A 140,975-nucleotide genomic window follows, 5' to 3' on the forward strand; every position below is an offset into this window, starting at 1 on the left:
GTATGACTAAAATACTGGGCAGCTAACGCTCAGTTTTGTATCATTTCAGATCTGTACAAACCTGGAGAACACAAAGCTTGCCACATTTTTATTAGTTTGAATCATAACTTTTAGTTTCTACTACTATGCAGATTTCCTGTTTCTCTGTCGGAGCATGACGATGCAAACACCAGTACAGACATCAGCAATTTATTCTAGCTGCTTTGCTCCATGGTTTTGTGTTATATATCAGGAATTTGAGCCTGAGGTTCCCCTGCAGTAGGAGCTAAACATAGAACTTGAATTCTAGTCCAATAAAATACTTATAATATTCTTTGAAATGGTTTATTCAAACTACAGCGCCTATAAGCCCAAATGGCGCAGCTTGACCTGTCCAGTTTAGTTATACAGCGGTATACTCAACCCTTTGTTATGTTTTATTACCTTAGATTTGCAAAATGGCTGATGTTTGTGATAGCAGTTTTGAGTCACTAATGGATAACCACCTGAACCTACCAAAAATGGTTCCCGCTGACGGATGCTTCCACAGGGGCTTTAACAAGGTAAAACATTTAACATAAGAGAAAGGTTATTTAAAAATATATCCCATGTACTCAGACTTTGATCCTTTTGTTGGTTATTGGTTGTAGCAGTGAGGAACATTTACTTTGAACTACCTAGAACATTGCATAATGTAGGCTCTGTATTACATTTACCTATGGTTAGATGTTTGTAATTGGACAAAAATTGAGAGGCATAGTAATTACTATTTGATGTTTTACAATATTGGTCCTCAACTGTTTAACAGATATTTATAGGGTAATAGATGATTTGATTTGGCAAAAATGGAGAATGCTTAATATTTAGAATCTTGTTCTAGATCAGTTGATTCAGTATTAGGATGGGATATGTGTAAATGTAAAAGTATTCAATGCCTAAAAATGGAGGATAGCTTTGGGCTATCTTCACGACAGCTTACAGTGTATAGATTACAATTTCCAAAGTAAGTTAGTCATTTAAAAGTAATGTTATATCTTGGGAGGATATAAAACAGAAATACCAAAATTCTAGGTGTATATTGGATCAATCCTAATATCATTCTTATACTTTTAAATGTTTCTCTTATATCTGCTGGACTGATTGTTTTTGTAATATGCAAGTACAAACCTGTAACATCTTTTTTTTTTTCTAGGAGAATTGCTTACATAAAATTCACAAAGACTTGGTGGAGTTTCAGAAGTACTTGTTGTATGTGGAGAAAAGTTACACGGACCAAAAACGGATTGTGGAATCAATTCGATACAAAACCAGAGATCTAGCAAACAATCTTAATATGGTGAGTTTATTTGTAAATCAGAGAACTTATATAGAAAAGGCTGAACTGTTTTAAATGGATACTAATCCGTTGCTCTGTGGATTTCCTTTTCACTCAGAAACTCGTTTAGTTTAGTAGCACATGCTGCATGCCACCATACAACCATGGAGTCCACTGTGTACACTGTGCCGGATGCATGCTGGCACATGGAATATATGTTACTCTCATTGACATTTCTTGACTTTTCTAATGCCAATAACTAAGGAAACCTTACACTGATCTGTATTCAGTAAAATGCTCCAGACCCTCTGCAAAATGAACTCCAGTAGACAGTTAACATGAAAATAGTGCTGGGGTGTTCTTTTAGTGTCCCTCTGTCTCTATGACATCACATCTGATGACCCATGTACTGTGCTCATGAAAATATCGCAATATCATTCAGCTATTGCTACTGAAGATCTGTCATAAAGAGGAGTTGGGTCATCAGCCTGAGCCATGACCCTGCTGAAATTGATGAAATTGTTCCCTTACTAAGGCATTCATTCGCCTCAATAGCTAATCATTTTGCAACATCCCTCAGGCTTTTCTCTGATGTAATATTCTGCCTTTTATGTGAATGGTGGTTCTTCCAGGCTGTCAATGACTCACCAATGTAACACTGGCATTGCATTATTCAAAGTTCCACATGAATACGTAATTCAAATATAAATTTGAAGCAGTGTAAGCACTTAACAATTTGCACACATATGTATTTCTTGACATATGGACCCACTTATTAAAGCACATGGACATTATCAACTACAGCCATGTGAGAAAGAAAGTTTGAATTCTATGGTTTTACATATCATATATTACAGTATCATGTGTTCTTCATCTGAGGTTCTATTTACTATTTACCTAATTTTTAGATCTGCTAAGGAACAGATGAATGTTATTAAATCCTGAAATGTAAAACCATAGAATTTAAAGAGGATGCACTTTCTTTTTCACACAACTGTATATATAAATACTACAGCAGGTTATGTTCCAATGTGAAACATTTTAAATTGGAATGTATTTTTAGGTGGAGCAGCCCAATTCTGTGATTTACAAAGACAACGTTTCCCTGATTGACTTGAAGTCTGAAAGCCTGTGGACGCAGAAAGTCACCATTCACCTGATTCTGAAAACTTTTACCGATTACATGGAGCAAACCGCAAGAGCTATACGCCACAGCAATGAAAAGAAGGACCGTGCCTGAACACCCGGGCCTCATCTTACTACTATGTAGTAAAAAAAAATGGTAGTTCTGTTTTCAGAACTTTAAGATTGTATTTATTTTAGAAATGTTTTAATTATACTGTATCTTTTCAACAATGCTTTTGATGCCCAGGTTCATAACCACGTAGTTATACCTAAATCAGTATGGCGGGATTTAAATGCATGCCGTACGCAGAACCTTAGATGGTCAGGGGGGACAACCCTTCATCTCATGAGATACAGTTTTGCCAACATTGCATTTTGGGCATGAAAAAAAAATCCATATATCTTTTTGTAACGCAGACTCTAGTTGTCATTGTTCTGAATTTCATGTTAGATAGTTAATAGAAAATATACTTTATTGTTGTGTGCATATTTATATAATTTTCATATAAAGTAACATCTATTTATTGGTATTACCTGTAATTTATTTGCAATTTATAATATTTAACTTATATTGAATAAATTATTTCTGGTGTGAAACATGCTTTGTTAAGCATTCTGTGCTTTTATTGACAGACACGTTGAGCATGTTATTTATTAAATGTTAATATTTCAAAGCAGATAATCCTTTCTGCTATAATAGGAAGCGTAACTCAATATGCAGTAATCTATATTAGATCTTTGCAGTTTGAAGTCAGATGTGTTTGTTAATGTTAAATTCCTGAATAAATGTGTTTATACGAAACAGCCGCATTGTGTTTCTATGTCCAGAGTTTGATAAAATGGAACACTACTTTGTAGTTTTATTAAACTGAAAATGGTCTTTATTGATAACAGGGCATGTCACATATAATGGTGATATAATAGTTAATACACTATTCATGGAGATTGCTCCAAATTTAGATCCAGAATTGCTATGTATGTATATCCTGTAGTGCAGGGCTTGACAAATTTGTTGTGAATCTAGGCGCCAGGTAAAAAAGTTTGGAGCCAGGATTTTTTTTAAACTAACAGTTGGTCAGGAGGGATCCGATCATCATCAGCCCACTTACTAAACTCACAGCGTTTGACCTGGAAGCACCCTGGACTTTCAGGTCAGTGCTGTTTGTTTTTTTTTTAAAATACATTTTTTTCATTTTTGTAACTCTTTCGATGCTGATGTTCCATTGGAGCACAGCATTGACAGATATTTAGTCCCCACAAGCTTGTGGGAACAAATGTTAACCCCTGCAATGCCACGAATGTTTCATACACAATTGTGGCATTGAAGGGGTTAACGCTGCACTGTCGCTCTCATGGAGTGATCAGGCAGCAGGGGAGTGTTGGGGCTGGTCTCCACACTCATGGTGAGACCAAAGAACCCTCTCACCCTGTCCCTGAAGACCAGCCACTGCAGGGGGGAGTCTATGATGACTGCTGTAGGCTTCTATGCCTACAGGAATCATCAAAGGGCTTGTGGGGGCTCGTTTTTTTGCTGTTGCTGCTCTGCCTGGGCTTCCAGGCAGACCACCGGCAGCAGAGCCCCTTACAAAACGGGAGTTAACCCCTAAAATGCCGCGATCGTGGCATTGAAGGGGTTAACGCTGCACTGTCGCTCTCAGGGAGCGATCAGGCAGCGGGGGGGGGTGTTGGGGCTGGTCTCCACACTCATGTGGAGACCGAAGAACCCTCTCCCCTGTCCCTGAAGCTGCCTCTGGCAGCTGGGACTCAATTGCTGGTCTATGGACCAGCCATTGCAGAGGGAGTCTCTTTGATGACTGCTGTAGGCTTCCATACCTACAGGAGTCATCAAAGGGCTTGTGGGGGCTCGTTTTTGCTGTTGCTGGTCTGCCTGGGCTTCCAGGCAGACCACCAGCAGCAAAGCCCCCAAAACGGGAATTAACCCCTAAATGCCGCGATCGCGGCATTGAAGGGGTTAACGCTGCGCTGTCGCTCCCATGGAGCGATCAGGCAGCTGGGGGGTGTTGGGTGAGGTCCCCAGACTTGTGTGGGGACCCAACCAACACACAAACCCCTTCCCTGAGGCTGCCTGTGGCAGCTGAAAACACGATTGCTGCTTTTCCAGCAACCGCGTTTTCAGCCTACAGGATCACTCCGTGGGAGTGATCTCAGGCTCGGGGGCGGGCTCGGAGTGGCTGTGCTGTCTGCCCAGACTTCTGGGCAGACAGCACCAGCGCCCCTGTGTGGTGACTCAGCCTCTTACATCCACAATTTTTTCTGGATGTAAGAGGCTGACAAAACCTAGGCGCCAGGACAAAATTCTCTGTCGCCATGGCGACCTGGCGCCTGGGATTTGTCGAGCCCTGCTGTAGTGTATCTATTACAACCATCTTACTGCTTTTGTAATGTAATCTCTATGACAAGCAAAAGAAGATTTGGCCATATTTGTCACCAAAATCAACAATCCAGCATAAAAGAGTCCCAAGTACTGTTGTTGGAAGCATAGTGAACGGTACATCCAGAGACTTCTGCTTTACCATTCCGTAAATATGCTTAATTTGTATTAAAGTGAGTTTCCACTTAGTTACTTTGCTTGATCATTCCATTGTTAAGTTGGTATGTCATAGATATTAGAAATCACATCATAAAGTGAATTGACTAATTAAGCAAAATGGATCCTGTAAATAGTCAAGTCTAACCATGAAAACCTTTACATAGTAATAAAAAGAGAATGGAACTAGTCAATCTATTAGGGGATGAGTCAGATTACGGTTATTGAGATCAGTCATTCCCAATCTGCCCCATTGTATTTTCAATTAACACAAACCATTATTCTCTGGGAAATATTCGCTGAATCAAAGTGAAGGTCCTACAGAAAAATATTTTTCTTTTAGTCTTTAATATACTACTGGATACAGTAATATAGATTGGTATTGAAGAAAAGCTTTTTTACATTTTGTTCTGATAAACGTACTTTATCTCCAAACCTGGAGGCTGCCATTGTTGCCAATCGGAATATTTCAGGTTCATGCTGCTGAAAATACTACACTGACCTGATTTTTTTATGGCAATGCTATAAAAGTGCCATTTATTCTTTCCACCACAGGCCTTAATTGGCCTAAGTGTCCAGCTGGGTAATTAACAGGGAGCCATTCTAAAGCTTACTGAAGCCAGTGTGATGAGTGAAGGTATTAAAGCTAGAACACATAATATCCTTATTACCACTTGCAAATGTCAAACACAAAGCAGCCTGAAAATATTCAATTACCTAAAAACTAGAACCGTTTTGAAAACAGTGCAATATTTTTGATTTGTGCTTAATGATTAGTAGTCATTACACATGAGCAATCCCCCCTACTTTTCACAATAAGACTGTACGCTTGTTAGGAGTAGGGCCGTCTTTGCATCAGGTTTTTCTAATTTTTTTTTTTAATTATTTTACAGTATATGGCACTTGTTCTAGTTACCCATTGCACAGCGCTGCATAATATGATGGCGCTATATAAACCAATAAACAATTTCAGCATGTTCTTCGTATTCACACACACACACACACACACACACACACCACACACTAAAGGCTTTTTGAAATACCAGCAGTATTTGAGCCTTGTGTTACTTCAGCCCAGAACCAAGCCTGCTAGTCGAGGTGGGTTTTTTTTTTTGTGGTAACATACGATCGGCAAGAGGGAAAAGTAAAATTGATTGGGTGAGAAGCTCAAACCCACTCCAACCAGCCAGGGATAAATAACGAACAGAAAAGACCACATTAAATTACTCATCTCTTTTGATAAAGACTTTAGATAAGAATAAAAATATATTCATTAGATATGGATAAGGTCATTTTATTGTAATTTTTTTTTTATCTGAAAACTGAAATATTGTATTTACTGCTGAATAAAAGCATAATTCAGATGGATTTTTAATTTATACAACATAAAAATGTCCTTAAATTGTCTGTGCGACGTTAAATACATGCATAGCTTTTATTTGCAGTCACAGCCTTCACCACCAATTTATTTTGAATTGAAGAGTGAGGTTTATATTAGACTTTTTATTCATGAAAGTGATGACATAGTTTGGGAAAAAAACATAATTTACATGCGTTATTTATGCATAAAAAAAGAAAAGAGATGACATTGCGACAAACCAAGTTTCAGTAATTATGGCTAGAGTCCAAGCCACTTCTGGAAATAACATGAAAGATTATCTTAACTGGTAAATCCAGGGCTGATGTCTGAATAGTAACTATGGATTTCTGGCATTTCCACACAATGTAAACCCATAAAAAGTTTTGGTTGCACTGCCATTTTTTCCACTTAGTTGTGTTTGATCCTTGAAGTTGGAATTGGAAATCTTATGTCTGCGGGTTTCTTCATCCCCAAAGCAAACTAAAACAAAACAAGGGTGGTTGAGAGTTAAGTCCATATAACAAATATGTCAATACATTTACTGAGATACAGCCGCCGCCGCCCCCCCCCCCGATTACTTTGTATATAATATTAGTTATTCCTGGTTTCATATACCACAATCTCACAATTTCCTTCAGAGTTTATAAAATATTTGTGTAGGACAGCAATTTCAACTCCTGCTTGTTATAAGGTGCACATGTGCACTATAGTTTACGAAAAGGAAGAAACACTACAATTCATGTGAGCCCCGATCACATGGGAACAAAATATGTATATCCGCTAGTTTTCAGTATACAATTATCAAGCAAAAAACATAGGGTTACAATTGTCACCTTAAGTTCGAGGCTAATACAATATTAGCTCCACATGGACACTGTAGAAACGGGTTCGGATGGATATAAAAACGGTTAGTGGTCTGTAACTTGGCAAACCCCATTCCCTGCGGCTATGCTTCCTTCTCAGAGATCTGTTTGTGTGCCTGAGACATTCTAAAATACTCTTCTCAAAGAAAAAGAAACAAGACAATCGGACCATTCGACTCATGTAGTGTAACCATTTTGTCTTAATCGGTCCTTGTCTTGTGTTAGAGTCAGGAGCCATATGCCTATATCATGCATGTTTAAATTCTCCCACAGTTTTAGCCTATGTATAGCGCTGGAGTCAGTGTGTTTACACAGTTATGTCAGAGTCAGTGTGTGTCTGTGTAAATTTATATTGCCAGAGTCGGTATGTCTACTGTATTCTAGTGACAGATTTAGTGTGTATGCGCGAAAAGTGTTAGTGTGTTTTAATATATGTATAGTGTTAGCCATACTGTGTTAGTGTATGAGTGTAGCATTGTATGGGGATGTATATGGTACAGTATGGCATTAGCATGCAGTGTGTGTAATAGTGTAAGGTGTTATGTGTGAGCATAAGATGTTAGCACGTGTGTCTTACTGTATGCAAGCTTGGGTTTTAACCGTGTAAAACACTCTTTGTCATGCTGAGGTTAACCGCAGTACTGTTGCAGTTGCTGCCTCCTAGATCCAAACCAAATTTGTCAACCCCTGGGTAACAAGAGTAAGCTGGGGTTTGAGACACCAAAATAATCACAATGTCTTAGTCAAAGGAAGTGTGACAAGGAGACGGTGGAGACATTTATAGAGAACCTGCCTGGAACAAAGCTAAATAATGATATAGATAGATTAGATTAGATTAGAATAGATAGATAGATAGATAGATAGATAGATAGATAGATAGATATATCTGGGGTTTTTAAGCTGAGATGGTTAGCAGGAAACTCCTTCCCTTTGTTATTTGCCGTTCCTCTCCTAATGACACACAGAGGGAATCTCAGCAAAAGAGTGTAGTTTGTGCTATTGTGTACCTGACTCTAGTGTAACACAGAAAATGTGTTTTATTTTTCCCTGTTCCTTTTATAGTATTTTCAAGTAGAATTGTTTCATTTTAAAAATGAAGAGTTTCCTCACTCGTTAAGTAAAATATAGTATCTTCCACTGAACCAGAATAACTCATTATTTCTCCGCAGTGGGAGAAGCCTCATTTCAGCAAACTTTGGTTCTGCAAAGTCAAGAGCAAACATCAGAGAGAACTGGGACCCAGAATTTAAAGGGCTCCAAAAAACGTAGCCTTTACACTTACCTAAGTATTGTGGGTTCAGGCATCCCAGGGTCCGCTCCTCTTTTAAATCCTAAAGAGAGAGAAAATGATTTTAAAAGATCAGATATTGGAGGTGTGACTTTTAATAAGGACTTGACAGAAACAGCTAATAAGGTTGAGTAATGAATATCACACTGTAAGAAGGGTGCAGAAATATAGGGCAAGTGAAACTCAAGTGATGTTGGTCTGACATGGGAATCACCAGAGTACGAAAAGTGAAAACTGTTCATAATGGTAAAGCAATCATGCGCTAAGCACCAAAACCAATGTAATAATATGAACCACAAACAGCTTTTAGGATAGTCCTGGGACGGGAAATACCATAAACTTAAAACAGTAGAGCTCTACAAGTCCCGACCTATACTTTAGCCTAGAAAGGGCTCTAAATTACCAATTCAAAACCCTCTCTTATAATACTGGCATTATTACGAAGTCTACTCCAGTCAAATATCAGGAAGCTTTTCATTTGGCAGCTATATATCCTGTGTTTGCAGTGTATATATAAATATTTCATTTTTTTTTATGTTTAAATCAACCTAAAACAATTGGCTGAATGGGTTTAATGAAATCTTAGGCTACTGAGTTAAATTAACAGAATATTTATATTTATCACAGATTAACAATGTTATAAGCGAGCATGACAGGTGTTCTATCTATCACAAGATCCAGTGGACCCCAATAAAGTTCGCTTTTGAAGAAGCCAGCCCCGCATGCGCAATGCCCTGTTGAGTAAATTGAGTCACGTGTTCCCTTTTCAAATGAATTAGGAAAATAGATTTCTGACTCATTTTTCTACTTTGCGTTGTTGTTCTGCTGAAGCAGGGCACTCAAATACGGTGCACAGAAGGCTGTCGGCTCAACTTGGCCCCAGCAGAATAAAGGGAGATCCTTAACTAGAGAAAATGATTCAACAGTACTAAAACAAAAATAAAAAAAACTAGGAACTGAAGCGATTACATGCTACAAAGACAATACAGATATTCAGATTTAACCATGAGAAACCCCCACTTAAAATGTCCAGAAATTCTCTTTGTGGTAATATGAATGGTAAAATGGCGTAATAGGGGATTATAAGATAAAAATAGCATCATCACGTCTTCCCCTGCACTTTATAGGCAAGGAACTAAACATTCGTTTGCAGAACTATATCGAAGGGAGAAAAGTTACACGCAATTGGACTTTCTCCTTCAACAAAGAACGAGCGGCTTAGTGACGAAAAAAAGCACATATTTAACATAAAACGCCTGCCTTTCTGTGAAAAGCACTTTACTGGAAATTCTGTGCAATAGATGTAATACAGAAAGCTACATTTTAGTAATACGCATATTGCTCTTCTTAAAAATAACCGGCGGACCCCCAAAGGGAGGGTGATCGCTATATACCTCCACAATGTTCGCTAGCCACGTGGAGATAACGGGTGGTATCGATCTGTGTCAGCCGGAGGGTTTGGCGGATATGCAATTCCATTCTTTTTAAAATGAGTCCCTTTAACCGCGTAATGATGAAAGATCATTTCAGCATTTTCACCCACAATGTGTGATCAATCAGTGTGTGTGTGACGTGTGCGTTATGCTTCAGCCTCCATGAGCCGTTATGGGGCCGCACGTAGGACTCCCCTGATATACAGGAAAATGACCTGATTGCTAAGCAGGGGAGCCCTACTGATGTCACCAGTTCCCCTGTGCTTATAGTTATCCATAGGGTCATAGAAGACCCCAATGTAAATCTTTATAAACTGTGTCAAAGAAGAAAAAAAATGTACAAAAAGTTGGGGAAAAAATATATATACACACACATGTATTTTTTTTTTTTTTTTAAAGCCATATCTATCACTATAAGAAAGCTTAAATATCCCTTTCCCATCCTCATACAACACCCCCAAAATAAAAGTAAATAAATCGAACAAAACACTATTTTAACAAATTTTTCTTCTCTTTTTTTAAAAAAAGTTGTAGAGTAATTTGAATAGGGGGCAATTAACCTCTCATGCAGAAAACAAAGTACCCGGGGTTGTCGTCTTTTCACTAAAAGTTTTAGGATCTGCGGCCATTATTTTAGTTAAAAATCACACCATGCTTGTAATATTCGACCAGTAACTGACAAAAGAAACGGAAATCCTAGCATATAGGACAGTTCCCAAATCAGAGCAAGTTAATAAATACATTTTGGGTGTTTTGTTGCCATTGGCTCCAGCTATGTTCAATTTGTATACATGTCAAACTGTGAAAAAAAATTTGTTTTTTTTCCATTCATGCAAAATGTCTTGCATTTATGAATATAGAATCAAAAGAAAAGCCAGACATGCTGGAAAAAAAACCTATATATATATATTTTTGTGGTTACGTTCATTGAGAAAAAGGGAAATGATGGTTCAACAGAGAAACAGTAAAAACATAAAAATTGCTCTGGTCTTGTAGTGTAAATAAGAGCTGGCCTTTAAGGGGTTAATGTGCACACCTAAAATTATTAAAAAAAAATTTACAGGGCACTTATGGCTTTATTTTGAAATAATTTCCACATATCCATTTTGTATTAAAAAGAAGAAGTGTTACCCCTTATAAACCATAGACAGGTAATGCAAATTAACTCTCTACGTCTCGCATTGCCGGGATTTTACAACAACTTTTACCTACAAACATTTAAACGGGCGCATCAAATTTTGAAGATTTTTTCCCGAATTCGTTATATGGGGACGTTAGGCTTTCTAAAACTGGCCCTCAGAAATATACATTTTTATAAAGCACACAACCCAGGCTATTCCATGAACATTATTTTAACTTTTTTTTACGTTTCATACAGGCTCGTGTACGCAAGTAAAGCACTGACCTAAATAAAGGACGAGGGGGATAAATCCCCAGCGGATGCTGAACTGTCCGCATTTGAACACCTTCTGCAAACGCTGTTTGGTTTCTTTGCTCATCTCAGGCATGGTTGCAAGGGCATGAAAAAGAACAGAGAAGTAGGAAGCCGCTGTGAAACCGGAAATGCCGTAAACCGTGTCGCGATGCTGGAAAGCAACTGTTGCAATTAGGATACGTGCATGCGCTATAGCGCCACCTAGTGCTCAAAACACAATGTTTATTTTTAGACGCTCGACCGGCCATATTTGGAATGGTCTGCCCGATTTGCAACTTTCGAAGTCCCTTGATGCCTCTGGTGTAAATGATCCTTTAAAAGTATATATAGATACAAGTATAAAGTATATATAGATACAAGTATAAAGTATATATAGATACAAGTCCAAGTACAATAGAATTGTAGTGTTTAGCAATAGAATCTTTTTTTTTTTTTACTAATACCAACAGTACCACATAATTGGCTGGGCTCATGGGTTGCAGCATTGATCATTATTGTTTGAGGAGCAAACTGCACGGCTACACATAAACGTTACCTGACAAGCCACCTTGCGGCACTCGGCTGAAGAGCGTCACAAGGTGGCAACGTGAGGTTTCTAGCTACTTGGGATGATCAGAGGAGAACACAGGATCACCCCAACCAGTCCATGAACCCCACTGCCCATAAAAGCGGGATATTGGAGCAACTACCCTGGACAGGGCCCAAAAATCGAGACCGTTGGGAGGTATGTAGCAATTTAACAAGATACACTAGGCTTTTGGTGTGTATTCTTTAACCTGATATTGTAAGTATCAAAGCTAAGGAGCTAGTTCTCCACCAGTAGCGGGCTAGGGTGACCACGCTGGCCAAGTTTTCGAGGACAACTAATTTTCACATGTTGCTGGTCAGCACATGTAAAACGATGTCCTGCAGTATGTGGGATGTATAAACACACGGAAGTCGGTTAGTTATATATCTCATATACTGCAGGGCGGCTCTTTCCATGTACTGGTGAAAACTATATGTGCCCTGGAAGACATGTCTGATCTGCTTTCCTAGTTACCGTCCAGGTTTCACCCAGAGTCTCCAGGTGAAGAGCGGCTTCACTGACTCTCTCTGCTCTTTCTGTGGGGCACAGAAGCGGCATTCAGCCGAGCCCACTACCTGTCCAATTCCCCTCCCACTCCCATACACTTACCTGAGGCTAGCCCTGCCCCTCGTGCAACTAGTCCCGCCCACTGACAAAGCCACTCCTCCAGAAGAGGGTCACCTCTGGCCAGCCTCACCCGGAAAGTTCCCGCAAATGTCTGGAGGCATCTAAGCAAAGTGAGAACGATGTGGCTAAAATAGAAGCAATCTGTATAAATTAAGGGAATCCTTCCACTGATTGTCCTGAATTTAGCACTTTGCTCCTGTGCCAGCCGTACCATACTGTTTATACACAGCCTGTCTTTTCAGCGGTCTCTCTCTATTTTGAGTATTATATTTTGTAACACATTTTAATTTAATTCAATTATTTTTTTATTAATGTTTTCATAAAAGGGACAAAAACACATATATAAAATTACTCGATAGAATTAATACACCAGTATTAATGTAAATACTACAAATTCATTACAATTATATATACGGTATATATATTTATAAATATTTTTTTAAATTTTGAATTTTAAACAGTGAAAATATATTAAAATAAACACGTCTTAATTTGATTGGTTGATTTGTGTAATACATGCTTAAAAATGACCCCTCCATGAATAGCAAAGCAGGATCACGTGCCACGTGACACTACAATTACAGTAAAATAATGTATTTTTATAACACAGAATAATAAATGTGAATTGCCCAATTTCATCAAATGAAACTGGTCTAAAACATAGCTAAAAATAGGAGGCTAGTTTAGCAATTACTTTTACTTCTGTATTTTGTTATGACGTGGTAAAGTCTTTAAGTAAATATCATTCTAATTTTCAGAATGATTATTTTTCAAAGAAACACGTATCCGTATGATTCAAGCAGATCCGTTTCCACTAAATAGGTATAACAGCGCGTACTGAAAAAAATGTAATATACTAATAGAATTTCATAATTAATAAAATATTTGTTGTTGCACATTTCTAAAGCTGCAGGATTGACTAAAGTCAGACCGTGTGTACTTATCAGTGGATAGCGCACAATATTTATTTGCATGGTTATTGAGAGAAATTACACCAACTAACAAAAACAGAAGGATGTTTTGCATGGCATAGCTGTCAGCAGTTCTGTTTTTCTGATGTCGAGATCATATGTATTTTCATAACCGAAAAGTATGGGCAGAGCGTGGTGTGATGTCAACTTCATGTAATGTGTGCGGAGACTACGTGGTATATGCCTGCCATGGGCGTCCAGTATCGACACAAAAGGGGGCACTTGCCACCCTCTGGAAATTTTCTAACTTATATTTCGCCCAACCATTGAAAAAAGGTGCATTTTAATTAATTTAATTGTCTATCCTACCAAGCATTGATGGTATAACCTGCACAACGACAGGGATACATCTGTTTAAGCTCTCCTGCCTCCAATTTCATTTAGGAACTGGGTCTACCGCTGCATGATCACACTGGCCAAATCTCGCAATACGACTGAATATGAGAGAGGAGCTGTGCTGCGCTCCAAGACATCACGTGATGTTGCGTCGCTGCGCAGGCACGTGGCATTGCTTCTCACGCCCCTCTCCAGGAGATCACTGAGGAGCAGTGCTGGATTCCTGCACATGGCTAGCCTGATAAAAGAGATAAGTGTGTACGTCTGTGTGATGTGCAGAAGAGGCTACTACAGCATCAACCTTGATGATCCATGATGTTGGCAATGCCAACGTCTCATATCATTCTATGGATGCCATGCCTCATTGGAATGAGTGGGGCATATTAGACCTACCCATGTGCTGCCATATCCTCCCTATGCCCCAACCATTGCGCAGAGCTAGTACGGCCCCTCTCGAAGAAACATTTCTGTGGACACCAATGATGCCAATGATGCTCAGGCCGCTCAAATCGACATACGAGCTTCCCTTATTTTTTTCCTTTTATAAGGATCTGAAATATTGGACAGCCAGCAAGGATCAATTCATTCTTTCTTTATTTCCTTCTTTCTTTCCAGTGGATGTCGTAACATTGTATGCCATTAAACTACCCTACTTCATTCATTTACAAGAGCTAACAACGTTTTAGAATTTAAACTGAAAAAAGCTAGTGATTCTAGTGACCCCTACCGTCAATGCGTGGAACTGCAGCCGACTGTCAAGTGACTGTAAAATGCGGTATTAAGGAAAAAGTTTGACTTTCGTCCATATCAAAGTAAGCTGTGTGGCGCTGGGAAGGAATATTCCTGAAATAAATGCAAAACTTTATACTTGTTGTCAGATAACTTTTTGAACTCTGACCCCATCACGTGGGCGGGTTACTGGCGGTCACTGCTATAAGCGGTGTGCGAGGAGGGTTTTTCGGTCTCAGTTGGCGCGGAGATGGCGAGGTGGAGGTACGTGCTGTGAAACGGGCGCGAGGCTTTCATTAATGGCTGCCTCCAAGTTTCTCGGTAAAAGCGTTTAACGGGGCTGGGGGTAGCCGAGGAATCTATTGTAAAGCGTTAAATTGTATGGGTTCCGTGTGCCTCATAAGGAGTCGGTGGGCTTACAAAAGAGGTCGCCGACAGAGCGGTTTGAAATGGGTCTTCCGACTTTGGTTGAGAGGATTATGTTGTGTATCTGGTCTATATTGCCGTGTATTGCTTAACATGCCGTTAACCCACAAGGGTGGACTGAGTAGGGCCGCGCTGTAGGAGTTAGGGGGCCTATAGGCCTTAGTAGCCGGAAAAGATATAAAATGTATGCTGCTGTAACACATGGTAGACTCCATGCGGTCTCTAGCTGCCGCTCACCCGCCATATAGATGAATGTGAGTTCAGGCGCCATACTAGGGATAATGTAATGTCCCTGACACCCCGGCATAAAAATGTACTCTGAGCGCTTTAACCTACACATCATATAAAACCATTACTTCACCTGGAAGCCGCAGCCGTGTCCCCCCCCCCCGGTCGTGTGATGTTGGCGCTAATTGTAAATATATTGCATGCATGGCGGTAAATTCATCTGAGCGCATCTCCTGCATGCAATCTGGTGCAAACCCCCTCCATGCATTGGAAACCCCACACCCCAACACATGGCAGTGCAGGTATGTTTTCCACTCCCTGTGAGTGATCATTTTAAGCATGTTTTCTTCATGCTGCCGGTGCCTCTAATAATCGTGTCCCTTTGATGCCGTGTGACATGTCGGGCAAAATGCAACCAATGCTGCTGCTGCTTGTGTCAGTATGTGGTTTTAATGCTTCTACTCAAACACTGGTGTAATTTATTTGTTCTCTCTGTAGGTTGTGCGGTTTTCCGGGTGGCTGACCCTAGTGAATCTCAAAAGTCTTCTGGGTCTTAAGCATGTAAAGGGACTGTGCTGAGCTGTCAATGTGACTTCTTACAGCCTGGGGTTTGGTGAAACCCAGCCTTGGAAATGAGGATTGGTAAGATCTTTCTTGAAGTGCATTAACTTAAAAGAGCAGATCTGTGTAGCCTGTGATGTGAACTGTACTCCCTGAATAAAACTAATGTATATTGGTTAAATTGATGTATTTAAGGATTTACCTGAGGCTACATATATCCAGGTGTGTACGATCTTGGGCAATGCAAGTGGGATTATCTCTCATGCTTGTAGTGATCTTTATATCTACACAACAGAGTAAATTTCACTAATCTACAAAGCAGAGAGTGATTCCTCACTATTACACATGTGACATTGCATTGAGGTGACCCTGCCATGCTGCTGGGGGACTTGTAAACCCTGTAGTGGTACATGCTAAAAGACCTTTTACTATTTATTATTATTGTCCTGAAGAGTAAAGCTTTGTATTGTTTCCTTCCTGCAGATACTAACTAGAGAGCAGTGGCTGTTGAAGACGTGAGAGAATAGGTAAGATCACTTAACTCCAGCATGGTTTTGCAGACTTCAGTTATTCGCGTAGCCTGTGATGATGTTTGTACATCTGAATCATCATTTGATGCTCTAAAGGATTTACCTGAGGCTGCACACCCCAAAACATAGCGGACCTTACATTGCAATGACTCTGTTTACATGTTTATCAAATGTTTGGGTCACAAGCTAATTTGTAAACTTTTTCCTAGTGTAGTATTTTACATTGCGTGACCCTGATGTTGTCTTTTTGGAAACTAATATTGAAAGCTTTATTTGTTCTTTTGTTCTCTCTGTAGAGCATCATGTGACGAACAAACTACTGCTCTTGTCCTTGTTTGTGTTGTGCAGTAAAGGTAAGGAAAACATCTCGGGCATAAGCAAAAAATAAAGTCCTTGGAAAAGTGCAAGTAGCCAATGATGAGTATTGTACTCCTGAACATATCAAGCTGATGTACTTAAAGGATTTACCTGAGGCAGCGCAACTTTGCTAAGGACTGGTAGTGACGTGGCAAATGGGTGATTTATAGAGTGCAATTCTAGTCTTAAAAGTGGCTACGTGAGAAGTTGGTGTAATATCCAGCCGGCTGGACCATTCATTTGGTTTATATGTAAAAAGCTTATCAAAACAACTCCTCCATAAGTAGTTTTATAGGAAGGAAGAAGAAATAGGTAGAGTGCTGGAACTGTAGTAGTGCAATTTGTCCTGTTCTCCCAGGCTTATTTATTTTTTTCTTGAGTTTTAGATGCATAAGACTGTGGAGGTAAAAAAAACCACAAATATATTCTTTTAAAAAGGGATATTGTAAATATGACGCTTTACATTTTGACTTTCTTTTTTTTAGGATTCTAAAGGAATAAGGAATCAGAATTCCTGTCAAGAAAATATGAATTCATTTATTGAATGCACTTGAATTTTTTAATACACGCTACCCGGACATGGCATAACATCTGAGTTCTGTTTTTTGTTTTTTTTTACACTGGCTATTTGGGATTAATGGACAAGTGTTCAATGTTGGTCTGTATGTTATGGGTAGGGCTGCAACTATTTTCATAATCTATTAGTTTGTTGTATTTTTTTCAATTAAGCGGATAGAAAAATTTAAATTTTTCACTTATTTAAAACAACTTGATAAACTGCTGAATAAAAAAAAATACTGTGCTGGCCGATACTTCCGCCGGGGCTTCTATGGTGGAGCACTGGAAGGTCACGTCATGCTGGTGTTCCATCATAGAAGCCCCGCAGAAGTGGAGGACAGTAGTGGAGGATGTCTGCGGGTATCGCACAGGTGGCTGTCGGAGAGTAGGATCTGAGTCCCCTGCAGCGCTGCAGGGGATCTGGATCTTAATGTTATCAGACCTGTATTTGAGGTCGATTATAAGGCAAAGGGAATTTTCAGAGCGTTTGCTCTGGGGGGAAAAAACCCTCATCTTATATTCAATAAAATCGATTCAACTAATCAGTAATGATGTGAATCGGCAACACTTTTCTTTATCCATTAGTTGCTGCAGCCCTACTTATGAGGTGCTTGTTGTATGCATCTGGAGTGAATGGTTGGTAATCTGAAAGAGGAAATGCCACTAGCTAAGCAGATCTTAAGCCATAACTGGAATGCAGACAACGCCAGCAACTAGAAGACCTGCATAATAGAATCACGACCCCCTTTACATGTATCTTGTGGCGTTTTTATAAATGCTACAAATGGAGTTTTATGCTTGTTTCCTTGAGTGTATAGTATGGGTAGATATGAAGCTACATAGCAAAAACTGATTTGAAACATGAATACGGTACCTGTGCGTATAAGTTACAGACTTGTTTTGAAGTGAACTGAAGTTAGTGGGAATTGAGTATAAAATTGTTTGCATGAAATAAAGTATTATACTAATACTAGGTGACTATACTTTAATCATAAAGAACATTGCCTAAGCAAGTTTTGTGATATAAATCCAATTTAACCTTTGTGAGGTTAATTTTTGTCTAGCAAGACCAGTGAAATTTTGCGTAGTAAGAATTCTGGTAACTGTGGCTCTGTATGCCACAGCAATGGATTTGAAATGAAGCAATCAAGAGGTGGTGTAAGTGCATCTTTCTGCTTTAATTAAAAAAAAAAATTAACAAATATGAAAATACAGCAATTTTTAGTTTCCCTCATTTTCAGGGGCTCAAAAGTAATCTTTCAATTAACATAAAATGATTATTGCAAATGGTTAAAAATATACTTTGCGGTGAAGAACTGCCTGAAGATTAGAACATACGGATGTCACCACGTTCTGGGTGTCCTCCCTAATTCTGTTTTACCATAGCCTTTTGAAGCAGTGTAATGTTGCGAGTGAAATGCACGCTTGGCCTGGCTTTCTGAATCAGCCGTTGATGAATATTCTTCTTTACCTCTAAAAATCTGCTTTCACAGTATGTTTTGGGTAAATTTTTCATCTGTGAAGCACCGTCTTATCGGTTTTACAGCATCTGGCTGAATCTGAGCTGATAGTATAACCCTGTATGCTTCAACATTCATCATGCTGCTTCTGTCAGCAATCGTAATAATCCCTAGCGACCCAGTTCCATTGGCAGCCATACATACCTATGCCATAACACTGCCTCCGCCATGTTTTACAGATGATAGGGTATGCTTTAGATCAGATGTTCCTGGACCGAGCAGCCATTTTTAAATGTTCTCTGGCAAAAGTCTAATGTAGCCTTTGTATTCATCCTTACCACTGGCTTGCACCTTGTGATAAGCCCTCTGTATTTGCTTTCATGAAGTCTCTTGGTTGTACACTTCAATAATACACCCCCTTGTGTCCTGTGACCATCCTGGCCTTTTGGTGTGGATTCCTTTATTTTCAGAATACATCAAACTGTTTATTTTGTCACTCCCAATGTCTCTGCTATCTCTCAGGTGCCCCCCCCCATCAGACTAATGATGGCCTGCTTTACTTTCATTGATGGCTCTTTGGACTTTATATTGAGCGTCTACAGCAGCAGCTTCCAATGCTAAGTCCCACAGTTGGAATCAACTACAGACCTTTAACTGCTTTATTGTTGATGTAATAATGAAGGAATAGCACGCATTTGGGCAAGAACAGCTTTTTGGTCAAATTTTCATCGCTTTTGGACCCTTGTAAAGGAGATGACTACATGCATATGTAATTTGCTGTAATTCCTAACCCATTCACCCAATTTGGATGTAAATACCCCTAAAATAAAGCTGAAAGTCTGCACTTCATTCACATGCAATCTTGCATAAAAAATGAATAGCATCAATAGGCAACTTTCTGCGGTTTGAGCAATATGTAATCCAATTAAATATTCATGCTATGTGTTTCAGACTTAGCTTCCAAGTGTTTTTCTTCATCAAGTATTCAGACAAATTAAATAAAACGGCATGACATTTTGTACGGTGGTTGAAATATTGTTTATTTCCAGTAAAGTTAATGGAAAGTGTATATGGAATAGGGTGAATCATGTATAAAATAATAATAAAAAAAGAAGTGGAACAGATTAGGTGAACATTGGACAGGTCTGCTAAAGTTATCCAACACTTCATGCTAAAACTCATACTACAAAGATTATACTACAGAAAGCTGGCTATTAAAAATGATTTTTCACAAGACTATCAGGCAGGAGTATTTGGTGATTCCCTCTCTTTAATTTTATATTTTTTGGTATAAAAAAAAAACATGGTGTGTCCCGCTATTACAAACAATATTGAGATGATAACCAGGAGTCCAAACTGCTGAGGTTGTGGAGCTAAAATCACCATGATGAAATGGACCAGGTCCATCAGATAATTCATAGAGCTTTGCACTCCGTTAACAACTCCACGTTCAGATTCAGGGATGTTCTCCTGGAGCAGCTGAGTCACTGTGAGATCGAAGGACCACAGACCTTTAAATTGAAAGAGCATAGTAAGTAATCAGCCTAATTTATCAACATAGAATAAAGCAGCCATTGGGTGAATAGGGCGAAACAGTTCTTGTGGCCAATCCCTTCCAATGTAACTTGACTAATGTGCCTGCGAGTTACAAAAGTTTAAGAATATAGCTTGTGGCTGCATATATCCGGCTGGTGCCCTTTAAGTGCCAGGCACAATTTTAACCCCCAGGCTGACCCTGGGCATAATTCCTATTGATCTAACTAATCTATTTCTCCAAAAGGTGGAGATTTGTAGAATAGTCAAGGTTAAAATTCAAAACAAGGAATCCTTCAAATTGGCTGTAGAGATCTCCATGCCGTTCATGCTTATCAAAACCCATCTTAGATTTTGTGATAAGAATTGTTTATATGTCCTCCTACAAAAGATAGTCCCTTTTCACATGAAACTGTCATCTACAAGCTCTTCAAAAATTGTATTGTGTATTTAGTATTGAAGAACATGTAATGTAACCAAGTCTAAACACACCTGGTAAGCCAGATGACAGATAAGAAATAAGATAAGACACCAGTAAAAGGGAAATGGAAGACTCATAGTGGCATGATGACCCGAATAAGTAACTTACCGACTCTTGCTAATATTACTCCTGAGAAGAGGAGTATGATTGAGATGTAGGAATCTGGGTGATCACTGGCATGTACACTCTCAAACAACACAGTATTGTTAGTCCAGTGAATGGAAGAGCGGTCTGGGAGGATAGGTTGGTTGATATTTCCTTGAGATGGATAGATGTGGAGCTGGTTCTGCTTTTCGGTATTTGAAGAAGAGTTCATACCAATAAGAACAGAAAAAATGCCCAAATCAAAGGGGCTTCCCGGTGCAAAGACTGAAAATACACAAAGCATTAAACAGCTGACATGAAGGCAGCTAGATATGATTCCTGTGACTACTAATCCATAGCGTCTTCTTAGCTTAGTAAACAGAAATGTGCCCATTAATCCTGAGATGGCTGATACGGCCATAAGAATGCTAAGCAGAGAGCCACTTATCCCCTGAGTGTAGGCATAGCCTGTAGTGATACAGTCAAATCCAAGGACTGTAGTATATAAGAAAGCTAACCCCAAACCCGCTAAAAAAACAGACTGTCTGTAGTATGATTTCCAGCCATCTGTACACGTGTGTAATATTCTGCGGAATCTTTGGAAACACGCAGGGATTGTGGAAGACCGTTCTGCTGGAGTTTCTGGAACTTCTGATGCATGTTCTGCTGTGGTTTGGGTCATTGTTGAAGACTGGAATTCTGGCGTTTCTTGGTTCTCTGGCTTATTGTCACTGGATTGAGTGGGTACGGATGGTGTGCTAATTAAGTCACCTATGACTGAGCAAATAGGTAGATCACCTAGGAAAAAAATAAATGTATGTTTATAGGTGTTCTAATAAGAGGCAAGTCAAGTCAAGCAATCTCATGCATCTATTGTTTCCATCTTTAAAATCACTAAGGTTCACTTAATTTAGTTAAACAAGCATACCAGAGGCCTGCATTCTAAGGCTGAGACCATGAGATCTCTTCACGAAGGACTGAGCTGGCCTGAGAACCACCCACGAGGAAACTGTAAAAATATTCATGTGATTCTTTCATAAAACATAATCTGCACAATTATAAGCATACCTGGGAATGTTCCAGATTTGACCCAGAGTCTTTTCTGTTTGCTAGGTCTCCTGGTAGGTTTCCGGCCAGAACAGCGGTGTTGGCCAACGTCCAATCCCACCATTTTCCCTGTCCACTTCACTCTCACTTAAGACTGTATGGTGCTCGCCCCACCAATACGTGATCGCCATATCTATATGGTGCTGTGGCTACACCTACTTTCTGTCCCTTCCTGCCTATCCCTACCCCTAGTTCTGGCTCTCTGACACAGCCCTGTCTAAGATTAGAATCTTTACTAGTCTTCTCCTCTACTTCCAACTCTATACATATTCAATGTTTTTGTTTAGCCTGATATACCTTGCACATTTATGAGTTCCAGTTGCCTCTCGATATAATGTTCTCCAATGGATTGCTGTGGTTTTATGGCCAGCTGAGGTACCATTTTATAAACCTTGGAAAGGAAAATAAACTCTACAAGCAACGAGATCAAATTCCAGCCAAGGATGAAGCCACAGCCCACGACATTAGAAGCCCAAGTCATAACCTGGCCCACAGACAATGGGGCAAAGATATTAATTACTTGATCCATCCTTCTCACTGTCGCATTCATGCCTAGGTAACGAGGGAAAAAAAAGAATGTAAGGATAAAAATAATAATAATAAAAAAAGACTGTAAGGATGGCAAAACTCCGCCTGGGGTCTCCATGCTCCAGGAGTTAAAGGTCCGTACAAGCGACTCTATTGCCGTCGACCAATAGAGTTGCTCGTACGGACCTTTAACTCCTGACTGTGGAACTTGGCCTGGGGAGAAAATGGCCTCCCTGCTTCAAGAGTTAAAGAGGAGCTCCCTGCTGTCGACCAATAGAGACGCTTGTATGGACCTTTAACTCCTGACACCGGAACTTGGCCTGGGGAGACCATTGGGGAGGGAACAGGAGGGAAAGGTCCATAAGAGTGACTCTATTGGTCGCTGACAGGGCCTCCTCTCCTCAATTGGTTGATGCCAGAAGAGGCCCCTGCAGAGGACCAATAGAGTCGCTCGCACGGACCTTTACCTCCTCGTGCGATCCTTAGAATTTCCGCTCCGTTTAACCCCTGCGATGCTGCATAGATAAGGTACACTAGATGGGGAAGGGACCAGGGAAATTAGTTGGAGATATTATCGAAGACGAACACAAAGATTCTTTGTGTTTTGTGTCTTCGTGTTCGTTTCCTCGGTGTTCGGGCTAGACAACGAAAACGCACCTCATGTTCGCCCGAATACGAATGCACAAGTCTATTGGCTATTATTCTTCTATCTATTTCTAAAATATTCCATTATTCATTATACTTCTATTATACATTTCTAATTTTTAACATTCTTTAAATACAGATTATTAGAATGTATCATCCACTTATCTGGGTAAATAGGGAGGTTGGATGGAGACAGTACAAACCCCTTACAATTTGTAGAAAACACAATGCTGTTGCAGGACATATTGGTGTTATGCTTAGTAGATAAAGCAAGTTCACAAAAAATCCCATTAAGACAAGATAAAAATGGATACATTCATTTCTCAAAACAAATCATTTGCAACAACATAGTGGAAATGTCAGTACAATATGTATGAGTTCCTATATATATATATATATATATATATAACTTTATTTTTATGTATAATTTAAATTAAATGTCATTTTCTTTAAATCGAACAAAAGGGAACTCTCTTACCAGCTAGTTGGCTCCTGTTATCTCCAGTGATGACCACAATCCAATCTTTTTGAATTGTTATGGTCAGTGCTGTGCTTGCAAGGTTTGCTAAGTCAGCCAGGATAATTACCACTCCGTAGCAGAACACCTGTTGGATTGCAGACACAGACAGAGGTAAAGATGCAACCCTAAATATAACCCATAAGATAACATTTGATTTCAATGATAAAGTATGATGGTATGGGATGATATTTCTCTTGTATTGAAGAAAGGACCTTCCTCTTGGATTTGATGTCAACATCAGAAGCATGTGGAAATCTCCATTGATACTGTGTGCACTTAGTATGTAAACCACACGTATAATCAGTCGTATAATACACTACTTACTGTGAGCCAGCCATGCCATATCTGTTCTATCTCGTTCTTATAGGAGAAGACCAGCATTAGGACAATACAGCAGGCAGTTACAGATGAGTTCTGAATGAATAATGATGCATGTGCAACTGGAGAGGGAAAGATATCATGAAGAATAAACCAAGATATAATTGTCAAGACTTAAATTATATAATTCACATAACCGTATGAGTTTCTTTGGACGGCTGGGGCCTTGAGAGCCTTATGTCGTTCTTGGTCACTGGTAGAAACAAGCAAAATTTTGTCACACCTAAAAAATGTATTACATTTTACTATGTCTTTTGAAACATAGTTGTTGTCTATGAGGCTATAAGCACGGACATAATGGGGCAATAATAGATGCTTGTTACTGGCTAGATAAAATTATCTTCAGGGTACTGATCACGTGAGTTTATTTTTTTCAAAATTAATGGTTAATATGACCATGAACAACGGTTTGTGACTTCCTAGGTTAACATGGTGTGACCCAGAGGGAAGACATATCACATTACAGCTGTTCACATTAAGCATTTTAGCTAATGGTAGCTATGAGTTTTTCACCAAATTTCACTTATTTGTAACATTGTGCTTAGAGTTATCATGTGATCCTTTTGTACATGTGACTTACAAGAAAGTATCTGATTTACATCCCAGGTGCTTTTAGACCAAAATACTTTTGGCACTTCCTTCACCCCCTGAAGCAGTGGGTTTTATGTATGGTATATCTGAGTGTAGCATGGTATATCTGCTTTAAGAGATGGTGGAATGTTGGTGCACTTCGGGTATGTTATCAGAAGGGAAATCTGATTCATATGCTATTGGCATGTGACCTTCTTTACTTTGTCTAAGGCAAGGTGTTTAATATGCTTATTAATGTTTAATGTCACCACCCCACTAGATCCCTCAAAGGCCCTCCCGGGGGGCCTGATTCACAGGCTCAAAAAAGGGTATTAACTGGTCCTTTCCTGAAGGGTATGGTCTCTTCTGACCAGTTGAGGTTTGGACTTCGGTGGGGAACTCCTAGGGCTTATTGGTTGGCTGGGAGAGGAAGTAGACAACACCCTGTCTGTTGCGAATAGGGTGCTTTATGTTGAAACACAGTGATTTTTCTCTATTGCCCCTCTAGCTTTAATCAACATCATATACAACTGGAGAGGCCCATACTGAAACCTGTGCATGAAAACCTTCCAGGTTTGATCGAGAGTCTCCACCTGCTTCCCAAGTCTCCAGGTCACTTTCCTTTCCAGGAATTAGAGCAGCGTTTGGCCATGCCTACACTCTACCCACTTCAGCTCCAGGCTTGCGTTGGCTAGTGTTGCCCACACGCATGGGTAGTTACCTCTTTTAAAGCACTCCCCAAGAAGAGGGAGAACTTTGTGTAGCCTACCCCAGGATGTTCCTAGTTATGTTAAGGACTCACTGCTGTTGGAGAGAAGTAATGGGAGCCATGAGGGACTTGGACAGCGGCCTTTGAGATGAGGGGTATGGTATATTTAAGTAACCCATCATATATTTTATCCTTGAAATATATACTTATTGCTGACCAGTCTAAGTGTTGCTTCGAGGTATGAGGAGTCTATAATAGAAAAGTTGATTCACTTTTGGTTTAATGTGTTTTTATGTTAATTATATAAACTGTGAATAAAGTTTGCTCTTCATAAAAGATGGTGGACTATAATCAAAATCGGGCAGCACTTAGAAAGCAATGGGAAAAACATGAGTGGGAGTGAAAAGAACATGAGTGGGAGTGGGCAGGGCTGATGGTAAGACCATCCCTTAGTTTCCTGCTAAAAACAAGTGATGTACATGGCCTTGCCTGTCTTATAGAGAATCTTTTTCTGAGCTCTGTATGTCATAAATTCACTTTATAGTCTTCATAAAGTCCCATACCCTGGCCATGCCATTAATCAACACCATCTTGGACGAAAAAAATGTTGAGAGGTATGCTAATCCCTGAAGTACAACAATGGATTAGTCAGTAAATCACAATGCCTCAAAGTCTAACACAAAATTGTCATTAACGGTAAATTTGATGTATTTACATACCTTTATTCCTTGGTTTCCTGTCAATCCAGTCACCAATTAAAGCCCCAAACACTAACACAGAACCAGCCACCACTAAACCAAAAACAGCTGTTAGGAGTAAATTGTGTCCATATAGTTCAATCAGGAACACAGAGATGGCAAAATGCCACATACGGTCCCCCTAAACAGAGAAGACATGGTCAGGCTTGTGAAAATGTGTACATGGAGATTGAATTTTAATAAATAACAAGACCTAGGCCTTAAGCGGACCTGTCATGAGCATTTTAGAGGACGTAAAAAAGGGATTCAGTAACTTTAGGAAGTAACCTGTAATGTTAAGGTTACGGGCTATTTTCTGTCACTGTCCAGTTCCATTTCATCAGCTCAATGTCCCGTATAATGGGGTTCACTCACTATGCTATAAGCTGCGGGTGAAATGAAACTGAGAGCGTGCTTCCTGCCTGGCAGCACCCACTAAAATTTATTAATTATATTAAAATATTAATACTAATATTATCTCAAGGGGGAGAATGAGTGAGGCAATAACTCTTTGTTCGCTGATCAATGTGAACACAAATTCTGTGCAATACTATCCCTTTAAGATCTCTCAAACTCTGTATGAGATTTAATAAAAAGACTAGCATTGTGGGAAATTGTTCTGTCTACTTTAAAAATGAGAAGGCCAGCTGGGGAGGAACATCTGTTTCCTTCCTTTTTTAACTCTTCTAGACCGGTTTGTTTTATCAGTTCACAATAAAAGTTTTTATGAGTAAGCAAATTTCACATAAATTTTCACATTTTACACACAACCTATGTAAGTCATTTTAATGCCCTGGATTTTGAGCACATTTGACATTAATGTTCCATAAATAACTTACCCAGATTGAAAGTGCACAGCTGACATAAACTAGAAACCTTGGACCCATGAGGTAGTTGACAGCTGGGCCTAACAAGGCAAACACAAGAAAGTAGTAAGTGTGCATTCCCATACCACTTTAGTCACTAAGCACCAGCCATAGAAGACAGCAACAATAATTGGTTCTACTCAGGGATACGTGAAGAGTTCATCATGGCAAGGTTTCTGAAGGTCCATGGAACATTATCAAATTGTCCACCACAGACCTCAGAAAATGTCCACCACTCTGTTTTAGAATGCTAAACTGCTCTAGTTCAAAATATGTATTAGTACGTTATATTGAAACTCTTGCTCTTATAGGTTTTGCAAGAATGGTGCGGCCTCCGCATGGGCTGTTTACGTTTAATTGTGATGGGGAACTCAAAAAGAATAAATACTGAGCCCACTTGAAACTCAACTAGATTCTTAGTTGCAAGCTATGGATTGTCATGGAATAGGTTAAATGTCTATTGATTTCAAGAGGTGTGCAGCTTAGGGACTTCCGCGAGGACAGAAACGGTAAGCACACCAAAAATAAAATGGCAGTGTATTTAAGTGTAATGTTCTCCTTCTGTACCAGCATGTCTTACTTGAATCCATGTTATTGTTAGTTTTGTGTATCATATTTATTGCTAAAAAAAGAGAGGTTGTGTATAGTATGGTAGGAATGTTTTCTGTACCAGATAAGGAAAGTGAACCCAACAGCAATAAAACCACTCAATGATTAGTTTTGTAAAAAATACATATTTCTGCCGCTGAAATCATGGCACTAGAAAAGGGTTCACAGTTCTGAAGTCCTTCCACCAAGTCTCCTGATGGCATAAACCAGACAGATCTGTGTCTCTCTCAACTCTGTTTGCCCTCTCTAGTCCTTATTTGCTTTGACTAAGAGTCCCATCATATGATCACGGAAAACCCACAAACAACAGAGAAACAGAAAATAAACAAGCAGCTGATGTCCCTTTAAATGCTCAATTTGTACAGTTATCTCTTTTATACAGGAGACGTTACGGCTGCCACTAACTTTTCTACTGCATGCAAATAGATTGTGTTATTTGTAATGTTCAGTTAATGTTTTTGTTTCTGCTCAATAATAACTCAAAGATATAAGCCGATCAGCGAATTCCATGTTTTCTCTGGTGTGACCTACTTCCAGCGGTAATAGTTAATAATCACATAAATCACAAATTCAAAAATGTACTTATACAGCAATATAAATGTTGTGATTCTCTGTGGTGGATATTAAACCAATATTTTACATTTAGCAATAAAGTAATGGGAGCTATGTATATAGGGTTAAAGTCCAAAAGTGGTGAAAACTGAGCAGTCACCATAGCAACCGGGGACATGTTACAGCGAATTGCACTGCATTTAGTGCAAGACCAAGTGTGAGTCCGATGTTATGCACAGACCTCTTCACTCATGACGTTTAGTAATTACCAAGTACTCGCTTCTTGCCCTTGGCTTCTTTGGTACTAGGAGACAGTGTCCCTGCCCTTTCATTGCCAGGCCCCTCAAAGTCATCTAATTCTTCCAGCATTGCTGTTTACTGTTACAAAGCAAATAATCATTTCAGTTAATTGTCTTTCTATTATGAAACTTTACATGATAAACTCACTTACTAAAAAAAATAATGCACAAACATAGCATGGATACATTTCGGCTACTCTATATATATTAAATAGACTTTTTTTCTGAATTATCCGTTCTACAAATTGTTACATTCTAAATGACATATTGTCCGTAAATACAAGTTTGATTTTTACAGCTTATTGAATACAGAATATCAAGTAAATAAACCACATTCCTCTACTAATTTATTACTCTCTTAAATTGATTAAATAGGAACTACAGAAAAAGGTCACCTAAATAATATAATGACTTCGATATGTCCACACTGTTATCCACTATACACCATATACTTAAAAAACAAAGCAGTATTATAGAAAACAGCTTAATAAAAATGTAATTCGATGTATCCCGTAACTCTATAGGAAGAACTGGGACATTATAGAACTATTTCTTCCTATAAATATACAGCCTGGTTATAAGCGCACACTGCATCGGTCTAATAAACACAGCTTTCACATACTTACCATGAAACTCTCATGTGTTCTAACGTGTTTTCCCGAACACTTGCTGAAAACAGTTTATTAAGTGGGCAGAGGCCCTCCCATGCATGGAAAGATGAAATTTACAAAAAAAAAAAAAAAAAAAAACACACACGGAAGAAGAAGAAGAAAAGGGATGAGATCACTTTATGAAACTTACATGTACACTTGCTAACATGTACCCCATTGTGTAAAAATGCTGCAGGTGCAGATGCTTCATGTTTGTTGTCAAAAGGAAAGCCAGCACTTTCTGTCACACGTGACGGGGCCAGTACAATGTGCTCAATCTGGGGTCATTCCGAACTATGGGAATGCGGCCGCTGGAGACAGGCTATGCATTAGGCAGCCCAGGGAACGCATCATCTATTCACTGTGAATTCCGTTTTTACAACACAATGAAAGGGAGAGAGGAAAAAAAACGCTAACCCAATGCACGCCATCACCAAATTATGTGAATTAAAATCCTACGGATGGGAATACATGGCTATCTATATACATATATTTATGAAAAGGGAATAAAAGCACTTATTGGGTTTATACATGAAAAAATACACAATGTATTTAATAAACAGCAATGTTTTGGCCCCAGTTTTGTATACTGCAATGCAGCTTATCACTGAAGGAAAGTTGTTTCATTGTATTCCAATTTATCTTTATCTGCAGACAAGTAGGAAACCTTTAAGCTGGCATGTAATGAGTGACTTTCCATCCTCAAGCTCCTGATTGAGCTGATTCCTTCTGGTAATGGTAATGAAGTACTGCTTAATGAAGTCCACTCATCCGTAAACTTTCATGAGTCAGAGGGTCCTTCTGGGTGATTAAGACTGAGACACTATTATTTTTTACCAGAAGACAGTATGATATGAAGTCAGTATTTTTGAATATTAGAATGATCTAAGATAACAGCAGAAAACGTAATATTTTTAAAACGAAATTTTAATCATTTTAATAAAAAATAATAGGTAAAGTTCCCCTTTAACATGATTCTTTGGGATCAATTCTGGTGCAAAGCAGACACCCTTTTGGTCACAATTGGGACTGCAGCACTTTATAGCAGAACTGATTTTACATACGGTCGTGTGAAAAAGAAAGTACACCCTTTTGAATTCTATGGTTTTAAATATCACAACATGATAACAATCATCTGTTCCTTAGCAGGTCTAAAAACTAGGTAATTACAACCTCAGATCAACAACACATAACATACTACACAGTGTCACGATTTATTCAACAAAAATAAAGCCAAAATGGAGAAGCCATGTGTGACTTACCGGTTCCATAAGAACTGGAATCCTTACTGGTTCCATAGGAACTAACATAGTATGTAGCAGACAGATGCTGCTAAGCAAATGCCCTTGATTAATTGATCATCAGTGAAATTGCAAAAAACCCAAGAGTTACATCTCAGACTCTACAGGCCTCGGGTAGTATCTTAAAATGTTAAAGTTCATGACAGTACAATTAGAAAAATACTTAACAAGTATGGTTTGTTGGGAAGGGTTGTCAGGAGAAAGCCTCTTATCTCTAAAAATATCTAGAATTCAAAGCGGCTGTACTTTATTTTTCACACAACTGTACATAGCCTGCAAATGATTATAATTTTACCATGGAATAATAATTAAGTTGGCAGGTAACAGGGCCATAGGAAGGGTGAGATGACAGATGCACTCGCCACGGGCGCAGCTGCGAGGGGGCGCACAGCCGCCCGATCAGCAGCTGCAGCCTCCAGGACTGGTTGGGGCGATCACAGATCTCTCTAACCAGCCCAACATTAGGGTTGCCATCCAAAGGCATTGGGCACACTGGGCTGGTTGGGGAGATCCCAATCCCCCTCTAACTGGCCCAACATTAGGGAGCGCGAGGTCTGTCACTTCAGACCTCGGCTTCCGTGCTCCCTAATCACTACGCTCTGGCAAATGACGTCACCCAGGCGCTCTGCATCAATAGCCAGTGCATAGTGATAAGGGAGCACTGAAAACAGAGGCCTTGAGTGACAGGATGGAAGTTAGTTACATGTGTGTATGGACAGGCTTGTGTAAGGGCAGTGTATGTGTGTATATATGTGTGTTTATGGGAACGTGTGTAAAGGCAGTGTGTATGGGCAGGTGTGTAAGGGCAGTGTATGTGTATATGCGTGTTAATGGGCAGGTGTGCGTAAACGCAGTGTGTAAGGGTAGTTGTGTGTTAGAGCAGTATATGTGTATAGGTGTGTGCGTTTGTAAGCTGGTGTGTGTATGGGCAGTGTATGTGTATGTGCAGAGTGTGTGTGTGTGTAAGAGCAGTGTAGGTATTTGTATGTTTGTAAGCTGGTGTGTGTGTGTGTGTGTGTGTAAAGGCTGGGCTGTGTGAAGGCAGTGTATGTGTATACATGTGTGTATGGACAGGCTTGTGTAAGGGCAGTGTATGTGTATATGCATGTTAATGTGCAGGTGTGTGTGTGTAAAGGCAGTGTGTAAGGGCAGTGTATGTGTATAGATGTGTTTATGGGCAGGTGTGTGTAAGGGCAGTGTATGTGTATATGTGTTTTTATGGACAGGTGTGTGTAGAGGCAGTGTGTAAGGGCAGTGTAAATAAAATAATCTGTAAAAAAAAAAAAGCTAGGGGGCACAATTTTCCATTCTTGCCTCGGGTGCAAAAGGAGCTAGCTACGGCTCTGGCAGGTAGAGGCAAAGCTGAAAAATGTAAAAGTGTGCGCACAGGCAAGTGAGATACAGGAGTCAATCTGGTTAGCCATTTCTAATCAAGACTCACTTAAGCAGTAAACAGGAAAGCCAATTGTGAAATGTTAAAATAACAAGAACATTCTGCACTTTTCAGGCAGAACTTATTTTGCCCATTAGTATCTTTCCCCATGGTTGTCTATCACACTTACATACTGGGATTTCTCACTGGTATTAGCTCCACCCACACGAGTAGGAGGGAAAGTGGGTAGGGGGTGAGTATGGCTAAATGTCACTCCCTGTAAGAAACAGGAAAGTGACCCAGAAACCCCGCGAAGCAGTCAAACCAGAAAAGTTCCCGGGTATATTTATCAGCCGCTGTACCAGTCTGGTATTGTGTGCTGTTTGTAGCATACACATTCAGCATTACCCATGGTGGAGGACTTAAAGCGGGTGCAGCTGCAACTCAAACTGGTGCCCACAATGGGCCAAGCTGTAAGCCCTGCACAGGGGGTGGGGTAGCTTGCCTATTCTCATTTTTTACAAGGCAGTAGATAGATTTGCCTCCTTTATACCCTTTTTGGTCCTTAGTAATAATATAATGAATTTTTCCATGGACCAAACTTCCATCAATTTGGAACACTAGTTTTACGTGCTAATACGCTATAGAGTTACCTTATAGATTTGTACATTTGTATTGATTTGAATCCTCTGCTTGAATATTCATGTTAAGGAACAATAATTTCTGGAATAATTACAAACACAATATTTTGATTGTAGTTGGATGGTTCATATCTCCCACAGAATAGGGGTTAGAGTTGTTGAGAACACCGGGGTCTGCGGTCTGATGACTGTATCGTATCCATCTGCTGGAGTTTACAGTAGAATGATGGTTGTGCATACATTGTGTAGCCATAATTCACATTGGTATGAGTATTGCCTAAACAGTCCATCACTCAAATAGGTAAGAGACCTTGTTTTAAAATCTACGGCATGGAGTTTACAGAATAACTCTAAATTATCATCAAGCAACAAACAGGTTTCATAAAATATCCTTTCTAAAAGGTTTCTAAGGAACATACAGAAGGATCCCTTATGGGCAACTACATATGTTTCTAGTGACTGATTTAGAAAAGAAAAGAAAAAAGTCTATATATACATATATATGTCCCTCTTGTCCTGAAAAAGGGCCTCATTGTTGGTGTTCACACTGTTGGAAATCTCTGATGTGATCAGTCATTGGCATCCAAATCAGTTCTTTGCTAGCCCCTCTAGCAAATAAAATTAACAAGATTACAATTCCTAGAATGAGTAATCTTCAAAAAAAGGATTTGGCCGGCTGCAATTTATACAAATATCTCGGGAGCAGGAGAAATACAATTTGTGTGTTACGTACAACAATCTAGAACTTTTACCAAAATTCCTATATATTGACTTCTAATATCTTCAACCTGCTTTGTTATTTGCTGATCCCAAACAACCCGGCTTCTGATTTTAACACAACAAAAGATTATGTCCCAGGCAATTGTACGTTAGAGTAGCTTTATTCTTTTTCAGCGGTGCTATGCTGACACCCACCTTTCATTATTGTGTAGATTTTGCCTACTTCCTCTTCACCTCTGCTATAGTAAGAACAGCAGATCTCCGGGACAATGCAGAGTGACTTGAGCCCACTTAACGCAGAAAGAATGAGGCTTAGATGAAGGGACTGTTTATTTTGGGTCAAAATGTATCACAAATAGTAAACACGCGTGCGTGCGTGTGTGCGTGTGTGCGTGTGTGCGTGTGTGCGTGTGTGTGTAAGCGTCAGATGATAAAGACGGTCCTAGACGGGTCACAGAACACGTTGTGTAGAGCAACTAAATAATTAAAGGGACTCTCATCATGGAATAAATAAAATAATCGCAGTTTAAATAGAAACAACATGTTGTTTTGCTGTTTATATATATATAAATAGAATTTATATTGTTCCCAATAAAACGGCACCATTTTAAAATCTGGTTGATGGCTATACCCAAGGAAGAACCTGTTCAACTTTTTGAGCGCTAGAAGTCAGGACATGTTAATCTGTAGCGATAAGGGAACCCCATGTAATTTAAGAACATGTAATTCTGCCAAACTGTGCATTTCAAGTCCCTTCTTGGATACGGAGACACACGTAAAAAACTTTAAAGGAAGGAATATGAGATGCGGTAAAGGGCATGACGAAAGTCAACTTGCATGATATCATACATAAATATGTCAGTTGTACTTTGCAACTAAAAATGAGCCATGGTAGTCACATTACACAAAAACTTGCATGGCAACCTTATGTAGGGTGGGGGTATTTGTAAAAGGTGTGTTTACGGCAATCCCCCTTTATTGCAAGAGCAGTAAACAGCTCTAGTTAAGGAATCTTAAATAGAAAGGCTTTGGTTGTAAGTGCCCAGGTTCTTCAAAACAAAGGAATAGAAGGAAATCGAGAAATGGAAGAAGGTAGGAAGTTACCTTTTACTGCAGCCATCTGGAAAAGCGAGACGGAACTTTTAATGCTTAGTTGATCAATGTATTTTTTTATTTATAGCAACCGGTTTGATTTAAGGTTCAGCTTTGAGAATGTGCTGGTCACCTTAGCTCATGATAATCGAAAAAAAAAACATTATGGGAGACCTTTGAACATCTTCAAACTAGGAATCTAGTGTTTTAAATGTGAATGTGAAATAACGAAGTCAGAAAATGCACACTTTTTTTTCCCTAAATGGTTAATTCCCCACGTTTTAGGTGGGAAGGTTAGAGGGATATTTCTCCCTGCAGATATAGTTTTCACAAAAAACATTTACAAAGTGTATGTATATGATCTAACTTTAACCCTACTATAACAAAAACATGACACATCATGGTATACGGCCTGCACTATATGTTAATTTGCACAGGCCATGTATAGCTTTTAACCGTGAAAAATGTTTTGTAGTTCTTCCTTTTATAAATGTTTCATCCAATGATGGTTTCAAAAGATAACCCTACCTCTCCTGGGAAAAACAAAAAAACAATATATGATTTGCGTGGTTAGATTAAATGAGGGAGGGAGAGGGAAAATTTGCGTAAAAAGGAAAATAGGAAAAGGGGCGAAAAATCCCTCACACCCTTAGGTGCAAAAAAGTGAAAAAATATAGCCTTAGTCTTTAAGAGTTTGAATATTTTTTTCTAATATCACTTTAAATTGGTAGGTCTGGCAGGTTAGCATCAAGTGATATCAGTAGAGTTTAGAATTGTAACTGCAGTGAGCCGATGACATCATAATACATATAAAAGCTAGCGTTTCCTTCCAGATGCTATCATTGTGAAGATGGGACACGAGCTACATTTTGTAAGCCGCAAATAAAATCGATCAACAGAACCCTGCAGGGCGATGCTGCGGCATTCAAACAGAAGAAGGCGGCTGCAATTAGAAAGCGAAAGATTACATTCCCCGACGGGTACATCAAATACATAAACAGAATTCTAGATTAAAATTATCTTTTCTAGTGGAAATAATTTCATTCTTTTGTTCAAGGAACGATTAACCCTGTGAGTCAGGTGATATTAGGACGCTGGTAGTCATACATATTTTTATGCCCAACCTTAGACCAATCTGTTCAGGTGACACAGAATTCAGCAATGAAATCTGCTGAAGCCACAATTTGCCGTTTTTACATATTGCCGCATACGATACATAGTATCCTGCGTTTGACAGAGTTTTTAAAACATTTGCTGGTTGTGAGGAAAGGCATTTTGAGTTGATTAAGATTTATAGCCAAACAGAAAACGTGTAATGTAATGTAAGGAAGTTTTACGTTGCCGAGGGCGTGGTAGATAAGTTTCACAACCTTCTGGCAGAGGTGGTAAAGGCAGACAACCACTATGTTTCAGCTACTATAAGGCAGTACTCTTTAAATGCAGCTAACAGCCCAGGATTAGATTAAGGGGTTAAACCCCTTCAGTACTTTTTTAGTACCCTAAATACCGTACGTTTGTTTAATTAACATTCCCCTTTTTCATGTTTGATGTACCCACAAATTTTTTTTCCAGGATAAATAGGGCTTTCACTGGAAAGCACAGAAACATGAAAAACAATTGTGCTAGGATTTTTTTTTTTAAACTACAAAAAAAATCAATTTGATTTGCAATTTTCTTAGAATTCCTAAACATTAAGTGCCCCCCCATAAACAACGACCCAAATTATGTCCCACAACATCCCCCAATGTCCAGCAGCTAGAGGTAAGAGTGAGTACAGAGAATTGCTTATAGGAACTGCTGGCACTGTTTTCGGAGAACATCTCATCACATTCAGCGATGTCCGAGGATCATGGGTTTTATGCCACTAATAGCAGGACTGGACAAGCACATCTTCCCAGCTGTTAAAGTATTCTGTTAATTCAAAGTACCGGTATTAGCACCTGAACCCAGGAGAGCTTTTTACATAGAACGGTATGGATTAACATTTCCTGGGCTTCTTATAATGATAATGGATAGATTGGCTTTTAAATTAAATATTTGCCTCCCCTGACTCACATTATGATTCAGGATATATGAAGCCCAATTCCCGGCAATCTGTAATCCACAACACTAATGAATCCTGCACAGTCATTGGCCACAATTGGACATCTGGTTGCCATCTCCGGATTACACACAAACCATACACTGTTAAATGAATTTACAAATTCCAACAATACTTCTCGCAGGTTTAATTTCAAACAGTTACTGAGAACACAAAAATAAAATAAAAGGATAACTCCAGAATGAAAGGAAAAACACAATAAAACAGACATTTAAACCACAAAGATTTAATATATAAAATCCCTTTTACACAGGTGTGTTATAGCTGCTGGTGTGCCCAGCAATCTTGTTGAGATATAAAAAGTTTGCTCACATCAATAAGCATACTGAAAGCCTGAGAACTCCCCACGCTTGGGATAGACCCCCTGGAACTCCCAGTAATCTCAACCACAAATTATCTATTAATTATTCTACTAAACAGTGCTTTCTATTTTTTATTAAAAATGAGGGTGACGGGTATTTGGATGCAGCTGAACATCAGGCGTCATTTAGGTCATGGCTTGTTCTTTACATAAGAAGTCTTGAAAAGTAAGGGAGGGTCCTACAAATCTGAACGGTCTAGCTCAAAACAATAACCTGATACCACCGAACGGGAATAAAGCGTTAGAATACGACACCGCATGTTCAACCATTTTACAGAGCTACTGATAGTCTGCAGACATAAAACATTAAACTCATAGCATTTCTGTAAAACTTTGGTAATTGATAGAGGTGTTTGAAGTACCTATAAAAGTCCAAAACGTATCTAATTTTATATGTCACCAGAATTCTAGATTTTTTATTGACTCCCCGACTACTTCTGCGATTTAGTCTGTGGACAGCGTTATGCAGATACTAGGAGATCTCAGCTGACTTTGTTGGCGTTTATTGGGCACGGCGAGTTCTGTCCTCTCTGAAATATAGATTAATTTTTCCTCCTGTAGGCTGCAGGCGCTAAACCTATTCTTTTCCTTGCCTGCCCCAGTACCAGCGGCGCTCGTGCCCCCAGGGTTAGGAGAGGCTGCGGCACCGCTCATCTGTTCGAAGGATCTACTGAATACGGCGGTAGCGGTCCGTGCCAGGCTGTGACTTCCAGGCTTCGGGAGAGACTGACTGGTGGTCAGAGTCAGTCTCTTCAGAGACACGAGCTCCAGGTTCTCGCTCATCGCCCTCTGGTTTTGCTTTCTGCTGAGATGCTCACGGCAAGAATCTCCAGCGGGCTCCCGTTCTTTTACCCCAGTCCTGACTCCCGCTGATCTCCTCTGGGCTTTCCCCAATGGCAGCCTACTAAAACCGCTGTTGCTGCTGGTGTGAGACGTGGCCGACTGACTGGAGCTAGACGCAGCCCTGGAGCAAAAGCCTTCATCCACCTCAGAGATTTCCGTCAGTTCCTCCTGTAGTGTTAAATCTGCAGAGTCTGGAAAAACGAGAGAAACCGTGAGAAGGTAATCGAATCGCTCGCTATAAGGATCGTCGCAAGCTGTGTCATTACTCACCGCCATACTGAATTATAGAAAGAATATATATTAGAGCAGAATTGTGGACAGAATCAACCAAAGCATGCCCGCTATGTCCTGATTGTGAGGAGAGAATAGCCGATACTCATGCAATTAAGAGATTACAATATCATCCCATACATGTAGAGGTGAAGATATTTTTCTCCAAGCATTCATATGGTAAAAAAAAAAAAAGAGGGGGAAAATAGATTTTTGCTACTGATTTCCGCACACAAATCAACTGCGTAATGTTAAGGTCAACAAATGGAAAGGTCACAATACAGTTCTAGAATTTACGAGCTTATCTTGTAACTCTGCCCAAGTGTCTAATCATGCAATATTGGGTTGTGTAAAAGCCAAATAACTCAACATCAAGGAAACGTATTTAACAGGAGGATAAACGCTTATTTTGTGTGAGCGTGGGCAACCCAAAGCATGCCTTAAAGCCACGGCTAACAGGTTTTTTCCTTTACCCCGAGTGAATAGTCACATCGTGCAGGCAGGTGTGAGCATCTGGAGCCAGCGACCCAACGTGCATGCAACCTGTAGCCGTTTAACAGCAGAGCCCTGTATCTTCTAACCCATGCAGTGTGACCGTTTCACTTGCAGGTACCTTGGAGCCCATCTATCAAGTGATTTGTTAACACTGCACTCTGCCCGGTGACGTTAATCCATCCTCCAGCATTCGCCTTACAGATTTTTGCCTCCTGATCTCAGTTCTAGGTTCTGCGGAGTTCTCCTGCACTGCCTGCATATGCTGTACATCGTTCTCTGTTAGTGCTCTGACTCTCTCCCCATTCCCGGTTTTCTCTCCGGAAACACTCGTGACACTAATCTCGGGTATGACAAGGTTGCCCATATCTGATGAGTCAATACTAGTTTCGGGTTGTTCTAAAATGGGGAAAAAAATGAGACAAACGAAAAAAAAAACAAGATGGCTGATGATGAATAAACAAAAAAAATGATCATGTAAAGGAAACAAATGAATGAAAAGAATGTTTTCGCTACTTTGAACCAAATAAATGCCGTATTGGGTTTAACAATAACAGATTGTAAGGTAATGCAGCTTTATTTCTCATACAAAGCCCCATCCTTAATTACTGTAACGAACAGGCTGGTGATTCACTTATCACGGTGGAGGTGAAGCGACAGCAAACGTGAGATCTATTTCAGTCATGCAATGGAATATTATTTATGAAAGCGGAATAGGTCGTGTGGGGTCATCTATTTAGACCACCAAGTCACCAGATGTATAAACCTGGCTTCTAAACTCTACTAACACTTTACAAAAGCGTGAAGCACATGAGGATCGGGGCTTGAAACATTAATTTGTACACATTTCCAGCGCGATTCTGTAATATTTTATGGATTCACCAAATTATTCCTTTATAAAACCTCACAGGTAATCATGTGTCCACTGAATAGAGATATTTTGGTATTTATATTTAACATTTGTAAACGATAAAGAACTGTAACATGATGAATTATAGGAAAGCGAGTAAAGACTTGACTATAAAGATAAATCGTGTTATCGGGTCACGCTGACTGCGTTTTGGATGTAGAAGAATACGAAAGCTGGAGAACTCACTTCATCTCCAGCAAAACCCACTATTCTGCTCTGCTTATATGCGAGATCGCCAACAAAAAAAGTGATATCCTTATTGATTGATCTCCGTCATATCTGTTTAATTTGAAATGATGCCGGAAGTTTAATCAAACACTAGACTGCAATTACAAACCTGTCAGCTCGCTTCCTAATTCATTGTCTAAGTGTTTCCTTATACTTTTCACCCATCAGTTTTCTTGTCCGGACTTTTTTTAATCATTATTATAGATTTTAGCAGGCAATTTCCGTCCATACTTAATACGTAATTCACAGGAGATCGTGTGTTCCATGTACGGTGCAGAATGTGAGGGTTATGGTATATCACTGCTCCTTAATTGGAAGGTCTGGGCCGTTTGAATAATCCCTCACATCTACTGAAAGTAATCAGGTCCACAGACATATTTTTAAGCACAGACATGTTTGATCACTACTTAAAACAAACTTCTGCATTTTAAATCCATGCCGGCTTTGTTTTAGACTTTGTTGTAAGAAACACTCACCATTCATGCAGCGCATTGATTTGAATCGTTAAAGTGTGTGCTTCACAATGTATTAAAGAAACCTCCTTTTCTTGCATATAGTGGTTATCATAGTCATATACCAACGCAGTTAACACTTTAACAATTAATATTACCACTGATGTCCGTAAAGGAGTTAAAAACAAAAAGATGACTTTGGATGCCAACTGATTGCTACACAGACTGCTCATTGACCTCTCTTCGTGGTCCCGTGTCCGGTTCTGACTTCACTTGGACTCAATCAAGACGATGTCTGATACACATTTGGATGACAGCAAGCTTTAAAACATTTCTCAAATAAAACTGAAAAGTAAGCAAATCACACTCTGCAGGGGCACGTAGGACTCCTTATTTCTCACCATGTCTCTTCCATCGATGCCCTCTGATAGACAGGCTGGTGACAGCATTTCTCGATATCCTAGACGATGACGGGGTGATCTCCACTTGTATACATTTAGTGCCATCTTTGTTTCCCTTAACCACCCCTTGAGGCAACGAGGCTTTTATTGCATTGGCTACCTGAAAACATAAAAGAAAAGCCAAAAGAATAATCATTTTGTATATTATAATATCAATTTTATTCTCTCTCTCTACATATATAATATAGATAATAAAGATATAATAATTATTATTTCTCAGGCACACACACACACACATAGCCCGCCATACATCTGTCGGGACGTCAGCTCACCCACTGGCACTGGGTACGTACTATATGGGATACAAAACCTCACAATTCCACGACCATTCCATGGAAATACAAATGATTCTGCAAAACTATTAGTACTAAGAACATTAGTGTGTGTTTCACAGGGGCTCACAGACAGCTATAGAAAGGGCCTGAGGGGAGATGTTAATAAAGGGTTAAAGTTAAATGTTGTGGCAGGTTGTGTGATGTCTGATGCTTCGTAACACTGCTCCAGACAAACAAGAAAACTTACCAGGAGCGGCTCCGGGAAAAGCTCGAGCTGCGCTCTATAAAGAACATCATCCAGCGCTTTACGAGCTGCGTCCCATTCTCCGTTATAACTAGAAAGAGACGCGAGAAGCGCTTTAGCACCCGGTTACAGAAAGCACGCTACATCCAACAGCATGGATGTAAAAGATTATATCGGAGAATTCCATGTTAACCCCTTACTGACAAAGCCCGTACATGTACGGGCTCAAAATGCATTGTTTTCAATGGGTTGAGGGACCGCCCATTGTCCCTAAGGGGTTAAATGTTATTCTGTAAAGTTATTCTGGGTAAATAATGTCAAGATAACAGAATCTTTTATACAATTTAATCAAATTATGAGTTTTACTCTTAATTCCCCAAACACTATGGGTAACGCGTCAAATTGAAGCCATTCCTTTGCATTGATACTTCTCTAAAAATACAATCTGCAGAAATAAGAGTTTATATGCTCCTAGTCATTAACATTAATAACCGTGTCGTCGTGCTGGATATATCATGATATTCACACTCCAGATCTCATCTTAAACACGACTTTGTTAACATCACAGGCGCCTGCGAGGAAAGATGACTAACCCAGTGGAAACAGGATTTGCATACCGAAAGCACATGTATGACGGGATGCTAATCATATGAAAATGTGAACATGTTCTGCACACCTGAAGTATAGTACATCACATTTCAATATTCATGCTTTTCTGATTTTTTTTTTTTGAAGAAGAAAAGTAATTATTTAACAAAGCAAATGACATGTTGTGTAACACACCATAAAATGAGGACATTCTCTGTTAAAGTATTTAATGCATTTCATTTGCGCTTATGGGATTTCATCTACACTTGCTGCTTGCACCCCAAAATTTAAAACTTAATCTGTTAAGAAACAAGGGGGGGTTATTCACTAAAGAGAGAGATGTCAGGAGAGTTATTTCAGCTCCTTGACTTCGCTATTCATTATGAAGGGCAGACCCCAGTGAGCATGAGGCAGGACGAGCATGGCTAGTCCTGTATAATGTATAGTCAAATCATCCAGATACCTTTAATGGCCTCACCCATTGAATTGCGCATTATACAGGACCAGCAGACTTTATTTGTATTCATTATGCAGCAATAAGACCGCAACTCATCTACAAAACGTTTAGTGAATAAAGCCCAATATACGATAATTAATATAATATAATATATTAATATATATATTAATAAGGAAAAAGCAGAAAGAAGACACTTACAAAGAGTAATAAATGCCGGTTAAAAGTTGCACCATGAATTCCGGGGACATCGGGATTCGGCTATTGACACCACTGTATTTCCGTACATGTTGACGAGGATATCCACAGACACAGAGCCTGCAAAATACAGAAGCAAATACGCTATAAACAGGTGATCAAAGCAGCGAATGTTTTTACTTGGCAGTTAAAGGTCATATCGGATTCTTGAAATGGGAACCTACACAGTTATCAGCGTTCCTCGCATACTGAAAGCACCCACAGGGCGTACTCGCTCGACGAATAGTGTGATTGTTTAAACATGAGACAGAGGGAAGCAAAAGGGTGAATAATCATGAAATTATAGAGAATATAGAGAACAGGAACCTGGGATAGCACAGTCCAAGGAGTACATAAAAGGTGGATTTTAATACATAGTGAGAATTTAACAATCTGTGAAGCAACCGTGAGGCAAATTCTATTACGTAGGACATGTATAGATTACTTTCTGTCCGGACAGTTCTTGCAGGTATTAGATTCATAGGGCTCAAGCTGGCGATGAAATAGCCCAAGCGACAAACTACCAAAGGCTATTCATTAATGTACAATATATAAAGCCAAAGTAGTCAATGTACAGTATGTCATTCAAGTCCCTTAACATCTAGTATCTATTTAATTGCTGGACAGGCGACAGCGCTGGAATCTACCGCGTCTCGGGCCAATTAAATGATAAAGCCAAACAAAATGAATGCAATATTTAACTCGATTAAATCATTATTTCTGGCATATAATAGTATTAAGAATAGAAATATAGAATTTGACAGCAGATAAGAACCATTCAGCCCATCTAGTTTGCCCATTTTTTTTCCTGCTGTTAAGTAACTAAAACCTTACTTGGTCCTTTGTCTTCTTTTACAGTAAGGATGACTTATCCCATGGTGGCTGTTTCACTTATCTACTACACCGGGATGGAAAAGTAGTTAGCATTATTGCAGTTATTCCCAAGGTCCCATAAGAGATCGTGTTTTCCTCTCCAGAATTAGCCCATCAGTCAGCCCCCGTCTCAATTAAAGCGCAACGTAGACATGATATGAGGGAAAAAACAACGTACGACCAGGAGCCCCGTCACATGCGAGCCCAGAGAATATTTGTACTTATCTGCTAGATTCTTCATACTTCAGACTAGTGAAAATGTACGAACATGCTTTATCCTGATCCTTTCAGATTTGCCTTAGCAATTTATATTACCATGAAAAAGAATCAAACAGCTAATTCTTCTTAACACATCACTGAGACAGACATCGACATCTGCTTTAAAAACTAAAACTTTGGCTGTTAAAGAAATCCATAAATACTACTCTGCATGTAGGCACCTACTTTGGCCACAAGAGGTCACTCTTTATAAATCAATAAATAATAACCATCCCAACCACGCTGCTATATCCTTCAGTCATCGCCTTATGGCTCTAATTAATATGTATGTAATGTTTGTCACAAAAGAAAGTTTCATAAAACCATCTTTTGTCTGGTACTAACCTAGCCATGATCCCCGGCTATTTAATGCCTTTTGGAGTTCACAGAACGGATTGTGTCACATGCGACGCAGCACGTAACGTAATTATGTAAACATCTAGTCAAATAACATTATACAAGCCCGTTATTGCAAACATCGCTATATACATGAGACAATACTCTGGCTTCTCATACAGCGTGCTTTGGAGGTTATCGTAGACCAGTACTGCTCCCTTACTGTCCAAAGTTCAGCTTTTAAAGGAGACAAAGAAGTCTGGATTTACTGCAATTAAACCACGCAGGGAAAACAAGAACTAACGGACATCCATACAAAACTGTTCTTTGTAGGTTTATTCTTATGCTTCAAGTAGCCAAAACCTACCTACATCGCTAGATACTCTACTGACGATGTAAACGACACCTAGATGCTACGGGTTTTGTACATCAGTGTTGTTTTGTGTATAATGGAATATTATTTAATAATTGTTTGTTCTGGGAAATAATATCTATATTATTTACACAAAGCAATTTTCACTGCTTGATTCCTAGTTTAGTTTTCTGTGTCATTTACTCTTTTTATACCCAAAATACAAAAAAACAAACTCAAATTACGAGGTGCTGCTGAAGTGATCAACATGTGCATACGGTGTGATAAGCGATACAGCCGTGTTACGATTAGATAAAGCTTACCGAAACTGGGGCAATTTATGGTGTGATTGACTAAGCAATCTACGGCTGCACAGAGAAACAGAATCCCTGATATTAATGCTTCGGCCGGGTGCTTTTTAATAGTATTCGCTTTATTAGTGTTCTTTTAAAGACCGGACAGAAATCTGAATACTAAAAATGTTGCAAAAAAAAGATAAAAAAGGGGGTTTGTATATTTCCCCCCCACAATGAACATAGCCCTTTTTTATAGCCTCTTTTCTGTGAATGTTTTTTATGCTCTGGGGAATAGGTACCAGTCTTTACGTTAACTCCCCGTGTCACGGCCCACTCATTTTTACTGAATGAAAAGATTAAACGAGCCGTCCATGTTTATACTGCATACTTTTCACCCGGTACCTTCCAAGTCTGTCTCCTGTCGCCTACCGCATGAAGACGTGACACCGGACAGATATAATGCACTAACACGAAATAACAAGAGATATACCTTTCCCGTAACGAAAGAGCTGCGTGCTTCTTCCACGGATGAAGCGGTTATGGATTTAATACAGACACGCTCTGCCGAGTCAATCCACGGTCATGTCGGAATTAAAGCTCTGGATTTACATTTTGCTGTACTCTGAACGTTAACATCGTAACAGACCGACTGACCTAAGAAGTATGCTAAAATCTTTTGTGAATCCTAGTAACTACAATGCGCTGATCACTGGAAACTAATAAAATATTAATATATATTTGTAAATGATTTAAAAACAATAAAACGGAATAAATTGAATGCAGCACACAGATATGGTAATATCGTAACACGGTAGGACCATGAAAGGCGATGCGTACAGAGGTTCTCAAACAACAGCAATCAAAACCGCTATATATATTAATTAAAAATACAGACAACAATTAAATACAATGACTGTCACAGCGCAAGTCCCGTGGCTGGAGGGGGAACGTTAGAATTTATTGCCATAAAGTCAGCTGGAGGTTTTAACAGCTACTGAAGTATCTTTCAGGCCATAAATCATTTACCAGAGTCTTAAGCTTGGCTTTTGAGGGCAATTGTAAAGTGTTCCTTGCTTTGGGTAATGTCTAGGGCTGTATATATATATAAGATAACCCTCTGAAATAAAGCGCTTCTTCAACTCCCCATTCTGCCAATCAGCGTTATCTCGGAGAACTCACACATCTTTATGAGAGATAGAACGGCGGTGGAGAAATAAACAACCCGCTGCTCTTCCACAGCGAACGTCAGCCAACATTTATATTTTTTTTATATGCTGCTTGTACCGATGAATGCTCAGCAACGAGCCACTTGAAAGGGATTTAAATAAAATATCTCGGGTAGCTGGAATTATTGACTGACCCGGCACTTAATTAGTTAGGCGATCAATAACCCCCAGGCAGCATCCATTCAAGCAGGCACTATCTGCCTCTTTCGTGGCATTTAGGAACGGCACGTGTGCGTACACCAGACTACAGGGCTAAAGAGCCCCGACACCACCAAGAATAAGGCCAACCTGGCTTTAAAAAAATAACAGCAAAGCTGGTCTCATACATAGAAATGTAAAGATCGAAGGGACACTCCAGATTCATGGAAATGTAAAGATCGAAGGGACACTACAGATTCCCCCCACCTTACGCATACACTCTTTACCTACTCCCCAGCGGTTTGGCTTTTCGGGGGACGTGTTTGACTGATAGGGTCTCTTGCTTACCATCGACTATGTGCGCCAGCTCCAGCATTTCTGGCAAGTGACTGGAAGCTTTAAGCAGCCAGAACCGGCATGAAAAATCAGACAATAGAATCGTCAGTGTGCCGCAGCTTCTCCAAAAAACAGTTGGTTTATTCTTGCTGGTAAAGAACGCACATAGAAGTACTTACACTGTACTTTAATATGCATGATTTGTTGGCAGGGCTGCAAAGGGGACTGGAGAATCCAATTAAAAAGCAAGAACGGAATTAAACATGAAAATGTATTTCCCCCCCAATTTTTTTTAGACAAACTGCTAAAATTAAAATAACTGAAATAAGCTAAATTAGCGTGAAAGTTTACAATTTTAAAATTGACAATACATAAAAATCGATGATACTAACGTACATTAAGATATACTTCTTCGGAAGGAGAACGGGACCCTCCTGCTCTTGCAATCTATACATTCAGATTACTGGGTCATCTGACAGCTTGTCCCCCAGGCTCAAATGTCGCTGGCCCACCCTTGTGTGTGTAGTATTTAACATATAAATCACTGTTCTGGATTTCACATGCGCTAACATGGCATGTCACTCCGATGCTGTCTGAAACACCATTTCCATGGCATGGAGCTTGTAAGCTTTTATAGCTTCACATATGGCGGCCCATGTCCTCTGTGTGACCTCTGCTAGGATTGCATTATGACAGGGCAAGTGTTTGAGATGAACGAAGAACTCTAGCTTTGGAAATAAAATGTAGATACAGCATTATTATAATACTGAAGTTTGTAAACCATGGCTACGCAGAACCTTTTGCCAAATTACATTTTTTTAAAGCAAACTTTTATGTAATAAAAAAAGGAGATAAGAAGCCACAAATTCAAGAAATCCCAAATGGCTTCCCTTAAAAAGAGCTAGAAGCTCCGTGCACAGAAGTCTCCCCAGCCCAGAGGCAGAAGAGCAAAGAGACATGTCGGGTTAAATAGGCGCAGCGTGAAGAACGTCTAATGACACCCGGCACAATCTGTCATGGAATAGGAGCTACGAGAGCTTTTAGTGTTACCACAGATTAAAAGGCAGGCTGGCAGCTCTTCATGCCGTCGGGTTATAGTCCACGTGCCGGCGGCCAACCCCAAATGGGCTAATAAACGAAAAAGCATTATGGCTCACGATTTTAGCTAAAGTCTTGCTTTTACTTTTTGTTCTATTAAGAATCTCACCTTTAGGCAAATTGCAATTGATATAATTATCGGAAAGAACATTCACCAGGTGCCTCCAATTGATTTCATTGCCTGAATATCCAATTGTACAGCTCTACGGAATCTGTTGGCACTATATATACAAACGCTAACAAACTATTTGCTTGAGTTTTATTGCTGAGCTGACTAATGACGGCAATTGCTCGAGAAAAAACTCATTCTGGGCCAAGCGAAGGCAATATGAAAAACCCTAGGGACTTTGTTTAAAGGTTTGTGCATCCTACAATACTTAAACACTTTCCAGCACTTGGAGCCGGCCTTCGTATAGAAGTAAATTAGATTTGGAAAATGTTGGATGTTTTCGATTTCCAGGTCAGGAGGCTAAAGCCAGCATTAGAAAAGCAAGTAATAACTATAGACATGCATCTATACGCGTTTGCGGCAGTTCTTAAGAACTTGGGGGGGGGGGTATTTTTGCTTCTAAGTTATAAAACGCCAAGACACTAGTTACATGTGCATCGTGAATAGAGCTGGAGCACTTACCGTGAGCACATCTGACACAGTGACCGAAGAGAGACGGCAGGCATGTAGTTCAAGGCAGCATTATAACAAAGCAGGAGGAACGTCAACACTTCAAACCTAGGAGAACATGGAATAAATGCAGAAGTTCAGTGCTAAAACACAATGGGAAATAAGAGGCAAATGAGAGCTTCTTAACGTACATTACAAACACCAGAAGACTGACAAGACTAAGGCCGGTTGGAGAAGAATGTAAACATCCTACAAGCATAAGAATGTTTCCTGAGGACCACAGTAAAGACAACCAAGTAGACTGTGGTAATGATGACCACCGATTCCAACCTAAGACAAATTAGTTGGAGCATAAAGCAGGCAAGCAACAAGCGTGCCTGGTTAATCTTATGTATTTTTCTGGATCCTTTTTACAGATCCGCAGAACTTTTGAGGGTAAGAAGCCAAGGTTCCATTCAGGACCTAAGCAGGCATAACCAAGAAGAGTTTATTATGAAAATGGATTTATCCATATTGGTAGAAGAGAAACTTGAGTCATTTGGCCAACATAGAAAAATAAACCTTCTGGCTCTCAGATCAGGGATAAAGCCAACAGTTTAATCGTACCGTCACTGGAAGCAGGGCTTCATAACACGAATATGATTCTTTTGTGCGGAGGGGTACATGAAATACAAGGTGATGTTTATACACAGAGATGCCTGCAAACATACCCCAGTATGTCTGCCTTACAGTCAAAACGTAATAAAAAGATTTCCGGAAAAAATACAAATTTGATCATTCTGAGACCTCTGCTTAGCATCCAAACAGTTAATCAATTAGGAATAGTGAAGATGTATTAAATTGGAATATGACAAACTGTCGCAGGTAATAAAAGGCTACTGTAAACGTCTTGCACAGTCACATTTGCGAGCAGAAACAGTAACTTCCCTTAACATACATCTAACAACGTACCTGTTCTGAGCCGTCAGCATCTCCCTCTGGGGGTGCGGACCGCTGTACACCACCCTGCTCAAGCCATGCTGCGAAAGGGCTCCTTCCGTGAGTGCCATAGATCCAATACTGGAAGGCTAGAGGCAATACGTGTGCAGTTAGTACAACTCTGACAAACACATAACACACAGATTATATTTTTATGAATGAATGCAACGAAACACTGCATTCCAAATTAAATGACAGAACCTTGCTTAATGATTAGAATTATAAACCCCTAGTGCGCTCAGCCCTGCTGAGTGGTATTTCAGGCACAACATGATGACAAGACGAACAAGCATTTCTGTTTACGGATATCAGCCCCTTAACCTGTTTGCTGGGCTTTAATACCAATTACTTACCCAGGTTATACAAAGAGTGCTACTTAGTGGAGGGCTGACGTCAACCATCTAAAGAGGGTCACGATGAACACTTGTTTAAAATTTCCCCCAGGCCTTAGGAAAGGTAGCAACTTTTAGTCCCCATCCTTGCATCTTGAAACTAAATTCACGGTATCCACGATTGCATAATTAACGGCTTTTTCCAGGGGCCTGAATGAGCAGCCTCGGCTAGCATTGGGTGGTATTATCGTAAAGGTTCATATCGGGGGACATGGTGAATGACGTTGCGCGGCACTCTCATTATTGAAGCATTAGCGTTGTGCACACATTCTGTTGGCGCTTCCGTCACATCATAGCACGGCGAGAGCAGTTATATCACCTCATATGACCAAGTAAGCTGCTTATATTCTGGACGGTTTATCATAAGGATCAACGATTTTTATTTTTCCAAAAAGACAGTAAACACAAGCAAAATTGTCAAGGGTAATAAAGTTACTTCCTTGGAAGAGACGGTTACAGAAACTATAAGACGGATCGTCTGTGTATACATTAGATGGAGATTTTAATTAATGAATATGAGATGTTTGAGAGGGGAGAGAAGTTTAGGTCACATGACATGCATTTGTTAACGATAATATCTCATCCTTTAATCTCTTTTCCATGGGGAGAACATGCAAAAAAAAAAATCCGTATGTAATTTGGCCAGGTTTTGATGTTAAAGCTTTTAATGTCAAGCGTTTTACCTTACATATGATTAGCCGGAAATCCCAACAGGGAACGAAGGTCTAGTTCTAAAATAGACATGATCATGGAAAACCATGGTATGGTCTTGGAGATGCCTACCTCATGGTACACAGAAGGCTTGGACAACGATGGAATTGTAAAAGATAAGATTTTGCTTCGTCCTTCCTCATCCATTATCTCCTAGAAGGATTGGAAAGAGTCGTGTTTTTAGCGACTTCCAGCTATGCTACATTTGAAAAAGTAATTGCTACCCTTTTTAATTGTTTAAACTTCATTTTGTTACGGTTTAATATGCAAAGTCACAAGTTAGGACAACATAAGAGCAAAGTAGATGTCTACTGCAGATTTACATGTATAAATACAACATAATAAATACCAATATTTGCTTATGAATTGGACAGTATTTTTCTTTAATCGGTATAGTCTGAGACAGTCAAGGCCTTTTGCCAGAAATCATGAATGAGCAAAGAGTGCAAGACAAGCGAATGCAGCATAATAGAGACTGTGATGACTGAGAGACACTTTCTATCCCACACACACAGCACGTTACATTGGGAAAACCTGACAGATCCAGCAATCTGGCCATTAAATCCCAGCCTATACTTAACACACGCTGCTTCCGCACCTCCTATAGGAGGGACGACTCCTCCAGGGTGATCGAAGTGCAAGGAACAATGAGCACTAATAACGCCCTTAATAGCCTCTTTAAAACATGGAAAGTAAACATTTGCCATTACATGAAGTGCATTCGTTGGCTATTTCACTGCATTACCTACTCATGGAAAATAAATGAACACAAATTTATACGAATAAATCGAGTAAGATGCCTAGTTGCGTATTATTTTCAGAGTACTAAAACAGTAAATACGGCTTCAGAGATAAAGCCTGCCTAAAAATACCCCCCAAGCTTATTTTACATGAAGGCACGCACACACTCGCATACACTGCTACATGGCAGAAGGAAGATGGCAAAGGAGCTCAGAAAGCATATCAGGGAAAATATCACTCATTACGTCTAAGGGAGCATTATGAAATAAATTATGCCTGTAGGAATCATCTCCTAATGTCCAGAATGCTTTGCATCTAGAAGACTGTCCGCCGTCTGAGACATCACATCTCCACTCAAATGGAGGAATGTCACTCCGAAGCAGCTTAAAGGCAATAAATGTCCTCTAAGGGAGGACAAGAGTACTATCGCTTTAGCATGAATTGAGGCAAGATCAAGCAAAATTGTTCTTCCTGTCCTTCTGTGGCTTTTGTACATTCTGTTTAACTTATTCAGGGGTAAATCATATAATTTTATGTGTGTGCTTCTCTCATGCGCTCAGTATGCTGTAGGTTCTGTTAAGCACAAACAGGAATAGCAGACTATGTGCAGGAAGGCACTAACCAAGTTGTAGATGCTGAGAAGAAGCGCTTCGATGCATCCGCTGCTCTGAAGGTGTCTGCTGGAGGACACGGAGAGGTAGCACCAGATGAGCTCTGGGAGGAACTGAAGCGTGAACGTTCTCAGGAGTTTCTCTCTGCTCCGATAAAACTCAAAGAGCTGGTGACAGACGGGTTCCAGCAACTTCAAGAGCAGAAAAGACACAAACAAGGGTCATCATTAGAACACTCTCCTAGAACATGGACATCTTCTGTAACCATGCAAGTGCAATATACATCACACACAAGGAAGGTCTGTTACAGCAACCATTTGGCCCAAAAGCAGAACAATGTATTGAATAGGCTGAATAAATATATTAAACTAAGAGGTGATCATTTATCATACTAAGTAATGCTGCATCCTCCCACATTCCCTTTCCTGACTTTCTATTCTACTACCCCACGTCTTCCGCTCATCACAAACTACTCTGTAAGTTACCCTTTACTGCCCCGTATCTTCACACTCTACTTATCAAACATATTAAAGTGAGAAGTGCCTGTACATTTTCATGGTGTCCCCTTTGTAAATACTTCTATGCATTTGTCACAACCCTTAATTTTAATGCGCAGAGGAGCTGCTCGGCCGAATACTTGAAAGCTTTGGAGTGGGGGGGGCACTGATTTCAATGTGAGTGCTTTCCTGCCACTGATTGGCTACCTCAAACAGCCAACCAGTGGCTACAGAGAGGGTGTTCTGCGGCAGCCCTGGCGTTGCAGCATGTTACGGTAAGCATTTTTCTTTCCTTTTCGGGTTAATTAATGCATAAGAAAGTGCTTTTATATTCTTTTCTGGTTCAAGGGGCTCCTAGGGACACTGGACAGTCCCTTTAACCTTCCATCATTCCTACTGCTACAGCCTGCAGAGTATTAAGGAGATTCCGAACAAGGTGAGGAGTATGACTGAGGGACAGCCAACATTCACAAAAATAATCTTCTTTAAAATAATGTTTTGTGCATAAAAAAAATATGGTTACCAAATTAGCGAAAGCTCTTTTTCCGCTGGCTCAGATAAACGGCAAGTACTGGTTAACAATTCTGCAAATCAACCTGTACACATTTATAAAACCGATAAGTGCCGTACGCAACACGCGGAGATGTAAAAGAACGAGATCAAGGTCACCGGTAGCTGGTTTATACAGCGCTATCTCAGGCTGACTGAACGCCTTCTTTTCCAGGGACCAAAACAGAACGTCACGAAGCAAAAACATAAAAAATCCTTGTCCTTCGGATTGAAAAATTGCTAAAAACCCCATTCCATCACTCCCTAAATGCAGGCTTTTCAACAGAAAACAGTTTGTCCATGATGCAAGTAAATTATCAATAAAAGCTGGTTGGTGGGTTGCTAGGCTGCAGGAAAGATTTAAAAAGTTCCACCCCCACCTACTCCGGTTTCAAGAAAATAAACATTTTATGAATCACGTCAATTGCATGCTCCCATTTTCTGTTCAATTACAGGATTTACTGCTCATTTTGTTCATTACAGAAAATGTACTTCCAAGTACTTAACCAGCTTGCGTGCGCAGAATGGTTGGTTCTAGATGCTGGTTGCGATAATGGATTAAATATATGAAGTTACAACATTTTGTGTTCTTAACACATTTCTCTATTCTTGAGACTAAGGCCTGACATTGGCTTAATTATCAACATCACCAAGCGGCCTATCTTCTTTAGTATTAGCGGGGGTTCTAGCGCTATATGGCTTGGACAGAAGAGACTTATCCAGGTCACAGCTCTCCCTTATCACATTTGCCATAGGCAATCGTTCAGCACATCTAAATTCACTCAAAATTATCAATAACCTCAGGAAAGCCAAGGAATTTGGCAAATGTTGCCAAAACCAATATTTATAATTAATTTGCCTGAAGGCACTTCATGTCACCTCACCGCATCTTCACAATCAGCAATAATACAACAATTTAATTTAACGTAATGGGGGGGGTGTTAATCATACAAAGAAAATGAAGATGGCTGTTCCCAATTGTATATCTATATAAATAAAGATAGCCCCTAGAATAAATATATTTTTATAGAATATATACATTGCTTTCTTAAATATCTAAAACCATTACACGTGTTTTTATAGTAAGGCGATAGATCTGTCTTCAGCATATTCAACAGAGAGTTCTGCTCTACCCAAAAGCTATCTTTTAAAAGGCAATTTTCTTATAATTTGGACAAGAAGTCTCTGGACGAGCCCTGTCACCAAGGATCTCTTTAGCGTATCACATACTCGCCTGATAAAACAAATCCCATGATCTCCCCTACATTTCCTAGGCAAATGCCAAACGTTCAGGGGATTAACTACAAGAGCTTGGAGATCAATAACTTTACAATTCCCTGGCAAAACCTTCCCTGCGCAATACAGGTGGCCGCTGGAGATACCCGGCTGTAGACGTTCATCCACGTTTAACTGAAAAGCTGGCTTTAAAACATATATAAACATATATTCCCAGAGTGAAATAACCCTTGTAAAGTCTTGGTGTCTACCTCGCTTTGAGGTTCCTGGATGACTTCATAGATGGCAGATACCAGAGTACTCTTCTCTTTCAAATTTGATGCATAACTAGCAAGGGATGCCTCCGGCAGCATCTAAAAGTCAAACCAAAGGGGGAAAAAAATGTAGTAACAAATTCATTTCATTAATTTTCATGCTTTTCCATGAAAGACGCTTAATTTTCATTCTATTGCATATACGTTAAATAAAGGGAAAATAAATTAAAGGGGATTAAAGTTTGAGATTACTGTAATTCCATGCATTATAGGTCTAACAAAAAGCACTCTACATTATAGTCAAGGCAGACGAGCCAACAAGTTCTAATGTGTATGCTTTTACCCATAAACCTTTGTTACGTTGAATTGTCACACACTTGGTCTACGTTCTGGGTATTCATTCATCAAACTATTAGCAAATAGTGAATTAGCAAAATAATGCAGACTCATTTCCCAGAGTGGGGTTGGGAATAAGTTTACATTACAAACTTTGGGAATTCACCAGCGGTGGGGTTATCAGTGAACATGATGTTACAAATATTATATATATACATAAACTTATGAATAAAAAAGAGAATGTTAATCCTCCGCAATACAAATAGAAAGAAAACACAGAAATTCCACTGCCCTCTTTTACATACAGGTTCAGAGACATCACTAGAACTTGGCTTATTTGGTGGCAAATTTAGATTCATATACAAGGTGGAGGAAACGTGTCGAGAGATTTGTTTCACTTATGTGCGTTTCTGGTAAGGATTTATAGATTTAACTGAATCGCAGAGCACTTATGGGGCCGAAAATGGGATTAGAGATCAGGAGAGTCCCAAAGACAATAAATGTGTTAACGGCTCTGAAAATATTTAATCATAAAAAATATATACCGTAGAAACCTAACTTGTGTTTTACATTGGATTTTTTGTGGACAGAATGCAAAAGGATCTGTAAGAAGTCGATGTTTTAGCAGCTGAAAGGAACATGACATTTAATAATAATCTGATAGTTTAATTGCTGCTTCATTCAGAGGCATTGATTTATGCTACACTATGCCATCCTATAGTGTTACGGTACACTTAAGTGATATGCTATAGTGTTAAAATGTCTGAAAAAAATAAAGAAATAAAAAACGTATTCAAGTATAAGGGTTGATTAAAAAAAAATAAAGAAAACTATGGAAAAAGTAGTAAATCCATGGCTCCTAACATGGAAAAAGGGGCATGTATATATACACATCTAGCTACCATTACCTTGTACTCGGATAACCATTCTTCCACAACTCCTTTCTCCGTGGTCACCATTTTCCCACATCTGTTTTTGTGGAATCCTTAACCTAAACAAAAAAAAATGCATTATATAAAGCCGCGCAAATCCTTTATTTTGCAGGATAACATAAGGAAAAGAAGTTAAAATGGTTTTCAGATCATGGGCTGGCATGGCATACACATTGTTCATCTAAGCGTCAAACACGTATACTGGCAGTTAGTCCTGGGGATATGCTAGACACAATCATTTTGGTCAGAAGAAAAGATGACTAAAACCAAGTCTACAGTAATTTGTTCTCCAATACATGATGTAGAAAAGACACACTGTTCTGTTTAGTGGTTATATAATTTTTGGAAACAATGTATTCTTCCAATCTGTGTTCCCCATGGGGTAGAGAGTGCGGAACATTATATAAAATGACCGAAACATCTGCTATACAACATCATGTGCTCATCCCTCGGCTCTCCCATCTACGCCTGCTTGATAGAAGCTACAAGGCACCTATGCTGAAGGAGAGTTTACAGATGAGTACATTGCTGGAAAAGAATACGGACTCATTGGTATAAGATAGCTGGTTCAGAATTTGAAAAGTTGCGCAACCAATGGAATCTTCCAATCAGCAGGACCAATCCATTACTGTTGCCAAGAATCCCCCAAAATACCCTTTCTTACACAAATCCATTTGTTCTGAAATTTATATCAAAACGTAACATTACACCACTAAAAAGCTCAGGAGATCCGATCAAAGTTTTCCTTTGTGGAAAGCAATCAAGAATATATTTTGTGAATGATGGATTCCCTTTTTTTCATAAATAAGCCCGTCATACAAAATCACATCTTATTTTTCAATTAATATTTCCAACTTATTTTGTAAGACACGCCACAGCGAAAGAACCCGAAAGCCAAACTAAGAAGAATAATATGATCTCACGAGTCAACGAAGCAAACGGCATTTGCTCCACAGATTCTTTTAGGTAAACCAGGTAAAATCAGTGAGCTAAATCATTAAAGATCGTACAGAATCACCAGCAGGCCATGCATAAGTGAATTAAAAAAAATATATTTGTTTTTATAAAATGAGGGCCTTTTTTGGAGCAGCAAATGATCTGGAGACAGGTATGTGTGTTATATTCTAAAGGAGACATTTAGGCGGCCTTAAGGAAACGATCTTCCAAACGTAGTACAACATCATTTCTACAGATGGAACACTTTGCTGCTTCTAGACGAATGAATAAACTGCCATCTGTCTGAGGACAATTCTTTATTGTGGGCCTGGATTTATTGTGGGTGAAGAGTTGGTTTTTTTTTATGTTTCCAAGCATATGATATTTTTTTTCTTATTCATATTATCATTTAACCACATTCTAGAAGCTGTGAAGAACGGTCACTCATGTGGATTTCAGTTTCATAAAAAACTTAGGGATATCATTTTCTTAAAAAGTCTTAATTCTTTTTCTTTAATGACCCATGGCTAAAAACACGGACGTGGTTAGTCACAGCTGAGCTTTGTTTAGTGGAATGTGGAACCAAAGTTTCACAATTAATTGACTTCCCTTTTTTGAGAGGCAATCACCAAAAAGGAGAGACACAAAAAAGTATCATTCAGATCCTTCTGCTCCTTTCAAATTATTCACAAACAGAACACATCTATATTCATTTAGATTGTTTCCCCTCCTGAAAGACAAATACTTAGTCTGAGAACTGCCAACATCAAGTTAGGCCGGGCTAAGGAGTTTAGTAAACTAGAGATCGTTTGCATATAGGGCTGCAACTAACGATTATTTTAATAATCGATTAATCGGCCGATTATTTTTTCGATTAATCGATTAATCGGATAAAAAAAACAATATGCAAATTTTTCGTTTATTTAAAAGAATTTAATGAACTGGATGTTAAAAAACAACTTAAAATTTACATTAACATTCTTATTTTGTTATGATGTAATAAAAAACAATATTTTCAAAGTACAAGAACCCAAACACAATATTTATGAAACAAAATAACCCCAAACATTCTGAAAAGAGGTGGACTATTACTGTTCAAGAAACTTTGCCCCAGCACTTTGCACTTTGCACCCAGCACTTTGCACCCAGCACTTTGCACCCAGCCCTGGCACTTTGCCCCCAGCACTTTGCCCCCAGCACTTTGCCCCAGCCCTGGCACTTTGCATCCAGCACTTTGCACCCAGCATTCAGCACTTTGCACCAGCACTTTGCACCCAGCCCTGGCACTTTGCACCCAGCACTTTGTACCCAGCACTCAGCACCCAGCACTTTGCCCCAGCCCTGGCACTTTGCATCCAGCACTTTGCACCCAGCACTTTGCACCAGCACTTTGCACTTTGCACCCAGCACTTTGTACCCAGCACTCAGCACTTAGCGCCCAGCACTTTGCCCCAGCCCTGGCACTTTGCACCCAGCACTTTGCACCCAGCCCTGGCACTTTGCACCCAGCACTGGCACTTTGCACCCAGCACTTTGCACTGTGCCCCTGCACCCAGTCTCCAACTCTGCCCTGCACCCAGCCCTGCCCCCACATTCTGCCCTGCCCCCACACTCACACTCTGCCCTGCACCCACTCTGCCCTGCACCCACTCTGCCCTGCACCCACACTCACACCCTGCCCTGCATCCCCACCCCCACTCTGCCCTGCACCCAGTCTCCCACTCTGCCCTGCACCCAGTCTCCTGCCCTGCATCCCCACCCCCACTCTGCCCTGCACCCAGTCTCCTGCCCTGCACCCCCCACCCCCACTCTGCCCTGCACCCCCACCCCCACTCTGCCCTGCACCCCCACCCCCACTCTGCCCTGCACCCCCACCCCCACCCTGCCCTGCATCCCCTGAAACCCCACTCCCACCCCGCCGTGGACCCCCACCCCCGCGAATCGCTCTGTGCGAATGGAGCCACTCGCACAGAGCGAACCGCTCTGTGCGAATGGAGCCACTCGCACAGAGCGGTTCGCTCTGTGCGAGTGGCTCCATGCGAATGGAGCAACTCGCACAGAGCGGTTCGCTCTGTGCGAATGGAGCAACTCGCACAGAGCGGTTCGCTCTGTGCGAATGGAGCCACTCGCACAGAGCGAACCGCTCTGTGCGAATGGAGCCACTCGCACAGAGCGAACCGCTCTGTGCGAGTGGAGCCACTCGCACAGAGCGAACCGGAACACGTCACATCCGTCACGTAGCTAGAAGAAGGCGGAGACTGCAGAGCGTGTAGCAGAAGCGGGGAACGCTCGCGGAGGTAAGTAAAAGGAGCCGAGTGCTCCAACAACGAATTGATCACTCGATTAATCGATAACGGAAATCGTTATCGATGATTTCCGTTATCGATTATTATCGATTTTATCGATTCGTTGTTTCAGCTCTATTTGCATACCTAGGTTTTAAATTGTTGAATGATCTATTTTAGAGCACAAAAAATATAAAATAAAAGATATATATTTGGAAAAAAAAAAGCATTTAAATGAAGTCTCAACATGGAAATAAAATAAGAAGCTTTCCTTGCTATTTAATGACTTATTAGAGAACAGCTTCTGTATAACTTGAATTATTAAAATAAAGGCAGAGTAGAAACGGTGATGAGGTTTTGAGGTTTCCGGGTGTTTATCGCCAAGGGTAATCGGAAGCATGGATTAATGCTTTCATTTCAAGCTTTCAGATTGCCTTTTAGGCTCGCAGCACAATTTGTGCAAACTTCATGTCGGAAACGTGAGAGCCTGCAGCTCGTACATTGCGCAACGCTTTCAAAAAGGAAACGCTGGGGACTGGAGACACTGGACTAAACTCAGAAATTCCCATTAACACTGCTTGTTTTAAGGAATATCGTTTTATCCAGAGACATAGGTTGTTGCAAGCGTCTTAATAAATGGTTATTCTGCCCAAACAAGCAGTCGGCAGATTCTAGTTTTGTGTTCCGTGTACCAGACTAATCGTCCTTACACCAAGGGCCTCCAATAACTTTAAAGCAATCTAAAGGGCAAAGCTGCTTTCGACTCGCATGAGATCTTAGGGACACTGCCTTCCCACGTAGCTCTATTACAGTATATATGTTCCTATGCTAAAACTATAAAGAGAAATAAAAGGTACGTAGTACATAAAGCAATCTTCTCCACTACAGCCGTTCTAAGCGGAACCGCTGATGCTTACAGAATCTAAAAATGACACGCTAACAGGCAAACGCACGGGGCTTCTCTCCAACTTTCATTACATCTTCGCGTAACTAGACAAGCACACATTGTCTGGAACTCGGGGCTATAGAACAGGATTTTAGACCATTTTGGCAAAGGGAAGCCAGACAAAAAAACAAAAACACAGCTCGGCATTCAGAGACCAGCACTGACAATCTTTAACTCTGCATTCTATAGGGATTAGGCAAGCAGAGGACAGCATTCAGATGTTTAGACGGTTAAATGAGATCATTGAAAGTTATTCCTTTAACACATAGTTAAAAAGGAGAGTGTTGCCCAGCCTTGTATAATGAATAACAAAACCAGTGAGATTTCTCCAAAGCCTCGTGCATTCTGAGCACACTCGCTCGCATATCGGAAGCGGCCAAGATCTCAGAACTCATCTGCATTATTCAAAAACATTTTCATAACACGGATGTAAGATGTGCCCTAAGGGGCTTATTACAGATGAAAGGGGTCCCAAAAGTAATTGATGTGGGCCCCTAATCAAATGGTAATTAACACACATCCTCTCGTGTTTCAAACAGTAACACCTTCTATACTTTCCTCCCGTCGAGACCTCACTGAGCAACACCGACAGCAGAGTTATTAACCTTCGTTCACATTGTAGTCATTTCCCTCGGTGTTACCCCACAGAACTAGAAAATGGTGCGTTATTATACGTTGTGTACAGGTAATCTCTCAAATTACGCCCATTAAACAAAATATATCTAAATGCACCGCACACACACGCTTACATTAATGGAGATCATTTCCTTCAAATTAAACGTGCAAGAACTTTTCTTGTAATTTCGAATAAATACGCTAAATATCAGAGCTAACCTTAAATATTTTTTTCTTTAAGCATTGAGCGCAGCGCTGTATACAATAAAGTACCAGACCTACAGGCCAAATTTCTATACCTTTCTGTGATGTTTAGGGTTACTTGCCCTGCTCAAACCCCAAACCGAGCTGGTGATTTGTGACAAAAACGTCCTTTCCTTCATAGGCTTTCGTTAGTCAGAGTGTCAGGCTGGGTGATTGAGAGTGTGCCATTCTACAATTTACCCCAGGCAGTATCATTAGGAGTCATGAGGTTTGCTTCGTAGATTGGGCTAAAACAGCACAGCTAGAATATATAGCTAATATTTAATATATTAAAATAAAACAAGCACAATATATTGAAACTCGCTTCTAATGCGATAATTGTAGTAGAATAAATTGGTGGGAGTTACATTTTAATATATATAATTTCCGTGAAAAAAGTCTCCACATTAACAGCATTATACAGATAGGTTTCAGATATTACCAGAAATGTTTTTGGGTTGTATATTCCAAGACTCACTTTTAACACCGACTGGTTGCCATTTCCTTTGCTTTCCACATTGTTTGGAGATGAAAACCCATGAAGATTAGTAAGGAGGGGAAGCGTTACACAGAACACTCCAACTACTGAACCCTTTCATAGGAAACACGCAAACAAATATTGTAGCGTGTTATGTACTTACTACGCTGGCAGGAAGCTTTAATGCATTTGGGGGAAAAAATGGAAATCAATACTAAAGATTATTATGGTAGTAATGATAGGACACAGCTGACTGGCTCCGAACGCTACATTCTACCACACGGACTGGAAAAACCCCAGGAGGCATATATACGGAAGAAAGGAGGGGGGAGGAAAAAAAAACCCACATAACTGGCCTAAAAACACAATCTTTCAAGAAAAAATAAACCCATAATATAAAACATAACTTGAAATAGAATTTGAGGTGTATTATGAGCAAGACTAGCCTTTACATTGCCAAACTGCCAACACAAAACAACAACTTCCATACACTCACACATTAAGCACTTAAATTGATCATGTTTATGGAAGTTAGGAAAACATATCTAATGTGTCTTGCTTTCTAAACATTAAACGTTCAAAGCATGTTTAAATATCCATGTTCCTGCCGAAGACATTGACTTGGTCAGGAAGTCCAGTCGTTTTCTCCCAACTACGTAAAGCTGCTTAATGTCACCTCTCATGCTTTGATGAGCTTTGGCCAAATACAGCACCAAAGCCTCGGGTTTAATCAGTGTATATATCCGCAGGTTTGGAGTTCTTAAATATTGATCCATTTCATTTCACCGCCGGGAGGTAAATTGGGATCGGGTGAAGACAAAGTTTTTACACTTGTGTAGTAAATACTTTTTGAGTCATTCATTGTGCAGTACGCTTCCCTGTGTGAAGAATAGCTCATAAGTTTGTCTAGTGGGGAGATAATAAACATAGCCTAATTTTGACAACACCTCATTAGCAAACAAACACGCAAAACAGGTTTTCATATCCTGCAGGTAAGAGAGAAAACATTATGTTGTCACATCATTTTAACACAAGCTTCTGAACTTGGTGTGCTTCTGAGAAAAACAAAACCTTATACACACACACATATACATATACACACAAACATACATAGACAGACACACACATATATATATGTACATATATACACACACACACACACACACTAATACATACATATAGAAATTGAAAGATTGCAGATGATTCCAGCTTCTTCTAATCTGATCTCCAGGTCATAGACAGCGAGACCACACAACACAACGCTGAAAACAACGGCTGAAAAGTAAAGATAATTCAGGCAGACTGAGACCCGCGGCCAAAAGGCGACCATATCTCATTTCTTGTACTTAATTATCCCGTTACCCCACTGCAAGTGCCGCCAGGACCACACGATAGCGTAAATACGCTCTAATCATTGATGTTCCTGTGGTATGCATATAACATTGTCTGACCCCACGTCCTAGTGGGAGCAATTAGTAAATTCACTACTAGTAAAAGACTAATAATTCAACCTTCTCCAAGTTAAGTCCTCGACGGTGAACTCGTTAATCAAACGGAAAAAGTCCTGTCTTCATGGAAGAAAAGCAGCAATGTGATATAAAGCAAGCTACTCGGTGCTGTGCAAGGGCAAAGGTTTGTTTTTCTTGAGAGCTGACGATACTAATCCAAGATGCTATCAGAGTGCCATAAAGTATTTGCTTTTATTTGGCATCATAACCACAGGCAATCGTTAGATGGATAATGACCACAAACACTATTTCAGTCTTATCTCTGCATGAGCTCAACTAATCAGCCTGATGGCCCAGATAATGTGTAAATTAACCTTATCACGATAGCAATTCAATGATCAGCGTCTAAGAAAGTAGACATTTTCAGAAAAATAAAGCACTCCAGAGCAAAACCTCCAATTTGCATTAGCGCTCATCATCGCCACCACAAAAGCTCATTTTAGCCAGTCCCTGGGTAATACATTTACATCATGTGTTTAAAATAACCTACAAACACCTGCACAACTTGTGTCTGTCCGGACAGCTCTGAGCAGTAGCAGAGGAGAGAGATTTCACAGCCGTTTTAGGAAGAGAGCAATGTTCCCACTAAGCTGCGCCCATGTGTGTGTGTGTGCAGACACAGGAACATTTATCTGCACGCTTAGGTTTAACCGGACGGACTGGCCTGCCAGGATACGGGGACATTTCCCGGAAGGTTGCCTCCCCCTGGGGCCAGTCTTGATGTTAGCCTATTGTCCCCATTATAGTGGGGTTGAGATATTCTCAATGTCTCCCTAACTTCTCTACCGACCCCTTCCACGTCCCGGTCTCCTTATCCGTAGGGAAGCGTTTCTGCGTCTCTCTGGATTTGCATCGTTGTGGCTTCTTGAGTTCTGTGAAAGGGCGACGCCAAGGCACAAACCACGCGCATTTCTACAGTATTTCGTGCACAGATGTTTATGTGTGAGACAGAAACTTGTTGGAAGGGTATTCCAAAAATCATAATCTGGCAAACAAACCCAAAATAAATTTGATGATCACAAAGGATCAGTTTAAAATCATGCTCAATTTGTGTCAATGAGCTACAATTTAACTTCACCTCTCACGCCAACCATCGTCCGCACTTTAATTTAATAGAACCCCCTCATACGCATCTGCCCCCACAAGGAGCAGGGGCAAGCATAGTGTAGTTATAGCATGCCAGCACCTCCCTACCTACCCTGGGCAGTCTCCTATACATTAACATACGCTTATATAGCGCTACTGAGGGGAGAGCCTCAGAATGCAACATTTAAAAATATTAAAGTTCTGAAAAATGTGCGCACCTTTCTATATTTGTGGATGCAAACTCAGGAGAAATATATCAGTAATATTTTTATTTTTCATTTGAGTACAAATTTGTTTAATTTTTGTTTCTTCTTCAAGCATTTTCACTTTTGCATGGTTTAAAAAGCCCTATTTGTCCTGCAAAAAAACACATTTTATATTTATATATATATATATATATATATATATATATATATATATATATATATATATCTATATATATCTATATCTATATAGATATATATATATATATTACATATGGAAAAGGGAAATTGAACAAGGACATAGTCTGCTACTTTCTAATGTAGATAACGCTGTCGCCAGAAATATAAAAATACCTTTTTCTTGAAGGGGTTACTAATGGCAACAGTACGGGACATTTTTATTTCAGTCGAATCCATCAAACGGATTATCTGCGCCCAAGGAGGAATAATCCAACAGTACTTCCGCTTATCTCTTACCGACCTAAAAATACGAAGTGTCTTGTGACATGTGCAAGTTGGACGTGCACCAACATACTGCGGCCAGACAAGAAGCCTGGAATACTTCTCCAGATATCTTATTAGGCAAGCGAAATATTTGCAACGGGCCTGTTACACTATATCCACCCCCAGTGCTGAACTCTTCCCCACCCAAAAACAAGTCAGGTTATCCGTTCTATATTTTGTAGATAGCCCCAGATTTAATTAAAAAAAAATATATATAATGTTATTGATTAGGAAATGTGCTTCTGAGAGATGCTGGGTGATTACGTTTACTATTCACTTACCATCATGAGCAACGCAGTAGCGTTATAACTAAACACACAAACGTAGCCCATGCAGGAGCAACAGGGCCGCCACAGCTACGTCCTCAGGCAGCACGGAGATCCCAAGATCCTGACTAACGGCTTCATAGAATAAGTACATTTACAAACACTAATGGCAATTATACTCATCACATCCCATTCAGAACCTCCAGAGACCACATCTTCATTCACCTGCCGTAACCAGGTGTTGACAGAGTGCTAGCAAAGCAGAAAGAATTAAGCGTCCTTTTAGGATCCTGCAGGGTCTTTTTACATACAATGCAGGCCGCAGTTTTCTTCTTTGTGCTTACTATGAAGAACCCTCCATGATCTTGAAATAAACCTATGACAATGGGCCAAAAATGATTCAGACTCATTGTTTGGTTTGTTTTTGGGCAACAAATCGTGGTCCTTGCCCATTTGGTTCAGATTAAAGGGATTAAAGAGAAGAACACAGCCTATGAGGGAACAGAAACATGCGCTAACCCCACAGCCCAGAGAAGAAGCAGGATTCGCTACAGGACCAGACTATATCAGGAGCCCTGTCTCTGTAACCAAGGTCATAGAAACAGCGTGACTACAAAGCAGAGCCACCACTCCTCCTGTTACTAGAGATATATGCTCTATGGCTAAGTGGTTGATACACTGCTCAGCCACAACCTCCAGTCAGGAACAGACAGACGCAGCAAGTATGGCATATACACGGACCAAACAGACCATGAACTAGCCCACCAAGGGCCGATTTTAGGGACAAGGGAACCAAAATTCCCATAACCTACCAAGAGCACCCACTGTGCGAGTCCCAGTCCCAACTGGGGAAACAAGTCCTTCTCCCTACCTAGTTGGGCAGGAAAAACACACGGTCTGTTTAGCTTTAAGAAAGGATGGCAACCATATAAGACTAGTCACGAGATCCATGCTTAGAGGGAGCATAAAATATTAACATGTTAGATCTGTATGAACTAAACTTTTGCAACCTTGTTGTGTCATTTAAGCACCGTTTTTCACTATTATAAGGTTATAAATACTAACAAAATATATAACAGAACATCATCATCAGAACATGTTCATAGCAATCATTACAATCTGTTCAGCAAGTGCAGGCAGATGTTTTATATCCTCAACCCCGAAATGTCAGGACATTAACCCCTTCGTGATCTTTGCCGGTTCAGGACCGTCATGACAAGAAGGTCACTAAACGACCTTTGACAGTCCTGAACCGTCAAAAAATTAAATAAGCTTAGAAAGTGATCAAGGATCACTTTCTTCGCTTAAACGGCCTTGCTGCAATGCCTCGATGTCGAAGCATTCAGCAATGCCGAGATCGGCATCGGGGGCCATGTCTGGCCCCTCCCCGGGGCGTCAACAGCCGCCATACATTGTATGGCGGCGGACGCCCGTTTTAAAAGCGTTTAGGAGGCGATCAACGATCACCAAACACTTACCTCTGGGTGGGCTGTGACCGCTCCGGAGAGCGGTCACAGCCGCAGCTGCCGGTCATCTTCGCCATCCGCAAGATGGCGGCGGCCCGGGAAATAAAACAATAAAGGTGAAAAGTTCGCTAGATGGTCTCCAGACCCTCTAGAGAACTGGCTCCACTTGCTGGTTGAATGCAATTAGAGCTGAACACAAGCACCACAAAAGTGTCAAAACAGCCTCGGTCCCACAGGGTACAAAATGAAAAATGAGCCCGGTCCTTAAGGGGTTAAAAGTAATAACCTAGGCTTTGTTTGTTTAGTGGTTCATATTTAGATTTATGAAAATCTTTGTCAGCCTGAGGTGATCGCTTTTACCTACTGCTTGCCAGCCTTTCTCTCCGTTAATGAAGGGATATTTTTCAGGAATCTATAGGCCTGTTCTTAATCCTAAGATTATGTAAATTGGGGCTAATAGTCTCTTTAATATGCACGGCACAGACCATATCGCCTGGAAACACAATTTCTATGCGAGAAGAACCCAGTCTTGCCAGCAGCGTGCAGTACAAGGTGATGCATGAAGATAAGAGAGCATTCATTGTACACCTTCTTTAGAACATCACAGAAACCACCTCAACTAATCCAGAACACGTCCACATTAACAAGAACTAAAAGCAGCGTGCGATGAAAGGGTCTTAAAGCAGGTGTCTAGCTATTAAAATGGACACATTGTAAGTACATTTCCACATGGTGGGAGCAGAATGAATTTAAATTGACCCCAATGTTTTAGTGACAAGTTGAAACAAGCGAGTGCCACATTGTAACTTTACTTACTAAAGAGCATTTCTGGCCTCATCTCTTTTTTTTGGGGGGGGGGTCCCACAAGATGATCTGCTATTTAAGAGATTAGATTTGTTTTACTTTAGAGAGACGGTGGCAGGGTGAATACAGCGAGGGAACATGCATGGGATAGGCATAAAGCTATCCTGAATCCAAGAAGAGACCAACGACTGTTTAAGGTCCGAGTCTCTTCATCAGAAAAAAAACTAGATTGGCCGTATGGTTCTTATCTGCCAAAGTTTACATTATACCCACAACATAAGGCATTGGCAATAAACCTAATCTGCTATATAAAGTATATATTAATACTCTCCATACTTTTTTTTCCTAACGAACAAATCACAGGGGCTCCTAATGTGGTGGCCGGGAAGTGGCAGCACATGGGAGGCAAACCATGACCGCTAGCTCCAGATCCATCCTCCATGCTGAGGTCTGAAGTCTGGTATTGCTTGATGTCGCATCGTTAAGTCGTGTCCGGCGATGTCACGGCGGGTGGCTGAAACTCCTAGATGGCACTCACGTTGACTAATATATTATCCGTTTTCCTCACCATACTACATCGTCCTACATTTATAAGTTAGGCTTGTGGGGTTATGAGGACATATTTATGAGGTTTAAAGTGGAACTAAACACTAAAAATCACTAAAGGCTCATGCACAGCGTTCGTACGGCCGGTTACAAGATCCTGCTTGGGGTAATGATTCCATCGCGAGCTTCACCGAGGAATCACAGCAAACAAAGGGAAACGTCTATGCCTTTCGTTGATGTCGGAGTTTACATTTTTTAAACAAAATACAATTCTGAATAGAAAATTTGAAAAAGCCAATAACAAAAATGAATAGCTTGCGTTCAGTGCTGAATTTCGTTTTGGTTTTATTTCAGGTGTGATGGCTCTTCTTTAAACAGTTCATTTAGCTCTCACACACACGAGGATAATGTTACTGCAGGTTCCATGATTTATACAATTTAAAAGGATATCCTTTAACCATTGATTAGAAACTGAAACATAATATTGCGTTCATTTCTCATCTCGGCTTCAGGATGACAGATGAAGCCAATTTCCCCAACGCAACGGAAAAGGAAACATTATGTTTTTATTCTTGTGCTTCTTTCCACAAATTGTGAGATTCCATGGCCCACATTTTCAGTGATGTGCTTTGCTTGGTTGGCATTATTTTAATGTCTATTTCTATGTACATGCAAGATACATGCTAATCAAAGAGCCTTCTGTCTCCTTAGAGTCAGAATATTAACCGGACTAAGAAAACAAATCTGATTATTCTATGCAGAGGAACTTGATCTTGAAAAAACATTCAAAACCAAAAACAAAAATGAATCAGAGACTAAATGTAGGGTTCAATAAGGCAGGAACATTAATTGTGAGAGCAACAATGCTACTTAGATCAATGGCGTTTTATGAACAAAGAAATACAACCTTCACCAACACTTTAGATGAATAATCATACAAAAAAATTCCCATCTCACCATCAGCTTCCCTCTTCCATGCAACGGTGAAGAAGTTCACAGATCTGTCCGTGATCTGGTTAGGCCAATTATTGCCCCGGTGGGGCCGATGGGCTGCGCGTGCACAAACACCGAGGGGACTAGGAGTTGCTGCCTGGCTAAGTATTTAGTTCAGGTTTAACTTCAGTTTTCTTCACTGCCCCCTGAAGGGAGGACTGGGGCATGATTTCACCCCTAAGCATCTTAGCCAGAGAGCTCACGGAAACTGACCTGCCCTGTACCAAATTTTTTTTTTTTTCTTTGCAGAAATTCCAATTTTTCTTTTGTCCTCTCGCAGCGCAGTTAGCGACGGCTTATTTTTTCTCCCAAACTAAGACAGTTAATTCACCTCCCTCTTGCCCAGTAACCCAACAGGGTTAAACATACAATGTGAACACACAGAATCCGCTGCCATTATACCGGCTATAGTCTTACAAGAACATTTACAACAGGTGATTACGCTTAAGCTACGTTAAATAGCCAGTCTGTATAAAGTGTGGGACTGTCTGAAAACAGCATTCAATTAAATTTAATAGACGAGTTAAAGCGGCGTGTGTAATTACTAATAATGCTATATTGTTTACCAGCTCATGGGAATCCCTTTAAACATCGCAATCCGGCTTCCGGACCTTGTTAAAGGGAAAGTATTGCGTCAAAGAAAAAACAGGACAAAAAGGCTCGCGTCTGCTCTCGAAATGTATTTTCCTGTACATGCGCCGCCAAGCGTCCCATTTCAAACATGTGACTTATTAAAACAGGCACTAGATTTTACTGTAATGTTAGTAAAAGTAGCTTTGCCCTATATTGATTGATCATATTATTTACTATGCCCCGGGGGGGATTCCTGATGCTTGAATGATTCATGCAGAAGTCTAGTCCCGGGTTTGATTTCCACCTTCAGCTACACAAAAGGGATTATGTTAGGGCAGCCATTTTTCCGAGACACGTGTATGTTTTAGATGTCGCCGAACATAACCCACAAAAAGCTTCCATGAATACTTGGGTGATGTATAGACTTCATTAAGCGATACACTGTCTTCTGTGGTTTTATACATGCAGGGTAGTATTGTAGGTGGTGGCCGCTGGCCAGCAGGATGTAAAAATTAGATATGGCTGATACGACAACCCTAGCGAGTACATGCTCATTAAAATTAGACTGATGTAACAATTACTTCTTTGTCTATCTCTGCCTTAAAGTACTTCTAGCTAAACCTTTCCCCCCTAGCCAGCCTTGCAGGGTAATATCCATGATAAAGGAAGCACGTGTTCTAGGTGAGCATTTTATCAAGGTACTTGTAACCTAAAACGTAAGAACACAAGCAGCAAGGTGAGAAGGTGGCAATGGCTAATTTAAAAGCCGCAGCCGACGGGACATGCAATACCTGTAAGGGTGTCACAGCCTCAAGATGCCGGAGAACGGCAAACCTGCAAGAGCAGGGCCATCTTCTCCTTTACTGGTATGTCTTAACGTTAATATCAACGTTTTCACTCTCCCTTTAATAAAAGATACAGAATCTGCTGGCGCTCTATGAATAAACCCAATGAATATAATGTCACAAGTGGGACGACGAGGAAAACAAAGCCTGCTTTCTATTCCACAACTCTGGATGTAAAATACTATTATGATCTTGGATCATACCAAACATCATTAAATATATACATTTCAGGAGCCTTGATCCCGGGCTTAGAGGAGCCCCAATTTAATATAAAATAATTTCTCATCACACCTCATTTTCAGCCCATTCTCGCCAAATGTCCCACTGTACTACTTGTAGCTTTACAGCCGCTTTACTTACACTCAGTAGAGCTCATTGTGGGATCCGCCAAGGCCCTATTTCTACCGGTCATCCACGTTGGTTTAAATTTTAAAAGTTTGCAATAAAACCCTCCATGCAATGATATCGTGAGTTACTCGTCTACCACGCTGCACCACCAGACTGAGCGACGGCAGACGTCCAAACATGCTCACTGGAGACAAGTTGGACCATGTTTACTAAGCCAGTCCACCTGGCCTGCCCGGGCGACTCGTATAAGATTGTACAGTAAAAAAAATAAATAAATTAAAAAAAAAAAAGCCAATCAGGTGAAATACATTATGTAAGTCAGACATATACAAAGTCATCTGATTTGCCAACCAAATAGATTTGACTCATTGATAATGAAACTGTGACGGGTAACAAAGGTTATCAGACACTAATTTTAACTTAATTCATAAACCGATGAAGTTTTCCTCGGAATGCATGGCTCCTTTAATGAGTGAAAGGTTGACAAACGCTCACGTGTTTCCGGCCATTTATGCTGGCGTAACAGCTGTGTCTTAAAAAGGATTCTAGACGAATATAGTCCCTGTGAATTCCACCTAATGCCAGCGTTTGTAGACATCAGACGCAGCTGCAAGTGCAAGGGAGCCAACATCGTGTGGCGTATCCCAAGCCATGATCTTATCTGACATAATATATCACTTCACATTGTGCCGTTCGGCGGCTGATGTATCAGAAGGCCATAGAAGATTTTCATGAACCAGCCGTATAAAATAAATGAACAAAGCGAGATCTCTTACGTGGCAAATGAGGAATATATATCAAGATGTCAAACGCTACGGCTGAAGCGCTGTAGATTCTCGCTGGAGAGATTTTATTTGGAAACACTCATGGAAAATAGGAAGTCCAAGCAGGGTGGGGAACGTGTGTCACGGCATAAAAATGCTCAATTCAAGCAAAACAAACTTTTATGGAATGCTGTTTTCTGCATAATATTGGGGAATGTAGCGAAGCATCTAGAGCCCAACTGTACGCTTAACAAATGTGAGGGTACTCTATTAAATCAAGGCTTATCCTCAGATGTAGAGCAACCACAATCCCCAGGCAAAGGATCACAGCTGTTCAAGACGTTTCCGAGGGCTACCTGCTTGAGAGGATGAGATCTCTAACGTGACCACCAACCAGACACCACAGCACATAGGAATCACTATATAATTATGGCCCAGGGCTCACAAGCCATCCTTTAAGATCCACCCTGTCAGAGGAAGGTCCAGACTGCCAATTTCAAGTACATGTTTTAGGGCAGAACAATCCAGTTTTAAGTAAGATGCGTTTCTTGAAAGGATAATCCAGCCATCGCAAGGTATGATTGGCACGTGTTCCCTTTTTAAATAACATTTTCCTTCTTTAAATTGGGCATGGAGGGATTGTGAAGATTTCCCCGGTTCATATGACCTCCTTCCCCACCCCAGCTCCTTGGCTTGGAGACACATCTGCTTGCCAGCGTGCACATACACGGTACCCGGGGCCGGCTTCCCCAAGAGTTCCAGGGGGGTCTAAAGAGTGGATGGGGGGCTTCACACAGGTACTTCCCAAGGCTTCTTCGGCTTTATTATGGCAAAATATCATAATTTAAAAAAATGTAGCTTCCAACAGAGCTGTGTGCAGCAAGAAAACAGGACCAATAGGCAGCTGCTTAAACACATTACATGAACATAAAAACCGCTTTCCATATTAAGGACCAAACTTTTTCTTTAAGGTAAAACACCGGGTCAGAAAGTACCACCGATTCCCCTCTTGTAAAAGGCTACTGATTCTTTGCCTTCCCATGGGAGACTGTCGGTGGCCCTATGGAAAGTATAGTCCTGTAAATATTGTCCTGCCCATAGGCAAACGGCGGCACAGCACGGCACGGGCAAGAGTTCTGTGGAACAACCCAAACCTATTAGGAAGAATATTTCTCAAACAAGGTGCTGTCCACAATCGCAACTTAATTCTAAAAGTAGGTTTTTTTAGGTTGTGGTTTTTTTGTTTGTTTGTTTTAACTTGTTGCCATGGTAGCGGACAGCTACACTAAGAGAAGAGGATCCCAATCCCCCCCCCACATTGAAGAGTGTCAGTCACCGACCGATGGGCAACATTCTCTGTCCCTTTGGCTGCGCCGCTGTGTTGACTCCATCGGCAATGGAAGTTACGCATGGACATTTAAACAAGACTGATATCTGCCACTGATGGTCAGCTCACGTGGGATCTGTGCACGGCTCGTGGTATCCCATACAAGACTAGCACTAAAAGGGTTAAACTAGATATCACCATATGTAGCTGCAATAAATTCCCCTTAAATCACATTATCTGCGGGCTCGCATTCAGCACGTCCGAGGCACCCGGGCTCCAAGCACGCAACCCGCACTCGCTCCACTCTAATAAAATTGCATTTGCGCGCATGTTTTGACCCACTTACACTAAGTACACTAATATAACCCTTTCCATTTGGGAGAACGAGGACAGAAGCTCAGCAACAGTTCTGCATAATCTGCTAAACGACGTGATTTTCAGATTACCAAAACCCACCAGCAACGAGCGGCTTTCACAACAAAACGCTTTAACAGATTTCTTATTAAATATATGATATATTATATATTTTATATTTAAAATCATATATATGAATAAAGCAAGACTTTCGATGTGATCTGCGAGGAGGGGGTCACGGCCCTAGCACAGAGCTGACATTTGCCCCTGGGGCAGGTAACTACCTATTGTAGGTAGCACAGAGTTTAGCGTCGTCTCCAAGACACACTGGCGGCTTTAGGCAATAACCTTTGCGACCGAAGTAGTCACAAACCCCCTCTGCTGTGCGCCTCGTTAATTAAAGCACTGCTTATATAACACGCCGCGAAAAGACACAAATCCTATTTAACTGGGAGCGCGGGCCACGGCACAAGCGGGTCACAGGAATAACGCGGAGAACATATCGATGCGATAACGGAGGAGACGCTCCCCAAAAAAATCGATCAGCACAGCATCCAAATTAACTCTGCATGAAGACGCAATATATAAAAACACAATCTGTGCCACCCGAGCATCACAGGCAGAGCCGACGGGGAGAATCAGTTTAATTAATCAGATTTCTGTAACTTATATAAATGGTTTGGAGTCAGCGGAGGGAAAAGAAATTGCCGAATATTTATGACACTTTCATACAGAAGCGGCTGCACGTGAATTACTTATTTATGACATCATAGCCGGTGTTTGTCTATTTCAGCGAATAAATTGTTCTAAAAGTATCTAAACTCATTTATTTTCATCCCAAAAACTCCACACCAAACTAAACAGCCTGCTGGGACCTGGCTGGCAGAAAGTCTCACCACTCTCAGCCAACTGTGGAAGCGCATGCAAGCTGGCATTATGGGTAAAGCTTGCTTACAGGACATCATTCTGGGGGGGGGGGATAATCAGACAAATCAGCGGTAATTCATAACGGAGCATAATTAATTTAGGATGCGGGAAACTGTCCAGACTAAAGCCCTATTTGCAGAAATGAAGCTAAACTCTATTCAAAGATGTCGTTACGTAAACTTTCAGGACCTCAGAGGTCTCTTTTTCAGATGGAATACTGGAGACATACGAGTTCTCTGAAATTATTCCATTTTAAGTTTGCCATCCTTCTGTTCTCAAAGTGTAATAAAAAAAAAAAAAATTACACTCCATCCCAAGATTTTTTTCACTATTTCTACAGACAAAAGCATCAGCAAATCTTCCAATCAGATTGCACAAGAAGCCGGTCCCCATCCCAGAAGATCGCGCGTCGGCAAGGGTGGAACCCGGTAACCAGGCTGATGCATCAGAAACGCCGCCAAACGGGTTTCTCTTCTCCATGTCTTAACTCTTATTGGGAACTTTAATCCCCTGCGATGGTTATCCTTTCAACTCTAAGTACAGGGAAGGAGAGACCTTACAACAAGAGGCTAGAGGGTCAGATGTAATGCGGGAGGATGACTTTTACCAAGAGGGGGCTAGATAAATGGAACAGTCTCCCAGCAGAAGTGGTAGAGGCACAGGATAGGTATCCCATGCCACAAGACAAAGGACTGGTTAAGGGAAAAACAGGTAGACTAGACGCGCCGAAGGGATCTGATCTAACATCAAGTGAGTCTGACGTCTAAGAGAAGCTGCCTTGGACTTTTTTCTTTTTTTTTGACATAAGGATCAGGTTTTAGATTAACCGCCCGGAGAGGATCCGCAGCAGCCGAGGTCTCTGATCACAAGTAGTTTCACACTTTACATATTTACAAAGCAAAGGCGAGGGCACCGGAGGGAACGCAAATTCTTTTCATGGGAACGCCGTCATGACACACAGCACTTTTTCCACCCATTCTTGGCAACCGCTAAAAAATGTAATGGCGATCAGATTTGGTGAGGCTATATTGGGCAAGGTGTGTGGCTATACATTCCCCCTACAGTTGTGATTTTAGAAGTAGTGGATCAGTATCCACACCAACCAGCAGAGTCCAGCTGTGAATTCCCCTACATGAAATACCGATCGCTAGGGACAGACACAGGCGACATGCACAACTTCCTCTCCGTGTACACATCCACAGCCTCCGAGCAGCTGCAGCAGCGCAGACACCATTTACAGGGCAGACAAAAGGCATCTGCAGCCCGTGATGCGGGAGCCGGGAAAGGGATGTAGTCTCGGGATGTGCCACAGCCAGACGGCTTTTGGGGGCTAGGGGTCTGCAAAGAGCTCGGGTGTGACCTCTCCATAAAGCAGCCCGTTAATAATAATAATATCCGGAATGTAGGATAAGTGCCAGGGGCAGGCGGTCATACTCACAGAAGTACTCGCGGAGCGCGGGGCTCCCTGTCTGGATGGGCTGCTTCTCCACAACAAACTTTCGGAGCATCTGAAAGGAAGAGATTCCGTCCTTCGTGCGACTCGTCGCCAAAAAAAGTCTCAGGGGAGAGACGGCGGCTTAAACCCCCCCACTTTACGGGAGTATAAAGCAGCGGCTGAGCCCGGGCACTAGGACGGCTACCAGTAGCGCTACACACACCGCCGACTGAGGCTCAGCCTCCCGCCTCTCTCTTTCCCCCTCCTCCTTCTCTCAGGGAGCTGTCAGTCGACGCGCGTCACGTGACACCCCCGGGGTGCCGTTCTAACCACGAGTTCCGAAAAGCGGTTCGCGTCCAGTGACGTCACGAAGCCCCGCCCGCCATGTGAGGCGTCAATGAGCTCAGAGGGCATTGTCTGCCGCTGCAGTCTCGCAAACGGACGTCGTATAACGGTGGTGCTCGCTTAGAGGCGGGAGTATACCGTGACAGTGAACGGGTGACTCCTCACACTGCGGTTATCCTCCCTTACCTAACGGTTTGCCCTGGGATGGCTTCCCCTGTTCCATGGGCCCTTCTATAATGTATCTGGCCATGATTATTAAAAGGGGCCAAGCAGCGGCCAGCGCAGGAATGTAATAACGCTCTCGGGCGGACACCCAGCTGGTTTTCCTGGTTGTGTTTAGAATGTTTTCTTTTCTTTGCCGCCTCAAACAGCGAAGCCTATTGTATATTTAACTAATGCAAATATTATAATACCAAGAAACCGGGCGGCACTTGGAATGTATTCATTGATCAGCGCTTTGGTCTGTTTGCGCTCTTTTGCATTGGGCATTACACCCTAAGTCTTTACTGGCCTAGAGGGCTAATATTTTTCTAGCCATCTGGTCACGCTATGCAGTGGCGTGTTTACCTAGGCCACCCCCTCTGCAGCCACCATGCTCCTTGCGGGGGTCAGGATATGATGTCATATCTCTTTGCTCTGAGCGTGTAGTCCGTACTATAGTACAAATGGGCTGGTTGGGGAGATCAGAGAATTCCCCTGTAACCATGCCATTGAGTGGCAGCAGAGGGGAAGGGGGGGTGACCAGGAGGGTGATCTCAACCTGCGCAAACTAACGGATTAACCTGGCCATATTTCTTTTATAAGGGAAATGTACAGGTCTCTGTTAAAGGAACATACATGTCATTGAATGTCTTTCCAACCATCAACACATTAGGCTGTTCAATTCTCAATCCTACCACTAGGGGAGATGAGAGCGCCAGTGATTCAGCCTCTCTTTACCCCTAGTGGTAGGATTGAGAATTGACAAATTATGCATCCAGAAAAAAAACATTTGAAACCATAGAAACATGCAAAACATAATATTTGTGAGTGCTAGTATGTAAAAATCCTATAGTATTTTTTTTTTGCAATTTTGCTTAAAATTTCTTCTAAGCAGTAGGTGCCTTAGATGAAAAATGGCCCAATTTATGTGCAGCAGACATACCCCACATATATATATATATATTTATGTTCTAGAGGACCACCTTTATCCCTTATATAGCAAACTATAGCGTAGCAGTTTTAATACTTCTGGCTCCATTCTCGATCCTACCACTAAGGGAGAGGAGAGAGGCCCAGTGATTCAGCACAAGTGATGTCAAGAGGTAGGTGCCGGGAAAATGAGCAAGCAGGACTTTTTAGGTGATATTGCTCTCATTTTACTAAAAGATGGGTATAAATGAAGTTTAACATTGGTTTTAGTAGACCTTGCCTGAGAGGGATGTTGGGATTATGTTATTATTTAGTGTCATTCAAATAATAATTTTACCATTTTGATGTCAAATATTCAGCATCGTTAAGTGTGTAATGTCCTATTTGCATGCATTTCTGATTCATTCATTAAGGAAGAAATTCAATGAATTTAAAAATGTACTTTTTTTTATTTTATTAACGGATGATTTATTAGCTCTGAAATGCATCATTATAATATAATGAGTGAATAATCATTATAATGAGTGAATATGATGTAACATTTCGACCTGGCTCATCACACATTTGCTAAGGCATTGGTGAACGTAATAAATAGGGCCCTGTTAATTTTTGTACAATGTCATTTTTTCAATTGTGTATATCATTTAACCAAAGCAACAATAGAGCATATGGGTATTGAAATAATCAAAACTTGGACCCATAGCAATGTGCATTTTTAAAGTTTGTATTTTAAATGTCTCATGCAACCTCATCCAAAAGGAAAAATGAAAATTCAGAGCCAGCACTGGAGCTGACTGGCATTAAGAAAACCAAGGAAGGGGCAAATACATTTGGGGGATTCTCCCGAACCCCCCCATGCGTTTTCAGGGGGGACACCATCTAAATTTAAAAGCTCCATGTGGCTATTGTATGCATAAGAGTGCATATGATGGCTGGAGTTTCCCTTTAACATCACATTTCCCAGCAGATGGTATAACAGTATGTGAAAGTAGCTTGCGTAGAGGTATGAGTCAAGGCAGAAATCAATATTAACGCATTGATACGCCCTTCGCTTTATCTGTTACCTGACCCAGAAGCACAACATGGTGCTCTGTGATTCTATATACGACATAATGTCAACACCAAAGCTCTATTTGAAATGTATTATGCTGTAAAATATAATTCACAGCATAGTGGCCAACGTATGTTTCAACCCTTACAAAAACAGGTCTTCATCAGGACAGAATGAACAAAATAACCAGGCCTCTCTTTGTGTTACAATTTGTTGTGATCAGTGATGATGATGTTGAGAATTGCATTTGCTTATCTGCAAAGTGTTTGATTCCAAGTATGATGGGAAGTCATGGTACCCAGTTGGGCCATTATCTTGGTAGTCCTGCATCACACCAATCTGATCTGAAGAAAGTGTTTTTGTTGGCTTAGTAATACAATGATTTACACAGCTGTAACCAACAACATATTCTGTCCTATTCCGACTAAGCCTAGGATTAGGGTGGCAGGTTCAGGGGCAGATCATCCTCTTTGGTGTTCAAGGACCCCTCCTCTGTGTGCCGTTGCTCAATGGGCCCAGCCGACACATCCTCCATAATGGGTGCAGGTGCTCAGCAGTGAGGATGGTGGCTGGAGAAGGAGCTGACTAGGGTGCTGCCCTGGGTCAAGTCTAGGGCATAACCAAAGGTAAATATGTCATTGGCTGTAATTAATAAGCCTGTAGGTTATTGTTAGCTTTTGGGTGAGGCAAGCCTTACCTCTGTTTGTTTCTAAGATACCTGGATCTATATTCGATGAGCTAAGATCATGGCACAGATTCACAACAGGATTGCTAACTGCTCAGATTAATTTTAATGTTCAGCAGATGTATCTCATAATCATAGAACAACATCCAATGATTGAACATATAAATTATTACAGCCCTAATGAAGTCAAAGTCATCCTACAATGAAATTACAGAAATTGCCAAATTAAGGTCAGTTATATTAAATAAAAGCCTTATTGTTTTGTTTTTACTAAAAGATACTGTAAACTTTTATTTGTGGTCTGTTCTGCAAATACGTGGCTGGATTCTGCAGAATCCCCCTAAATGCATTTGCCTCTTTGTGACCCCCCAGCTAAATGGCCTCCAGGAGATGCCTATATCTGAACGTGAGTGTAACGGGTTCACCAAGAGAGCTGTAGTAACTCCCAGAGATCACCCACATGTATCCTCCTGTTGTCCCCGGAATCACTTCCAGCACCAGCCAGCATGCGCACCTTGGAACCCTGCTATGTGTACCCAATAAGTAGACACAACTACCTTGAACTGAGTACAGCAGGAATGAACAGTTTATTGTTGTAAAACATAGACTGATATAGCCACAGAACTTCATTAACATAAATTAACATTGATAAACAGGTAGACAACCCAACCTTTAATCCCCTTTAGCTACTGAATATCCCCCTGGTAGCCATCCTGTTAATGGGATTAGTTTAACAATGGAGTTCCTGCCTGTTTGGCAGCCAGGTTGGAGCCATCTCTGAGTACCTTGGGCCCCTGTATGACAGGTCATTCTGTCACATATCTCCCCTTTTAAAAAGAAGACTGAACTGGGGCCAGACCCCAACCGGGTCTGCATCCAGTTCAGTCGGGGAGCACAGCTCCATCGCTCCTAGAGTTGTGGATGCAGGGGGCTGGCAAAGGGCACCTGTCCCACTAACCAGTCCTGGGGTGCACTTAGAGACTGGGGAGTTTGGGTCCCAGACGAGGACAACAGTCCCACTCGCCAGGGCAGGGAGACAGGGTCCATAATCTGTGGGTAGCAGGCTTGCTTCCAGTCCTCTCCAGGGGCCCCAGTGATGGACAGTTATGTCACACACTGCATCACATATCTCCTTTTTCTGGGGGAGATTGACGTCTGATAAGACCCCACACGGTTTGACTCCGAAGTCAGTCTGTATATCCGGACCACCACTGCCAGCCACAAATTGGTACTTCCCAAAACAATTTAACAAAAGAGCATTACTCACCCAGCAGTACTCTGCTTCTCCCAAATAACATAACTGCCGCTGGGAAGAAGGGCTAAATGTGCCTTCTCCCTGGAGTCCTCTCAGCCGCTGGGGAGAAGACAGAGAGGCTGGGGTCCCTTCCATATGGGGTTCTGGGCTGACTGTTTGGCACCTCTGGGGACTGCAGGTGGCGACCGTAGTCCAATCCACCTGCATGGTACACATGTTTGTATGATCCACTGCGAGGGGAGGGAAGCCACATGCATCCCCTCCTGTATACTCCATCTGCTGGGGAGAGATGTTGATCTTCCTCTTTCCCATTGCGAACACTTCTGCTGGGGATACAGGATCAATAGAAATCACTGCCTCTGGGCAACATTGCGGGGGTAAAGCCAATGGAGCTGGGGTCACAGAGGGGAGCGGGCAGAGGCCAGCGGCACTCTGTCCTGAGGGCAGCGCTTCAGCTCCATTTGTAAAGTCCAGGGGAACCACCAACTCTGGGGCTGCCTGACCGGACCCTCTTTGGTTGCCGCGGTCAGGCTTGGGAACAAGGGGAAGCGGTGGGCACAGGCCAGCAGCACTCTGCCTCGATGCCAGCAGTTCAGCTGGGGGATCTGGCTGGGATATGCAGGGGGGGTCTCGGTCAGTTTCTGGGCCATATTGCGGGGAATAGGGCAAAGTGTCTGGGGTGAGGGAAAGGAGTGGGCAGAGGCCAGCTGTGCACTGCTCGGTTGTTTGTGTTTCTGGTGGGGGCACAATACTCACAGGATCCACCTCGTCTGGGGCACACTGCTGAGCACGGTCAAAGAGTTCTCGGTAGGCCTGCTCCAGGAATCATTCTTGGTAAACCAAATAATCGAAATCAGCCCACAAGTCGGGCAGGTAACAGGGCACATCTGCGAGAATCCCTTCCCTGAACTCCCGGATCTCCTCGCACCGATATTTTGATGGGCTCCCAAATTCTCGGTCCTCTTGTAGGCTTTCCATTATCAATCCCGGGCCGCCAAAGTCATCGCCCTCTGGCATGTAGTCATCCTTCAGCTCTGGACACCACTGCACGGCCTGCCAATACAGGGCCCGGTATCCACAATCCACAGTCATTTCAAGCGGAAGCAACTTCTCCATCTCAGCCACCAAGTCCTCTTGGGGCTGCTCTCCCAGGTACTGCATTCGCCAATCTAGTTGTAGCACGTACCATTCCTTGGAAGAGGGGAGGACTATTCCCCGGACACCCTGGTCCACTCTGAGAACCTCCATCCAGGCATTTATGTAACTCGCGACTCTGCTGCGCACCAACACGTCCTGTAGTGCTGGAACCATCTTTAGCTTGCTGCTGGTATACCCGCTGGTACTCCGCTGGGACGCTTGCAAGGAGGATCCCACCGCTGCCACCAATGTAACGAGTTCACCAAGAGAGCTGTAGTAACTCCCAGAGATCACCCACATGTATCCTCCTGTTGTCCCCGGAATCACTTCCAGCACCAGCCAGCATGCGCACCTTGGAACCCTGCTATGTGTACCCAATAAGTAGACACAACTACCTTGAACTGAGTACAGCAGGAATGAACAGTTTATTGATGTAAAACATAGACTGATATAGCGACAGAACTTCATTAACATAAATTAACATTGATAAACAGGTAGACAACCCAACCTTTAATCCCCTTTAGCTACTGAATATCCCCCTGGTAGCCATCCTGTTAATGGGAATAGTTTAACAATAGAGTTCCTGCCTGTTTGGCAGCCAGGCTGGAGCCATCTCTGAGTACCTTGGGCCCCTGTATGACAGGTCATTCTGTCACAGTGAGGTACTCACTCCATTGCTGGTAAACTCTATCCAGGGGATCTGTTTTGACACCAGTGCGCATGTGTAAAGTCTTCCCATTGGTTTCAGTTGGAGTACTTCCTTGCCACTGATTGGCTGCTTAAGCTATTAAAGTACTCGCAGTACATTGGACTGTCCCTTTAAGTACCAAATAGGCATTAAACATTTCTAATATTCAAAGTCAATGGAATCATTATCGTATTGGACATAGTCCTTTCACGCAGGTCTCCGATCATCTACATCAGAAAATAAAAAAGAAGGCACGCTGGTGTAAATGAACATTGACCGGTGAATACAAAGGATAATTTCACTTACTTTAAGAGAACAGTTCTGCAAACCTTAATTTGCATATAAGGAAGGTTTGCTTAATAATTTTCTTACGAAGGGCTATGGACTTGACTCAGAAAACAATTACTAGTATATGAGCTGGCCATTACATTTCCTAGTCAATGAGAATCACTAAAATCCCCTATCTGTCCCTAACCGTCAATCTATTACAGGCTGAATAGAGAAAGGAATCAATAAGTTACATTGAATAAAAAGACAGTAATGCATATGAATCTGGGAAATAGGAAAATTGTAACTGTGTAGCTGCTGTTAGTATAATCGCTTCCTAAAAACTATTTTAAAGTTGATGCAGATTAATTTAGCTTTTCTCCATTTAATGCATACTTGGGAACTCTCCGGTACTTTTACACCCATCTGGGGGTAAATGGGAAAATTCTCAAGGTCACACAGTCTGGAGCGGACTCCGCTACATTCTACTCCAAGCATCGCAATCGGTTTGTTTTTCAAGGGTATATCAGGTAACAATTTACAATATCTGTACCTCAAGAAAAGTTAGAGATTTCATATGATATCAAATTCATAGATTTAACGTCTCAGCTGCTTTTCTCATGTTCAATGACATAATAGTTTTCTGAAATACGCGGTGGTTGATGCATATGGAAAATGTATATTGCAGGAATACACAGAAACAGCTATTGCTGCCATACACAATGTTTTTTATATGTCTAATATTAATGGAACCTAGTCATCCTAGTATACACTCTTATGTCAAGAATAAACACAGAAGAGATGGATCTGTTAATTAAAGTATTCATACCTGTACATTACCCGACTCTCAAGGACAAACAGTGGGAGTAATCAAAGTACAAGGCCATGGGTGAGCAAGATTTATAAAGGCAATCACACTATACATCTGACTACAGTGAGAGGTTAAAGTCTATTAAAAAGACTTTCCGGTTATCATGCAATCATGCCGGTGACACTGATATATATATAATCAGCTCTCAAAGGAAAGGTATGCAGCATTGTGTATTCCAATACATGCAGGGACATAATGACCTTTTTTTAACAAACAATTCATTAAAAAAACAAAGACCTGGCCATGGTCCATTTAACGCTTCAGATATTTTAGTCTCCCTAGTTCTCTCACCGTGTAGATTACAGAAGAAATTGTTTAATACATGTTTTGCACAGCAGTGTTTTGGTATCGGTGATGTATTTATGAGGGTCACTTCTCAAGGCCTAGTCCCAAGTCACCAACTCCCCTTACTTTTATTTCAACGGGGGTTTCTGTTTGTCCAGTGTTGAAAGCAGGATATAATGTCAAATGCCACACGCATTAGGTGACACAGCAAGAGGAAAATGTACTATAATGGTCTACACAGAACTTTGTAGTATCAGTTGCCCACTTTAATCAGTTAAATCATGGTTGCAGGCATGGACTGTAATAGAACACAAAAGACAAGACTGTTGTAGGCTTCTGGACCTGCTGTGTAATTCCATGGCAGACATGGCCTGGCTCTAAGGATACCTGTATCTTGTTGCAGTTTCCAAACATGGTCATGACGTGTTGGCCACAAATAAAATAATTTATTATCCAATACCTGATTTGTTTGAACATTAACAATGGTAAAAAAAATGTAAATTATATTAAAGATTTCGCTCTTGTAAATTGCTGTCCCAATCAAAATGCTGCCTGGGTCCCAGGGGTAGGCACCAACATTGCTCATGGTGAACATTTACTGAAGGCTGTGATAGACAATTTAATGATGTTCTATCAACCTTCATAGACACTGGTGTCCTTGTACCGACACTTTACCTATCCCTGCTGGGTCCCATAGACCCATGTAGGGGCCGGCCCCGGCTGAGCCCCCTGTTGCCGGTGGGCCCTGGGCATGTACTCACTTTGCCCACTAATTGATATAAATGCAGTATCGGGCCTTTGTTTAAGCGATTAGCTGCTTTAAGCAACCAAATAATGGAGCATAGAAGAGGTGGTACATTGTTTCTAAAGTTGGGTGTATTGCTTATTGGATAATGTGGCTGTAAGATACATTAAACTGTCTCTTTCAGAACATCTCAAGGCAGGCATCATGGAAAGTAGTATCCTTATTATATTGGGTTATTAAGTTGCATTAACAAAAAAAAAATTTAAGAAAATGCTTGCAGTGGAAAAACATACATTGCTGTTTATGCACCACTTTCTAAAGTGTGTAATAAAACCTATTATATAAAAGGGATCACATTATTTCTGATGCATGCAACATGTTGATAATGTTTTCATTTCCCTTTTTGTTTAGTCAAGTACGAATATAAAAGTTACTTCCGCTTCTTGGTGCCACATCTTGTGTTTGAAACAGGTGCCGTGCCCAAAGATATTTTTGATAATAGCTGCACTTTCATAAACAACATGAAGTATTACAGGCTCATGGAAGGTCTGCTAACACAATGCATGCTGGGAAATGCTTACTCTTCCTATACGAGGTGACAGCAGGAATATAATGCAAATTTCCCATATAGGAAATATAGGAAATATTGCATGCTTTTGGTGCATGTCAGAGCATTAAAATAACTCAAAAATAGAACATTAGGAAACAAGAACATGTGTATGTATATATATATATATATATATATATATATATATATGTATATATATATATATATATATATATATACATATTGATATTGAATTTGATAAAAATGCTTTACAAATCAGATACATTTCTTTTTCATTTAAACCATGTACTTCTCAGGGTTGGCTTTCATGATAAATGGTACATTACATTCTCAAAGTGCTTTCAATGCAAATTACCAAGGCCAGATTAAGGCACTTGGTTCCATTCTTGGCCCTCCTCGGGGCACTTACTGCATCCACTCCTTGCCTCCTAGATGTTCCTTATGGACAGTACCTCCCTAACTGTGCTGCACGCCTGGAAGTCATGTCATTTGCAGGCACGAAGGAGTGAAGAAGGATGGCTGATGGTGCTGCGTTAAAGGACACCACATTGTGGGACCCGATCAGATATGTGTGGGACAATTAAAAATGTGTTGCATTGGAAGGGTTAAACGTATGACAAGTAATGATTAAAGAACTGTAATGATTAGGGCCATGAAAGGTAGACAAGCTTTTTGGGGGCAAATATGGCACAGACAAGCTGTTTGGGAACAAAGATGTCACTGACGAGCTGCTTATTACCAGCCATTTCACTCACCCAAACAAACACAGTCACATACACACATAGTCACACACATATAACACACACAGTGGGCTTCTAACCTGGTACTGGCTGCATCTTACACTGAGCTCCACACACTCATCCAATCAGGAGAGGCTTCTGAACTCAGGAGATGTGTGTATCGTTTAAAAATAAAACAGATTTGCAAGCAGGATTTGGACACTGTTGTAAACATTAGCATACAGGACTGTAATGAGCAATATCTTGATCTTTTTCTAATGCATTTTCTGGAACAATCTTATGAGGTCTGAGCTATACAGTGGTTAAAAGCTGACATACGATATGACACATGATTCATAAATGCTCTTGCTACAGAGGAATTTGATATGTACAAAACAATAAGATATTTTTTCAAAATGACACTAGCATTCTTAATTCACATTCCATTTACAAATAAAATACTTTGTTTTAATTATCAGCAATCCCTTCTAGAGGGCACTTTTTATGTATCGGCGATTGTGCAACCTGTTAATATGGTTAATGTTCAGTGTTTAATAACTTTTCTGTGCTCATTGTTTTATACGTCATGACTTTCTTATTACACAACATGTCCTGAAGCCAAAGGTCAAGAAGCAGATGAGTGAGAGGCTAGTCTGACCAAGGTATAATCCTGCAGATATTTCAGCCATAAATAATTTTAATGCCTTAAAAAATACGGTAACTTAAGACCAAATATTTGTTTTTTGGTGATACAACAGATTAGAAATCCAGTTAATCCATTACAGTTTAGGTAATCAATGTATTTAAAAGGTCTGCAAATGTTCCGAACCCCATCACACAGAATAATTATACTGCTGTATGGAGCTGATAAGTTTTACAATATTATTTACTATTCTTGCAGGTGAACTCTAGACCTGTAATTAGTACCAACCCTCCAGTGGTTAGGAATGATGATTCAGGTGCAAGTTAGATAATAGCTCCTTTATTTAAAATCGAAACAAAACTTAATCTGCCCATTGCTATTTAGCGTTGGTAATTATGCTGATTTTGAGCAGGGACTCCATTTTTTGTTTAAGGACAGATTTAAAGGGGCAGCTGGTAGTCGTAATTGGGCTTCCTTGAATATTGTACTTAACCTATATTTGCAGGGGACATTGGTGAATGTTACAACAATGTTATAAATCAATTATGCAAAATGATTCAATATACAATCTGTATTACTTGTTAAAACTACAAGTTTTACAAGTTTTACTCCCATTTTGGAGGTATCAGGTTTCCTATCATGTCCTCTGGCTACGTAACATATGGCATGCCTGACATGCCCCCCCCCTTTTCTTTTCTTTTTTGTAACTTGTGTTTTACATGCTTTCCCCGTTTCTTATTTTTGCCTTGGTTAATATTACCTTGAGAAGCGAATATCTTCTATTATCCTTACTTTTATCAGAATACTTATGGGATATGTCTACTACGTCTGTACTCAATGACATATACTGTATGTAAAACAATGGGCTTGTTATTATAACAATATGTATGGCTCCTTCCTTGTCGATGCTTGTGTCATTGTATCTGCCTTGCAGATACTGTCGCACCTGTATTGTACACATGTATCTTTGATTACTGCTTTCTTAATAAACGGAGAATTGAGTCAGTTTCCATTCTTTGGTAGCTCATATACCATTTCATCAAATCCAACAACATTACATACACAAAGGGGTGTGGAGTGTTCAGGGCCTTAACTTGCTTTTCAGCCAGGAGAATAAAGCATTGTCCTGGAGGCTCTATAATCAGCTATGATACTGGACCCTACAGGGCAGAGACAACCTTACCATAGTTTTCCTAGAAAAGTGGGGCCAGGCATTCCTATCCTATTCTGATCCAACATCAGTGCCTGACCTCACAAATGCTCTACAGGATGAATGGGCAAAAATTCCCACAGAAACCCTCCAAAATCTCACAGAAAGCCTTCCCAGAGGAATGGAAGCTACAAAGGGGGGACCAACTACATAATAATGTATTTAGAATGTCCCTGCTGGTGTTATGGTCAAGTGTCCCAATACTTTTGTCCATATAGTGTGTGTATATGTATTTACATATATATTTATATATATATATATATATATATATATATTCATACATACATACATAGACACACATTCTTCACATTTATGAGGATGTGTTATATATAAGGCACATATTGTTTAATGAATACCATTACAGAAATCCAAATACATTACATGTTGAGCGAAAATAGCTCAGTAGAAGCAGCAAAACAAAAGGCTGCAAACTACGGCAGTGATTGTATCCGCTATTTGTGTTGACATGTTGAGTGCACTAAAAAGTAAAAAGCTCTTTATACCAGAGTCTTGCCAAGATAGCTCTGTTCCGGAACAATTTAACTTATTTTTATGCACTGAAGTGAACCTTCAATTAAGTTTTTCTTCCTTGTGTGGGATTTTTACCTTGTCTTACAAAGTGTTTATTAAACCTGGCAAATGTTCTTAATTCTGCATAAATTCATTTTCTCATGGATATTTTTAACAGATTGAAGTTTTTTTGTTGCAGAAATTGATAATTCTAATAGTGGACTTCTAAATGTAAACATGTTTTTATGCATATGTGTGTTATTCAGATGCTTCTGATTTAACTCACTAGATGCCAGATCAATGTAATATTCTCTCCTGTGACAATTTAACCCCTCTACATATTTATGGAACTGCTATTTTACAGAATATGAATAATTGTTAAGGGCCATGCGGAACAGGACCGGAATTGCCTCCTAGGTGCTTCATACTTACATTTCCAACTATTCAGGGCAAAATAAAGGCACACATTCTATGAAGTGAACCCTTCCAGGTGCACGTATGCACTATATAGAGAAACTTTTTCGGAAAACTGACCATTACACCAACAGGGACTTTTATGACATCACATTCTAAATACATAGACATTAATATGTAGTTGGTCCCCACTTTCGAGCAATAACAGCTTCCACTCTTCTGGAAAGGCTTTCCGCAAGATTCTAAATGTTATTTTGATTAACATGGAATTTATTGTCCTTGGAGGACACCTCTATGTATATTGGAAAAATACTCTCATGCAGATGTCTTTTCTCCAATGTAAAGAAGCCTGATTTTTCCAAACATCCAGTCTCGGAACCCTTTCTGGTTCCATGACATCATTTTTGTGAACCAGTTCTCAAGATGTGGTCTTACTAATGATACATAAACAAGCAGTATTATGCTGTCATCCATACACTTATTCCCTTTTAATACAGGATAATAAGTTGCTTCTATTTACAGGAACTGCCCATGGTTGGAAAGTCTGTTATCAACAAGTACTCCCTGCTCCTTCTGCATAGTGGATTTTCCCAATAAACAGCTATTCATATGCCTGTTTTTCTCACAAATGCACATTTTTTTATGTTTTTCTATGTTGAAACATCTGTCGTTTAACTGCCCTGCCCCCTGTTTTTTCTAAATCCCTTTTAATTGCCTTACATAATCAGAAAGTAATGAGATGTATTTAATGCCCTGTCCAGATTAATAAATGAAAAGAAATGTGATCAAGTATTTCCCCAAGTGTAAACCCTTTGTCTGCTCCACTCCAAACTTTTCTCATTTTGAGTTTACAACATCCCTCTATATTTTATCTTTTCAATCAATTCTCTTTCCAGGCACAGATACTTATGTGTTTCAATTTATACAGCCTCCTTTTGTGTCGCACGGTACAAAAGAGACAAATAAGATGCCCCCCCCCCCAAAAAACAACATGAAATACTGAAATAAAAACCTTTAGTTAATGTACTTTGATCAATAAAATAAAAGACAAGTTAATGAACAGATGTGATTGGTGCTGTATTGCCAGAAGCGCGGTAAACAAGCCTGAAAATAGGAAGAGCTAATGACCATACCTTCTGAATGAGCTGACCCTGAGGCTTTTCAAATATTAACCCTGTAATAGTCTATGGAAAAATGTTATTTTATAGTGGTAATTAGTTGGTTCTAAGAATGGTCCTTTTTACTTGTCAGACGGTAAATATATTCTGAAGTAAGCCACTCGTATTTAAGTAGGGATTTCAACTAAGAAAAGTACCAATTGGTATGAGCCGATCAATGAATAAGATTAGGATATTATCAAGACGTCAGCTCTAAACAGTGCCACCCTTGGAACTTGCCCATTCACCCTGGGATTGGTGTAAAAACCCCGAGAGTTTCCAGGTATGCTAATATCACTAAAATAATGTTGATCCAGGCAGGTACTTAATATGCCTTATGGGATGAATATTTAGACAGAGCTACTCATGACAGCAGGACTTTGGTTTTAATTTTATAATAAACTTTATAACGTCATAATTGCCAAATCACCCAATAACTCAGTCCAAACAGCCAGTTAAGCTCTTAGAGTAAGAATTTGTGTAGGGGTACTGGTTATCCTTAAAATAGTCCCCAAAATACTATACATGATTAATTCCGGTCTTGTTGAACTCACTAGGTAGTATACAATCATGGCAGGTAGATGAAGCTGGCTTAGAATTATAGAGTGGAAGCAAAGTGGTTTCTACAGAGCACAAGGAAAGCATCTTCTAGCTGGTCCTCCAAAGAATGTGTGTTAGAAATTTGCCCTGATCAAGGAATGACGTACAGTGTCCCACTCCATGGGGAGTTTGCAGAATTATTTGGCCTGAGCTAGGTAGTGTGTAGGTTGAGAGGTAGCCCCATTTTAGTAATCTGGTTATTAAATGATTTTAGTGGCACTCGCACCATTGGTTTGGAAAGACTTATTTGGCTGGAGAACCCCATCTATTCGCAGTCTCCTGTATCTGTACCATCTCAGTAATATGTCTGCATGCTTTCCTTTGCAGGTTTAGGTACACTGTGAATCCTGTAAATTACCAGCTCGCAGTCAACAACATGCAGAAAAAGGGCTTTACATTATTTTTGTCAAAAAATGGTACCAATAGCTGTAGGTGCCATGGATACGCTTCTTATTATTCTGGTAGAAGCAGTCTTCAAAGTCAGTTACCATAAGTAAAAAGCACTGTCAATCATAACCTATTCCAATCTCTTCATTATATATTTATTTCCCTCAAAATAGAAATATTTAGCACAGAAAGTAAGCAATATTCAAACATGCATTAGATATTCTGGACTGGTGAGACTTTAGCTTATTTGCAAACATATTTGGAATTCTGATACAGAGAAATAAATAAGTATTGTTCTCCTTAGGATAGAAAAATCTGGCTCTCTTTTTCTAGAATTCATTCTCTCTCTGTTGTAGAAATTGCTTGATTTGTCATTTAGAACAAGACAGGCTTTACAACCTTGTGAAAAAGAAAGTTTATTTGTTAAAGATTTCATCGTATCGTATAAAGAAATATAATCCATTTGAAACTTCTGATTGGTTGTTTGAAGATAGCGTTTGCCCGACATTCCAGATACCTTTCTTATGTAAAGGAATGCATCTGATTGGCTCATGCAAAAAGAAAAATCCCTATGCGTTGGCACAAGGGTATAATTTGTATTAGATGTTCTTTATTGGTACCTTGCCATTTCTCTAACTATGAAGAACTGCTCGTTCTGAACTAAAAATCTCCAGTGCAATTATTCCCTTCTCTCTGTGGGAAAATGGGCTGTTTTGTGTAGGAAATTACAGTTCTCTAACTGGGCTTTATATCCTGGCATTCTACTGAATACTAGTTACTAAACATTATGCCCTAGAGTTTTTAGGCTTAAATGTAATTACTGTATCATGATGCATTGGGACGGGAATTTGAATTTCTTGACAACCTTTATGTTAAATTAAGTTGAATTCTGACATACAGCTGGCAAGGCTCTTTCTCTGACAGGGATTGACTATTGGGTTTGAGATGGTGATCCATACATGAACCGCAACTGCTGAACTAGGATTTCTCTAATTACCCGACGTGCTTGTGCCGGGGCTGCTGTCAGCCTCACCTGAGAAGAGCCAGGTCATATGGCACCCTGGGCAAATGCTCTTTGGGCTGGTGCCCTATGGCACCTTCCATGTACTTTTCTCTTGCTTGTGCAGCCAAGCCCGTCCTTTAGTGTGCAGCTGTCAGCCACCTAAGGTTCCTGGCTGGTTTTCAGTCTCAGCCGTTCCTGTGCCAAGCAGAGAATATATAATGTTATAAGCTGAGTTGTCTAAAAAGTTACCTTTAACTTGAAAGTTAATTTAAGGTTGAATATTTATTTAAAACAATCACAGCTTGGGGTCTAATTCATATAAAAGCTGTGTTAAATAAATATACATTTTTTTATTTTGCATTCATCGCCAGCACATACAAAGTACTACCCTGCACTATGTGGGACTTCATTAAGTAGTTTCATTCTCTAAGTACGCTATAAGTACATTCTAAAGTTCAAAAAGAGAATCTGTCTTTTTCTACATTGTTACTTATACTCTCAAGTTCTCCTCTTCCCACACAGTATAAGGTAATCTACGGCCCACTCTAGTATATGACGGAAGCCATGGCTTCTTTTCTGATGGCCCTTCTTTCCTGTTATCACTGCCTGACCTTTTATGCTCTGGTCTCTGTAATTCTTAGATACACCTGAATCTCTCCTTTTAAACAGAAATGACACTATTAGTCTTAAATAGACTGAAGCTGTATCCATTTATCCATCTTTTTCCAACATTTCAGACTACTTGGACACATAGAATTATCACACTACATCTAGAAATGTTGGGGTGAAGTGAAGGATACACTAATTTGTCTGTGTCCTTTGGCTATGATCCAACAACACTTGCCACTGACCAAGGCTACTTTTCATTTATTCATTATAAGCCAATGGGATTTTAATGGCATGTTCATTTGGGCATCTGGGTGGATCTTGGGGGGGGTAACAGGGCAATTCCCCCCACTACATAATAAGTTCCATTTAAGTTGAATTAATCAATGTGACATTAGAAATATTCTTAATAGACAAAAAGCAAAAGGGAGAGAGCTTTGAACCAACATTAAAATACATTATCTATTTTTGCTCACCTCTGTTCACAGTATTTCATAACAAGAAAAAATTGCATTGGATAATGTTCGTTTTGCAATTTTGATATGAACTTTTTTATACACTGTCCTTAACTAATGTTGTTAAAGAAATCACTGCCAGGTTTAATTCTCTTTTAATGAAAAAGCAAAGAGAGTAGTTAATTAGAATCCCGTAAGTTAGCTTTGCCAATCTTAGTGTTGGATATTAGAGTAATACTTTACGGCTGTCACATACCTGGCTGCCGGTGCCTCTGGGTCCTCGGACCGGCAGCCGCCGAGGAGAAGAGGGAGACCTCCCACCGTGCCGCGGCAGCCGCAGTCGCCACGGAGAAGAGGGAGACCTCCCGCCTTGCCGCAACAGCTGCAACCGCCGCAGAAAAGTGGGAGACCTCCCACCTCGGCACAGCAGCCTCAGCCGCCGCGGAAAAGGGGGAGACCTCCCGCCTTACCGCGGCAGCGGCAACCACCGCGGAGGAGAGGGAGACCTCCCGCCTCTCCGAGACAGCCTCCGCCGCCGCGAGGAAGGGGAAGACCTCGCGGCTCCACGCGTCGGTCGTCCTCTGCTGGAGCCAGGTCCGGTCCTGCTGCATGCACGTGGTCCTCTGCACGCCACCTAGTGGCGCCAGCCGGTACTACCGCTCCTTTTAGGATTTTACGATCCGCAAATCCCAAGATGGCCGCGAACCGGAAGTGACGTAACGGCACTTTGAATTTTTGGCGGGAATTCGGTAATTGATGCCTGGACTTCCTCTGCCTATTTAAGAGCCTCAGAAACCTCCCAGCCTTGCCTTCTGATGGTTGTACCTATCTTGTATAGTGTCTGCTCAGTACGCGATCCTGTTGATTTCCCGTTACCGACCCGGCTTGTTCCTGTTACCGATTCCTGGCGTTCAACTCTGGCTACCCTCACGACTACTCTGACTTCTGGCTTCCTGACCTCGGCTTACCCTGCAACGATCCTGACTTCTGGCTTCCTGACCTCGGCTTGCTCATTGGCTATTCTGTGCTGGACTTTTGTGATCTGTCTATTGGACTTGCACACGCTGTTCTACCTGATTACAGGTCCTATTCTACGCTGTGCGTGACAACGGCAAAGTAGCATATTCCCTTATGGCCTGAGAAAACTGTAACTGAAAATATTAATGGAGAACCATTTATATATATATCATAAGAATGTTTTATAAATACAACATGATAGCTGCATGCTTAATAATCTAGATAACTATTTGTAAAATATGTGCATTTGTGTTTTTGGGGTACTCAGTATCTAAGGTCATAGCTGAAACTATGGATTTCAAGTTGAAGTCACAATACAGACGAAAGAAATTACATGTACTGTCATATTCAGTCATTAATATCATCTTAATGATGGGCATTTACGCCCCACATAGTGGGAAGGGAGGGGGCAGAAAAGGTAGAGGGCAAAAGATGGAGCGTAGGGCATCATGCTGACATGGAGGGTAACAGAGAGTATTAGCCAGGCAATGGAGGGGAGCAGAGGACAGCAGACATAAATGATACACAGGAATCACTGGTCAGTGTGGGAATTGAAATACTGGGTGGGACAGGGACCACTCAAGTGCTGATGGGGGCATGAGAAAAAAAAAGTAGCAAGGTCATACATGTCTACCATGTGAGAAGTCTTAGAAGAGGAAACACCTTTCCTTTTTATAAATGTTATCTCATGCTGAATATTTACTGGAAAATAAATTTGCTTGACGCTGTGCTCTGGCAGGACATCAACATTTTGCTGATAGTCAAAGTATTTTGAAAAGCTTCAGTAATCTGAATTATTTTGTTCAGCTTGATACAATCCAGAAATCTAATGAATAATGGGCTGTAGCAGAACTGTACATTTGAAATGCTTCATTGATTTTGAATACTATTGAAAAAGCAGTTTTCTGAAATTTGTGTTTTTTATTTATTTTTTTTCCAACTTATTTTAGTTTATTAACAAATGTGTTTGATAGAAATCAAACAGATCAAAACACTGAATCAATAGTTTTTACATCCAGAAGAATGAAAATATTTTTGTTAAAATTGTGATGAGAGAGGAAAATAGACACACATCTGGTATAAGAGGCAGAAGCACCGTAGATGAAATTTGAGTTTCTGTGTACCTAAAAAACGACTACCCAAATAATATGACTTATTATAGAAGGTAGAGTTGGAAGAGTTGGCCATTTATGGACAGCGTGGCCCCTGGGAATTGGCGTAGCTGGATGGACAGGGAGAATGTATGAGTGTGGGTGAGTGCTATGTGATTGGTGTATGTAAATTGGGGGGGTCCCTGGGGGAGATAAAAGGTGACCTTTCTGTGACCCAGGTCATTGCCACTTTTTGAGATGGCCAGCAATCACTCTCAGCCGCCCGCCCACCCCTTTATTTTGTTGTTTGTTTTCAGTCTTTAACGTTTTGTTTTTCTTTCCTTGTCACAGCAGGCGGTTGGTGTGTCCTTGCCGGTAAAAGAGTGGTTGTAAATTACAGTTATTGTGCTGGTGAAGGAAGGGGAGTTGGGCTCAATCCTCCCCTGACCTCTGGTATGGTGTGGTCAATGACCTTGGACGTGCCCACCAAGCTTAAGGTTGGCTGGTGGTTAGCATGATTGGGGGCAGCAGAGGGAGCTGTCAGTATTGTTGGACGAAGGGGGAGGCAAGTTCCATCTTATTGTGTGGTTGTAACCGATGTTAGAAGGAGCTGGCAAGGACGATGCTAATTTTTTACTGTGTTAGGAGAGTTTTGTATTACTTGGAATGTGATTTGTTTATATTGTATGTATATTTGTTTATATTTGTTATTTATTGTTTATATAATTTATGGTTCTTTATAAAGGTTGTAAATAAAGGTTATGCTAACACAGTGCATATTTATGTTATGTTAATAAAGCTGTGACCTATTTAATCCATAATGTTGTGGTGCATCCTTTATTGGTGGGTTTCGGGTTTTAGGAGAAGGGGGGTGATGGTTTGTTTCTGGGGTAAGCACGGCCCCCACTACCTTCATACATGTACCTGGCAGTCTACTGTCCACTTTCTGTATCCTGCAGGAACCTTTGCCGCAGCCCCCAACATCTGGACCGTGTTTAACTTTGCTTGCGTACAATAATTCATTGTTTCCTTGCATTGGATTTACCCTGATGCTGTTGTGTGTTATGTGAGAGCTTGTCTACTATACTGACCTCTTTAGTAGAGGAATATTGTGCAGCATGTGCATCATTGTGGCACCCGGATTCAATAACCACCAAATAAGCCAGTTTGTGCTTTACATCGATAAATGTTACATTTGAACCTAGATATAAACGATGTTCCTTTAACCCCTTAATGACAAAGCCCGTACATGTACGGGCTCAAAATGCATTGTTTTCAATGGGTTTAGGAACCGCCCATTGTCCTTAAGGGGTTAATATCACAATCACACACAGGTTTCAAGGTGGCATGAATTACGTGGCAGGTTTTACCTTAGTAGAGATTCTAGGCCACAGTATCTGGTCAGGGTTCTGAGAAACAGGACATAACACAATTTTTAAAAACATCCAATAAGCAACCCACATCAGCACTAGGTTATTGTCTCTCGGAATAAAAGACATTTCATGGCACCAGCAGGGAGTTTGGAGGGGGAGCCAAGCATGCACCAGAGCGAACTAATTAGACAGCAATGTAGCATTATTGCATGCTGTGCAATTATAGTTAAAAGGTTATTTTTTCCTGCTATTTTGTTGAAATGTGTTCTTTTTTCTTGGTGTCAGGCCACTTTTATGTAAAATAAAAAGTATGGATTAGAGCTGCTAGTAATAGCTCTAAAAGAATCATGGCATTGGTAACAAATAAAGTGAAGGGCCGCAGCTTGGAATGTAGTACAGCTGTCTGTATTCTGATGGTAGAATCCCTTAAGGAAATGCATGGAAATGCCAGATTATGGACAGTGGGTGGGTATTAATGCATTTACCATATAATGAGGTTAGGGGTCAATTCATTCTAAAGGATCCCAAATATGCTAGAAGAATTGAATTGTATTCATGAAGAGATAATATAAAGACCACACCACTTATGTTTACCAAGAAAGTTGACTATTGAAAATGGTGGAGGAGATAAGAAGAATATGACGAGAAGAAGCCTAGACTGTATTTACTTTGAGCATAGAATGATACAGTGAACCCCCTTAGTGCATCTAGGCCACTGCTACCCGTTTTTCAAGTTAAACACTTTGTTTTCTTAGTAACACGTGAAATTTCTTAGACACGTGTTTAATTTTGCAGTTCTGAAGATAATCACAAAAGCTTTAGGGAAAAATAAGTAGTCCATAGTGACCCAAAATGTAATTTTTCTTAATACGAATATATCTTTAATTCTTCTTCTATGATCTACAGAAAAGGCAGTTTGCATATAAATTGCTAAATAAGCTTACATAAGGTTATTTAGTGTACAGATTCCCATGTACGTTTCCCATTGCGCAATCCATTACAGTCTTGTGTTTCTAGCCTAACGAAGCAAGAACCGCATTACGACACAGTCATCAGTTTGTGTATCTTGTGTCCCTCTGCTATTTTAATTAGTTTCCTTACAGAACCAGTGAATACATCAGACTACAGCCTTTTACATGTAATACTCTAATATTAAAGATAACAGTGTAGGAGATTTACTATGCATTGTGTGATGGGGAACATACCACCAGTTATCTCCTTCCTATCACTGCAGGGGGTCACAGGCTAACTATCTACTATCCAAATGAGAAGTAGGTATCATGTAGAACCTGTGGGTACGTAGTTGCTGATACTGTATATGATTACAAATTGTTAGACTGTCTCAATTGAATCGATGCTCACTGATGAAATGACTTAGTGATTGCAAACAGTTTGCCTTAGGCTGTAAACTCCATTTCTTAAGTGCCAGTACAGCATCGCCATTATAAATGTAATAAGCTAAATGAAGAGGGTAGTTATGCCAAAGATGCCTTTACTGCTAAATTTAACCAAACTCTTTAATACTGCTGATCTTACAAATTATTTTGGATCATTGAATCTTAACACCAGAGACTTTTGTTCAAACTGTATACTATATATCTACATATCCCATTACCTAACATACTTACACTAGCCACATTCTTTATTATTCTATTTTAGGGGTATAACAAAATGACATAAAGGAGAACAGAAATAGACAACACGTTGCAAATGTTTGGTACAGTTTCAAAGCTGTGTAATACTAACTAATGCACTTAAGATTTAAATTGCCATACTAAAGACGTATCTCCTGGTATGAATGGACAAAATAAGCAGGCAAAAATGGAATGAGATTGGGAGCGGAGGATGAGTTAAGGGCAGGCTAACTACCATAATTGACTTCTTAAAGGTAGTGATTCTATTACACATTTGAGATATTTTACACTCAATGTTCTGTCTTTACAACCAAAAATGTCCACCTAATGATTTGGAGGGGATAATTACCCCTAAACGTCACAATAACCGGCACAAACGGCACTTCCCGTGGAGATTTCAAAGACACTCTACTTCTTCCAAGAACAGAGGATTTTTGTTTTTTTCATCCTCCAAGCATATTTGAGGATGGATGCCTACCTGGAACAAGAAATAATACCCCGTGTCTCCCAAACACATAGATACCACATATGGGTGGTAAAGTTAGTATTATGTGTTCATGAGAGACCCCCAAATCATGAGTTTATAAAGGGGTTTCAAGCTGAGAAATTTGCACAGGTGAACCAAAAATGCATACCACGTGATTTTGAGAGTTTAACTACTCCTAAACACCAAATTAACTTCCACAACCTATATATTCCCTAAAGGCGAACCCCTTGAAGATTTCGTTAGTTAGTGTATAGTGTTAGTGATATGATGGTGATCACGTTATTACGCTGGTCATTAATCAGTGACCAGATAATTAAATCAATGTAAGACCAGTTATAAGTGACAAGTTTACATCATTGACATTGAACAGTGAGACCAATCAATGATCAGTGACTTAATAGTGTTTAGTAATGTAATAAAATCTTTATTTTTATTAATGTGGTGATTTTTTTTTAATGTATGGCCCAATCATATCACTCCTGACCACAAGGAGTGATCTGATCATCATGACGTCCAGATTATTGCTGTTGAAGACTTTTCGTTAACTCTATCGATGCTTCTCCGTAGAAGTTCTCCATAGGAGAACAGCATTGGTTGTTACTGTGCCCCCAGACGCCTGTGAGGGCTGAAGAAGCAAATGTTCACCCCTTCAATGCTGTGATCATGTCATTGCAGGGGTTAACACTGCACAATCACTCTGATAACGGTTACTTAAGTATGCTTCCCGCTTTCAGTAGACGCAGCCAGGGGCAGGAGGAATATGAGAAATAATAATTCTATTAAGAAAACAATGTGGACATTGATTTACATGCAGAAAATGTATTGTTATCTAAACAACATAGACTAAAATATACATTTTAAATGAAGACAGGGCCGGAGAGGTCCTTTAACTGTTACTTGGTTTAATTGTGAATTATGAATTTGTCTTTGGAGTTAAACAATCAAGACAAACCTGATGTTTATTAACTAGGTTTCATTGTGGGATAGTAATTTATTATAAACAGCATAATATGTATTCTTTATCTGTAATGGGCAGGGGTGCATTTAAATAGCATTTAATCTTCATTAAAATTCATTACTTTTGCTGCTAACATTTGTATAATGCTATTGAAGCTCTGTTCTTCCATGTAGTTTAAAATAGAAAAAAAAAATAAGGGTGGTAATTTAAACATCAAACGCTACCTCTGAAGATTAATTTTAATGTAAAATACTTGGGGCTTTAGAAAGAAAAAAAAAACATAATTGAATTTCTGAAAGAAAGTTTTTTTTCTAATGTCCAGATTTTTTTTAACTTTTGTTTTGAAAAACTGGGATTTTAGTATGGAACAAAAAAAATATGACAATCAAATAGTCCTCCTCTCTTCTTAATTATAATCCACTAGTCAAAACTAGCCTTGAAATATTGGCCCTTGCATTCTGTGCTATAGGGAGCGGCTCCAGTTGGCCTTATGGATGATACACTTTGGAAAATAAGTTCCCTTGAACAATGAGATGTTCTAGACCGGTCATAGGGTGCATGCCCCATTGTGTATGTCACTCATACATTATGTGACATCATAAATTACCAAATAAAGTCTGGAAGGGGTGATTTCCTCTGCAGTATCAGCCATTCACTCTTCACAGATTGAACTACAACATTCTCCAGTATTTATTGCAATGGTGGGGGCACTTGGCTATACATGTCCATCTGGGCCCTCCCCGTAGATGATCTGAATTTGCTTTGGAACCCTCGGTTATTATATTATGACTATTGTCTGTTTCCCCTGGGTGACCTCTGGCTGTTGTTTACATCAGTTTCTAATTTATGCACCAAAGCTTCATTTTTTCTCTGTCATTTCCACAATAAAACAGACTGAGTGATTTGCATGGCGATTTGCTTTTCTTAGGGGATATTTGCATGCTATGCTGCAGATGCTACGATGTGTTTATAGTGCCATCTGTCAGCTCCACGGCCCATTCATGCTGTCTGGTGTTCAGAGAGGTTCAATAGCTTTTTGTATAAGAAATAATATATAGAATTCTGTGATTTTCCCGTTACTTAGTTTCTCCTTAAACAAAGCACGGAACATGTCTTTTACTGAGAGGCAGGGGATGGCCAGCAACTTCTAACCCAGGGGACATGAAAAGCCAAGTGCCCCTACACCCAACACATTAACAAACACATGCACTGTACCCACCTTGCCCCTTAAGCCTGGGCCATGTTACATTATGTGACCCTCTGTGTAGTTTGGGGGCCAGCCTGCCTCAAATTGGGCTTCTGGCCAGTCCTGTTTGAAAACAGTGTCCTGAGTATTGCCCCCTGCACCAGCCCTCCACTGCACTTTTCATAATTCACATTCAGAAGTACTAAAGTTGTTGTTTTTTCTTTACATGACATACTATTTTCTTTATATACTGTCCTGGCGTGCATATTGTAAAGCCTTGTCTGGACTTGCGGGTTAGCACCTTGCCCACCACTAACTTTGATATGCATTTTTCATTGATGTACCTCCGCGTACCTAAACTTATTACAAATAGAAGACAAGGCTGACATCTGACACAGAAACATATCATAATGGCATGTTTGAAAATTTACATTAAGGGTCATAGTGTTAAAAACCAGATTGACTTGTTTAGATATTTCCTCACAATCCTGAGGTTTATTCATGCAAACGTCCCAAGAGCTTGCCAGATATCGTAGTTCAGCACTGCACTGCATGAAAATAGAAAACACGACCCTAGAAATCTGGCTACAGCACAAAGCCGTTACTAAACCACGTGAAGCCAAAATGTGGCCATATATGTGATGGTGTCACACTAGTGAGATGTGTATATTTTTGTCTCATTTCCAGTTCCCTTCTCAAAGCTCGTGGGGCTGGGGCAATGCACCCCTTCATGCACTGTATGCTAGGGACATAATACAAATGTCAGATCAAGAAATCAATATGAAAAATACAAACTATAGATTAACAGTAAGCGTTTCTGGCAGGGAGGAACTTGAGTGACACCTACTGACAAAAAGTAACACGTTTCTAAATATCAGTGTATGAGGATTAAATGATCGCAGCGCAGCTGCCAATACCGTATTTTACCCGATTATGTGAACAGAGGATTATTGTAAGGCATAATGCATTGTAATATAGAAATAAATATTTATTCCCCTTTTTTTTATTTTTTTTATTTCTAGAGGCCATGATAGAAACTACTAGCATTCATCTGACCATGCCATCGCCATAGTATTGTGCTCCTCCCATGCCCTGCTCATGTGGCATGAAGATATCTCACACAGAGTCACAATAGGATCAGAAGGAGGGAAGCAAGCAAATGCTTGCCCAGGGTCCAATCAATATTAAAGACGACCCAACATGACCTTCAGGTCCAGCATAAAGTCTATTCAGCAGTACAGCACACATACTTCACATAGTTACAGTACAGTGGAAATGTAACAACTTCCATTAAACCAACATTTAACCCAACAGAGTGCAATTATCTGCATTTTTCCGAGTCTCAGGGTTTTCTCACCAGTATAGGATTAAAGAGGAACTCTTCCTAATCTAGTATTACATTAAAAAAGAGTTTTCAAAAACATTGTAGGATTTTCTTTTTTAAAACAGTTCAAGTTTTTATGCAATGTAATGGTTTTGGGCTGTATAATAGTCATGCCTGTGTGCTCCAGCTGTGTTGCCTTAGCCCAATCTACAAGACAAACTTCCAGGCGACTTATACTGTCGAGTGCTAAAGAACAGAAAGGCTTAGTCTTAATCATCCAGACAGTGACAGTGACTAATAAAAGTCTATGGAGGAAAAAACATCATTAGCTGATCTTTTTATGTCTATGATGACCTACTTATGTCTTTTCTACATGCCGTTGTGTCCCTTACATAATCAGCATTACATAAAATGTAAAGCAACATCAAAAGAAAAAAGCCAGAAACAATAGCATTTTGTACAAAATCCAAATAAAACAACACAGAGCACATCCTGGCCCTAAAAGAGATCCGGGAAGAATAAGGCTTGTTCATCTGGCTTCAAATCACTTGATTATATAAAGTTGCACTAAGTGTAACCCTTTATTAACCACCCAAACTAGCTAGCACTGAGTTGCATGCTATATATCAACATGGAAACCTGAACAGTTGTGGACTTTATTCACTTAATAGTGAGGCGTTTTTTAGTAGCAATGAAAAAAGTGTCATGTGTACTTTAGTCATCTCCAAAGAGTGGACTGAGTAGCCTTGCATTATGCATAGTTCAGGGCCCTACTTTTATTTAAAGTTGTAGGACTACTCAAATTGGCTTGTTGTATTTGAAGATTTAGAGATTCTGTCTATAATGTTTGCATGTTTGGAATGATATAGATCTGTAGATAAAACCTGAGGTTTGCTGGCAGGGTTCCATGAATTGTTTACGTTCCTTTTAAAGCAGAGCGTTACTAGTTTGGTGATCTTCTTTCATGTAGCAGATATGACCGTCCAGCTCTTTGAGATATGTTTGGCGCGGGTCATAAAAAAAGAGAGTTTACATCTGTTCCTGGTATGCTCTTGATATGTCGTAGCGGTCAGTTTCAGTCTACATATTCAATCTAGTAACAGCAGATTTACCAAGCTGCTCGGTCACATTTTGTATTGTCAGCTCGTGTAGACCACAAAAAGAAGTCCTCCGTGTTGAGGAACCCATTTTTTCCTTTTTATTTAGTTTTTGAATGATAGTACTAAATTAGTTTTTATTTTTCTTAAAATTGACTTTGTAGGAGCAAATTATGTATGGGAACATCAACTTACACGTCATATTACCCTAAAACCCATAAATTTCCTTACGGCCATGAAGAAGTTGCTCAGCCAATGCACAAGGTTGCTCACATCCTAGGTTGTATTGTCTGTCTTGGCCTGACCCATTTCAAATGTAATGTAATGAGAACATTTACTTGGTGTAATCTTTACTAATCTGCCAAAATGTGCTGCCCAGTTGTGTTTAATGGAGTATTCTTAGTGTGCTAAAAGCGTATGTTTGTGGGGTGTCTCACGTCAGCCAACGCATCACATGTACATCTCCTGCAAGGCAAATAGCTGCAAATAGATTCTCAATAATTGATGAAAAATGGTTAAATTTGAGCTAACAAGGCTATTAAATGCATTATGACGGCTCTCCACATTGGTTTTTGTGGGATCCTGCAAAACATTAACAACATAGCAGATGTTAAACCTTTCACATAGGTTGTTCTAGCTTTAATGTTCATATTTTGCAGGTGTGTTGTGTGGATATAAGATAAAGCAAACGTTACGGAATGACAATGAAATCATATATATATTTATAGATATATAGGGAATGTTTGTAGGATAGCAACAGCAACATGTGTAAGAATGACCTTTGGAATGCTTTATAATGGTCCACCCCACCAACAGCATTGGGACCGCCCACAGACTTCAGAGGGCAGTCCTGGCCGCATCCCACAAGGGAAGGCTCCGGGTAGCCGGAGCTCAGACACTCCCAGGTATGTTGAGATGAGATGAGATGTGGGGGGATTTCTAATGCTTGCTCCTTGATTGAAGCTAAACTAATAAAACCTGAAACTAATATATTATTATAAAGTGATTCCACTTTCAAGGCCTCAGAGACTTTATTCAAGTAAAGAGCTCTTTGTGTAAAGTACACAAGGTGACAATAAAGCTAACGTTAAACATTTCAACGTTCTTGCTGCGGGTAATATTTCTATCACTTAAGGAGAGGGAAGGGTGTCTAGGCATTCTTCAGGCACCTTAAGCAAAAGGCCCGTTTCTGTAACGCAAGTGATAAATAGCATAATTATACAGAAACAATATGCTATATTATGGTGATATCTGTATGAGGAAGCATACATTTATGCCCTGATAAAATGGGCTAAGGCTCTCCTCCTCACTTATCGTCTCTTCCTCTTCCTGTCTACAAGATTTCACACAGCTGCCCCCATATCTCTGGAATCTACTCCCAAGGAACCTTCAGCATTCACCCTCCCTCCCAACATTCAAGAAACATCTCAAAACCAACTTCTTGAGAGAAGCCGCACCATCTTAGCTGCTAGAACTTCCCTGTCATTGATACAATCCCACACTACCTCTCACCCTTTCTCTGTGCCTTATGTTTGTCACCCCATTCCCTCAAGATCGTTCGCTTCGAGCCGGGCTCTCTCCACCTAATGTATCGGTTTATCTTAGGCTAGGTTTCCACTTGTTTTTTTTTTTCTAAAAACGCCCACAAAACGCCAATTCAGCCACACGGCGTTTTTTTTGTGAAGAAACGCTGCGGCCAGATGTTAGCTGTTCTTCAATAGGAAATCGCACAATGCCATATCCACTTGGCGTTTTTCTGTTTTTCAGTCCTCTTTGGCGTTTTTCTGCTTTTTTGGGCTCTGTGGCAGTTTTTCAAAATCGCAGACATGTTGACACTCTGGCGTTTTTTGCAAGGAAATCTTTTCTCCAATAGAAGTCTATGGGAGAGAAAAAACACCATGAAAAAGCCATGTGGGTTCATTGCCTTGGCGTTTTTTATGGCGTTTTTTTCCACAGTTACAATGCAGAGGATGGACCCAGTATCTGTGTGTCCCACGAGAAATAGGCTGGAAACAAACAGTTTCACACAAAACAAAGCTCATATTGAATTTTACACCATTTGGAACAAACATGCCATTACAAACAAACATACCCAACGGGATCCTGCGTCCCAAAAGCAACAGCAAACAATTTGCACCATCATTTGGGGCCAATCTTCCCAGAGGAGCAGACATTCGGAATAAAGCATGCCTTACAAACCACAGAAAAGAGACAAAAGGGTCCGCCGGGGCGTTTAAGTAGAACTCTACCAAGAAAATGACATCAGGAGGGGGCAGATACTTGCCATTTATCCTAATCCCTTTTAGCTGGGTGACAATTCTAACGTGTAAATGCTGGAAAAACTGCCTAACGTCAAAAAAGCAATTTCCACAAAAAGGCTAAAACGCCAGAAAAAACGCCAAAACGCAGGAGAATGCAGTGGCAGTTTTCTTGGCATTTTTCCTGGCCTTTTTCATCAAGAAAAAAACGCAGGACAAAAACCCAACTAGCCTTAGTCTGCCAATTCTCATCTTATCATTCCCCTTGAATTTATGTATTGTATTAAGCGCTGCGTAAACTGCTGGCACTATATAAATAACAGATAATAATAATAATGAGGAAGCTGTATATCACCCATCATGAAACCTCTGCAGCAGCTTAATGCATTTGTATGACAGAGCCGTCTGAATACTGAGGTCACTGCGGGTACCATTTGGCCCTTTAAGGTATGGGTGCAGGGAGGTGAGATGCAGTACCCCTACCCCATTATTCTAGAGAGAGAACCTAGAACAGAGCTAACATCCCGATCATCTATGATCAAATAACACAGGGCCTGACACTAGGCCACATTGCGCCCAGGGCCGAGTCTGCGCAGTAGTTTGTACATAGTGAGGCGGGGCATTGCACATGTGCACAAACGTCACCGCTAGTTGTATCAACTCCCACCCCTAGTCCCCCTATGTCTCTCCCACGTCCCCGGGAGTGCTGCGGGGAAGCCTCGGGGTGGTGAAGGCGCGGCCCAGGCCTTTGTAACGTCTCACACCTTTCCAATAAGAGCCTAATAAACGCTCCACACCTCCCTTTGTAATGTAACCGCAGCACAACATAGAAAACAAAGCGCCCCGCTGAGCCAATCCCGAAGCGAGCTGTGATTTCTGGCAGCCAATAGGAGCGCAGCCGTGGGTCCTGCACACTGTGTGCCGTCCGGCCCTGGCCCCGCTGTCTCCTGCTGCCTTACCTCTCTGCGTTTAATGTTGTTGTTATTATTGGAGGTTGCGGGTCGGTTGGTGTGCCGGTAAGCAGCAATAACGGGAAGGGACGGGGGATCGGGGAAATCCGGGGAGGTAGTGGGTGGCCGCGGTAAAGGATGGCAACGCAGGGATCAGAGAAAAACTCGAGCAAGAAGAAAACCGAAAAGAAATTCGCGGCCAGGGAAGAAGCTAAACTGCTGGCGAGTTTTATGGGAGTGATGAATGTCATGCGGAAACAGGTAAATGGCCCCCGCTAGTTATTTGGCACCCTTTACGTGCCGGCTGGTGGCTGCTTTGCCCGCCCATCTGGCGCTGTATTGGTTAATGGCTTGCTTGGTTTATGTTTGCTGTCATACTCTGTCTCCAAGGAGACTGCGGTGACATCACAGCCAGGTGCTGGTTTAATACAATGACATTATTTTGGCACAGAGCAGCCATGCAGGTGATTCATCTCTCTACAAGAAACTCCTAAATACAATGAGTGAAGTTCTGCGTCCGCTTACTACGCGTATTATTATTGAATAAACCAAAGGAATTAATAATAATACTGAGTTATTGTATCATGTGGCTGTTGCCAAGGGATGACATTAAATAATATTTTATTGTGTTTCTTGTATGCAGTGGAACTCTATTGTTTTACATAACAATACAGTGTGAGTGTATTGTGGCGTCTGCGCATGTTAATCATGCCCGCCGTTTGGATTGCTTGCAGCACTAATGGATTACAAGTTAAAAGCCGGAATGTTCCTCGGATCCATTTATAGTAGAGTAACAGGTTTTGTTTGGAAGCAGATGGCTGCAATGGACGGAGGGGGCTCCGCTGTTCCCCACATTGAATGATACAATTGGGCTCTTTAGAAGGCGTTCTTTACTAATTACTAAAATGAAAAATATGCACCTGCCAAACAATTCGATGCAAAATTACTATTTCTACCCAGATAACTTTTTATTTTTTTTAAGACGATGGTTATATAGTCGCCTTCACCCCTGATTCTCAATTTGGCCTTTTTGTTTTCAGGAATCAAAAAAGGAATTTGGAAACTTAGAGTTTGACAGCAAATTTAAAAAAAACTTTAGGCCCATCTTGGTTTCGTCATAGATTCAGGATACCTTTTATTCATTATTAATATTGTTTTATATAGCGCCATAATATCCATGGCCCGATGGGTTTGATGGAGATGTCTTACAGATGTCCCCTTTGAACTGGTGGATGGTCCATACAGATGTTGAGGATGAGGAGAATGTAGTGGGTATTATTCACCTTTTGGGTGCTTACAGCCACAGCAGAAAATTCTCATAAGTTACTTAGAACAGATACCTTCCATGTATCATTCCAGACCTTATGCATTGAGAAAGAGAGTTAGTTAGCACCAAAAAGTCTGTTTTTACAGCCTGTCATATGCGTAATAACCATGAAAAGACCCTAAAGCCCAAGTTGGATTTGGAGTGTAGTATGTATTACATGCGCCACTGTGGTGGGTACCTCTAGATACCCAGTGGAATCAGCTGTTTTCTTTTTATACGAGGTGGAATAAACACATCAATTCATTGATATATTTATCAATTGTATATTTATTAATTTAGTTGTCAAATCATGGTGTTTTGCATTGTCTTGCACAATAACAAGTCTACAATTTTGTACTGAATAGTTTACCGTGCCTCCTCCACCGAGCCTGGCTGAATCAACAACATCACTATACATGAGAGAGAACTTATTGGGGAGGAATAATCATGCAGATTCTGGGGATAGGAAGTTAAGATACCTTTCCCATAGTATACATATTATGTGACATTTGAATATGGATGTTTTATTTCTTCTAATATTTGAACACAATGACTTGGGTTTCTTTAGTTGCATTGTGAGATTTGATTAAAGTAATATGCTTTTAAGCATCACAAGTCTTTAGTTTAATGACGCCCACCCAAGTAGAAGAAAATATTCTAAGCTCAAGATAACTATTAGTTTGTGTTGCTGTACAAATGTCAGCCCGCTGAAAGGTAAGACCTAGCCACATAACCCTAGATGTGCCGTCTTCAGATATCGGATCATGCTAGTAAATGAAACTAAATCCTAATAGACGAGGCAGCGTCTGTAACTGGATAAAGTGACAGCATAAAGTGACAGCCCAACCCGGTCGTTCACACCAAGCAGTCTCAGACAGAGGATTACGATACGCAAGGAGCTTAGTCTGCAGTCTGAGGTGCGGAGAGGGAAAGGATGGGATAGTTTGTGAGTAAGATAACGTTACGTATGATCATTGTACTTCTTGTAATGGCGCTTATTATAGTTATTAACAATGCAATGAAGTGGGGGTTTTATTTATGTAAATTATTTATGTTTTCTGGTTTCTGTCCAATTGCCAGGTTATATACTACTTGTTATGTCCTGTTTACCCATTGTACAGCGCTGCGGGATATGATGGTGCTATATACAATAAGAATGTTCACAACCGTTAATGCCTCTGTAATATACTTTAGTCACTCCATAAGGACACCACTTTTAGCATATTTTTCACTATTGTTGACTTTTATGACTGAAGCAAAATGCTCTTAAAAACGATATTGGACAGCCTAGCCTTCCGTGTCATCTTTAATTGAACTCTTTGGACGTTTCTCTTCCTGGTTCAAACTGGCTGCTAATTTTCGGTCAGGGTAGTAAATTCTTCACATTTTATTTTTCTTTCTTTCACTGTTTCTTCTTTTCAATTAATATTTATAATTCTTCCAATAATATTTCATAAAAAAACAACCCAATCTGTTATATCTATATGACGATAGATATGAATAAATATATATATTTTATAAAAAATTGCAAAACACGGTGAGCATTAATGTACCGGTGATGTTTTTTGGCTCATTAAACCACAAATAATATTTGCATAGGAAGAGCTGTGTTGCAAAGTGGTTGAAGCAGAAGAGCAAAATATTTTCATACATTTCTCGATCACCTGTGACAAACTTTTTTACACTTCAAATATCTGTCCTTGCATATCCTTTTCTGTGTATTTCTGTAAAGTCGTAAAAATTGTTTCCGTCGCAGTCACGCATACTTAAAAGCACCGTCCACCGAGACGGACATCAACCGATTGCCTCAAGGGCCTTAAGCAGATCTTTCACGGATTTCCTCAAAGGGTTTATTCACACACTAGTAAAGTGGAAGCTTTTTAGATGATGTTGCTATGACAACAACAACGTTCAGTCTATTCTCTTTGTATGTCACATGATTTAAGGTTAACAATCAACAAAACATGGGAAAAATTTCATTTGGGTTAAAATATGATTACAATATTTCTAGGCAAGGTTGGCACATCTGAAGTACTAAGAAACATCTTTCTAGTGATATAGTTCTAAAAGTATTCAAAAGAGTACCTTATAGTGCCTTCAAAACATCCTTACGTTATTCAATATGCCAGATTTTGTAAATACATCCCATCGCTCATGTTTGGTGAAGTTAACTGGATGCCCGTCACAGTCTGGTGAATGACTTCTTAAATTTTGGGTTGGCAGTATGCAGTCGGTATCTGTACTCTGCATATCTCCAGCTGGGTGCATGGAGCCTGGATATAGAGCTCTGGCTCTCCGATACAGACTACATTACATTTATTAATAGAGCGCCAGCTAGGATCATTTTAAAATCACAAACAATAACTGGTACAAAAGGAGAAGGGGCCCTGCTCTTACAAGATTACAATCTTGTCGGATGGGGGAAGTGAAACAGGAGGGAAGCAGAGTTGCATCCCAGTTCTTTAATTAACAATACAGGTGTCTTCCTATGCATCTGCCTTGTTGAAAATCTGGTCTCACACACACATCGGTGGCACGTGCATAATGGAATTATCATTTATTGATTTAGACACTATATGACCAAACTTATATGAACTTGTTGGACATCCCATTCCAAACCCATGATGTTAATATTAATTTGAAACATATTCAATGGGGTTGAAATCAGGGGTCTGTGCGGCCAGTCAAGTTCTTCCACACCAAACTCATCCAACCATGTCTTCATGGACCTTGCTTTGCTAGGGCACAGTCATGCTGGTATATAAAAGGGTCTTCCCAAACTGTTCCCACAAAGTTGGAAGCATACAATCGTCTAAAATGTCTTTAAATGCTATAGCATTAACGTAGAACTAAGTGGGCCAGATCATTATCCCCATTCCACAAAACTTTGCAGTATGCACTATGCATTCCAATAGGTAGGGTTCTCCTGGCATTCACCAAACCTGTTTTCGTCCATCAGACTTAAATTCCAGTTGTTTCCATTGGTGGTTTGGAACTCTGTAGTGAGTGATGCTGCAAAGGACAAGCAAGTTGTGCTTTTTTATTTAAAGTCCTTCAGCATTTGGTGGCCTGCTCTGTGCGTGGTCTACCGCTTTGTGGCTGAGCCGTTGTTACTCCTAGACACGTCCACTTCACAGTTGACCGGGGCGGATCTGGCATGGCAGATTTCACGACCTGACTTGTGGCAAAGGTGCCATCCTATGACAGTGCCATGTTTAAAGTGACTGAGCTCTTCAGTGCGACCCGTTTTACTGCCAATGTTTGTCTATGGAGATGGCTGCCAATGTGCTTGTTTTTATACCCCTGCTAGCAGTATGTGTGGCTGAAACACCTAAACTCAGTAATAGGAAGGGGTGTCTACATACGTTTGGTCATATCGGGTATAGCACTGTATAACAGATAAAAATTACATAACAGTGCGTCACGTAAGAATTTGGACTTAGAGAAACAAAAGGGGGTTATTTGTTAGGAAGGGCTGAGCTGACCCTGTTTAATACACCATTCATGGATGATGCGATTGACTAAATCTCACTTATTAAGTATACATTATACAGGGTAAGCCAGGCTCGTTTTGTACCATAACTGTTGTTAGACCACCATAATGTATAGTGAAATCAAGGAGTCTTCTAAGAACTCCCCCTTTACTAAATAAACCGAAAGGTGAGGAGGGCCCTGCTGAAACAAGCTTACGATCTGGAAGTGCCTGAAACTGGTTTGTTGTAGTAGATTTCTGGGTAATATTGTTGTGTGATTTATTAGAATCCATATTTATTGTGCTTTAGCTGGTCTAATATCCATTACTTCTCCTTCCTCTTCTAATTTCTTTTGTATGCAGTGGAAGAAGTAACTTGATCGTGTAATAATAATGTATTTACTGTTTGATTAGAAAACCCTTTGCGATGTCATTCTTATGGTGCAAGACCGGAAGATTCCAGCTCATCGAGTAGTATTGGCAGCGGCCAGTCATTTCTTTAACCTGATGTTCACCAGTGAGTATCCTTCACATGCTTGATACATAAAAGTCACTTTCTCTAACCGCTTTGGGAATCAATGGGGGTTACTGGTTGCTGGGGCCAAGTTGATTGAGCGTCAGTATTGTTGTCCAAACCAATTTAAAACTGTTTTTTTTTTAATGTAAAACCAGTGTTTTGGTCCTATGGTTTGTATTTTTATGCACCCACATCTCTGTTCTTGCATAAAAGCTGTGTATGGCCCTTGTCCAATTCTTGCAGTATATAATTATTTAAGTCGCACCCATACACACCCGTGGCAGCTCTGGTTATGACAATCAATTCACGTGGTTTTTAGGGTCAGGTTTTTGAAGTCTGTGAATGTTTCCAACTTGGCTCCCTCCTACCGGTCCCCCTTTTCATCTTAAACCCATCTATCCTGTGTGTCTGGTTCCTCCCGCTCCTGGCTTCCGCATTAAGTGCTGAAAGACGACTCTTCGATAATCCTGAAGGTGCAGGCTGTCACCAGTCATGTTGTAAGACGGATAGAAGCAGAACTTATGGAACACCATGGAAATCCATGACATTTTAATTTTTTGGTGATTTACCTAAATTAAATGAACACTTTATCTTCCGTTTTTTTTTTCTTGCAGCGAATATGCTTGAATCAAAGTCTTTTGAGGTGGAGCTGAAAGATGCAGAGCCTGATATCATAGAGCAGCTGGTGGAGTTCGCCTATACCGCAAGGTATCTTTCTGTGCTCGGACAGATTTTTGGGGATTTCTGTGGCTTTATACTGACCAAAGGGGATCTGTCGCCAGCTCGGTGTTACCGTCAGAAAGTGTTTAACTAACCTAGAACGTGTTCCTTTTATGTTTTCAATTGGTATTGTTTGATACATTTGGTTTAAAGGTAAAATACTATTTTACCTAACTAAAGCAGTTGGTAGTGAAACAAACCAACCTTGAACCCACCTGCCTTCTCTTCAATGCCCTCCTAGGGAAACTGCTCCCATCAAGCACCCAAGGGGAGGAATAACTTAATGGGCAGACATGCAGATCCTGCTAACAGGTAGTGAAGGTCACTGGTGCCAGTAACATGCTGCCTGAATGAGTGAATGAGAATTATTCTGCAAGGGATTAGTAGTTTACATTTGGCATTCCCTGTGTGGTAGAGGGTGATAGGTATTATCCCTACAGATACAATGTGTTTGCCTCCTAATATTAGTCTGGCAGCAATGCTGAGTAAAGCCATGCATAGAGTCGTCAGATTTAAAGCCTATTGATCTAAAGCATACATCATTGGACCATTAGCTACTAGTTTTTGCAGCCCATGCAGTTGTGAAATACTTGCTGTACACAAAGGGGTAATGTTTTTTCCCTTAATTCTTGTAGGATATCAGTAAATAGTAACAACGTACAGTCCTTGTTGGATGCTGCCAATCAATACCAGATTGAACCCGTCAAGAGAATGTGTGTGGACTTCCTGAAGGAGCAAGTAGATGCTTCCAACTGTCTGGGTAAGAAGAGGCTCTCTGTGCCTTCATAGACCACTTTTTACTTGCAACTCCAAAATGTGCTACCTACATAAAATTCTTTTAATGTTTTTGTCTAGCGACTCAAACGAACTGTTGTACTTTCATTCCTAGGGATTAGCGTTTTAGCAGAATGTCTTGATTGCCCTGAGCTGAAGGCCACTGCAGACGACTTCATCCATCAGCATTTCACTGAAGTATACAAGACAGATGAGTTCCTGCAGCTGGATGTGAAACGTGTTACCCATCTTTTAAACCAAGACACCCTGACTGTTCGCGCAGAGGATCAGGTATAACATTGAGGAACTATTATATAAACATACCAAGATAGGCATAAACAAAGGAGAATAAAAATAAGAAATGACCAATGCGAAATACACTTGGTTTAGTTCAGTTACCACCTTGTGGGACTGATTGGTTTTAGAAAAATTATGAACCCAAAAGAAGGGGGGAAAAGTCACCACTCCTCCATCAGGAACACCCTGGTAGCTGAAAGCTCTTTAAGATGCACTGTAATATCGGCAATAATATGCGGTCTGCAGAAAAGAATCAGGCATGGGTTACAGGACAAGTGCTAAGGTTTCTAGACCCCTACAAACCACTTCTCCAGCACCCCCACCCTGCATGTAACAGGAAGAAACCTTATAGTGCTGCCCCCTACCACCTCAACCCGTTATTCACAGCACCCACCTAGCCACTCAACCTGGTAGAGCTTACCCTGTGACCCACAAGTTAATAAACAGCAAAATAAAATTGATAATAAATAATGTAATGATTTTGTCCAAAGGTAACATGTTAAATTACAACAGACAGACCAATATTACTGTGTTCAGCTGGGCATTGTATACTTGTGATTATTTTATACTTTTTTATAGTGTAATGCTATTTAACGTAATTTCAAGGGCATGTGTTTTACTACTTTGTCAATCTTTTTAGGTGTACGATGCAGCCGTCAGATGGTTAAAATACGATGAGCCGAACCGCCAGCCGTACATGGTGGATATTCTTGCTAAAGTCAGATTTCCTCTCATTTCCAAGAACTTCTTAAGCAAAACTGTGCAGGCCGAGCCTCTGATACAGGACAACCCAGAATGCCTGAAAATGGTGATAAGTGAGTAAGCTTGGCAGTTTTGTATCTGTTACTTTGAAGGCACCAGCCAAAGCATCAGCAGGTGGAAGTGACGTATGTTGATGTTTGAAAATAAAAAAGAATGCATTTGGAGAGGATATCTGGTATTTGTAGTGAAGCTGAACAGAGGACCAAATTCAGAATTTTTATGTTTAATTGGGTGGGGTTATGATCTAATTTACTCTTGCAATAAATAGAATGTAGATTACATAATATGGATTGGGGTCTGTCTTTATCAATACATCCCCCATCAGTCAGACAAAATCAACTCCAGAGATAACCCACCATGCTAGGTGGTTGGTTCGAGTCATATCTTCCTGCCCCGCCGTCATAACATAGTGTATACCATAATATTACATATGCCAAAACTAAATTCCAATTACAACAAAAGGTGGACACAGTAATGTAGAGACAAAAACGAGGCACAAGTCTTTCTTTCTTGCACAGGTTACTATATAATGAGTACATTACTCTTAATATTTTTTACTCGCAGGTGGGATGCGATATCATCTGCTCTCTCCAGAAGACAGAGAAGAATTGGTAGATGGAACTAGACCAAGAAGAAAGAAACATGATTATCGGATTGCCTTGTTCGGTGGCTCACAGCCTCAATCCTGTAGATACTTTAATCCAAAGGCAAGTATGTTGATGGTTATAGTTAATTGGCTAATATTCAGTGGGGTATTTTTATAAAGGCCTATTCTGGGACAAGGTTCTAAATGTGAAACCATGGCCAAGATATGTTAAGCTTGTGTGTCCTTAAAGCAGAAGGAAAACACCATCTTTAAGGTAATTGATATCAAGTGACATAACTTATTTTTGTTCCATTTGCAATGGGGAAACCATTATTATGTACAAAATTTAAATCCAGGTTTTTCTCTACCAACAGGATTACAGCTGGACTGACATTCGCTGCCCCTTCGAGAAGCGACGAGATGCAGCATGCGTTTTTTGGGACAACGTGGTTTATATTTTGGGTGGTTCTCAGCTCTTCCCGATAAAGAGGATGGACTGCTACAATGTTGTGAAAGACTCTTGGTACTCCAAACTGGGGCCACCAACACCACGTGACAGCCTAGCTGCGTGCGCCGCTGAGGGCAAAATCTACACATCAGGGGGCTCAGAAGTGGGTGAGAGACCTTTCCATTATCTAGACAAGTGTTCCAAAAACAGAAATCCAAAGTAATAGTATCCTGAAAGCGGACAGGTCTTAGTTTAAGTAAAACATGCTTTAATCCAAATGCATTGATGGATTCATCAGAATACTCTCTCTATTTGGATCATTCCCCGAGCGCCAACCCCTTTGTCTTTGGCTGAGGTACCCGCATCCAGTCAGCTTCAATGCTTGCCAACAATTTCCAGAGGTTCTAATAGATCCCACTGCGCATATGGCACCCTCCGATTTCATATAAGATAAATGGATATAGCTGTTCTTGTTCTATGTTGGCCTGTTAAAAGGGATCAACTTCAGCTAAAATATTCTATTGATTTCCAAGGGAGAGCTTTCGTTCCAGTGACCGGCTACAATAAGCAGCTGAAACTTGAAAAATAGGTGTTATTAATTGTTTCCTTTACGAAATAAAAAATGCATATTAAAGTACATACTAAGTATTTTAAAGGAGTCCGTCCTATTTACGTGTTAAATGCATAGTCAATCCAATGTTGCATGGGCTCCAGTGCATTTTACTAAATGACGGTGCAGGAATATTCTTCTCAGTAGAACTCCCATTCTGTTCAATGGGAGAAGCAGCAGCTTGTTCCTTTAATATGCATGGTAGTTTGGGACAGTAGGCTGACCCTTTTAAAGATGTCAAAGATGTCCCTAACACCCCTTCTATAGAACAATGCGTATAAGTGTCCTCTGTGAATACTGTGTGCTCTTCCAAAGAATAAAACACCTGACACAGAATTTTCTGCTGTGCTGCAAAGCCTGCTTTCTTTATCCATGATCGCATGTTGCATCTTCTGTTTCTCTTTTCTATCTTCAATCATTCTTTCTTCATCCCCATCTCTCCAGACATAACTCGGCAACTTCCACCAAAATGGCGGCGCTGCAGTTACGTCCTCCCTGATCATCCAGTCGGTGGAGAGGACATCCCTGCAAGCGCCTCCATTTTGGCGAAAGTTGCTGGGTTATGTCTGCTAAGATGCAGAAGAAGATTTAGGATTGAAGAGAGAAGAAGATGCAGAGAAGGTAGGAAAAGATTTAGAGAGCGGGAGTGAATGTGGACCCACAAATGAAGGCCGAAAATGTGTCCAATTCGTGGGGGTCTGGCTTTGTTTTCGATTCGTATGAATCCAAATTCACAAGTTACTTAGCTTGCTACTGCATCAAAAGATCAAGCAATTTTGGGGAGCCTGTTACTTGTTCCTCTAATCTCCGATGGCCTATGTCGTCACTGTTGCGGTTTTGGGAGTTTTCTGATTCACTGATCATTCCTACGTTTCTAGTTTTAGGCAGCGGAGAACCCCCAATCTGTTTTGTTATCTACCAAGCTAAAATACAAACCGAAATAGGCAATTATTTTTCTCCTTCTTAAGGAAATTCTGCTCTGTACCTGTTTGAGTGCTATGATACGAGGACCGAGAGCTGGCACACGAAGCCTAGCATGCTGACCCAGCGCTGCAGCCACGGCATGGTAGAGGCAAACGGACTCATCTATGTATGTGGAGGAAGCTTGGGAAACAACGTTTCCGGGAGAGTGCTGAACTGCTGTGAAGTGTACGATCCTGCAACGGAAACGTGAGTTTGCACATGATTTTTAACTTGTGTCCCAAGCCCGTTTCGAGGAGTAACTTATGGGTCAAAGCCACAGAATCTTTACAAAATATAACTATCCCCTTGGCAGTCAGGTCTCTGAATGACCAGCTTAACCCTTCGTGCATGGAAAACTCATTTGTAATGCTACCTGTTAAAAAGTTTGTCTCTCTTGCAAACCTTTTTGCAATAATAAATACTCCCAGGGCCGGCCCGACAATGGAGCCGAGTGGGGCAACCGTTCCAGGCGGCACTTTTGAAGGGGCGGCACTTCGCCGCCCCAAGCCCTTTTCTTTTAAAGCGAAAGAGAGAAAGGGGCGCCGAGTGGTTTTCGCTTACCAAGCTATCAGTACCCGCTCGGAGACTCGCCGCAGGACCGCTGAAAGGTAAGTACAAGGGGGGGGAGGAAGGCTAGATAATGATGTGGATGGGGGGGTGGCAGGGACGGAGGAAGAGGAAGGGTAGATAAGGGGGGGGGCGGCGGCATTTTAAAATTCGCCCCAGGTGGCATTTTGCCTTGGACCGGCCCTGAATACTCCCTTAGTGGATATAAGGAAATCCAGACTTGGACTCCTTGCTTGCTGTTGTCTGGATGCGCATCACTAACAAGATCCAATCGCCTTCACTTCTATTCAGGGTGTGCATTCATGCAGAGGCTATTTAGGGCTGTGTTATAGAATGTATATACCGTATTTGCTCGATTATAAGACGAGGTTTTTTTCAGAGCAAATGCTCTGAAAAATACCCCTTGTCTTATAATCGGGGTCGTCTTCTAATCAGACCTCAAATAGAGGTCTGATTATGAGACTAAGATCCAGATCCCCCGCACCGCTGCAGGGGACCTGGATCCTCGTGTCGTCGCCCCCCCCACACACACACACTTACCGGTGCTTCCGGAGGTGAAGTTGGCAGCGGGGGTTTGTATGCGTCCGTCGCAAATACCTTCCCCGACTGTCAGAGATCAGAGTTCCCCGCACCGGTGCGGGGAACTCTCATCTCTGACAGCCGGGGAAGGTATTTGCGACGGACGCATACAAACCCCCGCTGCCAACTCCACCTCCTTCCGGCTGCCGCGGAATGAGACGTCAACCCGCTGCCCCGGCAATACAGCAGGAAATTGGAACCACCGGTAAGTATATGCCACTCTGGCACTTAGGGGGTTAAAAGGCATATTATGGGGCAGAGTGGCATATAGGGAGGTATAAGGCATTTCAGGAGGCAGAGTGGCGTTAAGGGGGCATTTAATGGTGCACTCTGCCTCCTGGAATGCCTTATACCTCCCTATATGCCACTCTGCCCCATAATATGCCTTTTAACCCCCTAAATGCCAGAGTGGCATATAGGGATATAAGGCATTTCTGGAGGCAGAGTGCTCTATACAATGCCTTTTAACTCCCTTAATGCCACTCTGCCTCCTGGAATGCCTTATACCTCCCTATATGCCACTCTGCCCCATAATATGCATTTTAACCCCCTAAATGCCAGAATGGGATATAGGGGTATAAGGCATTTCTGGAGCCAGAGTGGCACATAGGGGGTCAAAAGGCATATCATGGGCCACAGTGCCATATTGGTGTGGCAAGCCTGGGGGCAGATGTGCGTAACTGGGGGACAGGTTGGAAAATACAAGAAATAAAAACAAAAAAATATATTTTTCTCAATCATAGCTTTTATTAAAAAAAATAGTTTACATGAATTAACATTTACTGGTAAAACTTTTTTCCTTTAGGGTCGTCTTATATTCAGGCTTTTTCTTTTTTTCCTAAGTTAATATTCAGATTTTGGGGGGTCGTCTTATAATCAGGGTCGTCTTATAATCGAGCAAATACGGTATTTATCAGTGCTTCTCTAATCAAATTCTTTTTAGATGACAGATTTCTTAATTAGAAATCCATTTGAATGACCGCAAAAAAATGTAATACTTAAATCATGCTGGACCTTGTCATTAACATTTGTGGAAGACATGACCACGTAATAGTAATTGACCTTAGCAGTAGGATGACCACATCTGCCATGTTTTCCAGGATACGTATATATTTTTTACACATTGTTGACCAGCCCAGATAAAATGCTGCCCTGCAGTATGTGGGATTTATAGACGTATGGAAGGGAACCAATTAGTCAGTTATAGATCCCACATAATACAGGGCAGCATTTTATCTCGGCTGGTCAGCAATATGTGTCCTGGAAAACATGGCCAGTGTGTTCATGCTACAGTTAGTAGGTCAATGTATTCATAAACTAAATGTTTCACAAGGATGAATGCACTTTTAAATAAATGTCCAATATAACCATATTGATTTACCCGTTCCCTTACTGCACTAATAACCACAAGGTTCGATTTTGTCTTTTTTGTTATTTTTAGGTGGACTGAACTATGTCCGATGATAGAAGCTCGGAAGAACCATGGGTTGGTGTTCGTGAAAGATAAAATATTTGCCATTGGTGGGCAGAATGGCTTAGGTAATTCTTCCGTGTATTTTTTGCTCTTTTGCAGATCGTAGGTAAATAGGTTTGGGTTGGCAAATAGCTCAGCAAGTGCCTACAAATACTGAGAAAAGAATACAAAAGGAGGACGGTTAAGATACTTTCTCTTAAACCTATGTTTTAAAGTGTGGATGTATGGAGTTGGTTATTAAACTAAACAAATTACTACACAGGCGCTGATCTCAGGTTTAATGGAAGATGTGAGGGTTACAATTTTCAAGCTATTTCTAGAATATGATATTGGTATCTGCTACTTCTAGAATGACCTTATGTGATGCACTAAAATGGCTTTCCATGACATTGTGCACTATTGTTTAGCTTAAAGGCATTTATGTGTTCCCTTATTGCACTAATAAGTGATAATAAATACAGCGTGACATCTGCTTTAAAGCTGACATGTGATCCTAGCTTTTGTCCTTGTGCTGTTTCTTTTAGGTGGCTTGGACAGCGTGGAGTATTATGATATCAAACTTAACGAGTGGAAGCTGGTGTCCCCTATGCCGTGGAAAGGCGTGACGGTGAAATGTGCGGCTGTGAGCTCTGTCATTTATGTTCTGGCGGGCTTCCAAGGAGTAGGGCGCTTGGGACACATTTTGGAATACAACACAGAAACGGACAAGTGGGTCGCCAACTCCAAGGTCCGTGCCTTCCCAGTGACTAGCTGCTTAATCTGCGTGGTGGACACATGTGGAGCAAATGAGGAAACACTAGAAACATAAAGATCGCTGCTGCAGGGAAGACGTAATGCCCAAAATAAGACTACTATTTTCATACAGAAATAAACATCCATTTTTTTTGTGTTGAAAATGAACTTTTCAGACTGGTAAAGTCACGCAATAAAAAAAAGGTTATATATTCTCTTAACCCTTCGTATCCTAGCGGTGCGATTAATTCAGCAGATTGGACTGATCATCTCTTTGCAATTATTACTTTTATCAGGTAATAAGACTTTTTATAGATTTTTTTTTTTTTATTATTTTTTTTTTGCCGGGCTGTTTAGAAATGGTCAATATTTGCTTACTGTGTGGCCCCTTGGATCATTTTGGTTAAGCACTATGTTCTTAGTTCTGTTGTTTAATATGTTTTATTTGGAAAGCCTTTCAGCTATAAATTGATAGGCGTTTCAAACCCTAGGTATGCCAGAATTTGCTCGTTACAGAGATTATAGTTTATTGCACTCTTTTTACATGTTGAATACATATAAAAACTGCTTAATTTAACTACAATTACTTAAGGTATATTTTTTATTTATCCACCTCTTTAATCTCATTCATTCCCCGCATCCCTTGTCAACATCTGCTTACTTCCTGGATATTTGGTTCTTACTTTTTCCTAATTATTTACATATCACATCTGTTTATTAATAGTAAATATTAAGGTAAATGCAATTCTAGCAAATATAGATAACTGACAATACTAAGATGAATGTGGTCCCAAAATTCTAGGGTTTTTTTCACTGTAATGTGAGTTGCTGTCAGAAAAATGTAATCTCACTTAACTCTGCATTATGCAGGGCCAATTTGACCCTTATTGTATGGCAGGACCCTTCATAATACATACATTATATAAATAACATTTTTTAATTGTGACATTTTATCTCAGAATTTAGTGAATAAACCCCTAGATTGCAATTATAGAATGAGGTGTGAAGGGAAAAGAACGCAGAGTTTCATTTGTTGATTTAAAATTGCTCACCTTGTCTGAAAACACAGCACTTTGCCAGGAACCAGACATCAGCAATGGTTTGTTTTTAATATGGTGCCTCCAAAGCTACCAGCGCTCTATTCACGTAATCTTCCATATTGAATCTCCTCCAAAAAATAAACAATTTGTCCTTTGTGTTTGCAGTTCTATATGCCATCAAACAGGGCTGGGTGGTTACTGATCTGGACATTCACACTTTTGGTAGGTAGTGGGTAACTGTATGGGTTTACAAGCATACAGCCTGCATGGTAGTTATACGTCATCTAAAAAAAAAAAAAAGCTTTGCAGTTTACTGGCCAATCAGAACAGTGCAATTTTCTAAATATAATGATGACCCATAAACCATAATCGAAAAATGTTGTTGTAAGTTTCTTTGTAGCAGTTGTACATGTTCACTGTGAACACACAATTGTTTTTAAATTCTGTCAATGTAAATGGTGAAACCATCTCTTTGTAAACATCCAGAGTATCACCAGGTCTACTGAACACACTCCTAATGTCATTTCAAGCACCTAGGTTAATGATTGAACCACTCCGCCACCTGTAAATGCCCATTGCACACTAGCCAACTATGTGGTCTTCCATGCCACATCATGGAATGGGGAAGGACCAAGGGCTATGCAGAGGGTTTCACAGAGAAACAGTCTCTGGAAAAAAAAAATCACAGATATTCTTTGTTTAGTTTAAATGGATGCGTATGTTGTGAAATGTTCAAGTTCACTTTTATTTTCAGAGTAGCATTTAATTTATGCGTATGAAAGTATTTTCAAGTAATAAACTTCTAAAACTATGCTGTTGTAAAAATACCTCTTACGGTTCCTCCTCCCAATAGTGCAGACCAGAATTTTACCCGCTTTCAGTTAAAAAAGAATCGAAGTGTATTTTGGTACACTTTACTTTCTAGAAAGAAAATAAAAAAAAGGGATTCAAACCTTATTTACTGGGTGAGGCTGGTTAAAGGCGACTTAATTTGGGTTAGTCGTAATAACATGGGAAAAAGGGCCAGCTTGGGGGTTTTTGAGATGTGGATTTATATCTAAATATACTCTGAACTACGAAAAGATTTCACGAGCCACCAGTGTAAAGAATAGGACAAGTATTTGCATACTATACTTATTAGAATATATGTCGCTCTTACAAAACTGGTATAATACTCATGAAACATCTAAAAAAAATAGATGTTATTTGGTTGCATTTGAAAAACATTCATTTTTTATAGCATTAGTGTTTACAGTATATACAGTACGTCTATGTGCATTTTCAACGTACAATGTGTGCGTCATTTTTCACAAGATTCACAAGTATTTGCAGTTCCTCGGGTAGATTACTGAATCTATGGTTCTGTCTTATTTTTATACTTTTTAATTTCATATTATGTAACAGTTTCTGTATTCACAATGTTCATTTATTAAACTAAAATAATGTGTATAAAAATACATACTGCTCCTTCTTTTGTCAAAAAAATACCATCAAATACCATACCAGAGATAACATCAAAGGTTGAGTCACTGTGAATTCATATATAATAGCTGTATGTGTATATATTACAAATTAAATTATATCATATGATGTATTATATTAATAGATTAGATTATATATATATATATAATTGATATTAGATAATATATAATAGATAATATAGATATATAATAAAATATATATATAGATTGTTATAGTATGATATATATTATATCTATCATATTATATAATATATATATACATTTTTTGTATTTTATTAAATCTTTTCATGTGATAACACTGAAGAAATGACACTGTAGTGAGTGTACAGCCTGTAGTGAGTGAGTGTACAGCCTGTAAATTTGAAAAGTCCCTTCAAAATAACTTAACACACAGCCATTAATGTCTCACTTTTGTGAGTGTGTGTATATATCTATCTATATATATGTATATATATATATACTAATGTATATACTATAATAATATATCCTATAATATGATATATATACGACCCAGTGTATAGTTCAATGGGGAAAATGCTTCTGAAAATATAACTGGAGTTTGTATCACCCTCGAGGTTTACAAATCAGTTGTTACAATTTCATCTAATGATCAATTTGCCCTTTAAACTTAACCTTGGATTAGGGAACACAACCTCCTATTGGAACACAGGAGTGATAAAGGGAAGATGTTCCATTACAAATCATTAATTTCCAGTTATAACATTAACACCGTCTGTGCTGCATTTTTTATCCATTTCATGTTATTTTAATGGACAGAATTTGACGTTCCTAAGTGACATCCAAAGCTTTAAAGGGCACCACCCTATATAGAGCATTGAAATCAGTGGTTTTGGCTCATTTCTCACAGCTGAATCCCTGCTTGAATATAGGTGACAGTTAATATTCTATGTACCTCCTTATAATTGTATTTATTTATATTAGAATCATGTGGTCGCCACCGTTAGCAACTCCATACAGCAGAATACGTAATGGGTTTTTAAAGGGTTAATATTTGAGGAGTCTCGATGTCAGCTGCTTCCCAGATGTGCAGGGATTGGATTTCAGCGTCATGCACGTTTTCCGAATAATCAGCAGGGCTAACGTGCCTTACTAAGCGGCCGCCATGGGCCCTAAGGAGCAGCCGAGCCATACGGGCCGCCGTAAAACGCAACATTATTGAGGAAACGGGGGCAGGCAGCGCCTTTACCCTCCCCTGGCCCCGGCACGTCTCTTATCCGAGAAGCACACAACCCGCCCAATGATCTGCGCAGACTTGTGACGCGCAGACGGGGCGCCAGAACCCAGCGGGCTGTCGCGCTACATATGCATCACTCTGCAGCGCCGCTGGTTTGGGAGTCTTGTTTTGTCGCGCTGATTGACGTCACGGAACGGCAGTATGGCGATCTGTCAATACTTCTTGGAGGGCCGGTGCCGTTACGGAGATAAATGTTGGAATGAACACACGAGAGGTGGTGGAGGGGGTGGTAGATACCACACGCAGACCCGACACCAGCAGCCACCCTCTTCAGGTAATACCGCTAGGAGCTGCAATGGAGGCTTAAGTTGAAAGAAAAGTGGATTCCATCTGAAGAAGAGACCTCTGAGGTCCCAAACCGTATCCACCGTTACAGCTTTTTTTATGTTGGCCCAATGAAAGTTAGAAACTTAAGACTCCATTTTCCTTATGACTAAAACAGCAATATCTATTTTCTTTAGCATTCTTCTATAAACTTAAAATAAGACCTTAAACAGAACCGTGAATTAATAGGCGTTCGGTGATTATATGCTGGACACCAAGCGCTGCATTGAGCATTATTTCTAAACCTGTTTACAAGTAAACACAGCCAATTGAAAGCATGTCTGATGATAGATTATCTCAATCATAAACCTTGGGGCCAGTAATTAAGTATAAACATAAACTTGGCTCCTCTTATTCTCCCGTATGCTATCTGAGGGTATCTGCCATGTAGTGGGGGGGTTTAGACGGGCGTATGGCCCCTGAATGTGGGACAGGGTAGAAGAGATGCTCCGAATCGTTCCTATCTGCCGTCAGATTGTGTGTTTCTTGCAGATCGTGGTACATCGGGTTTATAATCCTAGTTTGGGTGATTCCGGTTTGCTCAGGATATTGGGAAGTGGAGGGAGGTTTGGCTGGTGCTGCCTGCCATGGAGCTGGATGACCTGGAGAATGTATATTGGTCTCTACAGGCAGAGGACGTTCCTCAGCCTGTAATAAAATAGTTTAATCTGTATTAACTCCCCCAAAAGTATTGTGAATTATCATTTCTTTTAATTAAACCAATGGGAAGGCTTTTACTTGATTTATTTGTCTTTATGAACAATTTGTTTGTCAGTGACTTTTTGTGTTTAGTGTTTCTTTGAAAATGGCATAAAAACCTCTCAGATGATATGAGTAAAGTGTTTGTTGCTTAGTGACTTTGTGGAGGTCAAATGATTGGTTCCTTTCTTATGCCCCATTGTGACCGGCACGGCTGGGTACGCCTGTCGGTTCTGCGATGCTTCCTGCCGGGATCGAAATGGTTACCCGCTTCCAACGCTAGCCGATACTAGCAGAGCCCGTCTGACGAACTGGTCCGGTGTCTCTAACTTCACGGCACCGCAGCCCGCCGAGGCGTAGCCGAATACAGCGCCGTAACTGTCCTGAAAAGGACAATTGGTGATTTAGCGAGCCCCTGAAGCATTAGAAGAGACTAATGTTCCAGGGCAATAACAGTCTATTGGATATTATATGCGGGTGAGAAAAGGTCCATACATCAGGCACACATCTACCAGTCCTGCCCACGAGGCGACGAGAGCCGAAGTCTGTGGGCAGGGTATGTGATACATGGATGGGGTAGGACGGGAAGGGGAAAAGGGCATAGGCAATAAACGGCACATACACAGAAAGGGAATACGTCACTCACACAGGGATCGATACAGATACGGCATTATTTAACCCTGGGTGGTCATAATAATTGTTATAGACGGCACTTATTAACCCAGGGCCGTCACGACCATGATGTAACAACTGCGTTTGTGTCTGTATGTGTGTGTGTATGAAAGGATTGTGAAATACTCCAAGCTGGAGTGGGGAGATTTTGTCCATTTGGATTTTGAGGTGTTGAAGTGGACATGTTGGATGTCCCGATAGGGACCTGTTATGTCCCTGTGCTGCTTAGCCCCGTGGATATGTGGGCTGTCAGAGCGGGCATATGGAGTGTAACCGATAATGGTGTATGATGGCTCTCCGGGGTATGGTCCAGTCTCGCTGTTAGATATCTCGACTGGCATGTGCAAAACAATATAGGTAAGTGCAATGTGGTGGGTTTTTTTTTATTTTTTTTTTTTGTTTTTTTTTTTTTTACTTTACTATATTTAAGGAGTAATATTTAAAAAAAAGTGTTTTATCTGGTAATGCAGAAGAGCTTTGGGGGAAGTTTTGGGGCAATGTCTGTGTATGTGGATGTATATATAATGTAATAATTAAATTGTGTTAAATGTATAAATATGCAAAGCCATACGTGTCTTGAGAAAAAAATATATATACAATTTGCGCGGGCCGACTTAACACAAAAATGGGAAACAAATCTTGCAAGAAAGCTCAAATCTTTTGGGCACAAGTGACCTGTAGTTATTAAAGAGTTAAACAAAATTACCAATTGCATAAGTGATGTTTTACTTAAAAGTAACAGATCCTACGCAAATATTTAATTTTTATGTGTATAAGTACATGTTTATCATGCTGTTCTTGTCGATCACCTTTTTGTCTTCCTTTTTTTTCTGCCACATGTTAACAAAGTCTGTTTTAAAAAGGTTAATGTATTATTTTTTTAAGTTGCGCTAAATCAGACATGCTTCTAAGCCATATCAACCCGTGCAAAATTAGCACATGTGTCCCATAAACATAAGTGATTATGGCTACGATACATGACTTTGAGGACAAAACTTTCTAAGCTTCATTTCCATGTTGTTAAAGTGAAATTGCTCTGGAATATCTGCATTTCCGCTTTACATCTTTCGTCATTTTCAAACAGGTGGCTCTCATATTTGGAAAAATGCGCCTACAAAACAGGCTCCCGGTTTCCAAAAATCCACAACATGGAGCAGTAAGGACAATAACAGGGGTGGATTTGGATCATTTTCCGGCTCGGACAATAGCGGGAACAGAAACTTTACTGGATCTTCGGGATTCCAATCTACCCAGAATCGTTTTTCCGCCTTAGGCAATCAAGGTCATAGCAAGGATTCTCAGGCAGACCAAGACGGCAACCTAATGTAAGTTAAAATGGTCATCATTGAGCCTTCTCATACTATATCATGATGATAACAGCCATCTTAGAACAGTTATCGGTTTTATTGATGGCCAACATTTGCTATGTGGAATAGTGACCAGAAATGATTTCTAAAAACACAATTGCAAAGAACAGAACGAGGATATGCTGCAGGCGCCGGGGGCCTTTCCCGTGAGTCTATACATTCTAGACGTGTGTAAGAAGCCATGAAGTGAATTGCTTTTTGTACAGCATGCGTTTCTCCAAATGTACAGAAAGGCCATTATTGAACGCCTGGACCTCAACCTAATGTGTTTATATCTGTCTTATGTTTCAGAGATGACATTAAAAATGACATGGTGGTGTGGGAATCTACAGGACAGTGGCAGCTCTCTGTTTATGCGCCACAAAGGGAGAAACATAATATCTCCGGTAATTATTTGGTTTCACTGGCTGTCAAAGCCTTTTCTTGGAAGCGCCTTGAAGCCTTCAAAAAAAAAAAAGAAGTTTAAATCAAAATCTACAGTAATTAGTGATATTCTGCAGAAATGGCACAGCATACCTTGCTAGTGATTCCATGACTGTTGAGCAATGCTTTATTTTTCTTATGATCAGTAGAATGGTGATAAACCTAATGATTACTTAAGGGCCCACTTTTTTTTAATCCATTGGGATTTCTCAACATATTGTCTAGTTGGTAGCCGCATGTAATATTTACTTTTGTGTTTGCCTTGCAGGATTTTCAGACGTCTCACCAGAAGAGCTACGCGTTGAATACTACATGTCCAAGGCCAATGGCAATGCTGCAGGCTATGTACGTCGACATTTTATTTAACTGAGTATACCAAGAGCGCGATTACACTTGTGGCTGGAAAAAAAGACAAGCCTTCATTGAAATTTATTTTATAGACTTTTTTTTGTATATGAAAAAGACAAACACATCTGTTTGTGGGTTGGAGAATTTGTGAAATTTGGAACATGTTTGCTCATTTCATGTGGTGGGTAATTGTTTTATTAGCTCAGTTTGTTTAGAGTAAAGCTGGGGGGGGTGGATAATTTAGTTTGTGTATAACAATTGCAGGATTTAAGCCTTGTTTTCTTGCACCAGATAAATACAGTCCAGCAGATGGTGAACCAGTGGAAACAGAGACTTCTTCAACTCAAAAACCTAAACCCAATGTCTAGAGATGCCTTGGTAAGAACAGGACCCTTACTACTTCCCCACGTCTGTCTTTATTTCTTTCTCCGTTTGCTCTCTAGGTTTATGTGTTACAGATGTACAGGTACAGATGGCAGGAGAGTTGCAGTTTCAGCTCCCTCACTTAGTTGCAGTCCATATTGCACAATGGTGCATTGTGGATTTCCAGCACTGGCACTTTTCTCCAACAAGACGACCCTCCATAGTTCAATGGGGGGGGGGCATTTTTGAAGAAATCTTACTTGTTAACTGTGCATTATGCAGGGCCAGCCACGCTCTTCCAGCAGCTGGAGCTCACTGGAGATGGACCTTTGCAATGTATGGTAGTCAATGTATGGTAAAGACAACTTTTGCAAACTCTAGCAGCACCCAGTTTAGTGAATAAACCCCTCTTTTTTCTGCTGAATGATATTTAATAAACTTTTGTGTTTCAGCTGCGTGAACTGACTTCTGCATCTTCTAGTAACACACCTGCAACATTTGGAGCAGCCCAGCAATCTACCTTTGCGCCTTCCAGTAAGTTTCTGTTAGGGAGTAGAGATTCAAATGATACGTCCATTTAATAAGGGAGATTATACGGTGCTATTTGGTCTTATTTCCTTAGCAACCAATGGAATGGTCCAATCGACAAGAAAATACCGTTGGTCGCTAGGGCTATGTACCACACACCATAATCACTTTTTTTATAAATATCCCACGGTGGATTTGTATTCAAATGTGGCAAAAGTTCTAGTTCCTTAGCAAATTAGTCATTTTATTCTTTCATCTGAACATTTAACATAAACCAACTTTTTAAGAAGCTATTTTACTTAACTGTGGCAAAAGCTCACGAGTGCCTGATTTTGTGTCACGTGCCCGATATTCCCTAAAACATTATGAATGTAGTAAATTTTGAGATTATTTTTTAATTAATTCTGGCATAGTTTTGAGCATTGAACCCTACTTGGAATAGTGTTTCCTATACTGCATTTAGTTCTATAATCGCTAAATTTAGCAGAGCAGGTTGAGCAGCACTTTTAAAATGAGACGCCATAGGAGTTGTATCATTCTTGACTTTTCAGCATTAAATATATGTTTTTAAGATAATGTTTTTCTTCTAAACTGGTCATTTCTGCAGATTACAGTGTAAACCGTATGTTTGCATTGTAACATTGTTTTATATAAGGACTTTACAAACAACCAAGTGAAGACGGAATGGTGTTTGTACATATTAAGTGCTAATACACACGTTTTTGTTCTGCAGATGCGTCATCCAGCAGCGCAGCCCTTGCCTCGTTCAGCTTTAAATCGGATTCTACCTTTGCCCAAAACGTGAATGCTCCATCTTCAGGGACTGGTTTTACTTTTTCAGGGGCTTCAGGGTTTGGTAGTAAACCCAGCAGTACTGCTGCGGCTGGCAGCATGGGGACGGCATCCGCGGCGGCAGCAGCTGCTACATTTTCATTTGCAAGGACAACTGCGCCAACCATTGGAACATCTGGGTTTGGTGTGCCATCTGTCGCACCTAGCTTTGGGATGCCTTCTACCACACACACGGTTCCTGCTTTTGGTGCAGGCTCCCCACGTGTTTCGGGATTTGGGGGAGGTGATGGTACTTTTGCCAGTCCTGCTTTTGGGGGAGGTCATAATACCACAGCGGCTACCGGTTTCAGTGGTGTTGCAAGCACAGCCTCTTCAGTTGCTGGCCTTTTTAAATCTGCCACCGCAGGTCCTACTTTTACGACCTCGATATTTGGGCAGCCACCAGCGCTTCCTGTCGGTGGTACTGCAACTAACACACCACCTGCAGCTTCTGCATCTGACGGCAGCACACTGGATCCTTTATTTACCCCTCGGAGTGAGCTTTCTCCCGAAGACCTCCTGCAATTTACGGCAAAGAAGTTTACTTTAGGAAAGATTCCTTTGGAACCACCACCAGCTGATCTGGTTAATTGGTACAAGACTCCTTGAAAGTCGGCTTATTTTATTTTTGTATTGTTGATTGAAAACTTTCTTTAATGCTTACTAAAGCTGAACACTTTTAACAACTCGCAACTTGTAGCCTCTATAAGTTAAGCTCTTTTACATTACTTGCAATCCTTTTTAGTGGTGAAATCTCCCAAGAAAGGAAAATATATTTTTCTGTGAATTTTAAATGCAGCATTGAAGAGAACCGGCTTTTGTTTCAAATAATACCTGGAGGCAGCAATTTGATATTTTGGGTAACTTTCCCTGATTCAATATTAGTATGAGTCTTATAGACCCTGATTCAGGGGAATCAGTGACTAAGACTGAGACATTCCACTATTTACCACAAGTTCGTATGTTTGGGTAATAGATCTGAGTTGAAGCAGATATATATTTTTTTTATTGGGCCAACACAGACCGATGTATCCACTTGGTTAAAAGATGAATTTTCTCTTGTGCTAACTTAACTATCTGTTTTTTCCTATATAGTAAGCTGGCCGAAAATAACAACAGACCTAAACCTACAACAGCCTGCTGTAAAGCTATTACAAAAATATGTTCTGTTTTAAATTATACTAGTATTTAAAATTTAAAAGAAATGGTGGTAAATTGCTCGTCGTAAACCATACATTAACCATAAGGCCAACAACTTGTGTGTCATTTGTACCTTTCATTGGACAAAATTTGTGTTTCATTTTTACAACCCCATCAGATTCCGCAGCGCTGCACGGCCGATAAACGGGATACAACAAGTAGTGCGTCACATACCTTTTGTTTCTGTCCAAACTGTTAACAAGGACCCTGTTCAAACGATCTAGAATAAACTATACAGTGACATTGTCTAAATGTCTTCTGAACAGTGTGTACAGAACACAAGTGGTGTGCACGTAATGGTAGCTGATGCGTCCTACGGCTGTGGATCTCATACCTGGTCATATATATACATTGCTATACTGTTCTGCTGGTTCCATAAAATACACGGGCAGAAGGGAAGTTTAATATTTCACAGCAAGATACATGAAGGGAATTAGTACCTACCACATGCTTCTCATCCGCACCGTTGTGTGAAATGAGGCGTTACTCATCATGAACACATGTATTGAAGGCACTGTTTCTCTTCGATAAAACAATTGTGCTCGCTTGTATGCGACGCAAACAGAACTTAGCAGCACGGTCATTTTGTGTTATAAGATTTAGTCAAATTAGAAGCTTTAAAAAGCCTTTTCAGTTTCTATGGCAACAAACTCAGTGCCTGCCGTTGTCACATAAGTGTTTCATGTGACATTTTGACTGCTGCTGAATGGTACATGGTTAAATAACCATTTTTGGTAATGAGTTTTGGCTGATTTATCAGGGATGATGATTCTAATGCTGCATTTAGTTACAGAAGTGTGAGACTCACAGAATCAGAGATGTATTTACCTTTGTATTGTCTTCTGCTCCCACCAAGGGCAACACACACAGCTTCAACACCTTCCCTGTATTAAATGCGTTCTGTGCCTTTAAGACACGAAGTGCCAGGATATGATGACCTACCCCGGCACGCTATGTCTTAAACACGTGCAGCCTATGTGGGTTGTGGGAGAGCAAAAATCTTTCCTACAACAGGCCCATTGAGCAGAGGGCCACTGGGGGGTCTGGTCACCCAAGAGGGCAATCTGCCCCCAGTTTTGCAGCAGTGGAGGGTTGCTTCCCTGGGTCTAGTCAGCCTAGGCCAGGATTCAGCACTGAGCAGAATAGGTGGAACAGCACCTTTAATTTCTATCACTGCTGTGAATGGTATATCCGATTCTCAAGTTGTGGTGTGGATCTCAGACAGGTGAAGCATGAGAAGGTTTATTACTATTAAAAAATATTGTCTTCTATACACAAAGGAGCTGGATCGGCTAGCTCTTGTGTCTCTCTGCATGTGTTAGCTGGGAGTAATGACTTAACAGACTTATTAGGTTTCAAACCTGCAACCTGGAAGAGATATGCATCTGACTTTAAATGATCTCACGTTGAATATGATAAATAAAACTACAATAGTGTTGGAGAATTTCCAAGTACTTCTATACCTTGGGGTTCCAAATTATATAGAGATGTTTATGGAGCGGCTCGAGAGAAATCAAACACACAGACAGAGGCGTATGTATAATAAGATCTCTGTTTATTCCAATAGGGAATGTATAAATACGCTTAACACAAAGACCGGAAGTAACGCTCTATACTAATCCAATCGTTTTACATAAAATAGCAGAATGCCCATATTTATCAAATACAAGAGAGGGAGAGGGTGGGCAACAGATACTCGCTGCAGCTTCCAAAATGACCTTGCACCTGGTTTCAGCCAAAACTGGTTTAATCTGGAATACCATGGTCCTGCAGATTTTGGGAGAACCAAATGTGGGACAAAGTTCATCCTGTATTCTTCCACAACAGGGTGGCAGATAATTCTAATCAAGCCTGGACTGACGGGCAGATCGGGTGCTTCAGCGTCCAGCCAGCAGCTGGATATACACAGCGTGCGTAAAGCGCCAGATCCAACCCATCCCCGCCAGTCTGGCCCTGATTCTAATTCAGATAAATGATCATACAAGTACAAAAAAGCTACCTAACAGATATTGTTCTACTGGCTCTAAATCATAGCATTCAATAAAATAATACTGAAGCGGGCAAATCGGTACCTACAGCACAGGTAGAAAAATAGCCAGCTGGCAGCCCGAGGACGAAAACACGCGTTTAAAATGCATGTTCATAAAACAAAAAGTAGCTGTGTTTTTTTAGGATAGAAAATCTATACCTGGAAATTAAATAAAAAAGTTTTTGAGCCTTGTCCAGCTTGGTAATAGACAGATTGCTGACTGTTTTGTTATCAGTCTCCTGGGTTGAGGATCACATGATAGGCTGGCTGCCCTCACTGTCATGTGTCTCTTAATATTATTGAGTTATTGGTAATTACACCCATCGTGCCCATTATAGACACAGGGTTGCGTGCTAACAATTTGTTGCAGTAATAAAAGTTTCTCCAGAAAAAAAAGACATATATATGTTACATTTTGCGAAACATCAACCATTTCATATAGTTCCCAGTACTATACCTTTCACATATGCCTCATTAGGAGGGCTGTCCATTCCAAGCGCTCAGAATGTGGGGACATCACAATATTCTTTAGTCATATTCTGAGGTCACAATAATATGTATTGAAACAGCAAAAATGCTCCCAGCACACCATGCAAGCAGAAATCACCCTGAAATCCGCAAACGAAAGAAACATAGAAAATAAGTTATTTAAGTTTTGAATATTGTTTTCTCTTGAGTAATGTCTTTATGTAGTTCATATTATGCTGTGAAAAAGTAAAGCTCATATCATTGTGTCTGTTACTGTCTACGAGGGTCACCCATTTCTTTGCAGAGTACGTCAGATGCTTCCTGTGATGATCAGGATTCTCTTAGGTGCTCTCCCGAAGGGTCCGATTGTAGTCTGCACATGGATCCTAGCATGGCATGTCTCGAGTCACTATCCATATCTCACTGAATAGGCCCATGAGATGCTTGAATTCATCTGGGGTTCTTGTGCATTTGTGTTGTATTTTGCCTCTGACATATCTTCATGTCATGAGGCAGTTTGATGCTTATTACACTCCTTGAAAACCATCTCACATGGCAAACCTCTAAGTAACACCTGATCTTAGCATTGTGATCTTCAAAGTATATTATGCATGGTTTAATATAGAGAGGGATGTACTTAGAGTATTTGGCATCCAGAGTAGACCCTGTGTTTCACACCCCCCATCGGCCTCTTCCCCTCCCTGGTAACTCAAATATTCACTGTCTAGCATTTTTACTCACATTTGTAGCGACTTACACGTTCATGTAAACACATATGCACACACATACTCACTAAAACAGTTAAACCCTCATGATAACATGCACTTACACATACACATTAATTCTCACAAACACACAGACACATCTATGCTCAAACACACTTAAGACATAACCAGGCCCGGACTGGGACAAAAAATAGGCCCGGGCATTTAAGCCTGAGCAGCCCATATTTATTTATTTATTTATTGTTAAAGCCCACCCGTACCATCTTTGCATTTAATCATTCACACAAATCATTGACACATTCATTAATGCAGTCTCACAAATCATTCAAGCAATTCATCCTCACATGAATTAATTAATTGTCATACGCATTCACACAATTCATCCACACATTTATTCATTCATTCTCATACGCATTCACACTACCCCCTCTCTTCATCTTATCTGCCCCTTCTCACTATGTTCCCCCTTTTCACTATGTAACCCCCTTCCCCACTTCTCAATATGTACCGCCTCTATCTATCCCCTCTCCCCCTTTCTCACTATCTAACCCCCCTCTGCCTCTTCTCACTGCACCCCCCTCCCTCACCCTACTTACCTTGTTGCCAGAGCAAGCAGCAACTGCGACCACGCCTGTGCCAGGGCAGAATTGACTTAGGAGCTGATGGAGCTGCAGCTCCAGGCCCCCACCTTAAAATAGGCCCAGTCAGGACTGGACTGACTGGTCCTATATGGCCGCATTAACGCAGAGCCCCTTAAGCCCGCCGCAACTACCCCCTCCTAACTATCTACCCTCTCCCTCTTTGAAGTTCACTTACCTTTCAGGAGTCCTGTGGTGGGGGTGCAAGGCCTCTGTCTCCCAGCTCTGCCACTGTATGGAACAGTATAGAGTGATGGGAGTTATGATGTACTTTTAGAGCATAATTAGATCATGAAAAAAGACATTGGAAATGGTACAGCATAACACCCATCACTCTCACGCATTTACCAATCCACACATACACCAATCCACACGTATACCAATCCACACATACACCAATCCACACGTATACCGATCCACACACATACCAATCCACACATATATACACCAATCCACACACATATACCAATCCACACACATATACACCAATCCACACATATATACCAATCCACACATATATACCAATCCACACATATATACCAATCCACACATATACACCAATCCTCACACATACCAATCCACACACATACACCAATCCACACATATATACCAATCCACACACATATACCAATCCACACACATATACCAATCCACACACATATACCAATCCACACGTATATCAATCCACACGTATATCAATCCACACATATACACCAATCCTCACATATATACCAATCCACACATATATACCAATCCACACATATATACCAATCCACACATATATACCAATCCACACACATACACTAATCCACACGTATACCAATCCACACATATATACCAATCCACACACATATACCAATCCACACACATATACCAATCCACACACATACACCAATCCACACACATATACCAATCCACACACATATACCAATCCACACACATATACCAATCCACACACATATACCAATCCACACATATATACCAATCCACACATATATACCAAGCCACACACATATACCAATCCACACACATATACCAAGCCACACATATACACCAATCCACTCTCACTTAATGCTTTCCTACCTTTCCTTTCTTCTTTCAGCTTCTTTTCCTCTTCTTCAGTTCTTCTGTCTTCTCTGTCTTCTTCCGGGTCAGAGGGCACGGACAGCGGTGGGCGCGGCTTCAGTGCTGTGCGCCGGGATCTGACAACAAACCCCGGCGCACAGCAGCTGTTGCCGCGTGGATCACAAGGGAGCGGTATCGGAGGTCTTTAACAGACCTCCGGCTGTCTTGAGTGATTTTAAGCCGGGTTGAACCCGGCTTAAAATCACTCAAGGGAGCCGGAGGTCTGTCAAAGACCTCCGATACCGCTCCCTTGCGAGCCTGCTCCTCCAGCGGCGGACATTACTGTCCGTCTCTGGAGGGGTGCCGGGTGCCGCAAGTTGGCGGCACCCAGTGCGGACCGCCCGCCGCCGCCGCCCCCTGGAGGGTGGTCGCACACCCCAAAGGTCGGTCCTGCCCTAAGGGGCCGGGAAGCCCCCACCAGGGCCGGCCTTAGGGGTCTGCGGCCGTACAGAGTTTAAATTAAAACATCGGGGTTTTTTTTTTCAACTTAAAAAAACTTTATTTAACATGGAGGATGTTAAATAAAGTAAAAAAAAAAAAACCCCGATGTTTTAATTTAAACTCTGTGCGGCCGCAGACCCGTAAGGCCGGCCTTGGTGGGGACTTCCCGGCCCCTTAGAGTGGCGGACCCGGTCGCAGTTGCGGCGGGCTTAAGGGGCAGGTGCCCCTTATGCCCTGCGTTAATGCGGCCGTAGGTAGGGTAGGGGCCTGGAGCTACAGCTCCATCAGCCCCTAAGTCAGTGCGGCCCTGCCGTGGCCCGGCCCACCGGGCAAATGCCCGGTGTGCCCGATGGCCAGTCCGGGCCTGGACATAACACACCCATGCTCACATGCATTTACACAGACATGGTCACACACCCATGCTCACATATACACACCCATGCTTACACATACACATCCATGCTCACACATTTACACATACGTGCTGACACACACATCAACACTCACATACATTTACACAAACATGTTCACACACATATACTTACACACACATGCATAGTCACACAGACTTACACATAGACATCCATGCTCACACTCATTTACACATACATTCTGGCACACATGCACATTCATGCTTACACACATACACATCCATGTTCAAACACACATTTACTTACACATGCATAGTCACACAGACTTATACATAGACACCCATGCTCACACACAAACATTTACACATACATGTTCATTATAACACACGCATCAATGAATATATCAATACCAAAAAAAGTTTGCTGACGAGTTCCTTGTTTTTTAGGAAATACCACCACACGCAGAACTAAGGCACACAGAGCTGAGTGTCCTTTAAGAGGAAGTGTACATATGATCAAATAGTGTAAATAAGGAGGAAAGCTCTAGGAAAAGTTTAGTTAGTTGTGGCATAGACATTTCCTGAGTGTTTAGCTATGTACATATGTTAAGACTTTATCTTACAGTTACATGAAATACTTTACTGAAAAAAAGCTTGAAAAGAAAGAACAAAACTCTAGAATTCTAGAATGAAAAATATGTTCTAAGTGTATTAACAAGCGCCGGACTTTATGCTCATACCCAGCTATGAAAAAACGTGTCCCGTGATTTCATTACAAAGATGGGACAAAGCACAGCCAACGAGTACCGAACACAAAATCTAATTTAGGTGTTCTTTAAGAAAGATCTTTCTTTAAATTTCCCTTAGTTCCTTTATTTGTCATTGCAGCGTTTGCTGTTGGGCTCAGTGATGTACTGCCCTAGGCCATCAAGGCAACTCCAAGGACTGGCTGCCCTAAGCCAGAGTACTCCTGCCCTCCCGGATGGTCCCTCTGAAGCTTTATGCACAAACAGGTTAAAACACTTTAAGAACAGGCAGTTGTTTTATTTGTTTTAGTTTACAGAGGGAAAAAACTCCATGAAGATTATCTATGTCTCTGGCCTTTTCTTGCCCCAGTACTTCTGGCAACATGGGGGCGCATAGCCCTTAATGTTGCATGAGGGTGTTGGGCGAGTAGGGGTTAATAGGGCGGGTAGTAGCACGAGCGCATTTTATTTCAGCTGTGGGTGGTAGTTAGGATAGCCGCTGATTGGCTATGGTCGTGTGAGAGATAAAGGCGGGAAATGTTAATATAAATAGCGTTGCGTGGGTAAAATTGTTTGCACAAATCTGAGGTATCTAGCCAGCTTGTATTGCATTCGGCTGAGCTTCCCACCCCCCCTTCCCCAAAAGATTTTTTTAAAAAAATAATTAAATTATTGACTTGTCGTGGTTTTTATTGAGGGTATGGGTCACCTGCCCATTAGAGGGGGGTGGACAGCTTTTCAATTTTGGTTGTAAGTCTGGCTAGTAGGGCTGACTTAATGGTTAAATTATTATGTATGAAGTTATGGTTATTAAGTTATGGTTAATAAACGGTTAATTTTAATTGTGTTTTTTTAAAGCCTCAATAAAATACCACAGCCTTTTTATATCCAAGTTCGTTTGTCTGTGTGTTTATTTAAGGTTATTCGCACATACACCACTCATGGCTTCCACTGCAATGAAACAGAGAAGATACTGCTGGCTACAGTGCTGAATCCAGGGTCACAACATCAGTGGAACAAGGAAGCTCACAGAAACTATCTTAAAATATGACTATTCTCTCCTTGTTAGTGGAGAAGAACAAATCAATTAAAGATTAAGATTAATGAACTCATGCTGATGAAAATACGTAATGACAGTTTGTATTATGAGACGGTAACATGCAGATAAACGCATGCATGCCTTGATTCACTGGACTCCTCTCTTATTTAACTCCTCCGACCGCTGCCTCTACTGAATGCAGGTGGCATTTGTCAGTATCCCAGTAGCCAGTAGCACGCCCATTATAGTCAAACGGAGTTGATCTTCCATCACTCAATGAGAGTAGTAGCCGCCAATCAAATGTATAAACACCCATGTTCTACATGCCTGTGACGGGATGACCTGTGAAAACCAAAGGGATGGGGTGTAAGAAAAACAGGTATGGCTTTTGTGAATCCCTTCAGTGGGAGCTCGACTAGTTCTACTGGGAATGTGGAAGACGTATACATACTAATGGTTCCTGCACTCAGTAGAGACAGTCAGGGTAGAAGTTAAATGAGACAAGAGATTTATTTTCTAACTCCAATAAATAAATAACGCATGTTCTAATTTGCACACAGTAAAATACACTGGAGTCCATGCAAAATGAACGGCACTGAAAAAAACCTTCAGTACTAGAATCCAGGGGGGTGAAATTCCTGGACATAAAAGCAAGTCTATAATTTCTGGATATCCCTGCATGAGCACTAAAACATCAATGGAAATGGTTTAAATCACTTATGTTCAAATCAAGGGTTTCACCAAATCCTGATCAGTTTGTAGCCTTCTGGTCTGGTCTGGAGTTCGATACACTTGGGTAAGACTGCTCCTTTAAGGGGCTGTGAATTGCTTTGAATCCTTCTACTTGATTTGGCTCTATTTTACACATTGCCAATTATCTCAGTGTATCATTGCATTGGATACGTCCATTCTCTACATCCCTCCATAGTAAATGTTAGTTTTGCTGTTAAACTATATGTATGTTTTATATTTTTTGTATGTTTTTATGTAAGTATGAACTGATTGCCTCGTTTCCGCTAATGAAAGTATAGTTTGTTACATTTGGCAGCATTTCTCTTTTGGTTAGGCTTTGGTTAGGATCACAGTTTTTCATCCACCTGATGTAACTGCTGATTCATTATTAGGAAATCACAGACTGAGAGCACTTTTTTAGCTTTCCTGCATGACTTCTGCTTCCCTTTTTGTTGTCATATGAAACATGTCTTCATGGTCCACATCAAGTGACTACAGAACTAATATAATCACATGGCACATGAACCACCCAGAGTGATGCAAGCAATTTAAAGGATAGATGTGACAGTCTTCTTTATTAATCTACAAATATTCATCTAGTTAACTGTTACTAGCAGGTCATCACAGAATACATACTCCATAAATAATTCACACAATCCCCAGCATCTTTCATACATGTTATAAATGTAGAAATAAACCTACGAGGAGCTCTCTATTTCATCTCATCCTCATCTTTTGTTTATTTAATTTTTAGAATAGACAACAAAAGGAAGTCTTGTGCTGACTCTATGAAGCCTTAGACCAGAAAAGGGAGCACATGACTTTCCTGATAAATACGTTTAACTTTCCAAGTTTTCTTTGTTGCAGGCAATATTGGAGCATACTGAGTCTCAAGTAGCAGATTGTGGTAGACCATCATTCTTAACACAAAAGATTGACTATAATATCCACTATTCCTTCTGTTAAAGAGTTCACAGTGCTTAAATACAAAGATTTATTGACACTTAGGTTGGAGGTTATGAAGCCCCACTATGTTTTCAGTTATGAAGGAGTTGATTTTCTACAACAAAAGCTTTGGTCCCTCACTTAGAGTTTGGATCCAGCTTCCCTACTTGATCAGTTATGTTACCACTTGATCAAAGCTTGATACATGCAGAGAACAACATAGGAACTTCTAGCGGAGTTCCATGAAAAAACACTGATGTCCTTCAAACGAAACCCCTACCCAGATACTGAGTTACCTAATGCGATACTCCTACCATGTCAAGAAAAGATAAATAGCTGTTCTGTGTATGAAATTAAATTAATAATGAGTACAGTGCTTTTGAGATTTATATTTCCCCAAAAGGAAATGATTTATTTATTTACATTGATAGCTTTCATATGCTCTTTGATAAAGTTAAAAATGAGACAAAAATATATTTAAAAAAAATATCTAAAAACTAAACATTTTGTAACATTTAGAAATAATGCGCCAGGGATGTCACCACAAGAAGAGGAACCATCCATTTCCAAGAAGATGTAAAAGAAAAAGTTACATTTTATGAGCAAGTCCTAAAATTGGTGCTGGATCATACCAAAAATCCTGCAAAAAGAAAGTGTTAAAATAACAGCATTTAAAATACCGTTGGCTGTGTAGTTTTTAAAAATATATGGTTTCATGGGCTAAATTGAATTGGCAGGCTTTAAAGATGTCCCAAATAGGACATGGGTGCAGAATGACCAGATTTGAAAAAAAAAAATGGTTTTTAAATAGCAATCTGCTATTTGTACTTTTTGCCCTATAATTCGGAAAAAACCCCAACCAACATAAAAACATTGGGTGTCTCTAAATGCATTTTTATTAGTCTTTGTAGGGTAAAAGATTTTTCAAATAAAAATCAGAAAAGGTGACTGAATTTTATTATAGTTTCATAGTAAATTAGATAATATGATCAAAATAATCGCATTTAAAGAAAGCCCTTCTTGTCCTAAAAAACATTATATGTAGTTTGTGTGGGAACACTAAATGAGAAAAAAAGTTACAGCTAAGCACAAACACTGCAGAAGTATTAAAACAGCGATTGTCAGGAAGGGTACAAGAATTAAAAAACAGCTCTGTACTTGAGGGGTTAAATTGTATTGATGTAAAAAAACAGCTGCCTGTATTACTGGTCTGTTTTGATAACGGTAACGTTGGTTCTTAATAAAAAACATTTAATCATAAAACCTGATATGATTGCCTTTATTTGGTTACCAGGTTGTCAGCATGTCCCTAAATAAACTCATTTGTTTTTCATGCCCTGTTTCATGCTGTTCTCAACATACATGCTTAAGACAAAAACATCATGAATCAGTGATTTGTTGTAAAGTCTTTTTTTTATACTTGCATGACAGTAACAATATGCCTCTCGGCACAGAAAATAATGTAATGAACACTAAGCTCTTTGTTCAGAAGTTTTAACTATAAATCCATACGGATAAACATCATTTCTGCCAAGGTGACTAATGCTTATTTGTGTCGAGCAGCAGATCACTTGGTGGGGAAAAAATCAAAATATTGTATAAACAATCTGTAAGAAAAAGTCTTGTTTAACCACTCTAAAGCATTTTCTACATGAAAAGATTGCCCAGCAGTAATTAGAGGGAGCAAATTAATTTTGTGCACAAAACATGGTAACCTGCATAAGAATACCTTAAGTATAAAATTAAGGCATATGGAAAGATATTTTAAAATTGCAATGTACAATATGTGCAATGTTTCAAAATCTGCTTCGTTTAATCAAAGGTCAATGCACAATAATAAAAATATTTAGGTATTATTTAAAAATCTAGAAATAGTTTCTGATTACATATTTACCAATGACATAAACGGGAAGGGATCAGAACAGAAGTATTCCCCACATTAGAAGGAATCTCTACATTAGCAGCACTATATTTGCAAAAACTGCTTAAGATTCCCAACTGAATCGACAACAGATGCTCACAACCTTCTACCAACAAACGTAGAGGTGATATAGCAACGCCACAGGGGAAACTTTCCAATCTTTAGAACCATCTGGGTAGTGTGGGGAATGCAGACACTAATAGTCTAAATACCCCTCATTCCCTCAAGAGACTAGCCGGGTAGGAAATCATCATTTTTTGTTCCTTTTTTCTAATTAGGAAGTATAGCCGCTGTAGACTACACCATTTATTTAGTTAGATTTTTAAATAATCTAATGTTGTATTGGGTCCATGGCAGGAATTTCTAATAATCATAGTTTTTTTATGCAGTAAAACACTGGGGTACACTTTCTGAGGACGTAGAAAAGATGGATATCAGGCAGGGCCAGACTGGGACTGAAAAGCAGCCCTGGAAACATTTGGAGACCAGCCCCACACGCACCCCTTATACATACCCGAGTCTCACTATTTGCCATGCAAATAACTATAGAACAATCTTTTTATCACATTATTTGTATTAAAATGCCAGAAAAGCAAAAGTGTTAAAAGGCCCTAATAAATGAAATACATTAGACATAATGGAATCAAAACATTTGCTACTGCAAACATTTTTAGATGAAAAAGTTACATTTTATTCATTTATTCAATTATATGCCACTCTGCCTCCAGAAATGCTGTATACCCCCTATATGCCACTCTGCCTCCAGAAATGCCTTATACGCCCCTATATGCCACTCTCCTCCCTGATATGCCTTATACTCTCCTATATGCCACTCTGCTCCATGATATGCCTTTTAACCCCCTGCCACTCTGGTATATAGGGGGTTAAAAGGCATATCAGGGGACAGAGTGGCATATAGGGGGGTAAAAGGCATTTCTTTAGGCAGAGTGGCATATAGGGGGTTAAAAGGCATTTCTAGAGGCAGAGTGGCATATAGGGGGTTAAAAGGTATTTCATGGGGCACTCTGCCTACAGAAAAGCCTTATGCCACTGCTTCTGACTCCCTGTTGTCTGGTGGGGGCTGCGGGTGGGGGCCGGCGTTCATGAAATTAAAGCAGCCGTG

General features: G+C 40.5%; 5 protein-coding genes and 1 long non-coding RNA gene across 10 annotated transcripts; 3 read left to right on the forward strand and 3 right to left on the reverse strand.

Moving 5' to 3' along the window:
* Positions 1-6,455: 6,455 nt before the first annotated feature.
* On the reverse strand, positions 6,456-11,495 carry TOMM7 (translocase of outer mitochondrial membrane 7). Its single transcript, XM_053466018.1, has 3 exons — positions 11,317-11,495; positions 8,473-8,521; positions 6,456-6,807 (listed from the first exon to the last, which is right to left on the reverse strand). The coding sequence occupies exons 1-3, from the start codon at positions 11,417-11,419 to the stop codon at positions 6,792-6,794; spliced, it is 168 nt and encodes a 55-aa protein (XP_053321993.1). The 5' UTR covers positions 11,420-11,495; the 3' UTR covers positions 6,456-6,791.
* A 3,288-nt stretch (positions 11,496-14,783) lies between these two features.
* Positions 14,784-17,267, forward strand: LOC128497349 (uncharacterized). 2 transcript variants are annotated; one of them, XR_008354304.1, is made up of 5 exons: positions 14,784-14,841; positions 15,730-15,873; positions 16,276-16,319; positions 16,619-16,675; positions 17,165-17,267. It is a non-coding gene; the product is annotated as an uncharacterized LOC128497349 (long non-coding RNA). The 2 variants fall into 2 exon arrangements; XR_008354305.1 differs by lacking the exon at positions 15,730-15,873 and having other exon boundaries at positions 14,810-14,841.
* Positions 17,268-19,711: 2,444 nt separating this feature from the next.
* On the reverse strand, positions 19,712-28,385 carry LOC128496969 (solute carrier family 40 member 1-like). Its single transcript, XM_053466809.1, has 8 exons — positions 28,286-28,385; positions 26,829-26,896; positions 25,972-26,131; positions 23,920-24,035; positions 23,554-23,680; positions 22,200-22,454; positions 20,820-21,593; positions 19,712-20,208 (listed from the first exon to the last, which is right to left on the reverse strand). The coding sequence occupies exons 1-8, from the start codon at positions 28,383-28,385 to the stop codon at positions 19,937-19,939; spliced, it is 1,872 nt and encodes a 623-aa protein (XP_053322784.1). The 3' UTR covers positions 19,712-19,936.
* Positions 28,386-36,398: 8,013 nt separating this feature from the next.
* Positions 36,399-74,497, reverse strand: HYCC1 (hyccin PI4KA lipid kinase complex subunit 1). 4 transcript variants are annotated; one of them, XM_053466601.1, is made up of 12 exons: positions 74,232-74,497; positions 54,753-54,835; positions 53,506-53,607; positions 50,984-51,163; positions 49,693-49,773; positions 48,491-48,606; positions 47,552-47,647; positions 41,972-42,088; positions 40,732-40,819; positions 40,150-40,309; positions 38,361-38,557; positions 37,429-37,587 (listed from the first exon to the last, which is right to left on the reverse strand). In XM_053466601.1, exons 2-12 carry the CDS (start codon positions 54,801-54,803, stop codon positions 37,573-37,575), a joined length of 1,203 nt encoding a protein of 400 aa, XP_053322576.1. In that variant the 5' UTR covers positions 54,804-54,835; positions 74,232-74,497; the 3' UTR covers positions 37,429-37,572. The 4 variants fall into 4 exon arrangements, with proteins under 4 accessions (XP_053322573.1, XP_053322574.1, XP_053322576.1 ...); XM_053466600.1 differs by having other exon boundaries at positions 37,463-37,587; positions 38,280-38,557; XM_053466598.1 differs by lacking the exon at positions 38,361-38,557 and having other exon boundaries at positions 36,399-37,587; positions 74,232-74,493.
* Positions 74,498-104,077: 29,580 nt separating this feature from the next.
* Positions 104,078-118,363, forward strand: KLHL7 (kelch like family member 7). Its single transcript, XM_053466596.1, has 11 exons — positions 104,078-104,596; positions 109,528-109,630; positions 110,245-110,338; positions 110,986-111,110; positions 111,240-111,415; positions 112,062-112,236; positions 112,748-112,890; positions 113,144-113,384; positions 114,796-114,997; positions 117,378-117,475; positions 117,935-118,363. The coding sequence occupies exons 1-11, from the start codon at positions 104,474-104,476 to the stop codon at positions 118,216-118,218; spliced, it is 1,764 nt and encodes a 587-aa protein (XP_053322571.1). The 5' UTR covers positions 104,078-104,473; the 3' UTR covers positions 118,219-118,363.
* Positions 118,364-122,058: 3,695 nt separating this feature from the next.
* Positions 122,059-128,159, forward strand: NUP42 (nucleoporin 42). The gene is made up of 7 exons (XM_053466603.1): positions 122,059-122,192; positions 124,698-124,938; positions 125,272-125,366; positions 125,672-125,748; positions 126,043-126,129; positions 126,567-126,648; positions 127,376-128,159. The coding sequence occupies exons 1-7, from the start codon at positions 122,060-122,062 to the stop codon at positions 128,080-128,082; spliced, it is 1,422 nt and encodes a 473-aa protein (XP_053322578.1). The 5' UTR covers position 122,059; the 3' UTR covers positions 128,083-128,159.
* Positions 128,160-140,975: the final 12,816 nt, after the last annotated feature.

This window comes from Spea bombifrons, chromosome 5 (assembly GCF_027358695.1).
Source record: "Spea bombifrons isolate aSpeBom1 chromosome 5, aSpeBom1.2.pri, whole genome shotgun sequence".
Taxonomy (NCBI): domain Eukaryota; kingdom Metazoa; phylum Chordata; class Amphibia; order Anura; family Pelobatidae; genus Spea; species Spea bombifrons.

Coding starts and splice junctions, on each gene's coding strand:
- TOMM7 (XM_053466018.1), bottom strand. CDS start 11,419: ATGCCTGAGATGAGCAAAGAAACCAAACAGCGTTTGCAGAAGGTGTTC. Junction 8,522..11,316: donor CCCCCTCGTCCTTTATTTAG/GTCAGTGCTTTA, acceptor CTCTCTCTTTAG/GATTTAAAAGAGGAGCGGAC.
- LOC128496969 (XM_053466809.1), bottom strand. CDS start 28,385: ATGCTGGAAGAATTAGATGACTTTGAGGGGCCTGGCAATGAAAGGGCA. Junction 26,897..28,285: donor GGGCAAGAAGCGAGTACTTG/GTAATTACTAAA, acceptor TTGCCTTGTTAG/GCCCAGCTGTCAACTACCTC. Junction 22,455..23,553: donor TAACAGGAGCCAACTAGCTG/GTAAGAGAGTTC, acceptor CTCGTTACCTAG/GCATGAATGCGACAGTGAGA.
- HYCC1 (XM_053466598.1), bottom strand. CDS start 54,803: ATGGTGACCACGGAGAAAGGAGTTGTGGAAGAATGGTTATCCGAGTAC. Junction 51,164..53,505: donor TCCAGGAACCTCAAAGCGAG/GTAGACACCAAG, acceptor CTGCTCTTGAAG/TTGCTGGAACCCGTCTGTCA. Junction 48,607..49,692: donor AGCCTTCTGTGTACCATGAG/GTAGGCATCTCC, acceptor TATTGCCTCTAG/CCTTCCAGTATTGGATCTAT.
- KLHL7 (XM_053466596.1), top strand. CDS start 104,474: ATGGCAACGCAGGGATCAGAGAAAAACTCGAGCAAGAAGAAAACCGAA. Junction 104,597..109,527: donor TGAATGTCATGCGGAAACAG/GTAAATGGCCCC, acceptor CTGTTTGATTAG/AAAACCCTTTGCGATGTCAT. Junction 112,237..112,747: donor ATGCCTGAAAATGGTGATAA/GTGAGTAAGCTT, acceptor TTTTACTCGCAG/GTGGGATGCGATATCATCTG.
- NUP42 (XM_053466603.1), top strand. CDS start 122,060: ATGGCGATCTGTCAATACTTCTTGGAGGGCCGGTGCCGTTACGGAGAT. Junction 125,367..125,671: donor GGAGAAACATAATATCTCCG/GTAATTATTTGG, acceptor TTTGCCTTGCAG/GATTTTCAGACGTCTCACCA. Junction 125,749..126,042: donor ATGGCAATGCTGCAGGCTAT/GTACGTCGACAT, acceptor TTCTTGCACCAG/ATAAATACAGTCCAGCAGAT.